The sequence below is a fragment of the Solea senegalensis genome, linkage group LG14 (genome assembly GCF_019176455.1).
Source record: "Solea senegalensis isolate Sse05_10M linkage group LG14, IFAPA_SoseM_1, whole genome shotgun sequence".
Lineage (NCBI taxonomy): Eukaryota > Metazoa > Chordata > Actinopteri > Pleuronectiformes > Soleidae > Solea > Solea senegalensis.
The window spans coordinates 5,680,050-5,797,579 of NC_058034.1; the positions used below are offsets into that span (position 1 = coordinate 5,680,050).

Genomic DNA, 117,530 nt, shown 5'->3' on the forward strand with positions numbered 1-117,530 from the left:
CAATTCACCCATGTATTTTCTCTGATTTGTTTTTTTTTGTTCACTTAAAGCATATGGAGATCACACGTGCACAGAGACTGCAGTGCAGATGAAGTCGGCACGGGAAAACTGTGCCGTTTGAGGACAGAAACGCAAGCAGACTATGCAGATCCTGTGGCATAAAACATGACACAGCCTCCCTTTTCACCTGGAAATTACACTCCTGCACTGCCTCAGGCTCAGATTTATGCTCCGTTAAAAAGAGGCACTGAAATGTTAAAGATGACTGAGAATGCCGCTAGGAAGTGTACAAGATTTTCCTTGTCTTTGTCAGCATCTAAGCCATTAAAGCTCCAAACCTGACTCGCAGCACTTTTAGTTAACAATGAATGAAGTGTTCCCTGTCTATTTAAAAGTGTAATACATATTTTAAGTTCAGACTGATTATGATAATGTGATCTTGTTCATGTGCGCGGCGATGCATCTTTTGTAATGGATAATGCATCAGTGTAGTTTTTTCAATTATTCTTTCTAAATGTATCTTTGATACATTTGACTAATGTGTTCTTTCCATACTATGTTTAAACATACAGTATATACAGAGGCTATAAGAATATGCAACATAGAGTGTCTTATATCCTATTTTATCCTTTTTTTCAGCACAACCTATAGGCAATCTGATAAAACTTTTTTTTTTCCATGTTGACCAACTATATAAACACACCTGAGCAAAAAGTACTCAGAATGTTAAAAATCGGATTGGATTTGTGAAATTTGGAAGTACGTCACAGTTCAAAGTTCACTTGGCTCGTTTTTATGAACAAAAAGAAAAGAGAAGCAGTCGATTTTGTAGAGCTGAAACGATTAATCGATTATTAATCGATTACTAAATTAATCGGCAACTATTTTGATCATCGAATAATCAGTTTGATGCTTTTTTCATGATTAAAACAAGATTTCCGATTGTTTAAGCTTCGTAAATGTGAATATTTTCTTCATTTCTTTGCTCTTGATAACAAATAAATCATTAAAATAATTTTTAAGAATATCATCATTTCCAGGTTTGACGAACACTGATCAAATTTTTTTTTTACGGTTTTCTGATATTCTGAACACCAAACGATTAATCGATGAATCGAGAAAATAAACGACAGATTAATCGATTATGAAAATAATCGTTAGTTGCAGCTCTACTATTTTGTGACTGACTTCTGCACAATTATGGCTGCTTTATATCACTACTAAAATTGAGATATAAAACAAATCATAACTTTGATTCAACAACACATAAGAAGACTAAAAAAGGCACATTTTTAAAGCCGGAATATGTGACTTATAAACACACATACACACCCAGGATGTCCATATAAGGAGTTGTGTATAAGGGTGCACCTGCGGCACAGATCCATGCCGCATAAACATGATCCATGTATGGATTAATTTCCATTTCATCTAAATATTTCATCATGTTTACAAGTTACATGCTATGATGACATTTCACAGGTAAGATCCCTGACGTTGTGGTACATTATATTTTCTGGCACAATTACAGTACAGCGCAGTTTCACCTGCCATTTATTGTGGCGTTAGAAAAAATCAGTGGTTTTGGCATCGGTCCTGATGAGACCTTGAGCTTCTTTCTACACTCACTGGGAAATGAAATACAATGCTTCCTTTAGTGCTCTATTAGACTCTCAGACATTTGGCACACACACTCCCTCCATCTCGTCTCACTGTAGTGGTGACAAATGTGCTGCAGCTGAGTTTGTACAGTGGCTACAACTTGGCTCTAAATTGTGTTCTTGATTTTTGTGGCTCGATCCCTGTCTCCAGCTGTACGTCACTGAAGATTTACTGTTGCAGCGTTTTTCTCTCAGACACACACACACACGCGCTCACACACACTCCATGTCCACATAGTAAAGCCTCCCATTGATTTGTATACTGCAGCTTTGGAACCTCATCTTTTTACAGCACAACACAATATGTTACAGTCAATATCAATATGAGAATAAAAGTCAGCAAACAGACACAGAAAGTAGAAAAATGGTGCAATATTGAAGAAGGAGTGTAGTAAGATGCTGAGTCACCTGTGACTGTGTAGTGACTGATTCAACAGTTCAACAGCGCTTGCATTAAATGTGTTTCACAGTTCTGAGGCAGCTCCCACAAGGCAGAGGTGCAAACACAAGATGTTGATGATGAGAAATGTATTTCAGGGAGTTTAATGTTCTTTTCACACTGCCAGTGTTGTTCATGCTTGTTGGCTGATGTTATGTAGGTAGGACACAAGAAAAGGCTTGTTAAATCAATAGATATAAGATCAAATGACAAATCTATCTATCTATTTGTCTATTTGTCTGTCTGTCTATCTATCTATCTATCTATCTATCTATCTACACATGGAATCTTTATAAATTGCCATATAGTATTATTAAATGAATAAATAAATAAATATATATGTATATATATGTATGTATATATATATACATATATATATATGTATGTATATATATATATATACATATATATCTATGTATATATATATATGTATATACATATATATATATGTTGATATTTATGTATTATAGTTGGGGTCATTTTCGCTTCGCGCGTGGATGTCAATGCAGTCCCTGCAGAGAATGTTTGAGTGTCCACGGACTGAAAGCTGAAACGAGGCGAATTTTAGAGAGGAGCTCCTTTAGTTTTCTCCCACGGGACGTGAACGTGCCGCAAAACCGAGATAGAGCGAGAGAGCGGAGCCCCAATTAACAGCAGCCGGGTCCTCTGTAACACACACACACACACACACACACCAGGACACTTCTGCACATGCGGTTCAGTTGCGGGAGCAGCAGCAGCATCAGTCGGAGCTGCCGGTGTCTCACAGACGGAGCTGAGAGCCGAGAGGCGCAGAGCTAATGCAGTTTTCATAGCACAATAAAAGAGGAGGAGGAGAAGGAGGAGAGAGAGAGAGAGACACAGACAGACAGACAGACAGACAGACAGACAGGAGAAGCGGAGACTTGAGTGTCGCTGGATATTTCGGCATCAGCTTCTGCGAGGAGAGTGTAAGGTAAGGTAAGGCGAGCGAATGCAGCACAGTCCTCCTGCTGCTGTTACTGCTGCCGTCACTGCCGTTGGAATAAGAAGAAGAAGAAGAAGAAGAGGAGGAGAAAGAAAAAGCACAATCCGGAGGAGCAAGGTTATCCTGCAAAGATCTGAGCAGAGAAAGACCACTACAGAGTTGCAGATGTGGAAGAGGAGCTGTGCAAGTTCTAGTCCTGGGTGAGACAACTTCTACACACACACACACACACACACACACACATGCACATGTGGAGGACAGCACAGCTATTTTTAAGACAATCAACTTTCATTCATTTGGACATCCACACCAAACCTCTCTCCCTGAACGTTAACCATAACCAGTCAATGCTTAACCTTAACCTAACTCTATACACATCTTAACTTCTGACCTCAACCAGGGCCTCAGAAATGAGGTTCTGTCTCATTAGGACCAGGCTTTGGACGCCATGAGGACGACAGTTCCTGACAAATTCTGTGTTTATACCAAAAAGGAACCAAAATGGATACACTCACTTACTCACACAGGTTTGCACAGTGTGTTGTAGACTTGCAATTATTTGGGTAACCAGATCATGTTTAACCCAAACCACAGTTCACATCTTACTTGAAACCAGAGCCTCAGAAATGAGGCTCTGCCTCGTTAGTCCCCATGAGGACAACTTGTCCTGAAAATGTCAGTGTTGATACCAGAAAAGGTCCCACAGAGGTAAAGCTGAGTACACACACACACACACACACATTCCTCTCTGTGATCCATTACCACAGTGAGACATTATATATGTGCGCTGTGTCTTCTCTGAGTCCCTGTGTCCACTCTCACCCTATTGAACGCGAGGTTCACCCGTGATCACCGTGGCACTAGTTTATCCCTCAGCCTCTTATCACTGTGTCATGGTGCAGTCCCAGTGGATCAATTTGTGTGTGTGTGTGTTGTTTTTTAATCTCAGATGAACATCAGATCTCTTAATCTCACTCTGCTACTCTATTGTCATCCTTGAAATGGTGCTGTATGTGTTTCCTTTCAAGCACATCCACTGTCTGTGTGTGTGTGGGTGTGTGTGTCTTTGGTTACCATTCCTCAATTAGATTTTAATGATCTAAGCGTGGGTTAGAGAGGGGAACGCAGCCTCTGATCGATCCCTGCAGTCATCTCAGTGTGATCGGCTCGGTGCCTGTCGTCAGTTTGACACATCTAAGCCTGTGCCTGTGTTTGTTCAGCCTTCTCCCGGCTCTCTTCCTGTCTGTGTTGTGGCTTTGTTCAGTTGTCAGTGCAGTTATGGAAATGTTAAATGTTAAGGCTTTTTTTTTTTTAGCTTTAATTTGCTCCTTCGCTGACAAGATGTCCTACACTTAACAGTGTCGTATATTTGTTATTGCATATCTGTTGTTATTCATAGCTGTCATCAAAGTTTTAATAGTTTTCTGTCTTTTTGTGGTTTCTATGGCTCCAAGTACTGAACTCTGAAATGATGAATCGTTCCAGAAAGACTGAGGCATTAGACCTTTATCCTGTGAAGATTCCACTAAGTTGCACCTCATGGAGACTTGATCTATGCTTTGTTGTTGGACATCCGTGTCTCTGTAGATGAAGCTTGGTGAACAGTAAAGCCAGTGTCTGTCATTTGTTTTTCAAACACTTTCTAATCCTATTAGTTAAAATCCTCTTCACATCCCTAATGCCATTAATAAATGAAGTTGCCTGGGGGGGAGAAAATAAAGAAAAAGGCTGTCTTTAGGCCTTGGAATACTGTGATTTGCTGGATTAAATGTCATTCACTAATATACGGAGCTCCAGACATGACACGAAATAGATATAAGGTGCTCATGAAATAAAAATTAAATATCATTGAGAGCTGCGTAAGCAAAAAGGGGCTCAAGAGGGCCGACGCTGCACGACGGACAGAGGTTGAAACCTCATTTTCATCAAAAAGAGCCGCCTTCCACTGTGTAAATGTCACAGTGTTATTGTACATGATAATTCACACCGGTCCCTGTGCTCCGGTGTCACTAATGACTACACGGAGATATTGCTGTAGTTTCTCCGGCTCTTTTTGTTGAAAATGAGGTTGTAGCTTGTCGTCTCTATAACGCTGTGATTCGATCTCGATTGTGTTTCAACAATGTTTCGTTTAAATGTTATTGATCGTTCAAGTTTGAATCTGTGAATGTTTAGTGTCACAGGTTCACGCGAGGGTGCGCTCCATTAGCTTACCCAGCTGTCCAAGTTGTTGAACGATGACTTTTCCATCCTCACCAACATGAGCTGAATGGAAGTGTTTCTGTGTTGCACAAATGTTTGCTTTTGTTAAATGGAGTTTAAGTAATTATTTGACATTTACTCGATTAATCGATGACTAATTTTTTAATGTTTCAGCTTCTTAAATTTGACTATTTTCTGGTTTCTTTGCTTCACGTAACTAAGAAATCATTAAAAAGGAATAATTCAGGTTTGTGACATCTGAGAACATCATCATTTCAAGGCTTGAAAAACAAATGTTCTCACATTTTATGGATGAAGCGATTACTCGACAGATTTATTGATTATGAAAACACACATTATTTAGACAATATTTATCAATATTGTCTGATTTTAAACATTTTTGCCCATGTCACCCAGCCTTGAAGCATGCCATAGTGTATTTCTTGACTTGTATCACGTGACATTGGTGTCCCATGGTTTACTGCGTGCTTGTACAGAATCACAGACACCATTGCTGTCTAAAAATCAAAGGGAGAAAACCCGCATTCAAGTCGACCCAATTATCCAACAGCACCTAATGATCCTCAAGATGCCACTTAGCCCTGTTTGACAGATTCATGTGTCAGTAATGAAACGCCTGCTGACGGGTCCATGTGCGGCTCACAATCCGGCCCGTTCGCGTCGTTCATTACTGTGCCTACGCTCACCTTCTTATTCTGTTGCTTTCTGTTACACATAAAGCTGTCAGCTGCGCTCAATACTGACATAAGCTCGGTTTATATCTGCCAAAGCTCAGCCTGATTATTTTCAACTCTGGAGGATTTATGAGGGCAGTGAGGAGATGCGTCCCTCATCTGTGCGATGCTGCACTTACACCGAAGGTAGTGAGTGTAGAGTGAGTCAGGAGGAGGGCAAAGATAAAGGAATCAAGTGTAGAAGGGAAAGAGTGCAGCGGTGAGTGGCTATTGGCTGCTTGCTGGTACCTTTGGACATGGAGCGGTCATGGAGCGGTCATGACCCTGTGTGTGTGTGCAGACTCTCCTCTCCTGTTCTACCTTTCCTCTGTAGGTCCATAACTTTAATGCAGATCTTAGATGATAACTTAATTTAATTTGATTGGTCAGCGAGTGTCGGCACTGGAAGAGTCTTGAGTGTGGCGTCCGACACAGGATTCAAATCGCACAACGCCGGTCAGATAAAAAGACTTAAAGATCCTGAAAACATGCGTTAAATCAGTCATGCAGGAAGTCCAGAACGAGTAACCAGACCAAGTCGTACTAGAACTGCATCATGGAAAAGCGCCGTCAGGTTCCCAGGTTCCCTCATAACACATCCCTGTTACATAAACGATGACTTTTCCATCCTCACCAACATGAGCTGAATGTAAATGTTAATTTGATGCTAAGCCTTTTTTATGGAAAATGTCTGTTTAAGACAAGTTATTATGTAGTTTTTGTGTTATTGCTTAATAATTACACCATAACCTTTCAACATACAATTAATCTGAGAGAGAACTAGACTCCTGCACCTCCTCTTGTCTTTGTTTCCAGCTTTTAAAGGACATTTTTTCATGGTTTGGACCAGTGACGGCGCAATTCAAAAGGAGAGACTGCTATTTACTGTTCATTTTAATCATTTCCATAATTTCTACATTACTTTGAGCAATATAGAGAGTTTATCCATGAGTCATCTTACAGATACAGTATGTATTATTCATCATTCCTGTAGCTGTTTTAAGGATATTGTTTTAATATTTTCTTCTTTTTTTTTTTAAAGATAATATCAGGCATTTATCAGCCACTTTCTTGACAAATGACTACGTGGTGCAGTGAAGACGCGTCGTCTGTGCTGCAGTTTGTCACCGTGATACCATTAATTCAAATTACTGTAATGGAACCTCGAGTAACAACAGAGCTTTTGTTCAAAGCAGGTTCAAAGCCAAAGCAATATGTCAACCCACTACAATGCAGCAAAGAAATAAAAGCGCTCTGATGGCGGGGACTCCATTGATCTTCAGGAAGTGTTTTTGCTGTTTGAATTATACCACTGTCTAATTTAGAAAATAGATTTGACTATATATTGGCTCACATTTATGTCTGCTACAGCTATTTATAATAATCATAGTCCAGAGACCACAGGTACTTTGATTTGCACTTTTCCTCCTGTGTCACTCTTTCTCTTGAAGAAATGAAACAACTTTGTTTGAGCGCGTGATTGAACCCATGTGACTTGACTGGACTGACTCAGGAGGACAGAAGCCTCGGTGCAGATGAGACGGAGTGAGAAAAAGGGGTGTTTTGCTCTTTGGATGCTGCATATTTTATATTTTCTGAGGTCTCTGGATGAAAGAGGGTGTGATGAAATAGCTGTGGCATTTCATAGTGAAAGGAAGGCCAAAGAATCTCATGAGTCGAGGTAGGCAGAGCGTTCACACTTAAGAGGAGTTCAGAGACTCATCTCCCACTTCTGGCCTGGATTTATTCTGTTGGACCAATATGAATACTTTTCAGCAGGTCGAGGTTCTTTAAGTCTAAACCTTTTGAGTAACCTGGTATTTGATGATGTTAAATTCATGTGCCTTTTGAGCATAATCAGGAGCAAAGCGGCTCCCCGCACCATTTTGTAGTATAGAATGAACACCAGTTTATTCGGGGAGTTTACACTTGTCATCTCCCTGGCTCATTTCATTTTATGTATTTCTGTTGCTGCTGGCAGTGTGAGGTGCTGCAACTGTGCCATAAAACAATATTCTACCGGTATGTATCAAGCATCATGACTCACATTTGCAGGAGAAAATTGATTTCCATGAGCCCTGCCTGAGCTCTCAGCCACTGTGCACTCAAGAGGAAGAGAGGATTTTAACAGAGGTTTACTAATGCACACTGCATAGCATTGTTAGCATCTCCCATTCCCTTTGAACTGTGGGTAACGGTTCCTAATAAATAATTTTCTTTAGGCTGCACCCACTGAAATCAGTTTTAGTTTTAAAATGCATCACTTTGAGGCCCTCAAGTGTAGAGTTTGGAAAATGTGCTATCAAAAACTCATTTGAGTCCATAAACAGAAACTTCGACATGCAAGCAGCTGCATTTGCTTCCTGATGGGGAAGAATGATTCCCAACATGTATCAGCCTTGGCAACTTGTGGTGAATGCACTATGGAAAATTTATAATGGTGAATTACAAGAATAGTTTTTTTATATATATTAATATATTACAGACAGAAATAGAAATAGGTAGTGTGTGAAGGCAAAAAACCTGACCCGACCTCAGTCATCATTCTGTCGGTGTGTCCGTGTGTGCTGTTAGTCTTTTTAAAATCAGGACAAAACCATATAGACGCGGTGAAGATTGTGTAAGTGTTTCAGCAGCAATGAACCGAGGTATTCTGCTCATAACTGTTTATTTACGGAATGATGTGTTTATCCGCCTTGGAGCTGAAACATCTCTTAAATCTAGAAAAATAATCTGAACGTCCTTTGAAAATAAATTTGGGTTCATCAGACTGAAAAACCCCACTGGACAAGTTCCCTCTGCTTTGCCTATAAATGTTATTTTCAGCCCGAGATGCGGAGTGTTTTTTTTTTATTGCTGCATCATTTGCCTGGACCTCCTGATGAACTGTAAGCTAGAGGAGGCAGACGATCAGGTCAAAGGTCGTTTACATGCAGCCCTAAACCTTTTTGAATCTAGTTTCTTAAATAAGACGCCGCATTTGATCGTCCTCAGTCCAAAAGTGGCTGCGTCTGCAAATCTATACAGCACAATTTAAATAGCTATGACCTCACGTCACCTCACAGATCACTGAAGGGCAACAGCTTGTCCTCCAGACTGAAACATTTTGAAAACGTATCCAAAACTAAATTATTTTGATGTTCAGACAGCTCTCTGATTCAAAATATGGCGTTTCATCTCTTTCACCAACAACTCAAATGCTGTCAAATTCATTCAGCCTTTTCTCTCTCTCTCTTGTTTTAAACCGAGTACATCTTGTCAAAATTGTCACCACACTATAGCAGCTGAGTCGAGTAAACAGCAGACAGTGTGCTGAAGTGCTGCGTTGACCCACCTGTGTTCTGTGTGCTGACTCAGGTTACATCTTTTATAGCGTCTCTCCATGGGCCGCGCACATGAGATTGATCTTTAATTAGGGTCTTTCAATTATGTAGTCGTGAACAAGATTAGGTTAACACACATGACACAAGCGGACAGCGTGTTTGTGTTCTCGGGCTGATTCTGACACACATATCTGCCTTTAGTTGTGAGGATGTTCATAAGACTCAATACCCTCACCATAAATATGTTTATATAAATGTATAATAGAAAAATGTATGCGCTTTAGGCAAGAGCCTTTGTTCACACCCACAAGATTCCTCCCACTCCTAACCACACCCCTAAGTTATATAAACCCAACCCTAAAGAACTTTGACTCTGCTCCTGTGAGTTAAAATAGACCCTTTTTCATGTTTATCATGTTTATTTGTTTGATGCATATTACTGAACGGTCTTATAGTTTTGTCCTTGATAGAGTCCTGTGTTTTAGGTCCTGAGCAAAGATTTTGATGCATTACAGATGTAAGTTGAAACCTTTTGATTTAACGTCACTACTTTGGTTAATTATTCAAATGCAGATTTGTAATATCCCTTTATCTCTCATCAGTCATGTATCATCCATCACCCATCCATCTGTTATCTATCCTCTACCGGCTTTATGGATGCAGTGTCTAAATGTGAACACCATGGATGTGTTTCATGATTTAAAGCAAGAATTATGAAAGAGTGTACTATTATACCATAGCTTCCTTAAAGGGAGGGATGAGCAGAGGAGTCCTTGGCTTGTTGCAATCTGCAGTCTCACCTTCTAATTCCTTAACCTTATAACAAACCCCTTTGTTTTTTTTCAAGCACCCATTTTTATCGTTAAACCAATATTAACACCATCTTCTACGTTTGTCCGGATTTGTGGTCCCACATGGTTAACTCTGTTACCTTTTTAACAATAATCTGACCCAACTTTACACCTAATTGTAAGGTTTTAACCCTCAAAAAGCCCTCTGAATGTGTACAGTATGTCCTCACAATGATAGTTTTCAGCCTAAAGTTGTCCACTCACATCATAACTAAACGTTTAACCCCAACACTTTGACACAATGACCCTCAAACTTGGGTACATAGAGCACACACACACACACACACACCAGCCTCTTCTAATTGATTTTTAAATGTGTGTCAATAAATAGTAGCATTATTGTGTGTCCCCACAGTCCTGAACCAACTAATGACTTTGACTCTAATGAAACCTTTGCGTATTGTGGTTGAGCACAGTTAACACCGTGCAAGGGTATTAAGCAGTGGATGAATTAATCATCCCTCAAAAGGGCTCTGTCGTCGACAGTCGGTCTGACTCAGCTGAGCATGTCGCCTACTTGCAAGGTGATGATAATGCATTTAGATGAAGATTAATGTGATGGGCAAGAATAGATATTCCAGCACACAAGATACATGTCAGTATTTTTATTTGTGGAGCTCCTCAAGTGCTGACTGCTTCTCCCTCCACTTCCTGCACTCAAGCTCATTAAGGCGTTGGCATTTGAATGCCAGTGAGCTAATGGTATAAATGAAGGTTAAAGGTTCACGTCTCTTTGCATCTTTATATCAGCCCCTAACCTCTGATCTTCTTCTCTGCCACTGATTGAACCTTAATCATTTGACCAAAGTGGAGATCAGTATCAGACTGAACAGATTAGTGTGGGCTGTTCTGACATATGTGTTTTTGTTTGATTTGTTTTGCTGTTTTTTTACGTGAGTGTCGTGTTGCTGATGTTTCTAAATAATCCTCACACTTTGGCACCAACCCTGTCCTGAACCAAACAGAATATTTACAGTAGGTGAGAGCATGTCTCACAGGAACAGTCTCTGGCCGTGAGCTGCATGTGTGAAAGAGCAAACATCTGTACATCGCTAATCATAAATGTTGAGTCATAAGCCCCTCCCAGCCCCAGGTGATTGTCTGTTTTTCCTATTTTGTTCCAATGTTCCTATCCACAGTTTGTATATCTTAAAGGGAATGAAATAAAAAAAACATTCTGTTGCTTTAAACGCTCTCTGAGACATAATTTTGCCTGAAAGTGCAGCTGAAACTGCCTTGAAATTGTCTTGAAATTATGTGAAATGTGATTTAGTTATAAAAACCAGGGTTTTAGCAGCGCTGAAAAAGCCTTGAATATATATGTGTATATATATATATATGTATATATATATATATATATATATGTATATGTATATGTATATATATATATATATATATATATATATGTATATATGTATATATATATATATGTATATGTATATGTATATGTATATATATATATGTATATGTATATATATATATGTATATGTATATGTATATATATATATATATATATATATGTATATATATATATGTATATGTATATATATAGATAGATAGATAGATAGATAGATAGATAGATAGATAGATAGATAGATAGATAGATAGATAGATAGATAGATAGATAGATAGATAGATAGATAGATAGAGAGAGAGAGAGAGAGAGAGAGAAGAAGCAAACAAATGGCAAAAGTAATTGATAATAAGCAGAATGCAAATATCTGAGGTTTTTCAGTTATCTGGGTCATTATATCCTCAAGAGTTTATAGACAACTGGACTTGCTGGAGTTTTACCTTTTTATCCATCTTCTTCACTTTCCTGCCGTGTCTTGACTGTAGCGTTTGGAATTTCGGCATCTGTTGTTCTCTGTTGCCCTTAGATGTCTCTACGCTTCCATAATTCTCCAGCACCTCAGAGGAAAGACATGATGCAAGATCTCCAAGGAGCTGGTCTGCCTTCGATTTTGAAAAACGTGTCTGCCTCACTTTCTCAGTGACGAGCTGGTTCTAAGTTTTCTGTATTCTCTTCAGCTCGGTGTCCTTCCACTGTAAAGCCTCAGTGAAAGCTGCTGGGAAATTATGGTTTGTTGTTATTATCTCGGGACATCCAAGGCTTTGTATCCTCAGGAGAATAGATAAAGGCAACGGGACTGGATTAAAGTTCACCTCTCCTCCAAGAGGCCTCTGAAGGACCGTCTTTAAAAGAGGGATAATGAAGAACCTTCCACGGCAGAAGGTTCTTTTAGACCGAGGCCTTCTCACGTCTTCTTGAAGACAATTCTCTTGGACGAGAGTTTGCACGACAGGGTAAAACAATTATGTTGTAATTATTTTGACAAATATTCTGATATGATCATCTTATTTTCATGAAAAAACTGAACATCATTACATTTTACATCATCCGTAATATCCAGGATGTTCTTCTGTGTTCGTCGGTGCATTTGAGCTTAAAGGTGTTAAGACCTGCTGACATAAAAATGTAGGCCAGAACTTTACTAGGGAGGTGCTGATTTAAACTGAGCTTTCCCAGCTGACCCAGTATGTGACAAAACAAATCTGAGATTATTTTGGTGATAATTTCAATATGAAGTTGTGCCATAATACAGTTTGAAGAGAGGCTGAGTGAAGTGTTTGAAGAATGATAGTGTCAGCTATAAAAAGAAAAGGCATAATGTTGTGTGTTTTTGTGTGGAGCTGCAGCATAAGTGTGTTTTTAGGCATTCGCTTTTTCTGGCCTTTCATTTGTAAAAGGACGTCGGTGCCTGGAGAAAATCTTTGTTTTGTTTCTGCACCATTTGAGCTAATAAATCTGCAGCTGTAACCTTGACAGATGGGTGTGACGAGGTTCTGCTCAACAGACCTTGGCTCCTCTTCCTCCCTTGCCGTCTTCCTTTCGTCTTCCTGTCCCTCTCTCTGGGAACATACGCGTTGGACTCGTCTGTCAGAAGTGTTTGTTCTGTGCTTTGAACAGACTCACACCTGTGTCGAGTATCTCCACTGTTGTTTGGGGCATTATAGACTCTATACTTGTAAAGTAGCTGTCGCACAGTAGTCGTTTATATACGTGAAGGCTGGCTGCATGCTGCTTGTCGGTGTATATCACAATCTGTGGTTTTGTGTTGTCTATGAATATCCAGTGCATGTGATAAACACGTCTGTGTATTTCTTCATGTCCTCCTGTCACTTTCCGCTGGCTTTAACTGGTGTGAAGAGGATGAGCCGCTTGTGGATATCAGGGGAACCTTATGAATTTATCACGGGGCCCAGAAGAGTCACAGTGGGACAGTGTTGCAGGGGGATCATTCTGTGCTCAAGCCTGTCATCGTTAGAAATACATTATTAATTCATTCATATTTCTTTTCTTTCAAGAAAAAAACCAAAACATTGATCAGAGAATCACAGGGGACGAGCCTGTGTGCATGTCAGCGAGCCTGAATGATAGCACTCGGTCAGAACCAGCCTCACCTCTTTCAACCTTGCCTTTCTCTCCCCACGTCCCTGACATTGAGCACCATCGGCTTTCCTTCAAAGAACGTTGTCTTTACCCTTCCTCTGCCTCTCACAACAAATGTCAGACTAAACACTTTCAAAGGACCCTGTAAATAATTTGTACTTTCATGTGTAGCCCTGGTTGTGTTTGTTTGCAGAGATTTATTTTTTTTTTTGTGCACTGCAGTTTATTTCGAACTCTATCTGCGATGCCGTTTCATCCCAGTGTATTCAATACTGAGTTCCTGTGGGAAGTCATAACAGATCTATGTTTAATGTGCAGGCAGGACCCAATTACTTGGTGCACGTAGCTGGAACTAAAGACTGTGGATAGACGCTTTATAAGAACTGGATAGAGCACCACTGCAAATGTTTTCCAGTGGCCACTCGTGGTACTGCAACAAAAACTACTCCAAAAGTAATTTTCCCTGTTCACATCGAGACATGGACATAGACATTTATAGATCTTTATATTCTATATTTTTAATTCATGGAGTTTCACAGCTGGGTACGATCACACCAAAGCGTGGCCATGAACGTCGCTAATTGCTCGGGAAATGCTGAACGCCGTACGATATGCAAACATTATTTATCTTAATCATTTGATCATGTTAGCCTGCAGGTTTTCTGGCCTGACTTTATTTTAATATTTCATGATCAGTAAATTGATATTATATCAATGTCATAATCATAATAATAATAGTGAGCTTTATTTGTGGACAATGAAACTGTTGTGTAAATATTAAATATGTGTTTACCCTATAAATTTGATGATGTCAAATAAACATCCAATAAATATAAAAATATTTCACGATGTACGGTGTATTTTGTGGTTTTGTTTACTGCACCTTCGATTATTATCACACAGTACATATCAGTGCAATGAAGAGCTGAGGCGGACTAACGTTTTTAAAAGACATTATCGACAAAATCTAACCTTGTAAAAACATCTTATATTATATATAACATCTAATGTCACAGTAAGCGCCGACAGATCTTCCTTCACCGCAGCTGTTACTGTGTTACTCCCATCATGCCTTTGGCTGTTCATGAACGTTGCGCAAGTAGAGAACATGGACAGCTCAGTCACAGAGCCCAGAGGCATTGTGGGAGTAACACTACATGCTCTACACACAACCTGGTAATAAACGCAGAAGTCATAAACCTTTTCTGCGTTCTATGAGTGAACAGCTTCATAAGAATGAAGGAGAGGAGCTCTATCCAGTTCTTAGAATACATCCATGCTGATGAGGCTCCATCACATGCCATGTCTGTGGCCATGATGTCATAATCGCCCTGTTGGTGATATTGTGTGGTGATCCTCTCTAAGGACACCGTCACTCCTACGTCAGGGGCAGTTGTGGTTTGTAAAATTACCCTTGAAGGTTTGCACGGCTCCCGTTTTGGCCTCTCTTTTTATTTCTGAATTTTTCAGATGATGTCTGTGAAGAGCAGAGGGAGCATAAACACCCCTCCTCTGCACTTCCTCCATGCTTTCCTTCTCTTACTCCTTGAGGGAGGGCAGCTGAGTCACTCTCTCCTCCCTCTCTGCACTCGCTCTTCCTCTCGTTCGCCTTCCTTCTGTGTTCTCTCCGTAAGCCTTCATCACAGAAGCTGACAACCTGGATTTCTTTTCTCTTGTTCTTTTTCTTTTATTTGCCCAATTTATACAGACACATTTGCAAATGTACCGTCGTTGTGCACGCCCTGCTATTAGGCGCTCCTATTAGTCAGAGTTGTCTCATGGACGGCAGCGACGCTCTGTGATGGAACCGCTTTCTAGTTGAGATTTATGCCAGAGAGCTTAAAGAGAGCGACTGTCAACCAACCATCTGATCACACACACAGTTACAGTCTGTTTCTCTGAAGTGCCTCTATTTTGACATCCTTTCCCCAGATTCTCCTCCCTCCATGCTTCTTCCTGGATGTATAATCCCTCATCACCTTCCCTGAAACATTTCACACATTTATATTCAGTTTTCATCAGTCATTCTGTCTCTATTATTTTTGCTTGTTTGCTATTTTGAATGTCCAGCTCTTAAAGACATCCTCTTTTTTCTCTTTTTCTTTGTCCTTTCACCTTCACACCCACTCTTTTTTGCCATCTCTACTTCTCTTCAAGCGCTTGACGTCTTGCCTTTCTTTAGTAAGAAGCTCATTGTTGCATTAGCTAATCTCTCAGAAGACGTGGTACAGTTACAGGATCTGCTTCTTCTTCTACTTTGGCTCACAGCTATAAACAGATGAGCATCAACTCACTATTTAACTGAGATAAAGAGCTAAAAAAAGGGTGCAGAACTAATACATTTATATTTAATATAAGAAATGAATGATTATCTCCAATCATTTAAGTGCAGGATTTTTTTTAATGCAGCAAAGTGATATGGATGTTTGAAGATTAATCAACAATTAGCTGCAGTGATGTGAGACAGCTTCTGTGCCGGGAGAGCAGATTCAGTGCCAGCTCCTTTCTTGGATTCTATAATTGCCTCAGAATTCCTCCTGTAATTAACACTCTCGGATAATTACCCCCGAATCACAGACCTCGCTATTTTCACATTATTAGGCTCAGCGTGGTGAGAATGAGAACTGTGTGCAAACATTTGTCTTGCATGTTCATGAGACCTGTATGTACTTCACAACATTCAGCGGATGTTTTATATATTCTGATATTGTCACCTTGTGAGATGCGTCAAACAGAAGAATGCAAATGTAAAAGGACATCTTTGAAAACAATTGAAACACTAGGGTTTCTGTTTGTTACTTACAGAAGGTCACGTTTCATCAAAGGCTGTTTCTGACTGTCAGCCATCCCAGATTCTCTCAGAGTCTCTCTATCCTGGCTGCTCTGAGATTAAAGTTGCAAGATGGAGACATGGGAGGTAAAGTAGACAGTAGCGCAGTATTAGAGGGTGGGGCAATAAAGTAGGCCATACAAACAAGGAGACAAAAGACCTTATATATTTCATCACAATGTCGTTATGGTGTAAACCCAGACTTATAAAATAAACCTCTGTGTGGATTTTGCAAGACTTTGATGTCAGATTGTGCGAGATTGTTATGCTCATGTCAGATTGTTGGTTCAAAAACTAATGGCGAGAGTGTGTTCTGATATTCATTTGAACCTCAGGAAAAAAGACATGATAGAAAAGAGCTGTGAAGAAACATTGGACATGTTGATACATATTAAAACAGGTGGATCATCCCAAATATCCCAGGATATTTGCCTGTGACCAGTTTGCTTAGTATATGAAGGACAATACTTTTGTACCCTAACCCTAACCCCACCTGTTTCATTTGAACGTGGCTCCAACTCCTGGATCGGGAGACATCCAGAGAACTGAGAGTTACAAAGTGGAACTAAATGTCCTGTTCTTAGGAGAGAGGGAGCTGTTACCATGATGATCAAACACGAAACTGGGACAATTAGCCAAACTGGCTGCATATTAGAAAACCTGGGAGGTGGATGGAAGGATTTATTGAGATGAAGCACATAAACAGTGGCACAAAGGACAATCACAGCACAGCACTATGATGAATTAAAGAGGTTCCTTTAGCCAATTGTTTACTCACAGTCAGGGAAGACGGATGAAAATGAGTGGATGAGTGAGGGGTGAAGGGGAGGTCAGGAATAACATTCGGCATCGTGTTACAGTGCAGAGACACGGAACAAGCCAGTTTCAAGTTTCTGCTCAAATGTCTTTTTCATTATGCTATTCCAGTCTCAATAACAACCAAAAAAATGTATGATCCTTATTCATTATGATCCTTATTACATGTTTCCCTCAACTCTCACACATATTCTAGAGGTAACGTCCTCTTCTCCTTCGTCCTCCCAGTGTCAGACTGTAGTCACCGTCCTGTTGCGAGACCTTGCGCCAACACCACGGACAACCAAAGTCACCTCCACTCACAGTGCATCTGTTCATGTCTCAGTAAACTTGTAGACGTGTGCTTCAGAGGAGAACGCTTCCTTTTGTAAACATCTACTCGTAAATGTCTGTGTGCATTTCCCGTTGATTGATGTGGGTGTCGTTCATAATTGCCCTTTGTTTTTCTTTGTCATTATCAGCCTTGGTGAACGAGTGTAGTCGTCATTCCAAAAATGTCTGCTGAAGCACAATTGAAATGTGATACCTCAGAGATTGTCACACAGATGCAGCGACAGTCGTATTTTCAGGATATTATACTGAGATTGTGTCGCGGTGCCTTTCCAGAGATTTACATGATAAAGAGTGTGTAATTGATATTTTTTAATAACAACAAATACAACAGATGCAAACTTGTTATACACTTCCTGTCTGACAAGAAACAAATTAAATTGATGTTAACATAGTCCCGTGTTTAGGATTATCTTAAATTTAAGTACATTTTGGACCTAAGCCATCTGGCCTTACATAAATACTCTGCCCCGTCATCCTGGACCAATTTTTGAAAGGACGAGAAAATGTCTGAACCCCAAGGGAATTTAAATCTATTTGAGATAAACGTAAATAAGATTTATTTAAATTAAAAGTTTGTTTGTGTTGTAGTGGTTGTGTTTTGTTTTGTCTGTCTATGATGTGACTTTTAAATGTGCTGCTGCTGATGCTGCCGTCTTGGCCAGGTCTCACTTAAAAAAGAGATTTTTCTTACCTGGTTAAATAAAGGATTCACACATGAACACATGAAAAGGCCTGTGAAAGTAATGCAGGGCCCACAGTGTCTTGATCTTAAAGCTGCGGCTTCAACATGCAGTCAATAAACCTCTTCATCACGTCCTAACCTGAATGCTTAGTGCTGCTGCCGCCTTGTGTAAGTGCAATTGATAAAACAGTCTTAGTTATAAGTAGTCTCGTTAACAGTTTTGAATAAAATAAGTAATAATCTAATATTCATGGCCATCCCTACTGGATTTTTGCATGTTTTTGTCTCTGTTGTCTTCTGTGTACCAGCGTCTTCTATTATTACCCGATAAAAGATGGGGCAGTGGCAACTGTGGAGCATGCATACAGTGCATAGGCCAGCTTGAGTCTGAGTGATGGTGTACATGCATTTGTAATTCGACTCTTAATCTGGGTGTGTTACTCCGAAATTTGATTTATTACACTTTCATTCAGACGCACATCAGTTTTAGTTGGATTAACATCCATCCATCTTTTACCGCTTTCTTCTCCACATTAGGGTCGGGCGGCCGCTGGGCGTCGCCGGTGCGAAAGGCGGGATAGACCCTGGACAGGGGCTTTATGAAAGCCTGAGCTGGTGACACTGGAGAAGCTTTCATATTAGGCGTACGATTGTTTGTGTTAGACTCACCCTGGCACAGTTGGCTAATCTCGTGAACATCGTGGATGTTCAGCTGTAGGGTCTAATGCGATGTGAAATATGCAGACTCCCGCACTGGGCTCCATCTGTCTTCCTGTCGTTCTCACCTGGGACCTCAAACAACACAGAGGTCGATCCGTCTGATTCCATCAATGCCTCTCAGAGATGTCCCTTCCTAGTTTACTACGTGAGCAAAACTTTCTCCACCTCACTGCTGTCGAGTGATGAATTATGAATCAACGTGAATCCAGCCATCCAGGCCTGAAGATTACTTTCAATTTGCACACCGCCCCCCCCTGTTTGCTCGCTATAGCTCGCACTGCTATTCAGACTCTTTCTCAAGGGACCTGGAGGACAGTATTAGATTGCTGCCTGAAACTCTAACCCCACCAATCATGTAAAATTTGAGAAATGAATCTCAATGGATGTTCGGAGCTCTGTATATAGTTACACGGTGTGCGCTCATGTTTCTTGCCCCAGTGTTTGACTCCTACATGAGTGGCGTGGCATCTTACACGTACAGATGACATTTCTCACTTTCCTTCTGATGGGAAGAGGAAACTGTGGTGCATGTGTGACCCCTCTCTTAGATACTCGGTGACTCCAGATAATTGGTTGCAATTGGCCAGGTTGATGAGCAGGCAGCAGACAGTGAAAGGGAAGTAGAGAGGACAGGGATCTTTTTAATGAAGCTAATGAGAAGGACACGGAGCCTGCAGGCTTCAAGACGGATTAGAGCCGACTCCAGCAGTTGTAGACGAGTGATGCGTCGAACAGGCTGTCAACCTTGAGGGAGGAAAAAGGACACTGCAAGTGTCGAAGTATGAATATAGAATGAGAGTTTGTCGTTTATAGTGAGAAGCCGTAGAGACCCCTCCTTCTGTTTTTGGCTGCTTTCCATTCAGAGATATTGGCAAACAAAGAGTTTTGTAAAAGGTCAGTGTCCCCTGGATACTAACACACAATCCTGTGTGTGTGTGTGTGTGTGTGTGTGTGTGTGAGAGATTGAGAGTGACAAATATGTATGCCTGTCTGTTCCTGTATTTCTGTGCAATCATCTGTTTTCATGAGTAAACCGGGACACATAAAACTCTGAGCGCACGCATACGTGCGTGTGTATGTGATGATGATGTGAAGTGCAAACAAGTGTGCAGTAAGCTTGTGATGTTGTTGTGTGATGCCGGCCTAATATGCCCCGTCTCTGTGTGTGTGTGTGTGTGAGCGAGGGAGAGTGGAGCCAGTTGGCGTGGAAAGAGCCTGGGCTGAAGTGATGACTGGTGACACGACAGACAGGCCAGCCAGGCAAGAAATAGAAGCCAGCAGGGATACTGATCACACTCACCTCCACCGCTCTGTGTCTTTGTCTGACTGGCTGTAAGAGTCTCAAACTTCAAAGTGCATTTGTGACCCAGATAAACACCGAGAAATTTATGACAGAAATGAACCCGAAATGAAAGTGACTTTAATTTGGCTGCAAACACAGTAGCTATAGCCATTCAAGCGTGACTCTTATTAAAGACTATTACCTCTATGGGAAATGGAGACTGGAGTCAGCCTTTTTGAATTATTCCTCTAACTTACATTGGATAACCGTGCACTGAAATGACCCAGTATTTGTTTATTTTACCATTAGCACTGAAGCTAGATGATGAATTGCCATTGTTTATGTAAATTTAGGATCATTGGAGTTTGCTGTATAAGTCATTAGAAAGGAGGGAAAACAACATAAATGGTTCGTCACTCAGAATATTTAACCAGCATAATTCAGACTGCAGAGTATGGCTGCAACTAACGATTACTTTCATAATCATTCATCTGTGGATTATTTCTCGATTAATCGATCACTCGTTTGATCCATAAAATGTCATAAAAATGATGATCAGTGTTTCTGAAACCTGGAAATGATGATGTTCTCAAATGTCTTGTTTTGTCCACAAACAAAACAATATTCAGTTTTAATGATTTCTTTCTTATATGGAGCAAGAAAACCAAAACATACTCACGTTTAAGAAGTTGAAAAACACTCAACCAGATTAAGCGATTATAAAACTAGTTGACGGTTAATTTGGTTGCTGAGCATAGGCTTAATGTACATGTTCTTAAACGTGATGTATGAAGCAATTTTGGGGATGTTTTCATGGCCTCTGGTTCTGATGGGTCAGTGACTCCATCCAGTCACGTCATCTGAATCTATCGATAAACCTATCATTTCTTAAAGTTTATTTTCATGTGCAAAGCATTTGAACAAAGCCAAATGAAAATGTTAGGTCTGTTCAACCTGAATGATCCATTTGTCCACCTAATTCCCCAGTTATTTTCTCCCCCTCCTGGTGGTCTGTCACTTCTTATCCCTGCTGAAGTCATGTAGCCTAAAAGGTTGCGACGGGTCCAGAGGGATTGCTGGTTGATTGACAGGGGGCCTTAAAGAGGAGGGTGGTCATGTGGCATTCAGGCTGAAAAGTTCGTAGGTGACTGATGGGTGACAATCATGTCGTCTTGTCCAAAAGTAAAAGACCACAAGGCCACAACTGTTCTCGATGCCTCCATATTGTCATTTTTTCCCCTACTTTTAAAGTCACATGATTGCCATTAAATTTAAGGAAACAAAGATAAACCAAAAAGAAATGTCATAGCATGTTTTGGGAAATATGCACATTTATTGTCTTGCACAGATCAAGATGACAGGACTGACACACTGTATCCTGTTTTGATACAACAAGTGAGCATGAACAGTGTAGTTTGCAACTCGCACTTAATGAGCCTGCACCTAAAATTACCTCTGTGAACACAAGTGATGGGCAAAACATGTTAGATATAAATAAAGATATACTGGAAGATATAAAAATGGATAAATGTTCATGATTTTTGTTTCTATAATGTCGTCCAGTGATTCTCAAACCTTTTATACCAAGTCCCACCTGAGATTATTTTTAAAGTATACTTGAAGTAACACCATTATTACCAACATTAAAAGAACAATGGCGTAAATGGGTCGAGCAAAGTCAGGAGCAGATTTATTCCCAATAAGATAATTTGCTCTCATCATCCTCCTCTTCCTCACATATATTCACACACTAGAATAGAGAAATTAGATTAATACATTTTTATTTACTATTATTTCTTTGTCACTTGTTTAATTTTCTACTCACTCAATTTCTTCAGCTCCACTCTGATCACATACCCTGCTCTATACAGTAAAACAGCATTTTCCTCCAAGTACCACCAGAGGAAGCTCACGTACCACCGGTGGTACACATACCACAGTTTGAGAACCCTGGATGTAATCCATACCATATTTAGTGGATTTATTTTTTTAAGGATTTTTACCCTAAACACAAAATTTGTTTTTATTGTCATTAGTCTTTTCAGTGTGAGCTCTCCAAGTCTCATGAGGCCTTCAAATAAACAAACAGAGGAGTGAGTAAGTCTGCCAGCCGTTTAATAGGCCTAAGTGTGAGGAGCACATTAAGGAATTGCTGTTAGTGAACGTTGTGTGTGAGGTTGCATGTTGAGAGGAAAACAATGCTGAGGGTTTTGCAAGCCATGACTGGCATCACAGAGTGTGACGGGGGACGATGTGTCACCCTGCATCACAGTAATGGCCTGTGGCTCTTCAGAGAGCAGCGTCGAACTTAATGTGCTTTTGAGCCACGGATCCCTTTGTGTTAACACAACCCGACTGTGCTTGCAGGGTCTGTGTGTATGTGGGAGATGTTGTGTAGGAAGCAACCCTCATATTTGTTTTAACTTTAAGCTGTAAACGTGCCTCAGTAGAAGGGAATAAATAAAAAAAGACAGTCAGATTTGGTTTGCTCTACAGTCCAAATTGTCCTTCTATACGACTTATATTGGATGATTTTCGTTATAAAATCATAATAAAAGAGAAAAGTGTCATATTTGGTTCTGTATGTTATTCTTTTCAGAAGATTTTGACAATGATAATCAATATCCATCTATCTATTTACTACTGCTTTCTCCTCCACCTGAGGGTCGTGGTGGGTGCTGTGCCACATATAGATACATACAACTAATAATATCCCCCTGAAAAATGTATTAAAATGTTGAAAAAAATGCCCTTATTTGCAGTGTTTTGGAAATTTAAAGACTGATTCAGCTGTTTTTTATATATATACTGTATTTATGCTAACAAATATACAATAGGTGGCTAAAAACACAACCTCCTTGGTGCAGGTAAAGGTTTTCATGGTCACAGTTTTCACAAAATTGGAAGTTACAAAGCAGTCACATGTTTTTTGTTAACCTTTAAATTTGAAACTGTAGTTGAAACAAGTGTCGAGAAAAATGGTCCCACAATTTTTTTTCATTTGAAAGAAAGAACCAAGACAATGCATGAGAGACTCTCCAGACCCCACTGTCATATAACCGTGATGAATGACACAATAACAACTGAACTCCAGCTTCTCCCCGAACACCACAGGCTCTGATTACATTTTTGATCACCTTTGCTGCATTTGACTATATATTAATTAAGAAAAGAATTACCTTTTATAACTCCACATTGTTTCAGAGAATGACATTAATTAGAGTGATGAATGACCTCATTAGAATAGATGTTATTTTTATAATGTCATGCTGATAATTATGAGGTATTTGGCAGTCCACATACCTTCTGTATAATGATTTATGTCTATAATTATGTTCTACAAAGGACACATCACAGGCGTTGTTATTTCCAAAAGACAGAGGAGGAATGTTACTCTGAATAAATGGACTGAGGAGTGTCGCACATATCTTCATTTTTAACACCTCAGTTAAGACTTATAGCACAGAAAAAAATAGTTTTAGAAGTTTCATGGCGGTGTAAGTGGAAGCTCAGTGTGTATACTGTATATGAGGCTACTTTAGCTCCAGGTAAGGTCAAAGTCTCCATGTTAGTGGGTCATTACTATGCAGCATAACATCGTTAATTATTTAGCTCTTCTCCGTAGAAGTCTTTACATCCATAAGCCCGGAAACAGTTCTCACCCATTAAAGATTCATGGCGCATGGAAAGACACATTCTTAATCATCCCACTGTGTCATTGAGTCTACACTGTCCAAGAATGTCACTCTGAACCGTCATTGTAATTACTTTCCCATGTGGCGTCTTTAAACGAGTGTTTCATATCAATCTGCGTTAGTCGCTGACGTCACATCTTTGCGAGTCGAACTGTGGCAATATTATGATGTGCGTATTATACGGAGACACACAGTGCCTGTCGTCCATCTTCTTCTGTCTTCCCATGTTGCCTCAGAGTGCACAGCTGCTGCATGGACCTCATGTGGGCTCAAATAATTACACATGAGCACTCGCATGCACACCTACCGGTGCTCCATACAGTTAGAGAAATGTGCATTTGTTGTAGGCCACCATTAGATTTGTTGTTTTAGCCGTTTGTGACCTCCCCTTACACTTGAACAATGGCAGGACCCTGTCTTTCGCCAACTAAATGGAGTAGAACCCTAATTATTACCCTGTATTTGTCCTATTAGTTCATGTCAACGTGGTTGAGCATTACGTAGGAGTTTATCTCATTGAAGGCTACAGTAATACATAGGATAAACGTCCCAATCTCACATTATTCCTTTTCAAAAGGGCCAATGATCAACAGATTGAGCAGATAATGGAATCACAGTTTTGCATTAACAAGGCCACTCACTCAAACAAATGAAATGCACTTTTCTTTTCCCACCTATTTCTCTTTCATCAGGTGAATGTCCCTGTGTGTAATGGTCTGTGCATATATGTGTGTGTGTGTGTGCATGGACCATGCACTGCCGGGGGCTTCAGGATTTCCCTTCACAGACTGATGAATACCAACACATTTCTTTCTGTCCAAATGAATGTGTTTTCTCACCAGGGTTCTCAAAACACTACAGACACACACCACACACACACACATAGTTGTTTCTCATGTAAAGCACGATGAGTGGGCATAGAAATCAGTGCGAGTGCAGCCATTTCAGGAGCCTTTGTCGATGTTATGCCTCGGCCTGTGTGCCTCTCTGCACAGCGCTCAGCTACACCTACACACTCTCCAACAAGCTCCCTGCTCATTTGTCATTTTGTGTCGTCCACCTCCAGCATGATTATTGGTCTGACAGCAATCTCCCTCTGTTCTCCTGCAGCTGTGTGCCCTTCATGCTATACATAGCACATTTATAGATATACAGACTATAAGCTCTTCCTGTTGAATGCTTTTAGAGCTGCACAGCGATCGGTAATGTGCTGTACATCATATATGCAGCACACTATTGTGTGTCTCCTGTGGTTTTGTCCAAATGTACCAAATGCTGCTGGACGTGATGGAGAGAAGGGTCAGTATTTGTAGTTCTCTGTGGAGTTTATGGTGACTGAGCATGGACTGTGACTGAGTGATGTTTTATCCATAAATCCCTTCATGCCTTTCATTTTTTTTTTAGTATATTATTTGGGCTTTTGCCTTTAAAGGCGACATAGAATGCTTGTATCACACATATGTTAGTTATGGAGGTCTACTTACATATATTAACTTGTTTTCATGGTTAAAAACCTCCTAATCGCTGCAAACGAGGCGATCAAAATATCTCCTCACTGACGCTCTCGCCAGCCGCGCTGTTTCAGACCAAAACCACACCCCCAGAACGTGGACTGTGTTGTGATTGGCCAGTCAACGAGAGCTTTCCTACTGTCCTGTGATTGGCCAGGTACCTGGAAGTGACGTAATAGATAGGCCAGCTCTCAGATACACAGCTCCCCCTCTGGCACGGTGGATGCTCTGCATCTCAGCAGCTACAACGAGAGTAGTTCTTCTTCTTCTGCGGTTGAATGTACGCAACCGGATGTGCCCGGACTAGTGCCCGCACCAGGAGGCGCTACGGTGGTGAGAGGAATGGTGAGGATTTCTGATGACGACATCAAATTAAGGAAGTGCCGATCCGCTTCACAGAGCCCAGTCTTTAAAAAGACTTAGAAATCCCGAAAATGTGGGTTAATCCCCAACAATTAACAAGGACAATCTCATCATTTAACTGAGTTGTCAGTGTGTATTCAGTGTTTATAAACTACATACTAATGAGTATTCATGTGTTGTAATTGATGAATTCAATATTTATTAATGCTTAATAGTGTGCACTTATTATAAAGTGTTACTAAACTGGGTAAACACATCAAGTCTTTGAATATCTTTACAAATGTACTGAAGTGGTGATCATTTACAACCTTTTTTCATCTAAAGTACAAATTGCAACACCGACAAAGTGTGTATCTCCAGCTTATAAAAGTGTAGAGTCTCTCAAATGGTTTCTCACTTCGTTAGTCTCCCGTAGATTGGACTGCAACCCCATTTTTCATCATTCCTGGGAGAATTAGTTATCATCATGACCATAATATAGTGTAGTGTCTTCAGAATCACCCCCGACTTCACTGCTCTCCTGTAAATTCTACAAAACTACAACTCCTATTTGGAGAAAAACATTGTTTTTCATTAGTCCTGGACATTTTCTTTTGAGAATAATGGTGACTATCATCACCATAACACCATGCACTGACTATAAAATCAGACTTTGTTGGTGTCCTGTAGATTACACAGTAATGTACTCTGCAATTTTTACTTTGTTTTATTCATTTAGATGAGACTAGTGCAGTCTACATTGTATTATGGTGGTGATATTAATTAATATTCTGAATACATTGTTATTTTGCACTTATGGCCCTCCGTTAATTTATTCATATACCTTTTAGAGTTGTTTATCATGAAGGTTATGGTTAAAATATATGTAAAGCTATGTAAAATACAAAGCCACAATTACATTGACTCAATTCTTCTTTTTATAAAAGTATACAGATACTATATAGTTGCTGATATCCTCACTAGTCTGTTCTCTTCTAAAAAAATATATATATATTCTGGCAACCAATTTGATCATTAATCAAACTGGAGGTTAAAAAGAAAAGAAAAGAAAAAGCTGTAATATACACCAGTGTTTGTCAGTTCTAAAGTTAAGACAACATTCTGTATGAGCTGCTTATGAAAATAAAATCATAACTTAAGTTTAAAAGGTTATTTCCATGATTGATCTGATCCACGGCGCTGCTAAAGTTTACTTGAGGCTGTACGCTGCTCTTCTATTATTTAGAATTTTAATTTTAAATTTTAATAACCATGAATTGCTTGTTGTCTCTGCCAGCTCCTGACTTTATAGGCTGCTGCTTACAGCTGAAGCCGTAGCGATCGCTGCATGTAACTGCCATCAAAAAGACGTGCGCTGGATATTATTTCTTAAAGTGGTTTCTGAGAGAGAGAGAGAAAAAGACACTAAGGTGTAGTCAAATATTTATTACATTGCTTCAGTGCTTTAACTAACATCTAGTGTCCATATATTAAAAATGACATTAAAAAATATTTGTTTTTATTTTGTGGGGGGATGTTTTTATGTCAGAAACAAATCATTTGTTAGTGTGTAGGTTTTGTTTTACATCACTGTGTAAGTGTGAGCTGCAATTTGAAGTGTCACTGTGAAGGGCGGGACACGATGACTCCTATTTGTCTCTGATGTGACACAAATCATTGGCTGACTTTGTTTGAGATCAGTGCTGTTAATGCACAAATGGGCTGCTTTGATGTAATTTCAGTGTCTCACAACTAAGAGCTCATGCTTACACAAGAGCTCTGTGATCGTGTCCATGTAAAGAATGTCATTATTTGATTTGTTCATTGTCTGCCACTGTTATCCTCCAATCCCAATCGCCAGTCTAGCACAGGGCCAACACTTTAGGGGGAGATCAATTTGGTGATATATTGTCATCCTTCCTTGTGCAATACAATCATCGATAAACCAGGTGAAATATTGATCTTTTAATTAACTTTTTTTTCGATCTTTTTAATTAATTAAGTAATTTAATTAAGTAATTTGAAAGTAAACAGTCCCTGCCAATTTGACTCACTACATTGCTACTTCATGTCTCCTTACGGTGGTGCTGCTCAAATGAATGAGGGAATCTTGGAGCGGACGTTACCTGGCCTTAGAAGAGGGAGTTTGCAGCGGAATAATGGTGGAGAATACTACATTAAGGGATGCCTCATCCACGTTTAATGCATAGACTTTACGCACTTTGTTCTCTACTGTGAATAAATGGAGAAATCCAACTTTTCACAGACTTTTTGTTTCCTTTAGTTTGACCGATATCTGGATGTATCGCTATATAATTGTCTTGCAGTATAGTGGTTATCACAGAATTGTTGTATCGCGGTATTATTGGTATCATGGACCACGTATCGTGAGGTACCCTATGATTCTCACCCCTACACCAGTACAATAGAGATGTAATTGTTATATTTATGGACTAGCAATAATGGCAACATAGGAACACCACAGCATAATTCTATATTTAAAATATACACTACAATATTTTCCTCCTCAACTATTGAACCTCAACTGCGATACTGGTCAAATCATAGGATTATATCTCAGAAAAAGAAAAACATAAAATAACATATGATCCAAAATCCCTAAATGTCAAATAAATGCTTCACTAAACACAGACTGTGAAGGGGGGATGTGCAGCACAATATTTCTGGTGATGTAAGTGGGGCATGCACGTCCGTGATCATGTGAGCAGATACTGAGATAAAGGAAGTGGGGAAAAGCAAAACCGATGAGTATGATTTGGTACAAGGACTATATCTGACTGATATTGGTATCAATAGATGCTCAAGTCTGTCAGATATTGGTATTGAACATGAAAAACTGGTTTCATTCCTACTTTACTGATGCTCACAAAAAACACAGAAAATAGATGTTTTAAATGAGTACACCATGTATAAATATTGGGCCATTTCCAGAACAGAACATCACTTCAGGCAGTAAAGTTGTTTCTGGATTTGCAACAAAAATAGTAAAATAAAGAAACGCGGCTTTTTATGTGATGCATCTGTGATTTTTGTGATTTTTTTTTTTAAAACTGACTGGCATTTCATATATTATTTATCAATGTGACAGACAATGACCATCTGTCCCATATTAAAAAAAAGCAACTATGTGCAGACCGATATGCGTAGACGACACTGAGTGGACACAAGAGTTTCACTCTGGAACAAAACTAGCCCTAGGAAGAGAGTTTTGAAGCGGGAGGGTAAAGAGATGGTGCAGGTGTTACCATGACAACGTGAGACACCTACATTATTGTTCACTTGTAGCCGATTTGAGCACTGCGGTTTATATCAGTGCTGCATTTATTGAACTTGATGTGATTTGGTTTTGTAACTGTTCTGACCTTACAGACGCATTCAGCTACAACTCAAGAGCCATATTTCAGCCGAGTGGTGACTGAAAGTATTTTTCTTTACATTCTGTAACTTTTAGAGCAAATAGAAGAAAAGGTTGGCTGAAAGTGGGTGTCTGGAGAAACAGCTTCTTTGTCTCAGCAGTGCCTGTATCAGAAAAGGGTCTGCAGGAAAGAGTGTGATGTACCTCTGTTTTCACTCGGCTTTCTACCGGTAACTGTAGCTTTGTTGTGGAACTGCCTGGAGCCCATGGCAGAGTGGAAGGGGAGCAGCTGAGTGAGCACTGGTCTACAGTGTATCCACCTGCTGTTGACCTGTGGTGAGTTAACAGACCGGGGGCCTCTGGGCTTATTAGTAAGTGGCTGCTACCAGATATGGGTTTTGAAAACTGACTATGTCAGTGACATGTGAGACCTTGTGTAGTAAGGAGTCAGTGTTTGGGGTTCAAACAAAGACGTCTGTAGTTACCATTTCTACAAAAGCCCATTTGCTAATTCACAGTTTCACCTGCCATAAAATACCACAACGATATTTTCTTTATGAGCAGCCATTCCGTTTAGATAAGCTTGGTTTCTGTCGCATATGAGCATCCGGGCAAATGATTAAAGTTAAATCAGATTATTGTAATGTAACTAATTACTATGAAAGAATGATTTATGAAGTACGCAGCAAAACACTCATAAGTGTCCATGAATCAGAAACGTAGAAATTAATTATCTGCTACGAAGCACATGCACTGGGCAGAAAAACGAGCTCAATACACCACCACTTATAAATAGTGCAGTGTGTTTGCAGCATCAGCTAATTTTATACAAATGACTTTCTTTTGATGAACATGAGCAGAAGTAAAAGTAAACATGCTGCTGGCATGTGCCATAAACTGAAGATAATGTTGATGAATCTGCAGCATCGACTCAAACTTTGTGAATAAACCTTAAATGGTTTTTGCCAAGATAGTTATTGTGTAACATTTAGGAGTGTATTCATAGTAATTGAGTGTACTTGAGCTGAGGGCCTTGGTCTTTGGAGGCTGCCTTCTTCTGCCAACATGTTTCTACAGCAGCTGAAATGGACAAACCAGCCACAGGGTTTGTTTTGAAGTGACAGCTAACTATGCATACAAAGAAAATCTCAATCTTACACACCACTGCCTCTTTAAAGTGAAATGGCTCCAGCTCAGCGGCCAAGTGCAGCTCCATCCTCCTGTGCCAACTTTTGCTTCAGTGTTTATTGTCTTTTATCAGCTGTGGACGGTGAAAGGTTATGTTTGAGGCCACTGTGTCTAACGCGTGCATATGTGGGTTCGTTGGCAGCATCCGTTGCTGTAGGGCTGCGCAATTAATTGGGATTTGATCAAAATCGCAATAAGGTCTACTGCAAAAGGAGGCAACATGAGCTCCCCATCGACATCGGGACAGCAAAAATCTTCCGCTGCTGACTAAAAACAAAGTCTTTCAACTCTACCTCGACTAAGACAACAACAAAAATAAAAAAACACTACTCGCACTTATGACTAGCACTTTATTGTCTGGCTTACTTAATTCTAGCTCTTGTTTGTACCCAAATGTTGGAATGCACTCATTGTAAGTCGCTTTAGATAAACGCGTCAGCTAAATGACATTAATTACCATGGAGATGTAAAATATTGTCCTCACCTATACACATCATATTCTACAGACTGAAGAAAACATATTTGTTTCTCACACATCTGCACAAATATCACACAGTAATCATTCTAAATGTTATTCAAATGAGAATGTGAGAATACATGTGTAAAAATGACCATTCCCTCTGATGTCGCAAATCATATCGCCATCGCAATTTCAGTCAAAACAACCACAATTGGATACGGCCCTACATTGCTGTCTGTTACTGTCTTTTCTGATACTGCTGGAAGCTGCACAGAGGCCTGGATATTCTGCAGGTCCAAGGGAATAACGGATAGCTGTTCCGCCAGCTCGGCTGGCATTGTCACACAGTTCAAATTATTCTATGGCAGGTTGTCTCCTATTCAATATTCATGAAAGAGCCAGGCTGAATCGTAAATTAGAACATGTGTAGAGGTGAGCGGCATCAGAGGAGTTATTAAGTCATCTGGAACAGCAGAATGGAGTCATGTCAACCCTTGAACACTGTAAATTGTCCTCCATATGCCAAATGTTATGATAGGCTGACGTCCGTCCATCCATTAATTATCTATACCACTCATTCTTAAAGGGTTGCTCGGGGGATAGAGGCAGTGGTCTTGCTGAACAAGTAACCAGCTTATCACAGGTCCAACACACTGTGACAACACTACACAATCACACCCAGGGGCAATTTAGAGTGTCCAATCAATCCCCAATCCGGGAAGCTGGAAAGAACTGCCCTCCTGCACCACCGTCACTTCTGAAGTCCCTTCATTTATTTCCATTTATTTATGGATGTGTAGCCTATATCGTTCCTTATAATATATGTTTTTATGAGATCTTCGCAGCTCATAATACAGCGTGCACTGTGTAAACCTGCCCCAGCATTATATTATCATGATGTAGTGGAATATGTTTTTCTGGAGCTATTTTCCATTCCACATGGTATTTTTCAATGGGTTTATAAAGGGATTATCACTCTGCTGCAAACACGTGTGTGGGGTAGGGAGAGGGGGGAATTGTTTACGTGTGTGTGTGTGTGTGTGTATTTGTTACCTCTGAAGAACCTCTTCTTGTATAAATCCTAACCTTGTCAGGGCAAAGTTGTCCTCATGGAGACCAAATCCTGGTGCTCGTGAGGCAGAATCTGTCTTTCCCTTTGGTTGTCTGCTCCACCCTACTGTGCTTCACCTGTGTCTTTAGTCTCACCTGATTATCCCTGCCTCCCTTTAGTCTCTGTGATCCCCAGTGCCCATGTCAATTCATTTAGTTTCACTTTACTTTGTTCTTTCTCTCTTTTCACATTTTTGTTTTATTAAAGACTTTGCATTTTGGTCGACAGAACCTAATTTCTGGGGAACTGGTTCATTTTAGTGCTAAGATTTGAATTATGGTTAGATGAAGCGTCACCTATGTACGGCTTTTTTATGACACACACGCGCACACACACACAGACTCTGAAAACCAAACTGTTTCAGTTGAATAGAGACATAGTTAGAGAACAGTCCTTTGAGGATTACCTTGGTCTCACTTTAATTTCACTGCTGTGACAGGTCACTTAGAGTTTGTAATTGTAATTCCACTCATTAAGAGGATTTGATGGCTGCTGTTGAAGGGGAATTGAGTATTAATTATGTCTTCTCACTTTCTGTCCCTTCCTCTCTCCCTCTCATTCACACCCCACCTCCCCTCTTTCACTCACCTTTCTTCCTTTTCTTTCTCCCATTTTGTGTCCATTCCTCAGGTGTCTGGCCCAGTGATTGAACCTCAGACAGGAGCAGGAGGAAGCAGAGAGAAGGATGGCCATGGGGTCGAGCCTGAGCCAGGATGTAGGCTGGTGCCTGCCTTTCCTGTTCTTGCTACTGATGATCTCAGTGTCTCCTGCCCACAGCCAAGGATGTCCCCAGCGCTGTGATTGCATTGCGAAGCTCAAGACCGTGTCCTGTTACGGTAAGCGTCTGTCTGCATTGCCAGATGGCATCCCTCTGGACACCAAGATCCTGGACCTTAGTGGGAACAAACTCCGCTGGGTAGAACATGGTGACTTGCTCCCGTATACCCGTCTTGAAAAGCTGGACTTGAGCGACAACATGATTAATGTCCTGGAACCAAATGCTTTTTCTAATCTCCAGAACCTGCTGTCACTTTCTCTGAGGGGGAACCAGTTGAAACTGATTCCAATGGGGGCTTTCTCACATCTCTCCAACCTCACTTCATTGGACCTCAGCGGCAATAAAATTGTGATTCTTTTGGACTTTACGTTCCAGGACCTGAAAAATCTCAAAAACCTGCAAGTTGGAGACAATGATCTAGTTTATATCTCCAATAAGGCCTTTCTTGGTCTCGTGGGGCTGAAGGAGCTGACCATTGAGAAGTGCAACTTGACGTCTGTGTCCAGCCAGTCGTTATCATACCTGCATAACCTGGTGACTCTGCGGCTCCGCTACCTCAGCATCTCTGCATTAGAAGACCAGAATTTCCGGAAGCTGGGAAACCTAAGGGGTCTTGAGATCAATCACTGGCCCTTTTTGGAGTACATATCCCCTCACAGCCTGCAGGGCCTTAACTTGTCCTGGCTGTCTATCACGCACACCAACATCACCTCAGTTCCGACATCTGCCCTACGCAGCCTGGCCCACCTCACCAGTCTTAACCTCTCCTACAATCCTATCTCAGTGTTGGAGTCCTGGGCGCTGCGGGACCTTGTTAGACTGAAGGAGCTGCACATGGTTAACACTAACCTGGCAGTTGTGCAGCCTTATGCGCTGGGGGGTCTAAGGCAAATCCGGGTTCTTAACCTGTCCTCTAACAGCCTGGTGACTCTAGAAGAAGGAGCTTTTCAGTCCGTCAACACTCTGGAGACGCTGCGTTTGGATGGAAACCCTCTGGCGTGCGACTGCCGCTTGCTCTGGATACTTCAGCGCAGAAAGACTCTTAATTTTGACGGCGCCTCCCCAATGTGTATGATGCCCGTTGAGGTGCAGGGGCGGGCTCTTAATGCTTTCACTGACTCAGCTCTCTTTGATCACTTCACTTGCCAGAAGCCCAAAATCCGCAACAGGAAACTGCAACAGGTATCTGCCCGTGAAGGACAGGTTGTGTCGTTCATTTGCAGAGCGGAAGGTGAGCCAACACCTGTGGTATTCTGGATCTCTCCTCAACGCCGCCGCATCACTACAAAGAGCAGTGGCCGCTTAACTGTACTACCAGAAGGCACATTAGAAATAAGATATGCGCAGGTAATAGATAGTGGGACTTACATCTGCATTGCCAGCAATGCTGGTGGGAATGACACCTACTTTGCCACACTTACAGTGAGTGGGCTGCCACTAGATGCGGCCCTCATGGCCAACCGCACTTACTATGCTGGGGATCTTAATGACACAAATCTAAATGATACCAGGGTCTTATTGAAGTTTACTCTGGACCTTAAGACCATCCTCATATCCACAGCCATGGGCTGCATCATGTTCCTGGGTGTGGTCCTGTTCTGTTTCATCTTGCTGTTTGTGTGGAGTCGAGGGAAAGGGCAGCACAAGAACAATTTCTCAGTGGAATATTCCTTCAGAAAGGTGGATGGGCCTGCAGCCAGCGGAGGACAGGGTGGAGCACGCAAATTCAACATGAAAATGATTTGATCATTCGAGTGGGATTTTCTTATTGGCACTTCTTCTCCGATACCATTCATGAGCAGTGTCGAGCTAAGACGTGTGTAATGGGATGCCGGAGTGGGCGACTATGCTTCCAAAACAGGAGAACTGACAAGATGCTGTTATTGGAAAAACAACTATGTTGGGGGCGAAAAAGGCAATTTCTGTAGATTTAATAAATATAATATTTCTACTACGTGGTCATGCTATTGTGAAGGGGAAAATGTGTGTTATATTTAAAGATGTCTCAAAATCTTGAATAGACTGTTAAAATGACCAAGCAACAATAGCTTTCAGAGTCCCACCAGTCTTTAACCTCTACAATGCTCATGCCAACTCTGTCTTTCTTTCCTGAAAGGATTCCAGTGTTTTTCATCTTTAGAGGACTTCACCTCTCTGCTCCATCCCGCTCTCGATCTCCAAACTCATGAATACATAATACCGGGGTGGTGCTCGGTGATTGCCAAGGACTTGCCAATATTTATTTGAGTAATTCTAGCTATATACTGCATATGTAGAGTCATACAATCAGAATTTCCGAGCACTACTATGATGTAAATATAGAGGCTCTGTTCTATTTATTTATTTATTTATTTTTACTGATAGTGGGTTTGTGCAAAATGCATCAGATACCAAGAGTCTACTCTTTGCAACACTGCCAATTTGACTGCAAAGCACCATATGAAATATCAGTATCTGTCAGTGCAAAGCCCGGGTAGAGCGACGTCGCTCGTCACAGGTCCAAATGTTTTAAAACAACAACAAAAAAATTGACTCTACAGGTTAAGTGACAATTAAAGGACCATGTGCAGTTATACATTAGTACACACTAGATACCTTTTCCACTTTTTTCTATTTATTATACACACTAGACTCTTGCCCTCTTAATTCCCCGTGTAAAGATGATGTGCATGCGCACAAACTTGGCTTCTTACTTTGAATAATGTGTAATATTTGTACATTGAACATTTGTTGGGGTGCATTCATCCCAGAATCCAATTGAACGCACTGTATAAGATGTAATATTTATATTTTGTAATCACTGACGTCCTTGTGGTTATTTATATTGATGTTGACTGCTGAGATTTTTACTGTGATTGTACTGTTTAAGTCTCCTTTTCTGATCACATGGGCAGACCTTTTACAGTCGTTACCACATCATCTCGTCACTCTCTGAGCTCGCACAATGAATCCTGAAGAGCGTTCATGTTAGGTTTCACTCTGTCTGCCTATTTCTGGCTTTACAAGCGAGCGTGGGGAGGCTTGGCTGATCGGCAGAGGAAAGAGTTCCGTGGCTTCTCGTTGGGACCCTGATCTGTTTTTAGACACGTAGAGAAAAATGCTAATGCGATATGGACCTTGCAGAGTGGAACAAAGGTCACAATGAAACTGAGCCAGAGAGGAGAGGGAGTTGAGGTATTTTTGGACGACACTAAGACTACAACAACAAAGGGCTGGATGCAAGCTTCTAACAATATAAATATCAATCACGAATAAGACAGGTGTGCATTATTTTGTAAAAGTTAAAAAAGAAGTGGTTTGAATGGAACTGGCTAACATTGACATGTAATCATTTTACAGACCGTGTTTCTATATTCATTCACATACAGAGCAAAGCTGTTTATTCTTATACTGTTCATACAATTTGTAATTAGAAAAGCAATGCATATGTATGTACAACACATGTAATTCAATATGTGTGTGTTGTTGTTTTTGAATTGGAAGTCTGAAAACTGAAAAATGTTTGTTAGTTTCTACACATAACTACAGTGCACACTTTATAAAAGCCAGACTCTGAATGCATTAAATCCACTTTCCCTCATAACCTCACACATTACCTTTTTTTTAAAAAATATTATTGTTATTATTATTATTATTCTTATTGCTGTTGTTATCGAGAGAGAACACAAGTGAAATGCATGGCACATTCAAACCATGATGAAGTTTCTCAAGATAATGTGAGTAAAGCCCCAAGAACCAGCACCAGCATGTTTATGTTCCACTTTTGATTGTGTTACTCTGCTGCCCTCTGTTGGCTATACATGGCATTGACGTCTGAGACATACAGTAACAGTAAGATGTTAATTCCGTTATGATATCGATGGACAGCTGATCCAGTCGTACTGAGAAAGAGAAAAAAACATTTTGCGTTAAAGCGAATAAAACATTCCTCACGCAGCAAACGCTCACTTGCTCTGGAGCTTGTTATATATAATCTATAAGTTGGTGTGCGTCCACGTACAAAAGTATGAATGAGCTGTGAATTTGTCCATCTGTCCTCGGTTAATCTTAAATCGGTCAATCTGTAAATACTGAAGCCATTACGTCTGGGAATTGTGCTAGACTGTTTTGTATTGTATGGTTTTATGGAAAACGGAGCACACTGTTTGTAAAGCATGCTGTATTATCTGCTATGATAATGTCCTGTCCCATTTTTATAGCTGTCGTCCGGTCTTTGGACCCCCCCATGGTGAGAGTCGGAGGCACTGACTGAGGGTCTGAAAAACACCCGTGACCCTGTCACTGTGAGATTTTGCGTTGCTTTGATTTTTCCAGATCTTTGTCATATCTTTGTCTTTATCAGACGGATGGGTATGTGAATTACACCACACAGAAATGCCCTTAATCTGATAAACCTTATTAATATCACTTCTGCCCACAGTGTACGAGTAGGGGTCATTTTTCATTTTTGATGCATTCATCAAACCAAAAACAAGTTAACAAATAAAATTGTGAACAAAGACTAATATTCACACTGTTCATTTGTGTTGTTTGTATTCTGTGAACTCTCTACATCAAAAGTGATTTATGTTATCTATCATTTAGTATCGTCATTGAAATCTGTAGTATTTATTTGCACAGTATGTAATTGCTTGATGTGGAAATAGAGAGTGCACATGTACACTGAGAGGGAAGATTCACATATTTATTTATTATTTTAGAGTGTAGAAAAACCTGTTTAATTTGTTCTTTGCTGTAAATTTTACACATTACACAAACAAACTTATGCTGGTCGAGAGCTGGGGCTACTGTGAGGGCTCAGTGCACCTTGACACAAATCAGGAAAGCATTTAGGTTTGGCTACACTCCAACACTTGCTCAACATATGGTAAAGAGTGACTCATGTGACCACATCAGGGGTGGGGGACTTTGCAGGGCCTGAACACGACGCATTTTAGAAATACAAAATAAGGAACTCGTAAACGCACACACAAAAAAAAAAAGACGTCTTTCAAGGTGTTGTTTTGCCTGGTCTGGTCACTCTATTATATCACATTAGTATTAGTGGCTGATGAGAAAAGTAAAGGTATAGAATGCAGTGACCGGCAGGACAAATAAAGCAAAGGAGACACAACTCCTCAGGCCTCAACTCGGCCTTGTCTCAACCTTGAAGCAAATGTTTTCGAGAGGGAGGACAGATCGTTTGAAAGAGGAAGTAAATGGAAATGTTAAGAAACCATCCCTCAACAGAGGAGGTCTGTCTCCTCCACTTACAGTGCTCGTCTTTCATTCTTCTTTCCAAGAAACTTTGTGCATTGTTAGACGGAGCCTTTATTCCACGTCTATAGAAAGCTTCTGTATATAAACTAAACGAGCAAAATGGAGCATTGGCTTACCAGTGGAAATCGTGTTGGTTGATGGGAAATGACCGCAGGGGGTTAAACATCTTCAAGTTTAAGGAACTCTATTAGATGGAAGATGAAAAATCAGGATTAAAGATGAATGATTAATGATATGTAACAAGATCAGTTATTTAATTTTACTGCAAACATGACGCATTTTTCCTCTGGATAGTGATAAAAGTACAAGCAGCGCCCAGTTGTTGATGAGAGGGATTCATTCATATCTGGACAACCAGCTGCAAATGGCACCATCAACATCATCATCCTCATCGCTGCATGTGGAATTAGAGGCATCACCATGAGAAAGCCTGCTCTATTCATAATATCAAAGAGTTTAGTATGAGTTATATAACATTTAAGACCACAATTATGAAACAAAGTTGTGTTTGACTTTTGCACGTGTGATCAGCCTGACATGCATTTGGTTTTGTGATGAGTCATTTAACTCTTTCCCTTCTCATTCTCATGATGCTGTAAAAGGCTTCGTTGTATCACCACTGCACGTTCACATTTACAGGACGTTTTTTTGTAGTTAATACACATATTCAAAGTAAATACACATACACCCTTGACAAGAGAAGACTGTTTGCGCCACCAATGTCCTCCTGATGAGACACTCTAAGGTATGTCATCAACCAAGCATCCAACACCAACATCAGACTGAAATAATGATGTTAACCATTCGGATGGGTCTTATTCCTTTTTATATATGAAATTCAACAAACTGCTTGAAGCTATTTCTAGATTTGTTTGACAGTTACACTGATAGGTAATTGAAATGATGTAACTGTGTGCATGTCTTAAATAAGCTATGTGGACCAAGTGTCAAATCTTTGTCACAATCGTTGTGAGGACATTTTGGCTGGTCCACATAACTTGAACTGGCTTTTTGAGGATTAAGTCCTGGTTTAAAGTTAGGGTTAGAATTTGGTTTAGCTTGGAGATCGGGTTAGGTATCTAGTTGTGATGGTTAAAGTTAGGATATGTGATTAGGGAATGCATTATGTCTGTGAGTGTCCACACAAAGAATGCAAAACCAGCATGTGTGTGTGTGCGGTTAGCGGGTGTTGAATAAACATTGCACCTATTTTCATCAGGACACAGTCAGCCTGCAGATCAGATGATAAGCTGCAAAACAGCTACTGAGAATTTTATTTTTTCAGAAAACCAACCTGTAAAAAAAAAAAAAATCACTTTGTTTAAACTCTTTCCTTTTGATTGCATTGGTTGATAATCGTATCCAACCCAACACCTCTGAAGAGACATTCTCATTTTTTAATATGTGGCTGAAACTTGACTTCATTATGTCATTCACTGCTTAAACTTTAAAACACTTGGGTAATCCCTATTACAGGAAGTAAATGTCGGTGTCCCTGTTTGGGCATCATAGACTGTATATAAAAATGGAAGTTGTCTTGTGCTTACGAAAAACCTCCCGCCTCCAGATCTGTGATTTGACTGTTCTCCATGTCAGTTTTTGCAACCTGAATTTCACAGCTGTCACCTGCAAACTGACACGTTGTACTGGACGATACTAGCTGTCAGTCACACTGGTGTCTACTCAGATATGCCATGCTTTATCCTCTGTTGTGCTCTAATTGGGAGCATTATTTACAAAGTTGACATCATGTGCTTTTGAAAAAAGACCAGGAACTAGTGATTTAGACCATTAACTCATGGGGAGAATGTTTAAATATTTTCTTATAGAATTCCATTCAGATTGACCTTTTTTCACCCCCCTGGTGGCTAACTTACTTCCTTAGCTTCACATTTTATATAAAGTCAGTGGTTTTGAGAGACTATAGATTACAATGTACGAGTATCCTGCAATGTAATCACAAAGAGACGGGTGTGCCTGGAGCTTGGTACAAGTGCACGTTTATCTCAGTCTGGTACAAATCTGTTGCAACAACACAATGTTCCTTCCTCAATAGATGAGGTAGTTAGTTAACCTGCTCCAGTCTTAGCACCCTGACACAAGTGTGAAGCACAGATATGTTCCCTTTTTTCTGCCGCACTTTTTATTTAGCACCAAAACACAGCGTGCATTATCTCAAGGCCCTTAACCGCTGCTAACCATTAGTCAATGCCTTGGTGGCCATGTGTAATAGGACTTTTCATTTCTGTCCATGACAAAGTACAAACAAAAAAGCTGCCATCATAGTGATTTATTAAGCACTATTTTCTCACCTTTGCTGGTTGTCACTAAAGTCTGCAAAAATTGCCTGCCCTTGTTGACAATGTATACTTGTAATTATGTTTAATCCTTATATAGAATATGTAAAGCTGACTAGAAAGATTCAAAGATACTCTACCCACATTATGATGGGAGACAAAACTAAATCTGCCCACAGGGGAAAACCATCAACTTCACTGTTTCCATTTGCAGCAGAGTTGCAGCCTACTGGAACATTGCAATGTCTCATTAAACCCTACCATAATGTCCAGAAGCTTATATTTTTTAAATTGTTAAATGTTTTACCTAGATTGGTTGTAGGCTTCATTTACTGGAGAAATGCTTTCATTTACCATAAGTAAGTAAAGACTACAGATGTGTGGAATAATGATGTTAACCATTCGAATGGGTCTTATTCCTTTTCATATATGAAATTCAACACACTGCTATTTCTAGATTTGTTTGAGATAGTTAATTGAAATGATGTAACTCTGGACCAACTGTCAAATCTTTGTCACAATCTTTGTGAGGACATTTTGGCTGGTCCACATAACATGAACTGGCCTTTTGAGGATTAAGTCCTGGTTTAAGGTTAGGGTTATAATTTGGCTTATTTTAGAGATAGGGTTGGGCATCTAGTTGTGATGGTTAAAGTTAGGCTAAGTGACTAGTTAATGCATTATGCAGATCAGATGATCAGCTGCAAAACAGTTACCGAGAATATTTCCCCATGTAGGTTTTTTGTCTGTCCAGAAATTTGAAAATGTTTTACTTATATGTTGTATGCTTCATTTACTGGAGAAAGTGGTCTAAAATGCTTTCATTTACCATTAGTAAGTAAAAATCCTTAGCAGAGAAAACAGGACACAAAATCTTGCCATTAACAGAAGTTTTACTACATGCAAATGATCACAAGTGTGAGAGTGAGATATGAAAGCATAGAAGGTCAAGTCATTCATAATAACACACTTAAAACCAACATCAGTTTTATAAAGGTTTACACAAGCACACACTCCTCTCTGGGTCCATCTACTCTAGTCTTGTACAAATTACAATTTCCATGACATTAAAACAAGCAGCGAGTATAACATACACACTGATACTTGGGTCTAATTAAGGTTCATACATGTAAAAAAAATACATACATGCTGCTGGTGATCAGAACTATCAGCTCGTCCTCAGTGCATTTAAACGTGTACTTTGTGTGATGAAATACAGATCCAATCTCAGGTGAAGTTCAGTGTGTAACATTTAGATGGATTTATTGTCAGAAATGATTTGTAAAAGTGTATCACTGCTTTAAAATAAAAATCCTTTTGGTTTGTATAGCCTTAAGGCTTTTATGTGTACTTTAGGCACGGACCAGTCCAGCCAGAGCTGGTCTTACAAAACATGTGGAAGAACATCGTCTTCTCTGGTATGTGAAAGTCACTGTAGCTCCCTGGCAAGTTTGTTGCAATGTGCAGTTGCACCATTAGATGTCACTAATTCTTACACACTGGACCTTTAAATATGTGCCTTTCTATGTACAGTTCTTGTTTTAAATGCAGTGTGCACCATCAATTAACATAAAAAAAAAAAAGCTCTTAAAGTTTTGGTATCGGCAAGATTACGCTTAACAGAACATATAGAGAAATGAACAATCTCACTCCATCAATCTCACAACCATTGGTCAGTCCAGTATACACTGTGGGGAGTAGTTTGTGCTCGCTTTGCTGGTGATTTTGCGAAGTGGAGCTGAGCCTAGCAGAGGCAGCACACCCGGGACCTGCTGCTCCTCCTCCTCATCTGAGACAGCTTTTGTAGGAATGGGCCTCGGCAGAGAAGCTGCTGCGCGGGATGAATCGGAGGGCAGGAGATGTCGAGGCAGAACAAGGGGAGAGATGAGGCCTGAGCTTGGACTACTATACGTGTTAACGTATGGGTAGCCTCTCATGGTATGTGGGGCGTATGCAGGAATAAACAGAGGTTGAGAAGGTCGGTGGCCTGATATAAGTGAAACGTCTCTGCCACCCCAGTTGTAGCTCCATGGCAGGGACTGGTGGGGGGTGCTGCTGTGGACCTGATGCTGCAGCTGGTTGTGTGCTGAAGAGTGAATCAAGCCAAAGTGGAGCTTGATGGCCTTTAATTCAGCACTGAGCTTGTTGTTTTCTTCCTTCAAGGCCAAGAGATGAGTCTCCAGCACATAGTCACTCAGCCTTCTCTTCTCCCGTGACCGCTTGGCTGCCTCGTTGTTCTTGCGACGTTTCTCCCAGTAGTGGGCATCCTTTTTATCTTCAGATATGAACTCCCTTCTGCGGCGGGTCCCCTTATGTACCAGTTTTTCCTCTAAAACATGCTTGTCCTGGTCTCCATGACAAGGCAACGACAGGGACTCCATCACAGATGAAATATCCAACGGAGACAACCAACGGAGACCTGAAATACAAGAGGAAGAGATGACGGTAATTGAAGTTCTTCATTCTTGTGGTGACCTAAGCTTTATATCATCTTTTCTTTACTGAAAGCATCACAGCATAATTCGTATGATAGGTCATTTTCACACTGAGACATTTATTCATCATGGTATAAAACAAAACATGAGTTGGAATAAAATGTTGTTTAAAATGTAATAGAGTTCTAGTGGAGGCAGTGAGGGTGGCTGAACCAGGACCTGCACTCACTGCAGACCCTGGCGAGGAGCTCATAGTTTCACCACTCTCCTTTTTCTTTTATGTCTTTTAATGATGTTGTTTTTTTTAAACACTTAAAAAATCCATTTTATATTTTGATGTACCTGTGTCTTTTTGACTTTTTAGCATTGCTTCTACACTGTTTTCTGTCTGCTGCACCAGGGGCCTTCTCACCTTTAGTATGCTTTGTTGTTTTGATATGAAATGACCTTTAATGCTATACATTTGTCAATTATCAGTCAAAAGCACTTCTTTCTACCATACAGTAGGTCATTATATCTGTATTTTTACTTTCATGAACAACTATATTGAGTCTATAGCTGGTAAATGTGTGCATTCTAACTGAGAGGTGTCAAGATATTAAGTCAATTTAAGAAACTGCCTTTCCCATTATTAATATTACCCATAAGTTCACTGAAGTATGTTTATATGTCCATCTTTTACCGCCATTAAAACTCAAAACTGTATTTGTGGAGCTGTTCACTGAAAAGTCGAAACTCCACATGATGTGCAAGCAATCTTGTGCACAATGACACAGAACATTTGCATATACAGGAAGCTCTTCTAAGCTGAAAAGGATCCGTGAAGCTGACATTTCGTTAGGCTGTGATTTGCACATTTGTGAAAACGTTTCCTACGTGTACATTGACTGGTAATCGTGTGAGGACTTAAACAGCGTTTCCCAAACAATGACGATTCACAACACAGATAGTTACGATCACTGTGGTTTCTGTAACAGCTATTAATATTTTCATTAGATAAACCAGCCATTTCCAGGGAATCGTTATTTGACGACCCAGATACAATTCATACTCCATATTACTGAATGCATTACTCAGTGTCTCACACCTTCAATGTTTCCTGACACAACCTCACCTCCCACTTGACTCAACCACCGACTGTGACAAGAAAAATTCAGTAGACAGAGACGACTGTGGACTGATATGTTTGAGAATCGGTGGATTGTCAGTCACATGTAGAAATCCCATTTTCCCTGCTGATCTGCTGTAGAGTATTTCCACAGATAATGTTAAATGTTCATGTGGCCAAGTTAGTTGACCCTTGAATTACACTTGATTTTGAAGTTCTTTTGTCAAGTTTGACTCAGACAGTGTTTTGTTTCTCATTTCAAATCCCCCAACCTGAAATGTCCACCAACTCATCACTTCCCCTTCACACTCTCTTTTATCTCTGTGCTTCACTTCGTTCTTCTGGGTTGTAACAGGCCACTCGCTGAAGGTTTGTACAAGATATTTTTCAATAACCAAGGCGAGAGAAATGCTGGCAGCTGTCAATAAATTCTGTCATTCACGTTGGTTTGTGGTTGATTTAAGGGAAGGCTCTGCAAGAAGGATGAAAACCACAGCCGCCTCGTGCAAGTGCGATCACACACACACACAGGTCTGTGCAGCTATTCTTGTGTAGACTCTGAATTGGCATCCATTCATTTTGGGCAGCCTAAACAAAGAAGAATGATCCCTTATATAAAATCCATACACAGGCAAAGCTGTTGACAAGCTCCTCTCATAATAATCTTCAAACCTGAGATACGTATATGAACCTAAATGCTTGGACCTATACATTTACGTGTATTGGCACCGATTTGCAGGCCGACCTATTGTGCTTTTTTTTTTTTTTTCCATCCTGCACGTTCACGTAGCGCTGTGTTCAGATGCTGGAGAGCGCTGAAGCGCGTGCATTGCCCCTCCCTCCCTGGCAGAGAGCAGCTGGGAGTTTTGGAAGCCTGTCATAACAACTCTCTATGAGAGAACGGTGTTTTCAACTTTCAGTGTATTTTTAACTGTCTAACTTAGCTGTATTATTGCATTACACTTTGAAAATATGTCTGTCTCTGTGTCACGGGAGTGTGTGTGTGTGTGTGTGTGTGTCTCCATCACCGCAGCGTGTGTTTCTTTATCTCTGCCACTGAAATTAGCGGGTGGACGCTGGGTTTTTTAAACTCTGGTCGAGCCGCTTACAATCGTCATAGAGCCCTTTTCCCACTGGCTAAAAACATATCTGATCTCCAGCTGGCGAGATGGCACCGCTGCGCGTCTGCGCGTGCCATGGCTACAGAATACGACACATTTATCTGTATGCACATGCGCGACTCGGTCTGGCGTCTTTCTGTCTGTCTCTCTCTGTCTGTCTCTCTCTTGTGTGTTGTCTTTGCATAAAAGGCGACATGATAGAACATGGTCATTTTATTTCATGTAGAAAACCAACAAAATAAAAATAAAACATAAATTATAAATATAACTCAAGATGTAAGCATTAAATAAAAATATACTGTATTTGTGTTCTTGTTTCTTCTTTTTAAAGAAACGGCTGAAAAAAAAGCAATATCGGTTCAAAAAAAAATCGGCAGCATGTATTGGATCGAAAAAATCGGGAATTGGCATCGGCCATGAAAACCCCATATCAGTCAACCTCTATTGCACACACATACAGGCTTGTGCAGCTGTTCTTCTGAGGACAACACATTCATTTGCATTCATTCAACTGGATCAAAGTGTTATCCCTAACCTTAACCATCACCAGTTAATGCATAACCCTAACTTTACCTTAACCACAATTAGGAACAGATGTTGGTCTCAGTGAGGACTACTGGTCCCAACAAGGTCAGTGTTTATGCCTTCTGGCATACTTGTCTTTTTAACACTTGTCTTTTAACACTGACGTTTCCATTCACACGTTATAGCTTCAAACTTTAGCACCTGTGAAGCATAACATGTGAGCATGTTTCGTGTACTGTGTGGCTGTGAAGATCTAATTCATATTTGTCATTCAGACATGAGGCGTCTTCTGAGCACACTACTCACTGAACTAGTCATAGTTCTTCTATGTGCCACGCAAACCAAGCCAGAAACATCAAAACAAGATTTTATTTTCTGATTTTATCATCCTGCCCACTGCAGTGGGCAGGATGTACGCCAGGTTAAAAATATTCAAGACTGTTCCCAGTAAGAACCCCGAGCATATACACATGTGTGTCTCTGTTCTGTATCTCTGTCATGCACACCTACATACCAGTGTGTGATACAAAGCCTATGTGTGAGTGCGTACACACACAGACACACATATTTATATATATATATGTGTACAAACAATGATCATTTACTGCTCACCACTCTGCTGCACATTTGCACCTGTTTCTTATTGACTAAAAATAGCCAGCCTGCTTTTTAGTAAGGAACCCTCAAACTTCTTCTTTTGGTGTTCTGGCAGTTTTCTCATCCTCCACCACCTGCTGTTGTCTTACTGTGGGCGCTGCCTACATTGTAAAAAATAGAGGTCCATACCTCAATGTACTGTGTTTTCACGTCTTTTGTGAACCTCCATCAGGGGAATTCATGCCATCTTGAAGAAATTGGCACGGTTCATGCCTCCAATAAAAATATATACAGCATTGTCGCAAGGTCATTAATCGTGCAGTGTTGTTGACCCTTTTATTTATGTGCTTTTGAATGGATACAGAACTTCATTACTGAAAGCACATATATTACCATTTATAAAAGTCCTGTAGTTACAGGAGATGTGATGTAATGCACTGAAAGGTCTTTATATGGACTTATTTGTTAATAGCTAAGTGATTCATTATCAGCTAAACTCCCTGAAAGTAAAATTATGTGTCATATGTTAGCAGGCCATCCATCACAATCTCTGTGGGACTATTGTTTAATCTGGACAGAATACACTTAGTTAGTGAATTAATTAGTGAATATTCTTAATCCGTAAATCAAATGGAACGACCAAAATGTTAGAAACACACGTACAAATACAGCACAAAACAAACAACGAAAATAAAAAAATATTATTTAAAAGAAAACATTTTGTGCCTCTGTACAATTATATACTGTAGTGCATTATGTGTAAGATTTACGTATGTGCTGGATATCATTATTTTTAAGGAAGAGTACGGAGTGATCAGAAACACCACCAGCAGCTACTGCTTTATATGTTTAAATACGGTATACATCTCTGATTCAATTGATTACCACGATGCTGCCTCGCCGAATACTATCACAACAAGAATCTATTTTTTACTGTAGTGACCACAGCGAGCTTGTAACGAGACAAAGTCGGTTTGATCCACAGGGAATATTCGTACCGCTAATATTTTTTGAAATGTTAACATGTAAGATCAAAGGTCATGCCTCAATATAATGCTAATAATGTCATTCAAAACAATTATTTGGCATGAAAGACTGATATATATATGTATATAACGTGGTACAAATCACTTAACATGGCACAATGAGATAGAGGCCTTACCTTTAACTGTCCACAACTGCTAAGGTGTCGACGACCTAATTCAGACCGTCGCTGTCAGTCTTACACGCTCGCTTATGTTTTCCTGTCTTTAACTGTGACTGTCCACCTCTGTTGTCACATGAAGTGTCTTACTGCCCCCTTTGATATTGACAGTGCTGTGGTGTCAGTGGCCACAGGGGTCTCCCCAGTACGATGCTGCTGCTGTTATAACTTTTTTGTGTTTGCTGTACAGTGGCTGGATCTTTGTGTGCGGTTTTAAAAGTCACATTTTACATTTCAGACACTTGCCCGACGAGTGAAGCTTTTCTATATGTTAAAATAAATCTCTAACACCTCAGATAAAAAACAGCATAAGTTTGTCGCTCTTTGGCATCAGACATTTATTGTTCTTTCTTAGAAAACTGAGACCGCTTACTGCAATGTAATTGTTATGCATTACAGCCAAAAATTAACATATGAACTTATTTGTAATTGGGATTTCATAGTGTGCGTTTGTCTTGAGTGGAAATTTTACCTCCACCCTTGTTTCTATGTTTAGATGCTGTCACGTGTAGACAAGTTAGATTTTTGCTTCCTGTTGTGATGTGCTTAAACCGTTAATATAAAAATAAATCTGCACCAGAGATCCATGAAAACACTTTATTTTTGTTGTCATGCGGCAGAGAGGATACTGCTCAACCTTTGTCGGCTTCTGTATTTAGACCTGACACATTAAAATACTTCTTTTCACTCTGTCAGTTGTGAAAGAAAAATGGGTCACTTATCGCATCTTTAAAAACCAGGCACTTGTTTTAAAGTTGTGGTTGATCAGTATGTTGAGCATAATCTGACGTTACACAACTTTGGAAACATCTGTGACCTTACAAGTTAATAATGATTGCCAAAATCAGCGCAATCCGAGATCAGCCATTAAATCTGACTCCGTTCCCCTTCACTGCCACTCCTTCAAACAGTCAAATCTTATTTTTTGTGTTTCGCATATTTACAGTGGTCGCATTATTTACTCCTTGATATGTTCTTGTTTTCGTTTGAGCCCCCCAGTAACACACTTCCAATCATGATTATTGTTATTATTTGAAACACTGTTTGAAGTGTGCACCCAGCACTTGTCATCTGCAGCATCATTAATGTTGTAGCAGCCTCTGCTGGTGTCTGCAGGTAAGTGCTGTCTGCATGAGAGCAAGGAGCTACAGTTTAATTACATCCCTGATTAGAAAACCGCAATAAATGTGAATCTTTTGTTCATGTGATCTTTTTAACAAGATTAATAATTCCTTATTCTACATTAGACAGATAATCGCAACCCCGGGGAACTTTTTAGATGGATTTTCTTGGCTGTGTATACAGCAATGTATGCACCCTCAAACGTCAGTAAAAACACTAAAGGCTCATGTGCTCTTCATTTCCAAAGCTTACACGAAACAAATGTTTTGCAGTAATATGCATGATCTGTTGACATTTTTTATTATTAAAAGGTAGAAAATAGCCTATACACTACATGCATGCAAAACACATGCATGTAATGTATTTAATGAAAATGATGCAGTAGATGGTGACGACTCTTTCACATGAGTTCTAAGCTGTTGAAAGCTATGGTGATGATCGATTTTACCGGTTAATCGACATCTGCTGGGAAATCACACAGTGGCGATAAAGGGAAATACCAAAGTAGAGAAGCACCTAGTTTCACTATCTTTCAACAAAATCAACCAACTACTTTCAAATCGGTCAGTAATTTAAGCTGAATGATAATGACAATATCATATGATCATATTACTAGCTTCTCTAATTTCATGCTTCAAAGTCAAATATTAAAAATGTGCCACAATTCAGTTGTTAATAAGAATTAGAACATTTCCTAAATTTTGTAGAATATAAAGGCAAAACACTTCAAAGGCACTCTCAAAATAATTTCATTATGACCACATTATGATCACACCAGTAAATATTGTACAGTTATAAACAATAATACAATTATTTTTGAATATGGGGGTGAGAATCTTCTTCTTCCCACTGTCTTCTTCAAACCATTATGTTCTTAAATGTATTAAAAATGAAATTTCATTCATTAATAATAGCATTTATAACATTCGCATACATGTTTTTTTCAATCACCATGATTCTAACATCAAATGTACACATTAGCCTTCTGTCCTAATAAAGGCCTGTGTTAGCGTCCATCAGCACTGAGATGTAGACCTGGCCCAGCACAACTGAGTCTGTAGGGAGGCAGACATGAGTAGAGGGTTGTTGGTGGTGGAGTATATGAGAACCACCAAGGCAGCAGAAGGTTATTATACACTGCTGAGGAACTCAGATGAGACTCTAACCAACTGTGAGGTTTGTTTGTGGAGGCATGGCGGGGTGTGTCAGCAGGTGCGTGCAGATATGCTTGGATATAATAGTTCTGGGTGAAGTTGTCATCACTAAAAGCGATGCGTCGCTGGGGACCCATCTCTGCCTCCGCTGACCTCAGACCCTGCAGAGAGGCGGTGGCACTTTTGAACACACCATCAGCTTCAGTTGTGCCAAAACAAGACACGTCTGTCTCACAAGGACGATTGTCTCGATGCCTCACACTCAGGATGGAGGCTGTGGCATCCCCATCGTTCACCCAGTGTCCTTCCCGGGAATAAGATGGGTTTCTGGGTGATAAGGACAATGGAGCAACCACAGGTGAAGTGAAAGTTGCCCCAACAGGTGAAGCAGCTTTGCTTCTGCCTGCACTCACACTGGTGTGATACTGCAGACTGAGATGAGCACGTAACTGTGCGTTCTCCTCATTGAGGGCCAGCAACTGGCCCTCCATCATCAGGTCATTCAGCCTGCGTCTCTCCCTGGACCTCCTCGCCGCCTCATTGTTCTTTCGCCGCTTGTCCCAGTAGGTGGAGTCTTTCTTGTACACGGGGGTCATCGTTCTCTTTCGCCGTCTAACTGGTCTGGTGCTACAGGTCCGTAAACGCAGTGGGGAGGAGTCAGTCACTGAGAGCAGGAGTCCAGGTTGGGCTGCAAGAGGATCGGTGACGCTGCTGCTGTCAACCAAACAGGGGGAGGAAGTTTGGCATGAGGCACCGGGGCTCGTCAGTGTGGACATGACACTGGGGGACCATTAAATTTTAAATGAATAGTCAGTCAACAACCTGGAGTGTTTGAGTGTTTCTGCTTTATAGAAATATCAAAATGCTGCAGCGCTTCCATGTTAATTAACTGAATACAACAGTTTATACTATTTATTTTTATTATTGTACCAGTTTTTAATTATAGGCATTGTATACATTTTTATTACTGTGTATAGTAAAATTATATTATTATTAAATGCTAGTTCTATGCTATCTTAGTATGCATGTAATTGCCTGTTTGTTTTGAAATTCTCTTTTATATTTACTGCTATCACTTTTTTGTTTCTACCTGTACATGACTCTTGTAACAACCAGTTTTCACCATGAGTTATTATAAAGGATTGTTATCTTTATCTTGATAAAAAACAAAAACAAACCTTTTGCACTTACTTGTCCATCGCACTTAAGAGTAGCACTATTTGAAGCACTTACTTCTAGCTCGTGTTTTGTATCGTACCCAAATGTTGAAATGCACTTATTGTAAGTTGCTTTGGATAAAAGCCTCTGCTAAGTGACATGTTATGTGATGTAATGTAATGTGTCAAATTACCATGAGATGTAAAATATTGTTCTCACCTATGCACATCATATTCTACTCTAATCTTTGATTCATCACAATATAGAGTAGTTTGATTTATTTGCAGAGCGTGCACAAGGAGAGATGCAGAACAGGAATTACAGTAAATATGAGACATATAAGAGGCCCCAAAGTGTTTTTGGCATCTTATAATGAACTAACTTGTATTTTTTTTAGACTATGATCTCACCACATAAAGTTATTGGCAGAACAGAACTGTGTTGGTGCTTGTCTTTCAGTATAGGCTGCAAGATTGTTTACACAGTTTAATTAAAAAATGCTTGATAAAAATGAATCTAAAACAGAAAGTGAGCAGAGGAATTAATATTAATGAATATTTTGTACCAATACTTATAATAAACTCACCGTACTGACCTCAGAAAGGATGACAGATGATGTAGACAGGATCAGGTATGACACTTGTATTTTTTGTTTGGTTTTTTTGAAAAAAGAAACCAAACAAAAAACCCCGGACGAACTTAATCGGAAAGTAAACAGGTTGCAGGTTTTGTGGATGTCACCTGTTTGCGCGGAGACGGCTGTGCTTCTTCTTGTCTGTCTGTCAGTCACGGTCACACTAAGCGTTGCTGAAGAGAGCAGAGCTGCAGGATGACATGACTGCTTGGCGGCGGGCGCGTGCTTTTACTGTGTGACAGCAGCCAATGGCGTCTTCTGATGCACGGAGCGGAAGTCCAAGACAGCAACAATGTCGCCACACAGTCAAACAAACAGGTGAGACTGAAATTAGTTAACTGGATCAAGTTGGATAGACTTGCATTTCTGTGTGTTTTTGTATTGCCTTATTTTGTTTCTTGTCCTTGCTTCCTGTTTTATTTTGTAGTTCTTTTTCCCGGTGTCAGGATTTGTTTTACTTCCGGTTCCTCCATGTTTCCTCCCTGATTGCCCACACCTGGTCCCAAACATTTTCACCTGTTGTTACTGTCCCTCGTGTGTTTTTCTCCCGTGTTTCTTGTCACTTTATCTCGTCAGTTAAGGTAAGTGTGCCTTCATTTTCCTCTATGGATGTCGTAATATGATATGAACTTTTACTTTAATTGGCCCTTCTGCCCTGAAAATGTTGGCATTAAAAATAATGTGGTCTCACCAAACAAGTAGGCCACACGCCAAGACAACCGGAGGTGGTAAACTAGCATGAATTTAACGACGGATTAGGTTACAGTTTTTTTTTGCCAGCATCTAGTGGAAAGCATTATTGTTGCACTGTGCTGTACATGTGAAATGTGACTGACATATAGTAGATGTATGAAGAATTAAAAGTGACAGCTTGCGAAATAACTGCCCAATAACGTTTATATATGCCCACTTCTTTATACCCACTGACCTAAATCATATTTCCAATGATAAAAAGATTTGGGGTGAAGCTGGTTTATGAAACAATAAGGTGTTTATTTTGCAGACAGACCTATGCTACCAGGTTAAAAGCCATACTGGGCAGGTTGCAGTCACAAACATGAAAGCAGATTTTCTCTTTTACTGACCTCGGTTCAGCATTTCTTTTGAACATGTTGGTCCTGAGTCAATAACAATAATTCATGCTACAATGCGTGACCTCTGGGGCCTGTTGCATGAAACCAAGATAAGGGGTTAAGCTGATAAGTCAGTTATCCTATATGAATCTAGTCAGCTGTTGCTCTAATCGGAAGAAAATGTGATTTAATAGTTATTCATGATCTTCTGAGTGTATTTTACCTCAGTTTTATTAGCCTCCATGAAAATATTACAGATTGTGATTTATTCAGTGTTATTTTAATTAGGATATAGCCATTATTACTCTTATATGGATTTTATGAAGACTGGTGTTTGTTTTGCTGTCAAAGGTTTAATCGAAAAGCTTTTTTTTCTATGCAAAACTGTTGACATAATTAAATTAGATTGTGAATATGATGATTTCAATGAAACAGTGGTTAGTGAGGAGCTCATAAGTGAAAAAAACAATTACAACTGAGAAAATAACTGTTGTTTTTAAATGTTTTAATTTAAGGATACCTCTATTTCATTATATGAAACTACAATGCAGGCAGGCGTCAACCTAATTTTGACTTATATTAACAGTTTGTTTGCTTACATGAGCTTTAATATTTTAGCTGAATCAAAAGTTACAATGACGAGCCACACCAACAGAGTGTTCTGCATGAACAACTTGTATAACCACAAATCATAAGCCCTATGTAGTGGTAAATACCATGGGTGCACGTTTCACTTAAGGTTCAACATGCATCATTTTGAACAGTGAGTGTTAAAACGCACAGTTGAGAGCATGAAAGATAATTAGCATGTCCCATATAACTCAGTTAATAACTAATTTTATTTTAGTTTTTTTAAAGCAAGCATGTTAGGAAAACTCCACCCGCAAACCTCCAACGTGCTGCAGTATTTATGTGAAGCTGGCATATATTATTTTAAGTATTTTAGTTTTTAAAAGTATCTGATTTGCCTTTTTTAATGTTTCACTTCCTCATAAGTCTCGATTATAAGTTGTTGCTTGCTTGTAGAAAAGTACACAACATACTTCTCCATTTCTGCATCAGTAAATATGTGGTCAACATCAGGGTTGACTTTAAACAGCTGTGAATGTGCACTTACCAGGATCAGTTATACCTGACTTGGCCAAGCCACACCTTCCGCTTGCAATATGAGCAACAGAGGCCCTGACGTGGATTTGAACACGCAGTCTTGTTCTGTGAATGGGGTGAAGTCTGCCATCTCTGATTGCCTTGGTGATGTTATTCGGTCTCGGTTTGGTCTTTGTGAACAGAAATGATGGAACATTATTTGTATCTGAAAACAGGCCCTGTTAAGCAAAGCTATCGAACCTGAGTGTTTGTGTATACACAAACACCTGCAGCTATCCCACATAAATAGTGCTATGTTCCTGTTGCCTCTGTGTGTCTTGATAGAAAACAAGTCACTTCCTGTGTACAGCACTCTGCGGGATGAAGCAACAACTCTAGACAAAGAGCTCTTGCGGCATTGTTTGAACTCATTTTACAGATCTGTGTTTTCATTGAAACCAGATTGTAGGTGACATAATTCCAAGCATTAACGTGTTTACGTGGTGAACTGTGTCTGTGGGTAGCGGTGGGGGGGAGGGGGGTAGGCGGTCAAGGAGGAGACGGCACTCATTCAGCACTTCTAAAATTTAAGTATGAAATACTTGGTCAGTAGGTTATTAAGTACCAGAAACACAATGCACCAAACTAAAATTATATGTGTTTTTTTTTTGTTTTTTTTTTGTGGTCCTTGATCAACAAAGTTCTGTCTATTGCAGGACTTCTGCAGTGAGGATCCAGGGTAGTGGTGTTGGATCAGCCGAGGAGACACGGCCCTGTCTCTCACCTTCAGGTGGGTGTGGCTTATCACTGGCACACTGCTCTCCAGTGTGAGAGGGGTAATACTATAGATACATGATAGCTATAGTATCATGTATGCATCTTAAGAAGCTGTTCATTATCTCAGATGCAGGTGATTCGTCTGTGTGGTGTCCTGTCATTTACTGTATGTTCGACCCACTCAGCACAAAATATGCACCTCAGTCTGTGTCTCGTCATCCTAAAATACTAGAAAATATCAGCTGCAAACCTGCACACATGTGAAACCTCTTACAAGTCCAGGTCCATCTCATCAAGGTTATGCTGTATTTTACGACATTTTTAAGACGTGGCAATGTGGACATAAATACTGTAAACTGTTCCACCAAAATGAAAACAAATTGTTTTGCAGGCATTGTTCATAATCATTTAACTCTGGTCTACTGAGTGTGGGGACTGTTCAGAGTGAGTGGGGGAATGTACTGTGAACTCTCACAAGTTTGTGTAGAAAAACAACTTCTTTCTGACTCACTGTCACCACAGAGACCACTGTGGTATATTCCAACAGTCAGGTTGTGTTTCAGTAAGATGTTCTCCAGAATTTTAAAGATGCAGTAACAGACAGACAGACAGACAGACGACTTTATTAATCCCTTTGGGAGGTTCCCTCGGGGAAATTAACACAGTGGTGCTGATTACACTGATGGCTTTAATCACAAGTTATCATATATGATCATGAGCACATGCTCACACAAATATTGAAATGTTTCAAATATTTAAAATCCATCCATGCATTATTATATAAAAAAAAACCCAGGTGCGTTTGTTTGCGGTGTGTTTTTTAGAAGGGTAATTTAGGCCACATCTGTGCTGGTTGTAGCTTGTTAGTGGACCTTCCTTATCAATCACTGTTAAAGCACAAGGTTCACAGCCTACAGTTTTAACATGCCGAAATATCTTTTTTCCTATTACTATTTCTAGAAATGGTATGCTCCTTTTTATCATTTGATGTAAAGTCATGTGTCTTTTGAAATATCTTCACTTTCTCAACATATTGTCTCTGACTCGGGCTGTGTGACACAAGACAAATTTATGAAAAGGTCGATCAATACTCATAAAAGAGGCTTCCAGAAACAAATCAAATATTGTCAAATCACAACATATACGCAATCTCAAGGCACTTTACATAGCAATGAGGAGACAATGATGCTACATCAAACTCTAGTTATACAGTAAATTAACTAATTTGAAACAGTGAACACTATGTCATTGGTGTCTTTAAAGACAACCTTCATTTCTTCTTTTCTATGGAGACAATCCTAAAATTCATCATTTGACTTTTTTTGGGTGACTCGTTCACAAATACCTGAGACAGATATCTAGAAAACATCAGAGAATCTGAGGGCCAGTATATGATGATTGTTTTAATTTTTGTCTGATATATTTGGCTGGTTTTCTTTTTTTCTGTTTAACAATCAAAAAAAAAAAAATATTGCGTAATGCTCCAGTGTAGCACCTCCATCAACCCCTATGGGGTTCTGCCATTTTCAGCCATACTCCCACTGTATCCTCGTTCCATCTCACTTTATGCGTGTTACCGGAGTGACACCTTTTTACATCACCTCATTCCTGTGTGCAGCACAGGAATAGCAACTAGCTCAACACATGAAGGCTCCAGTGCAACATTACAGATGCCAACTGTCAAAATCAGCAAACTTATTGCAGTTACTTTAACAGAAGAACAGTGTTACATGCTTTACAGGACACTGTCTTGCTCGCACCTTTAGAAACAGTTTTCATGAGTGTGTTCACAGAGCAAAGTGATGCTACCAGGTGACTCATGGGGGTAGATCTAAGTATGTTCCGGTAAACTTTGTTATGTCAACCCCCACCCCACACACACACACGCACACCATCACTGACACACAAACACCCCCACCACTCCCCCTGCCCACAACTTACCACCGTGTTCCACTGCTGCTGTGTGCTATACACTGAAACCGCTGTGAATTGAATAAACCACCGCTTTGCCTTGGCTTCATCTCAGCCTGTTTGACATTTGTTCGTGTTTCATGTTGAACATTATTTGTCTCACAGCTCTTTCACTGAGGATTCTTGTGTGATTGTCATTATTGGCGTCCCCTGGCCTTTTTCACCCACAGCTGAGCCGCTAACCATGTTTTTACACTGAGATGAGCCTCTGACCATGGAGAGTACCACCTTTCTATTCATCTCACATGAAAACCTAGTAATGTGTAAGATCTAAGCGAACATGGGCAGAGAGATTTAGAAGCTCAGCCCAGGGTTTTCTCACGCTGTGCTGAAAAACGGGTGTGTCTGAGGGTCGAGATCTAGTGAGATTCTGTCAGATACACCACTGGATGAACACAAACATACTCTGTAGTGGAAATTTGGCCTGTATTTTTCACACTGTGATAATGTGTAATATGTTTCAGTATGGTTATATTTGTTAGTGGTTTATAAAGTAACAACTACATTGTTATTTTAGTTTTTATTGAAAGTAACCAAGTTTTCCTGCAGAATCCATTGATATCTTGTATCCGGGTTTCTTTACGTTTTATATATAATAAATAACAGTGACTGCTCCAGTTCCAAGATCTTTAAAGCTGTCAAAATAAACAAGAGGTGTCACGACTGTTGGCAGAGCTTGGTCTCTTTTGGCAGGTGGTGTACACAGTTGCATGATTAACGTAAGATCCTATGAACCTTTAATACTTACTTTGTAAGATTCCATATTTTACTACCTCCAGCAAAGGCAATTCATGGATTTCTCTGCTGAATTTACATTTTTAATATTTTATTTTTATTTATTTTATGATGTGCTATGTATATAAAATAACCTGCCAACAATTAATGAATGCAATTAATAAATTACATAGTTGTACTTTGGCCTGGTTCCATGAATTTAAAAGCTGCCACTAATGTTGGTGTACTTGATTTGTTTTGGCACAAAGTTGCACAATTAATGTTAAGATTTTGTGAACCTACAGTACTTAAGTAACTATTTCTATATTTTATTCCCTCCAGCAGCGATAGTTCATGGATTTATTAACATTTGAATGAAACCTTTTGATATTTTATCTAAGACAGTCAACTGGGGTTGTTTTAAATGTTCTGTATACATTAAATGACTTGACTAAAGAGCGAAAGGATCATGGAAAGGATATGTCTTAATGATTTAAATAATACACAAAAGCAAAAGAAATACAGAAGTCAAATGGAGATTTGGTCATTATTTTAATGTTTCTGTGGCCTCTTTAAATTTTGAAAGCGTTTACCTGAGCCTTTATTCTTTCTGCTTGTCTGTGTCTTTGTTTGTGAGGCGTGGCGGCCGTGATGGGCAACAGTTAAACCGTGGTGGAAAAGCCTGGCCTGACACTGATGAGTTTCGTGCTTTGTTGAGGCCTATAAGAACATCTAACCAACGGCACATCACCCTAACCGCTCACATGCACAGCCCAGCTGTAAAAATAGATAGGGAAGATCGCCCCAGATATGCACACACACGTTAGACAACAGATTTACACACATTCAGGTGCCTATGTGTGGCCTTTGTGGGGACGACCTCACTTGCGCAGAGAGGAGACATGAGATGATGAGATATGAAACCACACAAGTGTATTTAACGGACACAGAGTAAAAATATAAATGGAGTGAACTGCCTTTTGTCTTTTTTCAGCGATGCCATTGTTCATAATTTGACCTTTTTGACCGTCATTAGATGGTGACACTGCAGTGACTGCAAGCCTCCACCAGGTGGCATCAGATTCACAATGTAAAAATGGCTTATACTTAAATGTTGCAATGTCCATTCCTCAAACCTAAATTTGAAGATTAGTTTGAATAAAATGAAATATTGTGTCTAGTGCACTACTGTAAATACCTCTTATAGAAGTTTGTCAATATTCTATTTTTAATTAAATTAAAGCAGAACAGGCCATGGCACATTTCCTTCTCATCTTCACCTGCAAAACTGCATCTCCCGACACAAATTCTCATAGTACATTTTCCAAGGAAAAACAAACAAGTGCAGCGAACTGGTAATTGGGTGTTGGCTTGGTCTCAATGCAAAGCTTTAAAGCGTTCACATTCATGTAAACCAATACTCCCACAGTTGCCAGGATGCAAACCTATTTCCATAAACACAAAGACAGAAGTTGTGCAAGTTGGTTAAAAACAAATTCATATAATGTTTAGACTTCCATTGCCTGGATTGTGGTTGTAGGTACCCAGCAAACTAAAAAACATGTTTTAAATACCTGAAAAACCTGTGTTAAAGGAAGCAGGTGATTTGATATGCTTATATTCAAAAGGCTTTAGAGTGCCTCCTTTGTTTCTCTTTTTTCTGTCCTCAGGTGAATAGCATGGGAAGGGAAGTCTTTACCTGGGAGAAAGAGAGAGGCGGGGCCTGCAATATGTTGCTCCAGCAGAAAGAAGAAAGAGAAGAGAAAGGAGGGGTTGGATGAACACAGGTGTGCGTATTATGAAAACCAGCTGAATGATGGTTATGAAAATTGTGGTGGCCAGCTGAGACTCGGGATTGATGGAGTGTACGGCTTTGTCGCCTGGTTCCAAGGTGCTTCAGAGCAGCACTGGCAAACAGGTGAATACATTTCTTTTGGAATCTTTGGTGATTTATCTGCTGCTAATAACGGAAACAAAGGTACGATCAACACTTTCAGCTATCTTTCTGTGTAATATTTTTACAGGTAACACAATTACACAACAGGTAAAATCATTGTGCACCATCACAACTTGCATTCTCATGCTGACATGACTTTGTGTGTGTCTTTATGCTCTCAGGATTGATGCATATGGATTTGTGTGTGCAGTCTTGGTTCTTTCTCATCAGGATTGCACCTGTAACTTCCAGCAGAGTTTCTTCCAGAGAGGTTGGTATATTTCTGTGTATTTCATCACACACAGTTGCCTTTTACTGTTAATTCATCTTTCTACCATTTAGTTTAAAATGATCAATAGAGGATGGTGAAGAACGTGAAGTTGTTCATGATGTATAGATCACTCTAAATCCTTTATTCTGTTCCTTAATTTTTTTTTTGTGAGTCGTTTATATGGATATAACCAAACTGAAATCTTCCTGATATTGATTTCATTTTCAGCTGAGATATTTTACAAATCCTTAACCATTAGATGCACCTTCACAAATGTTATATGAACACACCCAGAGCACCAATATGTGTTCATAAAAAAATTAAGCTATAAGATTTTGTATCCATTTTTTTTTTTTATTTTTTTTTTAAATGTCTATGTTTGTAAACTAACATCAGTCATTTCCATACATATCAAATATTAATGGATTTTAAAACATTTTTAACCCTTAAAGTTTTTGTCATGATGCACCTTCGTTTTATGGTCTAAATACACAATAAATAAATTATTTTCAATATACTGCATCGCCTTGCAGCGAGAAGACCCGGGTTCAAACCCCGGTTGGAACAATGGCCTTTCTGCACGGAGTTTGCATGTTCTCCCCGTGTGCACGTGGGTTCTCTCCGGGTTCTCCGGCTTCCTCCCACAGTCCAAAAACATGCAATGTGGGGATTAGGTAAATTGGACACTCTAAATTGAACATAGGAGTGAGAGTGAATGGTTGTTTGTCTCTATCTGTGTGTGGCCCTGCGATGGACTGGCGAACTGTCCAGGGTGTACCCCGCCTATCGCCCGATGTTGCTGAGATTGGCACAGCACCTCCCGTGACCCTCTGGTGGAGGATAAAGCGGTAGATGATGACTGATACTGCATAGAAACTGGATTATTTTTGCTTTGATTATTGCAGCCTGGTTATGTGAAATATTAGCAGAAACATTTGTTTCTATATTTTTTTTGTCATATTTCATAAAATGCAATTACACAAAAGGAGGATATGACACATGAAAGGAGGTGCCACTTGAGCTACCTGCACTTTACACATTTGATCATATGGTAAATACAGTGTTCACTGTTCACGCCGCTTGCAGACATGTGCAAGCTTTTTTTTTTAAATTCTTTATTTTCGGACTGCATCGATTGCAATACACAGACATTTCTTTTCAAGCCATATAAAACAGTCACATTTTATGAACTTTTACACAGTTTGGGATATATACATATATATATATAGATATAGATATATATATATCTCAATTATTATTGGTTGTGTACTTTTTGTTTTAACCCCCTCTTGAAATACTTGAGATAATATTTTCTGCTCTTATGTGCACTTTGTTTTCTCTCCCAAACTGAGTAAAAGTAATGTATATATATGTATATGTACATACACATAAAGTACCCATACCCATAAAATAAGTAACATAAACAAACAAAAGAAATAATACTAAGCAAAGGGAAGAAAAAAAGCAGGAAAACAAGGCGTTACACCAAATTGCTGCAAGGGCCTTACATAGTGAGCCCTTGAACAAGCTTTTTTTATTCAAATTAAAAGCCAAAAACACAAAAATGTGTGCTTAAGTGTTTTGATATGTTTCATGTTATTGATTTTCCTAATGCTTTTTATTTTAATTTGTCTAAATGATCTCGTAGTTTGGAGTCATTTGTGTTCACATGTGTCTCTTGTGCTGTGTTGTGTGTTGGCATGGTAACTCGGTGTAATGAGTTGCAATGTTGATAAGCATGTCTTGGAAAGGGTCAAAAGTAGCCATTTTCTGTTGTATCCCACTTGTAGCATAACCGAAGTCTACAAAAGTCCACAACACAATGGCCACACAAAGCGTTGAATCTGGTAAGTCACTTTTGATCTGCATTCTTCTATTTTATTTACCTGCTGACCTCTGAATCTTCATCTCACTGTACTGGCACAGATTTCTATATTTATATTTGAATAATTCATATCCATGAACATTCATTGTCTAGATTGAAGGTTTCAGATCATGTTTCTTCAGAAGATGTCATGAGAATTCATCTTTCCTTTTTAAATAGCAGTAATGGCACCACATACCATTGGCTTTATTCTAAGCTCCTGTAATAGCACTAGTTAACAACATATTATAAATTTAAAACCCCTGCTTTCTAGTAAGCACTTATAAGTGTGCTGAGGTAAAAGGCTTTAAATAACACTTATATGGACGTATGCATATAAGCATATTATAATTGGCTTTTTTATTGTTAATTAGCACTTTTTACAAAATGTAAAGTGTTAAACAAAATATTCATGTGTGTCTGACAGACTTCTCATGGGAGGTGAAGGCAAACAGCCACCACTGCCATAAAGACAAACTGAAGAAATCTTTCCTGTGCTTCCACTGGGGTCGGTACTCGGTGAGTCAGTGAGCTTCCACATAATATTTGTTACGTCCCTGGCCTTGGGAAACAAACAAAGCAGAAAGTCTGTTTCACAAGGTGGGGCAGTTTTTATTGACTTTGGTGACGAGCAATGCCATAATAACAAATAAAACTGCTTAAATGAACCTAATCTTACCACCAGTAAAGACAATTGCAAAATAAATGACAAAAAAATTACCTATGCTTATATTTAAAAATGAGAGAAAAGAAAGGTGAAGCAAATTGGTTTGTCCTACTATTGCTACCTTTTTAATTAACAATTTAGTCAAAACACTTTAGAAAGTTATCATTTGCCTTTGACTAACACTCTTCTAATACAAACTCTTGCAAAAGCAAAAATACAGCAACTTATGTTTCAAAGTTAAATTTGACCAAGCAACTTATCTGACTTCGTTTACCTTAGTGTAGACACGCACTCAAGGAGGAGAGAACTGCTAACCTGCCAAGCATATGGTTAGCATAATGAAGCTTTGAGAAACCGGTTACTGTGCTGACATAATGTTTATTTCCCCTGTGCGTCTACCTTAGTCTCTGTTGCTCTTCTCTGTGTTGTCAGGACAACGTGGTGCGCAGCTACAAATATTCCCCTCTGACGTTTCTGCCCCTGATGCTGTTCGAGCAGTTCCAACGAGTGGCTAATTTCTATTACCTGCTTATGGTGACGTTGCAGGTTAGTTGAAGTTATCCTGTTATTCTCTCTCACTCATGCTTTGATTCTATAGTATTTTTTTTAAATAAGCATTTACATCCAAAAGAGCAAAGGATAGTGGTACACTACCTGAACAGGACTGTGTGAAGCTGCAGAAATATAGCTGCCATCTTTTTCACACATATTCTGCTCTTTTTTTGACTAAATAGACAGAAGAGTATTAGGTCCACATGAAGAAAAAAAGAAAGAAAGAAATTGGAAGAAATGGAAAAAAAAGAACCCAGGGTTTACCCTGGACAGGTCAACAGTCCATCACAGGGCCACATATAGAGACAAACAACCATCCACTCACACCTACGGTCAATTTAGAGTGAGAACAGATCAGCATACAACTACTGAACACAGTGATGGTCAAATCTGTCTATATAGATAAGCAAATCTAGAGAGAGGCAGAGAAATAAGGCTAGGGGTGAAGAAGTAGAGGACATTGAGGGACAAAAAGATCTTTTTGCCACAGTTGTTACACCAGGGCAACCAAATACCTCTGTTGTTTTAAGCCTGACAACATGGATGCCTGTCCTAAGATAACACTATAGTCTATTTCTACATACATTATATATTCGTGGTATGATTTTACATCATTAAAAGGTTGAATCAATCTTACACTTACTTCGTGTCATGGAAAATTACACTTGCTCTCATACGTTGCTTGTTTTAACAAACACACACCCACTTGTACACGACTCGTACCTTGATTATCATCTTGTCATCTTTCCCAGCTGCACAGGATAAGTTTAGGACATGAGCACCAACTATAAACTGTACAAACTTGCTCATGTGCCTCAGAGCCATCTTTGACCCGCATCTCGACTCTCTCTTTGCAAAGAATAAACCACGCTTCAACAATCAACTTTGATGCAACTTTATTTCTAAAATAAAAATGAACACGTAAATATGCCAGATTATAGCCATTGGCTGTACATTTGTTGTCCCAAGGCATATTGATTGACCAAGATAAAACCAAAGAATTAATATGTAAACATGACAACAAACAAGGGCAAGCAGCAGAGACAGCCAACGAGGACTGATCACTAACATACGTGACGTAACACAGCAAACCAGTGTGTGTGTGGTTACATTTCTTTTTTTCCTCCTCTCTCTGTGCATCCATCCTTAAATGTGATTTCCAGTGTGTCCCTATCATTTCCACCATACCCTGGTACATCGCCATGATCCCACTGCTTGCCGTCCTCATCGTGAGAGGTTTGAAAGATTTCGCCAATGACATGGTGAGCTCACCCACTCACTTCTCTCATAACCCCCCCACACACACATACACACACTCCGTCAGCCCCCCAAGGAAGGCACATGCTCACACACAAATGCATGATCTTAAAACACAAATATACGACCGTCCACATGCATTTATGCACCTGGCACTTAGGCACATGTGCACTTTTCTCTCCTTCATTGTCCTCATTGACTCCTTGTCCTCTCCACATTGACAAAACCAGTCATCCCAGTAGCATTAATTTTCCCTCCTATCATTAAAGCTTTTCCTTTTAAATGCAGGCGTGATGTTTTGCATGGAGAATTCTCTGGTTAAGTGCATCACTGAGTTACGGTCGTTAACAGCTCTGGGTGAAACGCTTGCTTGACCCCTCTCTATTGACTAATCATTTAGGTGAGGGTATAAATCTCCCAGCTGGTGTCACTGTAGAGTCCCGTAATGATGATTCTCCTTTCTCCTCTCTCCTATTCCACCTTTCACATCCACCCTCACAAGCCCTCTGTCCATCACTCTTTTCCTCCCTCGTTGTCACACCTTTTCAGTCTGTCTCTTCCTCTCTTTTCTCATTCACTTGTTCTCACCCAACTTTTTACCCCTCTCCATCTCTGGTCCAGGCAAGGAGACGCAGCGATTCACAGATTAACACCCGACCCTGTGACATACTCATTTCCCAGAGGTGAGGACAAAGGCATTGTTATTCTCTCAGGACTCGGTGCAGTTCCCGTTTTAAACAGCTCACTAATGAAGCTCTAATGAAGTGTGAATGAGTGAATCCCTAGATGGTCCTTTCATGCATTAGAGCACAGCAAAGACATAATATTTTGTCTTCTCTGGAACTTTAAGACCATTTTTTGGTAACATCTTGTCTTGTACTGACACATATTTTTACTCCTGTGTGTTACATCCCTGATTCCTGAGGATTTTACCTCTGGCCTACAGTATCACAGCAACTACACAAGAATGAATAATGTTGAGATATTAAGAAAATTGAACAGAAGTACATTTAGTTTTTTGCTTATTTTAACGATAAATTGGATAGAAAAATTAAGTAAGTGCTTTTTCCAGAATAACTTCCAGTATCTGACAGTTATTTATAATAGTATATGTAGTATAAAAGTATAGTATTAAAAATAGTGTGTTAACAATTTAAAATGAAAAAAACCCAAAAGGTTTTATTTGGAAACAGACTTTGCATGTTAGATTAGATTTTTGAGTATTATGAAACATTCAATACAATAACATTTGTTATGAGTCCGTCTCAATGTGTAAAAATAGGCCAAAAAATGCAAACTATGCACAGGAGTTTTCCAACTCTCTCCTCTCTGGTGACAAAGACACAGATTCTCCAGCTTCCATCAACAGTGTGAGTGAAATTACCGTAATATAATAACCCAGGGTTTACCCTGGACAGGTCAACAGTCCATCACAGGGCCACATATAGAGACAAACAACCATCCACTCTCACACTCACACCTACGGTCAATTTAGAGTGAGAACAGATCAGCATACAACTACTGAACACGGTGATGGTCAAATCTATCTATATAGATAAGCAAATCTAGAGAGAGGCAGAGAAATAAGGCTAGGGGTGAAGAAGTAGAGGACATTGAGGGACAAAAAGGAGATCTTTTTGCCACAGTTGTTACACCAGGGCAACCAAATACCTCTGTTGTTTTAAGCCTGACAACATGGATGCCTGTCCTAAGATAACACTATAGTCTATTTCTACATACATTATATATTCGTAGTATGATTTTACATCATTAAAAGGTTTAATCAATCTTACACTTACTTTGTGTCATGGAAAATAACACTTGCTCTCATACATTGCTTGTTTTAACAAACACACACCCACTACTCGTACCTAGTACGTGCCCAGTTATCTTCATACACTTGATTATCATCTTGTCATCTTTCCCAGCTGCACAGGATAAGCTTAGGACATGAGCACCAACTATAAACTGTACAAACCTCAGAGCCATCTTTGACCCGCATCTCGACTCTCTCTTTGCAAAGAATAAACCACGCTTCAACAATCAACTTTGATGCAACTTTATTTCTAAAATAAAAATGAACACGTAAATATGCCAGATTATAGCCAATGGCTGTACATCTGTTGTCCCAAGGCATATTGATAGACCAAGATAAAACCAAAGAATTAATATGTAAACATGACAACAAACAAGGGCAAGCAGCAGAGACTGTGTTACAGCCAACGAGGACTGACCACTAACATACGTGATGTAACACAGCAAACCAGTCAAAGACAGATTCTCCAGCTTCCTTCAACAGTGTGAGTGAAATTACCGTAATATAATAATGTATTATTATAATGTAATGTAATAATAATGTGCAACTTTTTGGCACATTGTTTGAATTTTTCCAATAGCACAAGTACTGCAATGCAAAGTGCAAACATGCCGTCGGTGATGGGCTTGTATTAATATTATTAATATTATATTATTATAGCAAAAACAAGCATGTTTGTGTTTCTGAATTTTTCATAAATAAAAAAATGTTTTGCTCTGTGAGTTAACTAATATTTCACTTTTGTAGTTTGATACTTTCTTTAGACACTGTACAGTCTGTCCATGCATACATGTGTCAAGTAATTTACAACAATTTGTGAAGATTAAATTTCTGGTACTTATGTGACAAGATGCAGAAACATTTTTCTCCTTTCTCTATCAGATTTAATGCAGCACGGTGGAAGGACCTGTGTGTGGGAGATATAGTGCGAATCCACAAAGACCAAGTCATCCCTGTAAGAGACTATGTATTTAAAAAAAACTAAACTGAACAAAACAACAATGTCCGATAATCATGGTTGTGCTGCCAGTAGAATAGTTGCTCTACTGATTGATTACATGTTAGGCACTACAGTACAGTAGACAGCTGTAATAATGTATGCTATGTTTTACCAGTAGAAAATGTCCGTATAGGGTCGTGCAGGCTTTTTTTAATTTAAGATATTTGAATAAACCTCTGTTTGTGTTCCCATCGACTCTCCACTTCTGTCTTCTCTCTGTTTTATTTTGATATTTTCTCCTCTCTTCTCACAGGCGGACCTTCTCCTCCTGTGTAGTTCAGAGAATCACAGTCTCTGCTATGTGGAGACGGCGGACATCGATGGGTAAGCAACTCGGCCAACTTCATTTATATATACATTCTCTCTTTCATTAATTTCTTAATTGATTCATCATATAATAGCAGTTAACTGTATATTCACTGTACACTATGTATTTACTTTACCTGTATAGCTAGATAAGATGTAGTAGTCGTGGCATAAATTTATGTAGTATATGTCTTTGCTGTTAGTGTATAATAATATATAATGATAATAACAGAAAACGGTTAAAACAATAATAATTGCAGAAACTATATGGAGCTTAAATGATGATTTTGATGGTGATGCTGATGTAAAACACACATGGGGTCAAATAAAAGCAACTCATGCTGTGAAAGTGATCTGTATAAACTCAAATGCATCTACATATTTTAAAAGAGATTATTTTAATAATATAATATTAATAATTACCCTTTTCTCTTTCTCTTGCCTCTTCTCCTTATCTTCCCTTTTTTCGGTTGATATGTGATCACTAAAAGTGTGATTCCAGTGAACCAGTTAAAAGCTCAGGTCTATTAGAGGGAATCGAAAGGGTTTAGTACAATTAACATGATGGAAATCAAGTATTTTACTACTTGGAGAGCAACACATTTTTCTGTTACAGTGAAACCAGATTCATTTAAATACTTCAGAGTCTTTATCTCCTCTCAGTACAGCAGTACTTCTTAGTACTTTCTTTACTCTTTTAAACACTTCTCACAGTTTTCCACTCACCCAACTTGCATAGTGCAGTTACAGAGGATCGGGATGTTGAATTCAACATCTGTTTTGTTTTTGTTTTTTCTGCAAACAGAGAAACCAACCTCAAGTATCGGCAGGCGCTCGATGTTACGCACTCCGAGCTGACCTGTCACCCCTCAGAGGAGTCCCTTGCAGCTTTTGATGGTAGCGGTTTTCTTTTAAAGCGTTTGTTATGGATCAAAAAGTACTTAGTGAGGCCAAATGTTTTGTCTCATTTTACAGGTGTTGTGTTCTGCGAGGAACCCAACAATCGCCTGTATATCTTCAGAGGAGAGCTGCACTGGCAAGGACAGTGTCATCTGCTGGACAATGAGCACATCCTCCTGAGGGGAACAGTCCTACGCAACACTGAGTTTGCCTATGGCTTGACCCTATATGCTGGTACATATAGAACATTTTTTATTTTGCCTGAGAAATGAAAGATAGGATGATACAGTTTCTCTTCTCAAAAAGGGATTCAGGTCACTGTTAGTCTTAAAGGTCCAATGTGTAAAATGTAGGCAGGTTTATTGGCAGAAAATGAATATATAACATAGGAGTTTCCTTGTATTGTGTATAATTGCTTTAAAATAAGAATTATGTTTTTCCAAGTCTTTTTTTATGTACTTTTGGCAAGAGTCTGACTTTACAGTGGCTGCCAAAGTTTACTACACAAACAAAGAGCAGCAGCTCTGCCTGCATAAATCCAATGTATAAACCAAGGAGAAGGAAATGGCAGAGAGGGTGAGAGAACGGAAAAGCAGTGAGATTTGTCAAAGAGTGTTTAACATCGTTTTTGGTGAGGCGAGGTGAAGGCCACCTTAGTTTCCTGATGCACGTGGGAAAGGGGCAGTCAAGCAAAGGAGTCTTTGGTTTGTTGCAGTTTCACCATTAGATGTCTATAATCCTTATACACTGGACCTTTGTCCACAATATAGGTCCCAGTGCCCCAAATATTTCATTTCTGGTCTAACATTTCTCTCCTCAACCTCCACTGTACCTTCAATGACAAATTTTATGAAGTGGAATATATTGTACTGCTAATTATGGACAGTACTTACAGTAACTCTTGGTGAAGTGGGTCTGTTAGCGTCTGGCCCGATTACAAGCTCCTCCTCTCTTTTAAGTGATCATTGATCGGATATTACTAAACCGGGCGGAGGGTGTCATGGATGTCACTGCCATGACCCTTTCAGTTCTGGTAAAGCAGATCAATAGATCAAATTCCTCCAGATTATACCATTCATGAGAGGATGTCTATTGGTGTGACCCTGGTTTAGCCTGATTATAACTCTACTTGACATGGCTTACTTAGCATACTTAAATCAAAGGTTGATTTATTATTGTCATAGGAAGTTTGAATCAGTTTTATGTCCTTGAATATTTTTACACATTCAGCTCAATGTCTTTTCCTCACTCTGTTTGTTTGAGACAAACACCAGTGAAAATCATAATGTAATATTTTTATCGATCGGAGCAAGGAAGATTCTCTCTTTCCTCTGACCTTAGCTGTGTGGTCACACATGCTCAGAGCTGATAGGGATTCAGCATCTTGCTCACGGCCGTATCACACAAGGACACAAACTCTAACCCTCTGGCTTCAGGGTGGCCTCCCAACTCGCACTGCCAGGAGGCCTCATCATTTAACATCTAATAGCAGTCTGTTTTGTGCCAGGCACTGACACCAAGATCCTGAAGAACTGCGGGAAACTGACAGTAAAGAAGACACAAATGGAAAAAGTTTTTAACAGGCTGGTGATCGGGGTGAGTGAGTTAACAGCAGGTGGGGTGACTATACCACGCACTGTGTTTAGTTTAAACTGTAGTGCATAAGTTTTAAATATAGACAAATGTCACAATGTCAATGTTATGTTAAACAAATGAGTTCATACAGTATTGAATTAAGCCTATCAGCTCCACACATCTCTCTCTCTCTCTCTCTCTGTGTTTCTCAGTATAGCAGTGATTTTTATGTTTTATGTCGAAACAGACGGCAGCAACGTTGCACTAGTCAAATGAAACGGTGGGAAACAGTTTGGATTATAGCTGAAATTAGGGGTTACCTGATACTGATATCAGCCCAGTACAACTGATGCTGGTATTGTATTGGTTCTTCCCTTACTAAAAACAAAGAACTGTCCACCAGGGTTTAGCTTAGCCGGTATGTGGCCAGCAAAAGAAATTGTCACCAGCCAAAATGTCCAGTGGGAAAAAAATGAATGATTAAATATTCAGATACCTAAGCAAATCTAACTATGTGTAACGTTACAGCACAACTTACAGTTCCTGAAATGATACCGTCTTTACGGGGAGTTTTTTTGCGGCGAAACAGCGAGAAAAAAAGATTATTTTGTGCCGTTTCTGTTTGGACGTGGCCTAAGAATACTCTATGTCCGGCATTTAATACGTAGGGCCAGAATTTTGAAATATTATCAGCCACATGGACTGTCAAAAATATTTTCTAGCTTAAACTCTGGCGTTCATGAAGAAGTGAAAGCAGTTTGACAGCTTAAAGGCTCCTGTCTGCACCTGTGTTGTCACTGTATACACACAATTGCTCCCAGTCAGGTCTGATAGTATTGATTGACAGAGCTGTTTTCAGATGAAGGACACCAAACAAATAATGTTACAAAGACTAAATGGAGGCAAAATAATAACATCAACAACAACAAAAATCCCCAAAAGTTACACTCTGGAGTTTTTTGGAGTTATAAACTGTCTTTATTCTACATCTACAGATTGTCCTGGGTGTGCTGCTGATAGCTGCGTGTCTTGCCATAGGCAGCTGTATTTTTTCGAGTCAGGTCATGAGCCTGACAGAGGATTTATATTTTCTGGTGGTTAACGGCAATCCGGTCTACACCGGCTTTATCGCCATGTGGAGCTACGTCCTCCTGCTCAGCCCAGCCATGCCTGTAGCCCTCTACATCTCGTAAGTCACATTTGCAATATCACACTCACTATCCATCCATCCATCTTATACCGCTTTATCCTCCACATGAGGGTCACGGAGGGCGCTGGTGGTGCAAATCCCAGCTGACATAGAGCGAAAGGCGAGGTTCACCCTGGACAGGTCCTCGGTCCATCACAGGGACACATAGACACAAACAACCATCCACTCTGTCACTCACACCTACGTACCTAATCCCCAAATCTGCATGATTTTTGACTGTGGGAAGAAACATTGCAAGAACTCGTATACTCGTGTTTGTGTATTTATTCTGTTTTGGGTATGTGTTCTGTCCACAGGTTTGATCTGATTCACACGGTTCACAGCCTCTTCATTAACTGGGACTTAGAGATGTATTGGCAGGAGGCAGACAAACCAGCCCAGGCCAGAAACACCTCCCTGAATGAAGAGCTGGGCCAAGTGGAATACCTGCTGAGTGACAAAACTGGGACACTAACCCAGAACCGTTTGCTCCTCAGACAGTGCTGCATAGCTGGGGAGATCTACGGTAATAACAATGGCCAGAATTGTGTAAAACTCTGAGATCAACATTAGATCTTTTGTTTTAGCATTAGCTATATAATGACATTGTGTTTATTCGAATTCAACAAGAAAATACAGGAGATAAATTTCAATATCAAATATTTCCACGGGCTATGACTGAATGACTGAATTATTTTATTTGGACAAATTAACAGAAAAGAGTAAACACGAAATATTGAGCATTTGCAACATCGCACAAAAATATAGCCACTCCATTGTGTTGTGTCTGAAAGGAGTGCAAATGTATTGAGCCACAGTCCCTTATTTACATTGTCTTTAAAATTAAATGACAATCAATCACTTTGATTGTCACTTTTATATTAACTACACCAATGATTCAGGAAACAAGTACAAGAAAAGACACATAACAAATTTGTGTTGATTCTGAATCATATGTTTGAACCTTTTAATTTGATGATTTTCCATGCTGCTTTGACTCCTGTGACTAGTGCAGTGATATGTGGTGTTTGTTTACACATAATGTTTGTTAGATGAGCCTTTTCCTCTCAGGTCTCTTTGGTTTTTGGTTCATTTCAGCATGTCGTCAACGAGCAGAGAATGAGAAGGAAGTGTGTCTACTTTAGAGCAGCAGCTGAGAATTATCACATGATGTGAGGAGACAACATGTTACATATTAGGTCACACGGCGGTGTAGTGGTTAGCACTGTTGCTGTACAGGGAAACAGACCCGAGGTCGCAACTCGGTCTGGCCGAGGGCCGTTCTGTATGGAGTTTGCATGTTCTCCCCAGGTTCATTAGACACTCTAAATTGACCATAGGTGTGAATGTGACAGTGAACAGTTTGTCTCTGCGACATGTCCAGGGTGTGTCCCCGCATTTCACCCCGTGTCAGCTGGGATTGGCACCAGCTTCTCAAATCAGAGACTGAATGAATTATTTAATGAATGATATAGATATTAATCTTTTGGCAAAGCGTATGAGAGGGAACAAGAGTGTCCACACCTGCATGTCTGCAACTTTCCCTCCACTTTGCCACAAAACCACCAACCTGTTGCCAGCTCACTGCTACAGCAAAAGTTCAGGCTGTCTTTCATTTTTATTTCTATTTGATTTACTTTCAGTTTCAAGAGGATGAAACTTATAAATGCCTCTTTATAGGGTTTTATTATAAATTTAATTATCGGGAAAGTTAGGATGCCTAATCTTCTGGTTGTGTAGAAATGAGTAGGTCAGGTGACCTTGAACTAAAGTTCAATAGACAAAAAAAGACGAGTGCATAATACTGTGCATTAAAAAGCTCAGAGGCAGAACAATTAATTGAAAAATAAAAGGGACAGGAAACAGTGGTGGCAGTTGCTGCCACAGTGGAGCAGAGGTCTCATAGCAATGTTACACAAACCACAGATGCAACTCATTTCTCAAGAGAGACCAGGAGACACTTAACAAGCTCATGTCCAACAGTCATGAGTCCATCTACTAAATATTTAACACTAGCTCTTCCCACAGAAGACGACCTGTAACTGAAACCTTGTCCAAATCACATCAACCATATGTCGTATGTCTGAGTCATTTCCTGCCACAGTCTTTCTTAGATTTATCTTTTTTATGCCACATTTTGAGTCTAGTCCTAATTATTTATTTTCTCATTATTTATTTTTATCTCTCTACATTTTAGTCTGTTTATATTGATGTTTTATTTTGTAATTGAGAGCCTGACCTTTTACCAGATTTTGATTTATTTCATTGCAAATCTTTTCTTACATTGATGTTCATTCATTTGACTTTTTTATTTATTTATTTCATTAGTTTTGTTTAATTACCCTATTTATTTCTTTATGTATATATAAAGAAAATATACATATATATATGTTATATGTTTATATGTTTCATTTTTAGTGCTTTATTCATATTTAGTCTGTGTTTTTCCCTCGTTGCAGATTACTAAGATTTATGAGTGTTTCCTCAGTTCCTGTTATATTTGTTCCATGTGTTTATATGAGTGGGTGGTGGATCTGGGTGGATTTGGATGCTTGGGTCAAGCACTTTGAGTTACATCACTCAATGAAAATATATGAATATTTTTTTCCACTTCCACAGGGGATGTATCCATCAGCGCAGAGGACATGGAGGTACCCAAACTAATTTTTAACCCCCCCCCAATTACACATTGCCAACCTAGTCCCAAAATATTATCATCTTTTTCTGTGTGATGCTGTCTTTTGCCCCTTCTGTATGTGCAGCCCATGGACTTGAGCTGGAATCCATTCTCGTGTGGCACTCTGTTCATGTCAGCTCCCAGTCTAGTGGAGAATCTCAGAGGACAACAGTGTCCACTCAGCAGTCAGTTTTTCAAAGCACTGTCTTTGTGTCACACTGTCATGGCGGAGTGGAAGGAAGGTGAGCTTGTGTATGTATGTATGTGTGTGTGTTTTAGAGACAATGAAATTCATTGTCTGATTGTCAAACTTAAATGTTAAATGAATCTGCTACTGCTTTGATTCTGATGTGATAACAAGCACAGATGAGGAAACTGAGCAGTGTTTACGTGTCTTCTGTGCTGATTTAATTCCTCCAGAGAGACCAGTTTACCAGGCCGCATCCCCAGACGAGGAGGCTCTTGTTGGTGCAGCCAGGGAGCTTGGCTGGGTCTTCCTCTCACGGACAAGAGACTTTGTTGTTGTTTCCGAGCTGGGTGTTACCCGACAGTATCAGTTGCTGGCACTGTTGGACTTTACCAGCAAAAGGAGACGCATGTCTGTACTGGGTATCCTCAACCGAGCAATAACATTTATGCTTGCACAAATGCTGTGTTCTCCGGTGTCTCTTTTCAGGATAAATGTACCTTTACTGGTTTTTGTGTTTTGCAGTTCGGGAGCCAGAGGGTGGGTTGAAGCTCTACTGTAAAGGCGCAGACATGGTGATCCTGGAGAGACTGCAGAAGGACATTCCATTTCAGGAAAGGACTGAAAGAGCACTTGAGGTGAACAGCATTCTGGGATGGGCAGTGTAACTGCTGTATGTTTTTCACACTGCCCAGCCAACAAAGTGTTGCACACTATTACCAATAGTTTGCTTAGTGCCTACCATACAAGTCTGTTGTGACTGTGTTATGAACTGGGGTGGCTTCAGTTGGTCAGGTCCATATCCAGCTGACTACTTGAATATCGTGAATGCTTTTTGTGCATATTCTAAGATGGAAATGCCAGAATTCAGAGTTCAGGAAGCAGGAGACATTTTCACACAGGGATTGGCCACCACAGAGTCCACACCTTAACCTTTGAGAATCTGTGCTGTAGAAGACTTAACACACAATGTCCAACTCTCCCTTCATCAACTCCAAGATCTTGGCTAAACATATATAAAACTGTGGAGTGACATAAACGTTGCATAAGATTGTCAAAGTGATGCCACAGCGAATGCATTTTGTAATCAAAGCAAAAGTGGTTAAAACAAAAATCGATAACAATATGTACTGCTTTTTTGTGACTTAGCGATGTACATGGAACTGTGGTGGGATCATTTTAGGTAACATTTAAATAGTAACACCCATCCTTTAATCTGTGCTATTTATCCTTTGAGCCTAGCCAACATTGGGTGTGAGTTGGTGTACTTTCAACTCAGGTTGCTAGCTTAGACAAACAAATCCCAAAAAAAAACACTGACACTCAGTGAGTGTGAGTGAGTAACCTGAGTCTCAAAGTAACCTCAACCCTACATCTACAAATCTACATGTCTTTTTTCTCTGTGGATGTTGAAGACCCTGAAGTGTACATGCAAACTTCACACAAGAAAATATTTGCAGTGAGGCAAGTGTTTGCAAGTGTTCACCACTGCTCCACCATGCCGTTGTCATGACACTAGCATCTGGAGTGATTTGATTTTTTTCATGATGTTTTGCAGTTTGCCTTTTCCTGTCTCTCCCCCTTTCACTTTCAGTTTCTTTATAAAGGCAAAAATGCCCCAAAATGTCAACTATGACTTTAAAAAACAGTTTAAGCGTTAATTCATGATCACAATTATTTGTTAAACAGAGTAAATCATTTTTAACTTATAGCGCAAATAACCAGAGAGAGAGAGATGTGTCCAGTGTAATGCTCATGAGATCAGCTGAGGCTTGTAAGCATGCTTACTTTTTTTTTTATCTTATATTTCCCCTGCTGATCCTTCAACTCTGGCTGCACATTATTTATGGAGTGATCTTTCAGGCAGTCAACTAACCTGTTAACTTATCTTCTGTCAGCTATTTTCTCAGTCCTGTCTGAGGACTTTGTGTGTTGCTGTTCGATCGGTTCCTGAGGCATCTTGGGAGCAGTGGCGCAAAACTCTGACCCGGTCTGCTACCATGGCAACATGTGATCGCGATGCACTGTTGGAGAAGCTATATGATCAAATGGAGACGGAGCTCCTGGTGAGGTGCTCGGTGACGTGTGTGTGATGTTATTTGTCAATCCTCCATTTTGGTTGTTATGCATGACATTTAAAATATTTATGGAGGTATAATGTGTCATAACTTGCTTTCCACTTCTGCTTAAAACAAATGCTAACTTTCAAGTTTTGCAGCTTTTGGGGGTGACGGCCATAGAAGACCGGCTTCAGGATGGTGTTCCCGAGACTATTTCTCTCCTTCAACATGCTGGCATTAAAGTATGGGTACTAACTGGGGACAAAAAAGGTATTATGATCATGATAATATAATTTTGACTGTTGCCCTGCACTGAAATAGAACCTCACTGTGGTTTTCTCTCATTTCCACTCCTCCAATTGTTTCTTTGCTTTTGTAGAGACTGCAGTGAACATCGGATATTCTTGCAAACTACTGGATGCTGATACCAGATTACTGGAATGGCAGGAGCTGAGGTTAGCAATGATAAAAATACACACACACACACACACACTGACACCATCTCATTGATCTTTGTGTGTTTGCCCCTGCAGACAAATACTCCAGGCCCCAGATCCCAGGGTCAGTTTCCACAAGGCCAGACAGACGGAGGTGTGGGCTGTAGACAAGGAGACGGCCAGGCCAAAGACTGCTGTGGTCCTCACTGGAGCTGAACTGGTAAAAACTGCCCTGAACAGCAAATGGATTACTTTTCAAGTTTTTAGATGTCTAAAGAGCTGTCTTCATATCCATTACTGTGCAAACGCATTGGGCCATTATTAGATTTGTTGTTTTAGCTATGACCATATAAGTATAATTATTTCTCAATTCTTTTATTGGAATGCATCCAGAAAATGAATGTTTTTGGTAAAACTTATATATTCTTATATATTCTGTGACAAAGGTCTATTTCACCAGGTTTATTCAATTCATGCTTGAACATTACATGCACATGTTGTATGAAGACCAACTTTCAATCCCATAATTCCAAACCAAATGCCAAAGATCACAGTAATTGACAGACATAGACACAACAAATTTTCAGGTGCCCTGAGACTTTTGCCCACAAGTGTAGTAAATATTTGTTATATTAGAAACTGGTGAGGTCAGTTGCAGACAAAAATACAAGCCTTTACTATTGTGTACATTGTTATAGAGACAGGGTATTGAGCATGAAGATATATATTTTTTCCTTCTGTCAAACAAAATAGAGGACATGTGCTGGCACAAAAAATGCTAAAACATAAATCATCACAAAAGATAAAACAGTGTTTGCACATAAAGAGTAGCTTTTCTCTGTTCTATTGTCACGGTGCTTGAAGAAGGTGATGTTACAGTTCACTGCACCAATCATGATTATGCAACTTGAGGAACCAAAAGATGAATTTTGTGGATTTGTTATTGTTTTATAGTGTAACATTCTATGACCTCTGGCACTCACTGAATTAAAATAAATAAAAATAAATGTTTTGAACATTCTTTTTAAACACTGGAGATATTTGTGCATCAAAATCCCAATAGATCAGCAGTTACTCTTTGGCAACAAACATGCCATATCTTCCCCATTGTTTGAACATGTTATCTTTACCCTAAATGTACTGAGGTATGGCTGATTAAATATTTGCATTAACAAGCAGTTGAACAGGAGTACCTAATAAAATTTGCTCTCGCTTGACTCTCTGAGACTATTTAAACATCTTTGAATATTGTGAATAAGTAATATGTTAATAAATGTAACGTGGTAATATCAGGTTAAAATGACTTAGCTAATGCTCTGAAATAGAGGCTCTTAAACTCAGAAACAAATATGGTAACTCATGGAAATACACATTGAAAGATATTTGTGCTACACTGAGATGTTTGATGGTGTTATACCCTAGGTAGAGTTTGACCAAAGACCAGAATGGGGTGCTAAGTTCATGAGTCTGGCAAGTCAGTGTGAGTCAGTGCTGTGCTGCCGTGTGACACCTGGGCAGAAAGCTGACATCGTCACAATGGTCAAGAAACACACCAGCTCTGTAACCATGGTAATTGGGGATGGTGCCAATGATGTAAACATGATCAAGAGTAAGTCAGGTGACGTGGAAAGATAATGACAAAGAAAATGTTTGTGCTCAACCATGGTGAAAACTAAAGCTGATCTGTGTATTCTGTTCTCCGTTTCCTGTCTTTTCTTACCGTTATCCACCAGCGGCTCATGTTGGTGTGGGACTGGCAGGAGTGGAGGGAGGTCAAGCAGTGCAGAATGCAGACTTTGCCTTGTCCCAGTTCAGGTTTCTGCAGAGGCTGCTATTGGTCCATGGGCGCTGGTCATACAGGCGCATTTCCACCTTCCTGCGGTATTTCCTATTCAAGACCTGCAGCTTTGCTCTGGTGCACATATGGTATGGATTCTTCAATGGCTTCAGTGCACAGGTTAGTCACATGTGGAATAAAATTGTTGCCAAGTAGCTTTAAAGGTGATGTATGTAAACTGTGTACAACAGCCTTTAGAATTGTAAACTGTTACTGCAATCCCAATTCAAAACATTTCAGGAGTGTGGTTGGCAAATTTTGTGAAATACAGAAATAAGAAGCCAGTTTAACATGTTTCAACAATCTCTGATGACACTTGAGGGTGACCTTACGTCTTAATATAATATATTTCAAACATATTGCACCTTTTAGATCATATTGCATATTGCATGTTGCACCTTTTAGATCAGGGGCCTCAAACTCAAACTTTTAGTCTGCTCAGGAGGGGGCCAGAGCCGGTCGAGTGAAAAAAGTCTGACAGTGATTAATTTCTAGTGATTAGAAATTAAAATTATATCTCGATTATAAATTTAGGTAAATAAATATTTAGGAGTATATTGCACATCATTTCAAAGTAAAAGTGTTTGTTTTGAAATAGATAACAACAAAAAAAACATTCATGATGCAAAATGATTTTGTAAATAACAAAAACAGAAGTAAAATGGAATCAAAACATTAAATCAAAATAACCCGCAGGCAATTGTAATTAAAACACTAAACAAGCTTGTATATAATTAAATGTTTAATGTAATAGTGTGATAAATAAAACCTAATCTAATTAGTCTAATCTAATATTAATATTATTATTACAATAAAAATATTGTTCCCTGTTTTCATTGCAATTTTAAAATAAGTGTAGGGCCACAAGATAGCAACTGGGGAGCCGCATGTGGCCTACGGGCCGTGAGTTTGACACCCCTGTTTTAGATCTTAAGTCTTAAGTCCTGTGCTAAATGTAAGAGAAGTATGGAGCAAACTCTGTATGTTTCTTTCCTTCATGTAGCGGCTGTATGAGACATGGTTCATCTCTCTCTACATAGCCCTCTATACATCGTACCCAGTTATGTGTATGGCCTTCTTTGAGCAGGTATCTCACCTTTTTAATGCCTTATGATTTAATATTGATTTCTGTCATAATGCTCCATGTAGTTGGCTCTTTGCTTCATAGGATGCGAGTGCAGAAAACAGCCTGAAGTATCCAGAGCTGTACAAGACTGGCCAGAGACGGGAGCTCTCCAGCCCTCTGATGCTTTCCTTGTCGCTGGTGTACGCTCTCTATGCCTCGCTTATTCTCTTCTTCATACCTTATGGAGTTTTCCACGACACAGCCTTTGACTACCAGACCATGGCCGTCACTGTCTCCATGGCAGCAACATTTACTGCCACGATTGAGGTCAGGGTCATGTATTTCATTAAAAATGTGTCCAGATGATTAAACGGCATTGCACAAACGAGGAATATCACAATTAACAAATTGCTTTAAATGTACAGTGTGTAACATTTAGGAGGGTTTGTTGGCAGAGAAAAGTATATACTACCCATAAGTGTGTTTGAATATTATTATAATTGCTTTAAAATAAAAATATGCCATGTTTCTACAGCAGCCAGAATTACAGTGCAAACAATCATCATAATTCCTGAAACAAATTGACAAATTTGAAACAAATCTACATTTTGTCAATGTGACCTGGAAGTGATGATGAATTATTAGTTTTTTTTGACTGTAAGACCCATACTATTTAACATACATACTGCCAAGACAAGGAATTTGTATTGGGATTTGTAAAAGTATTCCAAGTTTTGTGAATTTGTTTTCAAAAATATATGTTTGTCTCAGGGTTAGTAAAAGTGTTTCTCTTTTTGTAATAACTCTTTGCACTTCCAGGCCACCATACAGAGTAGACAGGACGCTTACTTTTCAAATAAAGAAGAATAGCTTCACCCACATTAATCTGATGCCTAAACCAAGAAGAAAGAGGAAACAGCAGAGAGTCATGAACAATTTACATCATACTGTGATGTTATATTACATCATCTTTGACTGACACATCACATATTGACAAACACTTATCCATTCATACATTCAGAGAAAAGAAAAGAAAAAAGTTAAGAACTCAATAAATGGCAGTGGCAGCAACTGAAAATGAAGATTAGAATAAAAATGATTTAGTTGTTTAAATATAATGTGCATGTGTCACTTGTAATTGGAGCTCCTCCATTGTTAGTGTCACAGCTTCATATAATAACACCACTGTTTTTTTTCTCCAATCATTTTGTTTCTGATAGATATATGCACTTGTACTATGCTCCACTAATTACAGTGTCTCTCTTTGTGTGTGTCAGATTATTCTGGTGACGAGATACTGGACAAAGTTCAATTTTTCAGTTGTGTGCGTCTCTGTGTTGCTGTTCTTCATCTTTACCAGGATCTTCCAAAGCTCACGCTTGTTTCAGAATTCTCCCATTGACTTCTTCTTTGTTGGTATACAGCTCCACTCACTACAGACACACCCATTATTCATTTCTGAGTGGCATTGTTCCTGGCTGTGGCCATGTTATTCCCCATGTTACTATAGCAACTGCTGAATTTATTCATTTAAATGGAGAATATCTTGGATCTGGCCAAATTTAATTGCCCTTTTCTCTGATTTTCTTCAGGTGTGTCTGAGAAGGCCTTCCTCGACCCAGTTGTATGGCTCACTGCTCTGCTCACTGCCTGGGTGGCTGTTCTGCCCTCCTTGACCGCTCATGGCCTCAATATCATCCTTACCATCAACAACACACACAAGGTGAGATGTCTGCACTAAACTAAAAGTAATAGTCCACCAAGAGACGACCAGTCGTGACATCACTCATAACAATCTCAACTCTCATTCTGAAAGCCATGTTCAAGTTTTTCCAACACAAGTTCACAAACATCACCTGCAACAATGCCACCAGCTGTCAATCACACTGCTGTCCACTCATATCCCCCATGCTTTATCATCTAGGTTTCTCTAAAATATGGCATAATTTACAAAATTGACATCATATTCTATTGATAAAGAGTCCAAAACTAGTGAATGAGAGCATTAAAACCCTCAGGATCATCATAAATTAAGTGGGAAGTAGGCTCATTGTTTATATACAGGCCATGTAGTCTACTGAGAAAACATGACGGAAGAGTGGAGTAATTAAAACTCCTTTTATTTATATGTAGTTGCCTCAGTCCGATGTTACCAATGGTTACATAACCATTTTAAGCATATTACAGACTGAACTGTTCTTGCAGTCGTAGGATGCTGACATATATAGAATTTGACTTCATACCATACAAGTCAATATCATACTAAATTTGGTTTTCTTTATATGATATTTTGGTTTTTATAAATGCACCAGCCATTGGGAGATGTTTTTTCATTATTTAATATTTTAATGCCAACGAATGAAAAGATCATAACATGATATAAAAAATGTATGAAGCCCCAGACATGACATGAGGGATAAAACTCTCATTTGTGGCCAAGAAGTAGTAAGCGAGACGTATTTTGAAATCATAGTGATGGAGACAACAAGCTACAACCCAATTTTAATCAAAAGGAGCTGGAGAAACTACATTGATTGTGTATTATCAAGGTCTATTATCATGTACACTACCACTATGACATTTATGAAACAGAAGATGGCTCTTTTTGATGAAAATGAGGTTCTAGTTTGTTGTTTACATCACTATGATTTTAAAATATGTCTTGCATGTCGCTGAAATGTTATTGATCACAGAAGTTTGAATATCTTTCTACCTTCCTTGCAATGTCAGGCTTTTGAAAATAAAACTCTGTCACACTACCTCTGTCCATCGAGCAGCTTCAGCCCTCTTGCGCTTCTTTATGGTTTTTCCCCCATTCCATAACCTCCTTTGACTTACGCACTCGCACCCATATGTCTCAGGGTAAACATCAGTGGCTGTAACTGAAGCAATGAGTAGCAGTAATGAGTGAGTTGTAGTTACAGTTTACGTAGCAGTGGAGTCTGCTAATATCAACAAATCTCCATAGCCCCTTTAAGCCATTTGCTGAGTAGGGACAGCAGAGGAATGTTGTCATCTCATAAAAGAAGATCCTCCTGTCGGAGGTCAGGGCAGCAGGGGTTTGTCCCAGTCTGAAAGGCGCTGTTGTCCCACATGTCCTAATATCTGGAGCAACACTGCTATTTTTTATCTTGATGAAATAAAAGCTGTCATCCTTGTTGCTCTGCCTGGGCAATATTAGATCCCAAGAGATTTGACACAATGCACTTCTGATCCTGACAGGATAAACTATATAGCTAGTGTGTATTATGTCTGACAGCAGGGGAAACTGTCTAAACATTGTACACTATATTGTACACTCATTTTGTTTTCATAGGTTTACCTTTACTGGGGCACAACACATTTTTTTCTCTTGTCCCCATTTACAGCAAAACACCGTGTAAAACTGTGTCAGTGATTTCCCTTTTTAAACAGTCACTGTCTGCGCTACATGTAACACGCTGACTGTGCTGATGTATTCACAACCCATCATTTCAAGTATGAAGCATGTGTGATGGTCAAATGGTCAGTGAAAATCTCTCTCACCTGGTCATGTGTAGGTCCACAGCATGTCCACTCAGCCGGTGGAGCTGAAGTCAAAGTTCAGCAGAGGATCCTTTGGTCGCTCGTCTTTTGCCATCTCTCAGGGCGCTGGAGCTGGACGCCACATCACTTCTGCGACCCACATTCACAGCAGAGATCCACCAGTGGATAAGAAGGTGACTACATGTAATATCTCCCCCACCAAGGCCAAACTCTCATGAAGGACAATAGTAATGCCTTGAACGGAATGTGAATAATGAATGAATTTTAAATGGGGAAAATGTGAGAATATATAGATTTAGTCTCCAACGTAGAATTGAAATCATGACTTATCAATATGTCTGCATTTGTACTGTTTTTGTGGACCCATTGCTCTTTTCTATGGCTACAATTTTCCAATAAAGAAAATAATATGTACAAAATACATTATGTTCCACAAATCTAGTTTATTACCTTTACATGTAAACACTATGTACAGCTTTCCTCTCTGTGAATATCGCCTCTTTGATGTATGTAGGAGCTTTGTGGTAAAAATCAAATTCCCCTCTGCTGGGGTCACAGGGGATTCCCTTCAAAGATCAAAACAAACTCAATAAACTGACAGCGCAGCTTTGTTTTACAATTGTTTTATTTGTTAATTTATTTCAAAACACGCAATTTTTACCCATATTATCCTTTTAAGTTTTTATTTTTCTGTAACAGTTATTACTCAGATTTTTTTCTTTCTCAAAAGTCTCAACTAGAGTGAAACTAAAAGTCCTGCACAGGCTCTCCGGCTTCTGCAGTGGGAGGAGGGAAAAGAGGTTTTCTGACCAGACGTTGTGAGTGGGCTTATCCCTTGCTTCTGTGTGGGTGGAGGTGAGTGTGTGTATGTGTTAAGTGTGTGTGTGTGTGTGTGTTTAAGTGCAATAGGTGGAATGTCCACAGGGCTGTTAAATCACAGGACCCGTAGAGCAGCCCGTAAAGCTGAACATAGTTTGGTAGCCAGATTGTCATACCTCTGATTTCATCTTTGGTTTTTGCAAACACTCTCAAAGGGCAGACTCACCTTCTCCAGTATGTGCCTGTGTCTGTTTGTGTGTCTGTTTGTCATGCTGTCTGTCTGAGTGCAATATAAGCCACCATCTCTAGACGACTTTGTAAACTCAAGTAAGTACAATGTTACTGTCTTTGCATTGATTGTGGCCCTTCCTTGGCTCTGGGGACAAAGACAGTCAAACACTGTAGAGGAAATGGAGCCATGCGTGGGGAGGAGCAGCTTGCAAATATCAACATGGACTCCATTTTGATGTCAGTGGCAGTTTGGGGCGTTAGTGTAAAGCTGTACAACATGTCTAGTGAAACATGGGTTGCTGTAGTGCTCGTCTTTCCCCGAGCCACTCTACATTTTACCCTGAGTGACTGGGGTTTCTCTGCCTGCACTGGGCGTGTGGAAAAGGATGGGGGGGGTCATGGAGGTCCAAGTATGAGCATCTAAATGTTGAGGATGGGGGGGGTTGAGGGTTGTACACTCTGACCCAGCAGCAACGATTAAGATTGGGGGGGTCAGGTGTTTGCATAGTTCTCTGTGCAAAAGCCACCAACCGGAGCCATTTTTATTCCTCGCGGTTGGTTACATCATCATTAGATTAGCAGGAAAATCATGGCAGGTGACGCGAAATGTGGTCTTTGCACCACAGCTTTCTTTTGTATCGTACTTCTCCTGCATTGCACTACATGGTGGCAGGAGGGTGAAAAGCAACATGATGAGGGAGTGAATTTAAGATGTTTTTCATTCGTGTGTCATGTAGAGTTTGTAATTTGAAGAGGAGTTTGGCTGCGGTGACGTGGCAAATATGTGTCGGAGATGGAACGGCAGTCATTTGGCAGTCGGGCACTACAGCTCATCACAGTTCAGACAACCTCTTTTCCCTTGATTTTGTTCTTGCGTCCTCCCCTCCTCCTCCCCACTGGCCTGCCCTCTCTCTACCTTTTTTCTTGTTTTGAAACTGATTGTCTTCTACCATCACAAAGACACTTGGTTCTGATTGATTAACAGGTAACAGAAGAGGGAGAGCACAGTGTGACTGGGGGTGTCCACGTCAGCCCCACCGGCAACCTATTCATCTCACAGTGAAATGACACACACACATATGCTGTTTGACAGTAAATGCTGGCGACATTTCTGGCGGGACAATCAGCTGCTCAGTGGTTCTGTGGTTGGTTGGTCGATCAGTCAGTAAGAAATGGTTTCAAATTTTCGCATGACAAATATTGCAACCCATAGTAAAGGAGCATTTTAAAAAAAGAAAACACTTTGTCTTCCACATAGGTACAAATGAACACACATACACAGATTGAAGAAAAGCATGTAGACAGACACACAGGTATTTTCAAGGCCACTCGGGTCTGCGTGTGTCCCTCTGATTAACTCCAAATAAACAGCCTGTCTTTGGAAAAGCAAGACACACATTTCAGGACCCGAGTGAGGACCACAAGCTGAGGAATGAAGATTGGATGCTATTGATTGGTAAGAGAGGAGTTTGACCTCCCCCAGCACACACTGCCCCCTACTGTCTGGATTTATATACATCAAAGAAACATTGGGGAAAGGGGAAGGGTTGCAACAACACATGCACACAACCAGTGAATCCAACAGTGACGGAAAATCTAAAAACAAGGACCCCTCCAATGCCTAAAACCCAAATCCTCCCACCCCGCTTTTTTTTTTGTTTGTTTTGATAACCAAAATATCCCCCACCCTTTCTCCACCCTCTCCCAAGTCTTTCCATCCTCCTCCCCACAAAATCACAGGTCATTCCTGTTGGTTTCTATACAGTTATACAATATCCATGCACAAAAGAAAAAGCACACCTCCTTTTCAACAGGAGGTGCTAGTCTTTAATATTCTAAGAACATCAGGAGCACTTGAACACACCCAGGAACCTTCAAAAGTAACTGTGAACATTTTTTTTCAGAGAAAAGAAAACGTAAAGGCAGAAGAAAGCTAATGATGAGTAAAAGGTTTTCTCTCCTTTGGTTTAACATCAAATTTTTGGTTTAAAATTCAGCCCAAATCATATTTTTGTCATTTCCTTTTTTTTTTCTTCTTTTTTTTTTCTTTAAATGTACCTGCCTATGAAAGAGCTTTGAACTGAAAAAGTGAGTAGCTCTCATCCCTCTCTTTGTATTCTAGCCTTCTCTCGTTCTGTCTCTTCTTTTCTCGAGTCACTCTCCACAGAAACATTCACAATGTCTTTTCCTTTATGAAAACAGTAAGTACATGCCGTAGCAAAAACAAACAAGAGAACGTACAAGAAAAATGAGCAAACAAATAAAAGGAATTTAACAGTATAAAGCTTCAAGTCACAAGTTCCAAAACTAACTATCATAGTATCATAGTTTTATAATCATCGTTATCATTAGCAGTATTATTTTCAGTTTAAATTACATAAAGTTTACATGAAAGGTTTTTGAGGTATTTCAGAATTAATTGTCAACACACGCCTACCGAGTCTTAGCACTAGCCAGGGGGAGAGGACGACTGGACAGAAAGTGGAGGGAGGAGAGAATTTGTGTCTACTGTCAGTGAGTCTTCCACACCTTTTCCAGTGCAGCCTCTGTGCTTGCACGCAGTGGAGAGAGAAAAAGAGAGATTCTGTGGAAGGATTTTTTTACGACTAAAGCCCTGCGAGCACTTCGAGCCTCTGCCTTTTTACCCCCCTCTTTCTCTGTTACACAAAAATATCTCTGATGTGAGAGAGGCAAAGTGGCAGAGAGTGAAAGTGCATGGGCCAGTGAGGGGAAAAAAGAAAACACACACACATACACATACAAAAATGAAAAGGCTGTGAGCTACTAGAAGACCAACGATACAGTAACAAAGACTCTGACAGATTAAGGAGTAACATATAATTTTGTTTCAAATAAATAGTGTATAGAAAATGTTTTATAGACTTTCTACATGATAAAGTGCTTGTATTCTAGTGTATCAAGATGGAAAGTCAATATGGGAGGAAATGCTGACACAGCCCCCACTCTGTGTCCCTCTCATTGTGCCCCCCCCTCCCCTCTCCTTTCTGTCCATCCAATTATGGGTGCATTGTCTGTGTGTGAGTGCATGTTTGTAAATGGGTGTGCAGCTTCATGTATGCACCCCGTGTGTGTGTGTGTGTGTGTGTGTGTGTCCAGTGCAGTCCCACCCGTGGTTGAAGGGAAAAGGCACTCAACTCTGTCTGCAAGGCAGCCACCTCCTCCTGTGTGGCACGCTGCAGTCTGACTGCACTGTTACTACTACTGTGTGTGTGTATGTGTGTGTGTGTGTGTGCATGCGAGAGAGAGAGATACTGTGTCTCTTGATTTGGTCAAAGAAGTGGGGGGGGGGGCTCTTTTGTTTATGGTTTTTGTCCCCCTAGGCAGTTTGGGACCGGTAGGCTGCAGTATCTTTGGTATTAGTGGCGGTTTCACAAACCACTCAGCTTAGTGAGGTAGCCACATTGGTTCTCACTACAAACAAATGCCATTTTGTCAGCCTAATACGTAGTGCTGAATCTAGCTATGTACCTATGCTCACTGAACTGTATACCACAAATCGATTTTAGCTCACCTTCTTTCTTTGGCGACTTTAACTCACTGCTTACAGCATGGTGGAGTTAGTTGGTAAGTCCTGATCAGCTCCTCTACAATGACCATCTCTTATCTAATCTGCACCGCTAATCTGACTACATTGTTGGAAATGCTACAGTTGCATTTTAAGACCATACAGATAACTATTGAGTCCCGAGCGTTAACCCTCACCCACCCTCCGATAAAACACAAAGCAGATCAGCCTGGGCTTTTTTGAAGGTCATTGTTTTTTTTGTCCCCCTCCATTTTTGGCCCATTCTTGGGGCTCAGCTTAAAGGGGGCTGAGAGTAGCACAGTTCTGACATGAAATGTCAAAGGAGAGAAAGTGTCCGTCGTCTACTCTTCTCTTCAGCGGCTCCCTGTTTTTCTTTTTTTCTCTTTCTCATGGTAAATGTCTCGTCCGAGTCTATATTCACACAGAATGCAAAAAAAAAAATACATCCTTCATTGGCCTCGGTCCTCGCTTCCCTCTTTTTTTTCCTTTTTAAAAGTCCTTCCTTTTTTTGTTTTTTGTTTATCAACAAGGTGCCTTACTTATGCACAACAGAGCACAATAGTAACAAGAAATAGAAACTTTGTGTCTATGGTACTAATTAAATACCCGCATCAATATAGAGAGGAAGAGAGAGAGAGAGAGAGAGAGAGAGGGAGGGCATTGGGGTTAGAGGGAGGAGGAGGTATAGAACCAAAGATAGAGTGAGAGTTTTTTCTTCTGCTTCAGAATGTGTCCAGTTATGTGTTGGAGACATTTTCTTTTTGTGTGTAACACATACAACGCGTGTGTGTGTGTGTCTTTGTCGTCGTTTGAGGTTTGGTTATTGTATGCCTTAAAATATGATTCTTTTTTCTTTCTTTTTTAATTAAAAAAGTATATTCTAATTCAGTTAAAAGCTGATTGTTGGTTGGCTATGACACACACCACCCGCCATCAGTGGGGTGCGCTGTAGCTGTGTGTGTGTGTGTTAACCCTAGTACCATTTTCTCTGATTTGCATTAAGGCAGTAAGCATTGGCACTAATTGTTTTAGCATTGTTTTCAGTGGAGTGCGGTGGACAGCTACGAGTAACACTGGTGTGGGAGTAACCACAATATTTGGTGTGAATCACTTTTTGTTGAGAGGTTGCAGTTTTTGCTAACAGGTTCGATGTGGAAATGGAAGGTTGATTTGATAAGAGGTGAAATCATGTAAATCAAGCCTCCAGTGCACCTCAGGAGTGCCTGTCTCCGTAAAGCCTTTCTGTTATTACACTACTGTCATCGTCGTCATTTTCTATCCATCCCCACTTTGTGTCGTCTCTGTGTTTGTATTGTGTGGATTCTGTAAGATTTGGATCGGTTAAATAAATCCCTGCCTTATGCTAAATCCCTGTGTTTTCAGCGTTGGGTTTAACCATCCCCCTCCTCCGGCTTCACCAGTGCTGGTTGGATGAGGAACAACAATGGGATAATGGTTAGCTATTGATCTGCCTTCAAAGAGCTGTGAGGGCCTGAATGTGTTGTGCCATGACTTCTCCACAGCATCTAGTGGCTCTTCCCTCCCTCTCCTCCACTCTGAACCCCCCCCTAGTTCCTGCTTGACAGAGGTGTTTGCTATCAACAGCAGGGGGCACTGTTGCTCTGTCAGCACCTGCAGGACCTGGGTGTAAGGAGAGGTGTGTTGCTGCTGCTGCTGCTGCTTCTGCTGCTGCTGCTGCTGTAGTAGTGAGGCCTTTGTGTCCCCATCTCCACTGGGTTCTGTGTGCTCCTCTTACATTCTGCTTTTCCATATGCAGCTGTAATGTAGTTGGCTGGAAGCCCGAGCATGTTGTTGTTGTTGTTGTTGCTAGGTTCTCAGTTATTGACGAGAGGAAAAGCTCCCAGCAGAACAATAAGCATGTCCAGGCATCTCACCCACCTCTCCTGTTGGTCAGAGAAACACAGACTCTTGGCTCAGGCGTAGAGTAACAATGACAAGTCTCCCTACAGGCCCCCAACATCTGTGCAAAAAATATAGACCTGGGCCTGGAAGACCTGAGTATCTACTGCTGAGCATCTTGAGTTTCACCTTCAGGATGGGTCAAGGCCCTGCTCTCTCTGTCTCCATCGATTCATTTTTCAATTCATTAGTTTGCTGTATGATCAGGCTGAGCTGCTCTCTGAAATGGCTGGCCTTCAGGGAATACCTTCGGCTGAGGAATGAAGGAGACTACAGCAGGAGGGGGAGGTAGAGGCGGAGAATTGGAGAGCCTTGTTGTTTTTTTTCATAGGCTGCATTGTTTTCTTTATGACGGCCTTGTGTGTGCAGGACGGGGCTGGGATAATAAGGCTATGTGCTGTTCTGTTGTCAGTTTTATTGCCGTTCTTTCGCCCTTGTTGCTTCTGTGTGCGCCGGCGTATAGAGGGGACGTAAGAGAGCAAAGAGGCAGACGCAAAGGAGGTGAGTTGGGAAGAGAGAGAAAAAAAATCAGAATCAGCGGCTACTTTGGTGGTGAGGCATATTTCAGGTACCGTTCAACAAAAACATCAAATCTTTGGTGTCTCTTTACTTTGTCAGATGCCATGAGAATGATTTTTCTTTACCAAAAAAGACAGAATCAATGATTGTCCTTTTGTGGGTAATGCAGAGTGAACCTGACTTCACTGTTCACCTTTTAGATTATGCTTGTTTTCAGGTGAGAGCTTTTTAATTCTGACTGACAAAAAAGATGATTGCATGGCACAAAGGATTTTCTGGCAGAGGACACACTCAGATGGTCCAGGCCAGGTGTGGTTGTTAGAGACAGGTTTCACGGCCAATTTCCAACCCTTGTCCCTGACCCTCTGAAGGCCCTCTCCTCCTCTCAAGCCTTGGAGAAGGTAGTGGCAGATGTACCTGGCTGCCCGGGGCTGGTGCCATGGTCATCATGCCAGCGGTCCACGCAGCGACGCCGTGCATTCATAAAGAAGTTGCTGACGGTGCTGAGCTCCAGGCCGAGTTGCTGAGAGATGGTGATCTGCATTTCTTTGGATGGACGCTTGTTCTCCTTGAAGATGGCGATGAGTGTGCGGCGCTGCAGGTCAGTGAAGACCAGGCGCTGTTTCTTGGGCGCTGTGTTGCGGTCCTTGTGTTGCTCCTGTTCTTTGCGCTTGCAGGCTTGTTGTGGATGGCAGTAGTGGGAGGGATGTGGATGAGAGTGGGAGGAAAAATTGAGGAAAGAGAAGACAAAACAAGTTAAATTTACAAACATGATTATTTTCACAGCTACATAACAAAGACAAGAGGTGGAGGGATGTAAAGTAGGTAAATGTATCATTATCCAATACTTAAACACATAAAATTTAGTTTATACATCAGCAGAGATTCTACAGCTCCATCTCTATCGCCATATTAAAGTTGATTTAAAGCTAATCCATGCCTGCTGCCCAGTGGGAATATTCCTTCCATCCTGCAGAGTGCAGACAGGGAGCCAGCCTGCGGTGAGAGAACGATGGGGTGAGGAGGGGGGTGGGGGGTGTGGGACTGGCTGTTGCCTGCTAGCTGGAGACACTGCTGTTTGATTCAATATTAATGTAGTTTGAGTCGCAATGGGGGACTGAGTGACTGTTGCACAAAAGTAAGCATTTTGTGAGTGTGTGTTGTTCGTGTGTATGTGTGGAACTGAGAGATAGAGGAGGGGCCGACACAGGGAAAGAAAGGGGTGGAGAAGAGAAAAGAACAGAAAGACAAAGCGCGTGTGCTCGTTTTTGTGACCTCGCTGGGACATTTCCTGGTAGAAACACTGACCTTGTCAGATGCAATAGTTCTCATGGGGATTAAAACTGGCTCTTGTGAGGTGAAACTCCAGTTAAAGTTAGGATTGAGATTTGAACTGTTGTAAGACTGAAGGTCCAGTGTGAAAGAATTAGTGACATCTATTGGAGAGACTGCACTTTTCAACAAACGGAGGACTCCTCCACTCAATCCCTTCAGAGAACTATGGTGGCCTTCGCATACCAGAAAGGAGTTTAACACTCTTTTGCAACTTTCTTTACCACTCTCCTACTCTTTCTGCCATTTCCTCCTCTTTCTCCATTAGTCTATGCATCAGGTTTATGTGGGCAAAGACAGTTCATTCTTCATTTGCATAGTAAGTTTCCACTTCTAAAGGCAAAACACACGCTCTGCCTGGTTTACATAAAGCAAGGCCCTTCCATAAATGACTCATGAAAGGCTTAGAATAAGTCATTTTTGTCTGCAAAGAATCGAAACAATTTAAATTGCAACCTGATTTTAAACGTATACAAACATTCTTATGGGTATTATATATCAACAATTTGTGTACACACTGGACCTTAACGGTTAGGGTTAAGCATTAACTGCTTATCCTTTAGTTAGGTAGTCAGTGCAGAGCCATAAGAAGAATAGGTGTTTAAACGTGTGTGTGTGTGTGTGTGTGTGTGTAAGAACCAAAGAGAAGAGCTGAGACGAAGAGGGAGGGGCAGCAAGTGAAGGAGAAAGAGGGATATTGACTGACTTTGCTGTAGGAATTGGGGGGTCTCTGTAGGGACTTAGGTCAGAATTCTTCCCCCGGCAGGTCTACAGTCTGCTACTTCAAACAGAGCCCACTGGAGCCCCTTCTATTGAGCTCTGAGAGTGTATTTATAACCCACTCCACTCCCCCCTCCCCAAATACAAACACTCAAGAGGTGCATGCACCGGCTGCTATGAGCCCCTCGCCATACACAGAGCAATTTTCAAAAGAAAATACACCGAATGTACTCTTTTACGTTTGGGAGGGGGTCGTAGGGGTGGTGGTAGTGGTGTGAGTAGTGAACACAGGAATTAATAGTTAATAGGATGTTGTATTGTGGGTAAGTGTGTTTTAACTCAAAGTATTTGTAGGAGACAGGTGGAGAGAGAGCAGCAGACAGGCGCAGGGTAAAAAAAAAAGAAAGAAAGGAAAAAGACAGAATGGGCGCCCAGAGGTGGTGCAGAAGGAGGAGATGGTGTTGTGGAAGGTTAAGGCACCACCTCTGCAGCCACATGTTCCCCTGCTGGCTGAGGATCGAATCCTGCCAGAACACACTGTGTGTCCCTCTCAGCCTCCCTACTGTCTCCATAAAATGGGAGCAAATTGGAGAGAGAAAGAGAGAGAAAGATGCCGTCCCTGTGGGGTCTCCACCTGCTGCCACTGCTATTGTCTAATACTTTCATACTAGCATTCAATAATGTCTCACTCCCACGCTGCGTGTGTGTCTTGATGCATGTAAGGACATTTTCTTTCTTCTTCTTTTCCTGACGCTAATCTTGTGTGCGTGCATGAGGGAGTGTGTATTTGGAGGGAGGTTGTGATTATGCTGAAGTGGCTGGAGCCAAGCAGTGGCGCTGTGTGTCTAATTACAGCAGAACAGAGCCCATTGATCAGCCATTGCAGTCCAATCTGTTTACTACAGATGTCTAACCTGCACACAGCCCCATCCATCATATTCATATTTCACATCAACACTGCAGCTATATTTATATTGCTGCCACATGCAAACATACAAAACGCATGCTTGTATGTGCAGCATGTATTATCATCAAATACAGTACAACACTCTGATTTATGATCATGCAGGGGATGATGTCATTTAATGCTTTGGTGAAATTATTCAGGGTGTCACGATGAGTTAAGTCTCAGCAGGTCAAAAGCTACAGGACGAGCAGCCTGAACCATTAAGCTTTTGGGAGGAAGTTGCAAACAGCAGCGAGGCCTGCGTCTTAAATGAAGTTGCTCTGAGTTTAATGACATTAGAAGCACTTTTAAACCCTCAAAATCCATGTGTTCTGGTGAACGTATAAGCACAAACCCCGGCTAAATATCACTCAGTAATTCCAGGGACTAACACCTGCAGGCTTGCTCATTCCATGGATTTAGTGGCCAATTGATTAATTTGTCATTCATCAATATGACAACAGCCTCATTGTAAACACATCCCAGTGCGAGTCCACGAGCAAGAACTGTTCTTAGCACGTCTTTATGGTTTAACCGTTTCCTGTTTACGCCGTTTGTGACTGATAACGGTCAACCTTTGAGCAAATAAAAACGATTTAAAAGTGACTTTTGATGCCCAGCATCGGTTTTTACCAAACATTAGTGCAGCCATATATGTAAGATTAAATGTAAACTATATCCTAATTGTTAAAAAGGAGAACAATCTCACCCCCTTTTTGTTTTGTTTTGTTTTTTTGAACAGAATATCTACACAAACCACATGAACAGATTACACATGCACGGTGTAATCATAAAATGGTTGGGAATGAGCCGCCTGAATGGCAGGATAACAAATTACACACCATTTCAACATAGCAGCTCTAGCGTCTCCAGCCAGAAGGGGTTTTGTTAGCAGATATTAGATGTTAGAAACACTCAGGTCTACGAATGATGTTAAAAAGATTTAAAAGATTTGCACTGGCTCAGTTACCCACGGAGAAACTGCTCAACAAAGACATGCCATCCCCTCTGATAGCAGAGGAGGATTCAAGTCCCAGGAGGGAAACTTTCACTGAAGCTGCTGCTTTAAGTCCAAGAAGGAAAATGTCTTCCACACAAGACATGTTTTCCTCTATAGTCATCACACTGGGGCAACATTAAAAAAAATGTGATGTAAAATCAAAATCCAGCCACTGTACTGTGACAAGTCTTTATTAAAATATATTATTTTATATTATTATAGTCATTTCAAACATCTCCCTTTGTTTTAAATTAGTAAAAATATCATTAAAACTATATATATATGTATTTTATTGACATATGTCAATTATGTTCTGTTTATTTTTTGCAGACCTGAACACCTGACTCCCACCCAGTGTGTGTGACTTTCCTGGCCTGTGTTTTATCCAGATGTGTCACCTTGCACAGGTAATTTATATGCATTAAAACACTCACAACCCCCCAAAAAAAAAAACTGATATGAGTCCACCAGTCCCTACCTCTTCTTATTAACATGCACGAGACAACAGGAATTAGACCACAGTGCAACTATATTATCTGCTTTAGATGTATTTTATACATCAGACTGGATCTAAAGGGATGGCAATGTTCCCAAAAACCATATGGATTTGTTTTCAAAAAGCCAAGAAATCATAGGGGAAATTAGGACTGAGGAATTATTCAATAATAATATATATTGTGATATAATTTTTCTCCAACATCAATATAACAAAGGTTCAATATGTATCGACATAATGTTTATGCGGTGTGCAAACACACTTTGAAAGGTACAACACATGAATTCATGTTGTTTTGTCTAAACAAATTTTTCTGTCCATCAAAGCAGACAACACTGATATGATGTGTTTTATCATCATCATGTTTTTATGGCCATAGGAGGAAATTACACAGCTTTATTCTCACCTGAAAGTTTAACGATTGAGTAGATGATACAAATCAGAATGTATATGTCTTTTCTTGTGCAGTAAGATTGTACAGAAACGTGTAAACAGAGGGAGGTGAGTTTCTCTGTTCCTACACAACACGGTCCCAGCTCCTCACCGCCGGCGAGTCACGTCTTGCCACCTCATCGACTGCTTGCTTTGTGCGGTTTCGATCGGCAGGTGTCGCTCTCGCCGTGGCCCGGCTGCACGGGGCGCTGCCTTTGCTACAGGCGCTGGATTTAGTAATCAATATCGATCGATCGGTGAGGAAGGGGGCCCTGATTACTGAACCAAGCTCGGCGTAGAAAAGGAAAAAAAAAATCGATCATTGCAGCTTTTAGAGCTACAGTAGGCACCGAGCACAGAGACGGACATAAACTCATGTACAAGAGCAGAAGTCCTGGTTTGGTGCGGAGTGTTTTTGTGAGGTGAGCGCTCCCCGCTGATACACGGACACAGAGAAATGGGATTTCTATAGCTCGCTGTTTGGAGCTGAGAAGTGGAACTGACCTACTTTGAATGGATCCCTCAGGCTCCACACACACACACACACATATATATGAAGCCTGACATGTCTTTTAGGGTAAATACAAATATTTTCACTTCATCTTTCTCCCAATTTAAATTGTAATTTTAAATTTTTTTCTGTCATAAACTATATGAAAATCCCTTAATTCTTTGTATTTTCTCACCTTTAATAATGAAAACTGCTTAACTTTGGGCGTATTTCTTCCCCCATTGATGACATTAATATTCTTTGCTTCACGACAAACCAAGCGAGGTTAAGAGAAAGGCCCTGGGTGTTCAATATCGATCGATAGATTCGTGAATAATTCGTGTGTGAAATTCAGTTCGTCCAATTAATTATGCCTCGGAGTGGGGAGCGCGGGGCCTGCATGGGTAAAGGAGATTCATGGAGGGGCGGAGACGTGAAAACACACCAACAGTAACAAAACAAGAATGTGATGAAGTGATGATCGAAAAAAAGAAGAGGAAAATATGTCAGAAGAGGCCAGTGGTCCCATGATTATGATCCACTTTTACCTGCGTTGACGTGTGATGCAGCTGTCTGATATCATGGCCTCCTCTCTGTCCCAACACATGCGAGTCCATCGCGAGCATTAATCATTTATTGATCATCGCCGCCCTTCCTGCCTCATGATGAGAAAGTCAAAGCGCCTAATATCGCGCCTATGAAACCATGATTACACATCTGCATCTCTCCATGTTTCCCCTGCTGCCATCCGGTTTATTTATTTATTTATTTATTTATTTATTGCGTTAGTTAGTTATTTAGTTCCAAAGTCTCCCCCGGTGTGAAATACAATCACTGAGCTGCCTGTTTGTGAAGCAGCCGAGGTCAAACTCTGTTGATTTAATTAATTTACCAATAAACATGTTTGGCGGTTATGGTCCGGCGCTTTTACGCACACGTTTACGCACACGCACGCACGCACGCACACACACACACGCTGGGTTACTGTTGGAAGGCAATCTCGCCCTCACATAATAATCTATGCAGTGTGTGCTCGTGTAGTTGCACTTTTCTCCTCCGTGTTGCGAGAAGCGTCATGTTTTTGTGCGTCAGTCTGTTTATTAAGTAACGTCTGCGCTGTTTTCACATGGGCTGTTGCCCCTAAAGACTGATAGCAGAACGTGTTTCCGCCTCTCTGAAGACTGTGGCATTTATTTATTTATTCAGTTCAAGCTCCAGGGCAGTGCCAAGCTCTCCCTCTCTCTCTCTCTCTCCCCCCTCCCTCCCTCCCCCTCTCTCCCTCGCCAGGCCAGAACACTCCCAGCTCAATATTCCTTAATGTAATGAGTGAGAATTGGTGTTAATATACTGATAAAGCGACACAGTTTGTTTGTTTGCCTTCTCCCGAGACTGAGCTGCGAGGCATTTCTTCTTCGGCACTTCAATAACACTCAACCTGAACCCAGTGACACCTTCGCCCACATAATCGCATTCAGCACCTTAATTCAGTCCAACCAACTCTCCACCACACCTCCAACATTGTACATGTGTGTGTATTTACCTGCACATTTGTTGCATTACTTCCCCAAAATCTTTCATGTGGACATTGTCTGACTATTTTTTTACTGCTACGTCTAATATCATTACAGGTCAAATACAAAAACTATATTTCCAGGAGATAAATCTGACAATAATGAATCATAACTTAATGTTATATACATAAAGGCCCAGTGAGTAAAATTTAAGTGAAATTATTTTATTTGTCAGATAAAACAAAAGTGCCCAATCACCTGATTGCACGAATTGTGCGTTTATATATATATATATATGAACATGTATGTATGTATATATATTATCTTTTTTTCTTTCTTTTTTTACTTTGGATGCTAACTGAAGGTTACAGATGTTCTCCAGCTCACTTGATAAATACATTTTTTGAATATGTGGCTCCCGCCCCAGTCTCTGCTGAAAATGACCGACACAGACTACACTATGTCCCACATACATAATCATCAACATCGTCCTGTTTCCATGTGCTGCGTCATGTGGAGATTCACCCGCACACGGTTTAGCCCCCTGTTTTGCACGTGTTTTAAAGCAACGCGGTGGTGTAAACCAGAGAAATTGCACTGTGCTTTCAAATCTAATTCAATAATCAGTAAAGACCGCTGCCTGCGATGATCTGCTCCTTATGAGGTTTTAGATAATGAAATGCACTGAGCCATTTAAGCGCGTGATTGAGTGAAGACCATGACGACTTTTTTGAACCTGCGTTATTATCATCCACACACTAAACTTTTTACCAGTTTAATAGCAGGCCCTGGTCTGACTGCATGTGCCATTTGTTTGGGTGAGTGGATCCGTTGTTAGTGTGATACTCTTCTTATACCCGCCATCATTGATTTCATTCATAATTGCTTTGACCAGTTATGCGTGATAGTGATAATGATTATGATCCACGGAGCAGGCCCACGCGCACGCCCTCATTCCTCCACAAACAACAGGTGTGGGCAGTTAACACACACACACACACACACACATCTCTATATATATATGTATGTGTGTATGTGTATGTGTATATGTATATATATGTATATATATGTATATATATATATATATATATATATATATATACAGTACACACATACATATGAATAAAATAAAATAAATATTTAATAAATAAAATTCACTTCATCAACAAAAGTAAATTAACGTTTCATCAACATTCGTCAGTCTCTGTGGGATTTTATTCATATTTACTTGCATATTTATTTATTGATTTATTTACTTATTTTGGGGGAGGATAGGGAGTTCGTGTGGATCTAAAATCGGTGCCAGCTCCCAAACTCCCTTTAAGCTCCTTTTCATTTATTGAACAGAGTTTACACACACGTTTTTAAAGCTGCGTAAATCTGTCACAGGCCCTTTTTTGTTGTGAAAAACAAAGGAGAAAAAAAAAAGCTAAAGATACCGTTTAGGTCAGGATGTATGCAGATAACCACTCACTTTTAAATCACTAGGGACTCCACTCCTAAATTTTGAAATCTTTTGTCAGATTTTAATAATAATTTTCTCAGCTGAGGCTGTCACTCCTAATGTCACTGCTAATTTCATATTTTGTCGCAGGAGAGTGAGCTGAGTTGATCTGCAGTCAGATGATGCTGTTTACTCTCTGCACAGAGGAGACGGACAGGTTTTCAATATGCAGGAATTTTCCAGATTCAATCCAATACAGTTCTCACTCAATCATGTGTGGAGGGAGAGAGTGTATAGAAATATTTGTCACCCGGCGCTTATTGACCTGACCTAACTGCATTTATGTGGTTGATGTTTTTCCAGTGCAAGAAAAGTAAATAAAGTCTCATCTTCTCGTTTATTATTTTCATTCAAAATTATATTAGTCGTTGTTTTACAAATCAGACAATAAAGTTCCCTCTGTCCTTTTAAACTGGACTTGTTTAATTATTTTTTTATTTCACCACTGTCCTGGATTGTAGAGCCGATAGGGGCCATATGTGACCTGCAAATAATAATAACAATAATTTATAATTGATAGGAATTATTATTAATAATAGGATAGTATCAAACTAAATTATCAGTGGTGTTCGCCTTATTATGAAATACCTACCTGTAATATATCACTATATTAGCGTACAGTGTTATTATCATTAGAATGTTACAAGCGTATATTATGGAATATAATACATGATTTTAATGTGAAAGGTTACGAAAATGAAACTTGGCAACACACACACACACTCCCCCAATGTTCAGACGAGTTGACAGTAAATCTGTCAGAGTGTGTGTGTGTGTGTGTGTTTTGTATAGCGCGACTCAGTAAAGACAAATTAAACAAATTAATAATTTTTACAATAACCCGCAGCCAGTTCGTTATATTTAATAACGTGTGATACAAAGGCTGTGCGCTCTGACATCGATTCATTCATCAATTGATTTCACAGTCGTTTTGTTCCTTTGTTGATCTGTGAGGGGTTGCCCAACCGGAGTTTCGGGTTGCATCTGTGGGTACGATGCTCCCGCGTGCGTGTGTGTGCATGCACGTACGTACGTGTGTGTGTGTGTGTGTTTGCGGCTTTGTTGTGATCGACCCTGTACAAAGACTCAGAGGTTCCGTACAAACCGTCTGCAGGCTCTCATTTCATTTCACAAAGGTCGACACACACACACACACACACACACGTCACATTTCACAAGTAGCAGAATTTCAAAATTACTATTTTTTTGTTCATGTTAACCAACACGTATTCCACTAAATCACTGCGCACAGTGAATTTCAAATAACCCGGTTTAATTTTTGAAACCACATTTAATCTTTGACACGGTTTTTTAAAAAATCACGTTTTTCCTCTCAAATACTGCAGCTCATTTGCACGAGACTCGATATCTACAATCCATGTTGTCCCAACATCATGCGTAAAATGTAAAACTAAATGTTTCTTCCACGTCATATTTACAGCTACACTGTTCTTTCAGCCTTTGCAGTGGACTTTGCGCGGACAGTGTCCTTGCTTTGTTTCTGCCTAAGCATTAAGCAAGCCATTATCGGGCCTTTAATAAGCGATGGCCTGTCAGGACGTCAGATAAGCAGCCAGTATGTGGACACATCGCTGCCACACTGCTGCTTCAGCGGCACTGGACATAGATTTATAACCGCCCTGCCACAAAAGTACTCCGTTACTCATCAGTGTTCGAACACACCTGCGTGCTGACATCTCAGGTTAAATGTGGAGTAGGCGACGTCAGCGTAGAGAAGAGATGGTGGGACTATAGAACAAGAATTATCAGTGGAAATGGTGTGGCTCGTGCAGGGAGCGTATGGACTCACAGGCTGTGTCTGTGCGCCACGCACGACGCACGGAGCACAGCCAGAATTGGGGTCAGTCGCGGTGTTACATAACACAGCACTGTTGTTGCTCTGCACAACCTTTTAATTACACCACCGCCTGCTCTTTGGGATCGTCACTTGTGTAAACCAGCACCCACTCGCAGTGTGGCGGGTCAAAAGCCACTGTGGGATGTTTGTTTGGTCATCGTCACACGCGCAGACGCATGCAACGTCCATCTTGAAATCCATTGTGTGCAGCCATTTGACTCCTGAACGCCAAAGACGCGAGTAATCAGATTTAATTCTGATTATCTTTTCGGGCCCTTTGTATTTTTGCCTATATTGAGGTGGGGGTGCAGTGCCATTAACCCTTTGATGCAAGCCGCGTGCATTCAGTCGACTCTGCCAGCAATTTGATTTAAAGGTCATTCTCTCCTATCGATCCGGCTTGGCGAGGGGGCGACGGAGTAGCGTAGGAATTGATCATCTAAAATAGAAGAGACGGTATTCGAGACTGTACAGACCTCTGCTGCATTTCTAATTGCCAAGTGCCCACCACGCACACACACATACACATACACACACACCTTCCACCCCCACCCGTGTGAATTGAAATTGGACTAATCAGATTTCTATTAAAATTGCCTTATTCCGAATAATAAGGTCAGCGTGGTCAGGGCAGCGTGTGCAGGACGGAACAGTGTGGGTGGGATTTCGCCCATAATAACAAAGTGAGACGAGGTTAAACTAGCATGAACTTTAACGAAGAAGAAAAAATCATGCTGCATAATCATGCTCCATCATAGAACCACAGGGGCAACAATGAGCCGCTCAGATTTCTTTCTTTTATTGAAGTCAGCATTTACATTTTCGGACCAAAATGTGCATGTGCAACCAGTCCGTCTGAGAGAGAGAGAACGAGAGGGAGAGCGCGTTCATTAGTCATTCTGTTGTATGTTATGAAGGCTGAACTGTTAATGGGAGAAATGGTGCTGCATGGTGGAGATGGAGAAGAAGAAGAAGAGGAGGAGGAGGGGTTGCATGGCTGCATGGCGCAGCTCCAGAGATGGAAAAGGAGAAGCATGGGGGAATGGAAATCAATACAGATTCAGGACTCGCCAGATCGGCCTTAACAATGTGGCGCAGACGCGCTCTACATCCCGATCACATACACACAGGAGAGCAGAAACGCGGAGGCGACACGTGTATATATACATATATATATATATATATGTGTGTGTGTGTGTGTGTGTATGCAGATGCATGTATATCCTGTGTTGTGCAGCATGGGAAGCGTTGGCCTCTAGTTGCACCACAGTCATCAAAATCTAACAAATCAATCATATATTAGGCGGCATGCGTTGAAAATTAATATTAATTTCAGCCTACAACATTCATAGGCTCCCAATTTAAAGTCTGAATTCATTGAGTTTTCACCAGCATCAGTATCACCAGCTCTGTGGGTAATGATGCAAGACGCGAGGTGTCATCTTATGTAGCATGAACCCGGAATTTAAGCAAAAAAAAATAGCCTGGAGGTATAACCTCAAGAAAATGACTGTTGCTCTCCCCACCAGAGGATTTCAAAGGCGATGCTCCTCTTGTACACGCGCGTCTCGGCACTTACTTAGCTGCATGTGCTTAACGAACAACGAGGCTCTGAAACCGCAGCTGCACTGTTTACTCCCCTATCTTTCCCTCACACATCAATTATTAAAGAATCAATCGATCATTTCGCAGGCTAACATCAAGCCGTGTCTTCATGAAATAGATAAATAAAAAAAAATCCTGTTTTAGATTAACCTATATTACGCATCAATCAGACCTTAATGCTTTATCCAATTAAAGCCATTAGCCTGCATGGCTCAAATGTCCAAAAAAAAGCAACATCATCCTTGGATATTTTTGTTGCTTATATATTCTTTTTTTGGTGACGATCCCAGTTTTATCCTAGCCAAAACAAACAAACAAACAAACAAACCAAGCTGGAATGTTTTAAATGGAAATCCCATTTGGCTTCGTGCTGGATGCCTGATGGTGTGATTGACGCGATTGTGGATTGTAATATTGATCGATGGGTAGAAGCTGTTGGATGAAATAATGGTGTTTAGGGCCTACAAGAATGTTATTAACTTTATATTGGTAAAAAAAAAAATGTTCACTACAATGAACTGTCCTCAAAACAGAAGGAAAGATGCTGCAGTCCAGTGATGGTGAATATTTCAGCACCCTGGACAGCGCCTTAAAACCACAACTCCCATGTATGGAGCTGTAAACTGTTGTAAAAAATATCCAGCAAAATAGTATAAATTGAAATGATATTTTAAACTTTGAACTGTAATACTTTAAATATATATATATATATATATATATATATATATATATATATATATATATATGTTTTGAGGAAATAACTTAAAAAATAAAACATTTATATTTTTAAAAGGACTTGTGTGATAAGGCAACATGGTCAGCTGAGTGGAAATATTTCTTAAGCAGCCACAGACAGTGATGGAAGGAAGTATTTGCGCAGGGAATAGGGGGGGGAAAGTGTGCCGGGGATCATGGGGTTGGCTTTAGTGCTCCTATATGGGGCCTGTTGTAAACGGCGTGCAGTCCATTGTATCGTCAATGGAGGCCTCCCGCCCTCATCCCCAACAATGTTTATTCTCCGTGTCCTGTGGGTCTTGACCTGAACACCCTGACACGTGCCCCAGCTATTCACATGGTAATGAACCAACTGCGCTTTTGGGGGGGAGAGTGCGGGACCATGTCGTGTCATGCCATGGCACCTTATCGCAGTGGGAAGTATTAAGTGCGTTAGAAGAGAGAGGCGTGGTACCACGGTGGGCACGAGAACTCTGGAGTTTTAGTCTTCTGAAAAGATATTATCTTTGTTGTCCAGCATCTGCGTTGAAATAAATGTTAGGTGTGATGTAAACGAATGACTGTTTAACCCAATCCCAGTGGGCAAATGTGTGAGAGTGCAATACACACACAACAGCCTGAACGTGATTACTGCAAAGGGTCAGCCACAGTATGCAGTACAGCGTCTCTCTTTCTTCATTTCTTCCCCTTTTAAAACAGCTGTCCCCCCCTCCCCTCCCCTCCACCTCCACCTCACCCCCCACCCCCCTCCTCTCCCTAGCTTTCCGGCTCCAGCCTCCCCCTCTCTGCTCCGGGGGAGAGACCAATGGGAGAGAGTGCTGAGGCGGGATAATTGATAGATGCACTGGCTATCCTTATCGATCAGGCCTGTATTGACCCAACCAAATACATTGAGATGGAGTGTGGAATTCAACACAGATGCAAAGACGAATTGTTTTCATCGTTAATGCGATCTTTAAATGCCTCCCGAACCCCGCGTTGGCCGAGTCTTTCTTACTTGTGCTGCTTTTACAATGGCAATGTCCGCTTATTTAACAGTGTAGTCGACTAATGCATGTGTTTTACATGCATAACCCCACCGTCCGCTCCCCTCCCTGCATGTCTGTTCGGCCCTGCAGAGGTTATGGCTCTGCATATGAAGAACACAATTGGTGGGACAGCGTGGGTCTTTGCCCTCTTTGCAACTGGGAGATGTTGAGCGTGAAGGACACACATCCCAAACAGTCTCTGCTGTGTTTTGTTTCAGGGGGAGATTGTCATGTGTGTGTGTGTGTGTGTGCAGACACTGGCATTTTCACATTAGCTAAGCAGGGCAGCTGCATTGATTTGTGTGACTGTGATGAATTTGGAATAGTAATTTGAATTTATTGATTGATGTGGCCGACCGAGTATGGCTCAGCCTCACTTTCAGCATCAAACCCCCTCTCCCTCCATCCTCCCATCCCCACCTCCTACTCCACTGCCCACATGCGAACAGAGGGTAATGGCGATTCTAAATGCAATAAGTAAAATGTTGCCTCGTGCATTTACATACAAGTCGTTCGTCATTATGCCCGAATTAATTCACAATCAACAACACAGGCCGGGTGGAAGCGTGCTGTTTCAACAAGGAAATGCAGAGAGATGTGATTTTAAAAATCTGAGCATTTACATGTGTGGCAACAAGATGACATTTAGATAAATGTGCAAACCTGATATCCATTCTGTAACCATCTGTGTGGAGAGGAAATGTGCACTGCACACCACACACATCTGTTTTCCTGTATGTCTGCCAGTGTAATGTTTCACATACACATATTGAGCAATTCTTTAGACGTATGTGAATCCATATTACTGTTTCTGAAATTAAAGAAAAGCAGCACAGAAGAGAATAGCAGCAGAGCAGTAGACCACACACACACACACACACACACACTCTCTTACACACACCTATAGTGTTTCTTGGGCCTGTCCACGTTAAAATATACAGCAGGTGTGCAGCACTGCTAAAGACTGTGCCACTCCAACATGTCAGTCGTACTGGGAGGGTTTATCCTGATGCCGGGTGTGGAAGATATAAAACCCCTCAGCCTAATTAGCTTTAACAGCAGTGGCACTTAAAGAGACAATTGTGGAGTGTTTAAATCTTTATTTACCAGAACCCCACTAAATGCGCAAAGGAACAATTTACATGCCATTAAGTGCTTTTCAATAGGGCATTGACTGGAACTAAAATATGCCACTATATCTGCTTAATTGAACTGTTCTCTGAAATACGACACAGAAGACCTGATTGACGTTTGGAGGCGCAGAACGCGTCTAAAAAGGGGCCTTTACACAAACATCGATGAGAGGGGACCCTCTCACACTCACAGCTCTGTTTTAACCCCACTGCGACATTTTCATTTACGTGCTGTTAAGCAGGTTGTAAGTGTTAAAGGGTTTTAAAGGGGGCGTGGATGTAGGTTCACATCACAGTCAGTGGGATAATCTTTGAGCTGTACGAACAGCAGCAAAGGATCAAAGAGATAAACCATTCAGGAAGCCAGAACACAGAGATAGTGAGGGTTTATATTCCACATGTACTCTTCTCTGACTGGAAAGAGGGGGATGTCTTAGTCCTTTGTGACCAAAATATTCCACGACCGACAGAAAATTTAAAACAGGGCCTGAAACCAACTTTGGAGACGAGATATCCTCGAGTGCAGAGGACACAACAGAGGCCAGAGAAAGACGCATCTGTCTGTGTCTCTGTCTTTCGGGTCCAAATCGATCATTTATTAGTGCGCTACTCTGAAAGGGGACCCCTGGTCCTGAAGTATTGATCCACTTGGGGGGGTCACGCTCACCCGACTCTTTGGCCAGGCCTCAGACGAGCCTCGTTTGCGAAGACGCGTTTATTTGACAGGAGAAGTGCCAAAGATTTATATCGATTTGATTTTAAGCAAAAATAAAATGTGGACTTTGGGCTGCAAACATCAGAATGGGTTGCTTTACATTTTAAAATGAATGGATGCAATATTGAATCACATGGTGACACATCCTGCTTTATTTTATTTTTCTTTGTTTGGTCTCGCACCATGTGTGTTTTTGTTTGTGGGAGCGAAAATGAGTGAGAATCATACAGGACACGAGTGTGTGTCCATGCTGTGTCCCTCCGTCAAAACACGTCTGTGCAGACTGCGTTTAACACCACAGTTACCACCTCTCCTTTGTTTATAACACCTCCAGTGTTGCACCGCGCGCGCGCGTGTGTGTGTATGTACTATCATGGATTGCAGCATCAATCAAAATATAGATTCCCCAAACATTTAACACCCCAACTGTCACGATGAAGTTTTTCCTCGATATAATCGACTAATAACTTCTAGTAATGTCTGTTTGAGCAGGTATTGACAGTCTCGCCACATTGACTTCTAATTGATCCCTCCACATCACTCAGGTTGGGAGCTGTCTCCTCACTCACCTGCAAGCCTGAGCGCTGACATCCGCTGGAACTCGGGCTCCTGGAGCCACTTCCACATCCTCCTGAACGTCTCCCGGCCAGACTTGAGTTTACTCCACGGTTTAGGATTCCGCAGCAGGTCGGACAGAGTTCCCTGGGACCGGCACAAGATCCTCTGAGCAAATATGGCCTGGGGGATGCTGTAGCGCTTCAGCTCTGCCGTTATTCGCTGTGCCACCTCCTTGGTGTTTATCTCCTCCACCTGCCCTGACCCACCTCCCTGCCCGCCGCCCACCACCGTCTGTCTGTCCCGGTCTGACAACATGGACCCGTTTGCCTGAGAATGCGGATGGCTGTGATGGTGTATGCCGTTCAAGGATGTCATGAGCCCGGCCCCATGACCCCCGAGACCCCTGGCCAGGTGCTCCTCGCCCCGGGACAGCATGGCTGCATGGGACTCAAATCCCCCCGAGGAGAGCATCTTATCGTTGGAGAGGTGAGCTCCGGGGCCGTAGGCGCTGAGAGTCTGCTGGGAGCTGTGCAAAGAGCCCAGGCCGTTAGACAGAGGCGACAGAGGCTGACCCATGCCGGACATGTCTTTGGGGTAGTGGCCGTAGAGGTTACCCATGGAGGCGAGGCTTCGGTCGTCCCTCATCAGAGTGAAGCTGCCGCTGACGTTCCCTGCTGCGAGCCGCTGGTGCGCCGGATGATGGTGAGCATGCGGGTGTGGGTGGTGAAATTTCTCGGACACGGTGGATATGGGGGGCAGGTGTTGCAGCGGCGTCAGCGTCGTGTAGGTGCTGCTCAGGCTCATCCCGGAGTCGCAGGACATGGTCATGGCCGGATGCAGGGGGCCAGACAGTGCGTGGTCCGTGCGGTAGTCCCCCGCTCCCTCCAGTATCGAGGCCATGCTGGACACCATGGCTGACCGTCCGTGCGACACCAAGTTCCGATGCGACGCAGAGGACTGGCGCACGTGCGGGGAGTTCATTAAGTCGCTCGTTTGATGGGAGTGAGACACACCATGCAGATTTCCAATGTTTTCCATTGTAAGCTCCATTGTTGAAAATGATCTTTTCCACCCCTCTCTCCACTCTCGCTCGCTCCCTCGCTTCGCTCTCCCTCGCTCTCTCCCCCTCTCTCTCGCTGTCGCTCTATCTCACACTCCTTTCCAATAAATTTTGAACGATTTCAAAGCCAAGGCATTGATTGTAGTTGCCTCCCTGCAGTCAATCCAGCATGGTTTTAAAAGATCAGGTCCTGGGCGCCACACAAACTGCGCTGTAAACCTCTGCTCGGTGTGTGAAGGTGTCTGCGCCTGCCTGTAGAGTAGAACACCTTCGACTAAACCCACAGCGCTGCTCTGCTCTCTGTGTGTATATTGACGCGCTCGCGCTCATGTCAGGAGGAGAGCGAGCCTGTGCGCATGTGCGCGCCCCCGTCTTGCATCCCCGCACTCGCGCCCTCTGTCTGGGGCCTGTCTGACGTCACTGCCCTTCATGTCATGGGTTGTTCATGTTGCACACTGGACCTCAGATTCCTGAAAGAAAACAAAACAACCAAAAAAAAAAGATTGCATTAGACACTTGTTAAGATAACGCACAGAACTGCAATCCTCTGCAATCCTTTCGTGTGCAACGTTTACACTGGGATGGATAAGGAGGACTCGCTCCTTGTTTTCTCTGATAAAAAGCGCTTGACAAGGCGCCAGCAGCGCATGTGATGTCTCTGTCAGAAGTTAAATATTAATTGACATGTGTCACATCAGTCGAATAACAGCATCACTATTCATCACCAAGTGAAGCACACAGTGCTTACAGCGTTTTATGTTGTTGATCTTTTACTCACAACCCAGAACTGCTGTTTGTTTTGATGTAATTTATGCGTTTTTATTTTGTTTATATTCTCATTTTAGTGTGGCCACGTGCAGTTTGTTTGACTATTTCTTGTTAAGCACATTGTTTATATTTGTCTTAAGCATTTTGCATCATTGGGAAAGTACTGTATAAATGAAGTTTATTAGTAGTAATACAAGGGCCTCTCTGTGTGGAGTTTGCATGTTCTCCCCGTTTTCCGGGTTCTCCCACAGTCCAAAAATATGCAATAAAGGGATTAGGTAAATTGATCGTAGGGTCCAGTGGGTGGTTGTTTGTATGTGGTCATGTGATGGAGTGACCTGTTCAGGGTCACCCAGGACAGGTCACGGGGTACACGCCTTTCGCCCTATGTCAGTTGCGATTGGCACCAGCTCCCCCTGGTAGAAAATGGATGGTAGTAGTGCAGCATGCCCTCATAAGAAAACAATGGAGATATAAAAACTGTGTTGATTGGCCTGTTATACTTTTCAACTGTAATCAGATTACAAATGAAACCGTCTTGTTCCATAACAGTGAACATTTTAAAGAGGGGGAAAAAAACCACCCACACATTTCTGTCCAACGTGTGCCATCAAGCCTCCACTTGCTGATTTTCCATCTTCACCTTCACAAAATGTTAGTGAACACATCTGGTAGGTTTCATTTCATCATAGCCTCCGGGCTTCGACCCCTGTTTGTGTCTCTGCTGCTCGGACTCAGGCTGTGAAAATCAAACTCTGTTATATTTCATGCCTCACACAAACTTTCTGCATGAAACTTGCTGCTCCACTGACGTCAATCTAGGTCAGCAGTCCATCAGTGTCAGAGTGTGTATATGGATCAGGTGATGATGAGTCGATAGGTTGGTGCCTATATATCTCTGAGATGGAGCTATTTGATTTAGATTTTTTTTTTTTTTTTGAAAAAGGGCTAAAGAATAAATCACCCAAATATTTGATGGAAACCTGAGCGTCTATAGAACTTGTGGAGTGGTCAGTATAGTCTATAGAGCAAATACATATAGTGATAATGTTTTCTTTACACACAATCATGAACACCTGTACAAGGCGGTGCAGTAATTCAATATTCCAGTCAGTGTGGTGGTAACATACAGCCTGTGGCTTCTCGTGGACTGGCACTGATTGCATTGTGTTTAGTTTTTCTTCGTGTCAAATGCTCATATTTGTAGTAACCCAGCAACCCCGTTTTTAACAGCGAGGCTTCATCCATTTGCGTTCAATTTTAGTTAGACTTTATATTGTGCTGAATACAAATAGATAGAAGAAAAGCATAAGCACCACACAGGGCTCTGGGTGGGTGGCCTCTGGATGTCTGTAAATGTCTTCTAAATAATCACAGAGAATCAGATATGTCGACGCCAACCTGAACTACATGTTTACGCTCAACGGCCACTTTATTAGGTACAGATGGCACCTCCCAGAACGGTAGTTCACTCTCAATCATGCCACTTTCAAAGTTTCTGAAATAAGCTATTTTGATGCTCAGTTTGAACTTCAGCAGCAGGTTCTTCACCATTTCTATGCCTTAATTCACCGGTTGATTCGATATTTGTATTTAACAATATATACACAGTACTGCAACAGTCTCAGGGCACAACCAGCTTTGTTGTTTTGTCAAATTCTGTGATCATTAGCATTTGGATTGGAATGATGTGAATCAGTTAGTCTTATATAATAGCAAACTGTATATGCGTTGAACTCATATCACATGTGTATGTGATATGAGTGAGGTGTTTCATTAGTGTGTGTGTGTGTGTGTGTTGCGTATAGGTCAAGTCATATCAATATCACATGTTTGAACACACCTGCCACTTTGAGACCTTTTCTGGCACAAACACTGACCCTGTCAGGACCAGTAGTCCTCGTGGAGACCAGAACCTGGTCCCTATAATGAGGCAGAACCTGAGATTTGAATTGTGCTCATATAGGTTAAGATTTGGGTTCTGTGTGCGTTATAGTTTCACTAGAACTCCTGGCATTTGCACCGATGTTATGTAAAATGAGGCCATTAGGATTTCGACCCGGAGCTGAAAAAGAATAGTCTAACAATCTTGGAAGTGGCATCACTAATCATTTGCAAATTGCATAAAATAATTTCCCTGACCAGTGTTTACCAACAGTGAGGTCACGGCCATCCATAACTCCTGAACTGATAAATTGTGATATCGGTGGCCTTGGCACGCTGCTCCTCTCCCCAAAATAATGACCCTAAAAAGTGTGTCTCTGCTGATTGCCAACGAGGGATTGTGGCTTTTGGCTTGTGCCATCAGGAGAACAGCAGTGTCCGCTTGGGTTAATGTCCCTGTATTGATCCCAGCAACCACTGCTATCGAAAATGAATTACCGAAGCCCGCACGGCAGCGAATCCGTCATCTGTGCTCAGCCAGCCGGCCACAGCAGCTTATTGGTCGCGGTGGTGATGGATGTTAACTTTCATTGCTGGCTCCCCGCTTCTAATTCACCAGGGTTTACAACCCAAAACAACGCACCGCAAAGTTTTATACTTTCACCAAGTACTTGTGAACTCCATATCAGGATCCCACCTTTTTTTTAACCTCTTCATATTTTTATTTAATTATTTTCACCATACATGCAGGGTCATGGTGATACAAGAACAGCGTGGTCAACACGGTGCGAGGAACTGATCAGTTCACCCCTTCAATCAATCTTCTTTTCTCCTGTTTCACGAGGCTTAATCAGCAAACCAAATAAAAAATAAATAAATAAATAACATTTAAAATCCAACTATTTCAGCCCCCATTCCCATCAAAAGACAGATCCATGCATGCGCCTGCAGCTCAGTTTTAATTTGTATTTTAATGTACTGTTTTCGAATACTTAAATAAGCATATCCTATGGCAAATACAATATGAAATATTAACTGTGTCAATATCTGCGGTGTGACTGGGGCGACGCCGCAGAGAGTCGGTGATTTATTTCACATTAGTAACAGCGGGCGAGGTTGGCATCGACTTCACGCACGCGCGCACACACACACTACAGTGATTGTGCTCTAATTTATTTATTTTTAAAAAGAACACATCCTTTAAACATATAAACAACAACAACAACAACAAAACTATGAATAAGTGTCTGTTTTTCATGTATGACTCCGCTGGTGTTCACTCTTAGTTTGAAAGTCACCACAGCTCGCACGAGGCCCAGAGCATTTTGTTTTTATCTTTAAGCACTGCTGTCGTTTACTGATCAAATAATCCATACTGAACCCGGAGCTGCACGCGCTCAATGCATTTCTGAAGGATCGATATGGTGCCAAAAAAAAAGAAGCATTCTGCTGAAATGCTTTAAGTTAGGTGTGTGGTGTTAGGATATGTGTTTGACCTGCAGCCTCAGCAGTTTCATTAGAGGAAATGACCGCAGAGCACTCAGCTTAAGAGCTCAAAGTATTATTACTATTCTTATTCATTTATTATCATTGTTATTATCATAATAGCTACTATTATTGTTATTGTTATTAATTGCAGCCTAATTTATTAGTCTTGTATATAGTACACTTTATCCAAATAATAAAAGAAAATATTTATTTCATTTTATGTATTTCATTTATTTTTTAAATTATCATTTAATGTACTTCATGTCTGTCAATTAAACTCTGTGCGAGAGGTATTTCTGTTTGGCCAACTCTCCATAAGCTTGTCCATTTCCACGGAAATCACTCGATGGAGACAGACTAATCTTTTCATGACTTCTTGAATGACTCCGTGGCTGATGCATCACACTTAATGTATTCTAAAGTATATTTACCTGAATCTGGCTATTGGCAAAAGTTAAGTAGCAGTGTTTAGTAATGTCGCATTGATCAAGCCTCAGAGCAAGTCGGTGGGACGGGGCTCTGCCTCTGCTCCTCTCATCATCATCATCATCATCATCATCATCATCACACACACGGATGTGGCCTTGTTGGGAAAAACAGAGCTGCCTTGTTTACCTATGGCTCTACTTTATGTAGCCAAGCCTGTGTGTGTGTGTGTGTGTAGTATGTGACATTCATACATTTCTATAATTATTTTACTCACTGAGACTCTAGTTAACATTTTCTTTAAATCACCCACGTTTGTGTGTTTTTTTTCTCTTTTTTTTTTACCTTTAAATCCAGTCTAAAGGGTTAGAATTAAGTTAGGTTTGGGTTAGACATTTAGTTGTGATGGCTAAGGTTAAGGTAAGGGGCCATTAGTTCTATGAGTGTCCTCACTCAGAATGATGTGTGTGTGTGTGATATGTAATATTTTTTTATAATATTTAATTTACTGAAAGGAATATGTTTCTTTTAATCACAGTGTTGTGTTTTTTTTAGAATTAAGTTTAGGTGAAGGGTTAGGATTAGACAGTTATGATGGCTAAGGTTAGGGTAAGTGGTCAGAGAACACAATGTGAGTGTGTGTGAGAGAGATTATATATATATATATATATATATATATATATATATATATATATATATATATATATATATATATATATATATATATATATTACTTTACATAATTATTTTACTGACTGAAACTCCAGTTATTTGTGGATCAAGAATATCAATCAATTCAATTTTGTTTCCTTACCTTTAAATCCTGTCAGGTTCATTTCCTCTCCTCTCTTTCTTTTCTTCCTCCCTGTTTTAATGTCATCAGACCTTTGAACCCGCCGCTTTGCCTTTAAACATTTTCTAAAGTTTCAATAAGCTACAGGCCAAATCAATGTCACCCTGCCTTTTGAATGTTGCGTGTTTTGTCGCGTTAAATCTTTAAACGGCAGCCTCCTGTTAGAGCAGCGTGCTTCACAGCTTCAGCTCCACAGCAGCATCTCGAACCTTGAAGGCCCCGCGATGTCGCCGTCAAAGAATCAAACTCGACTGTTTGTAGAGCGTTTGCCTGCAGTTTGTTAAGGAATTAGTGTGTTGCCATAGATTATTATTTTGGTGCATTTGCATTTGAAAGCGCCGTGCAATAGAAAGGCCGCGGTTGATCAATAGCCCTGGTGCCTTCATCGATCTATCCGCAGTCTGATCGATTGGCAGGAAGAATTGGACGCACATCTCCTCTCTGCTCTTGGTTTCACTCAAAATGAAAGTCAGCTTATTTAGAAATAGACACTTAAATGCAGCAGGTCATGAGCGTGGAGCTCTAAAAATGTTTTGGACGATTTAGGCCTGATGTTTCATGCTGAGACTAATCAATAACCAATACGGTAAGATCATTTTTATATGTACATGTAAAATATATTTGTGAGTGTGCAGCGTAAAATGCAAAATACTATTTAAAATACTATTACTATTACTAATACTAATACTATTTAAAAATGAGATAATGTAATTTACACTGTGTTTTGGTTTTGGACGTTTTGTTAAGAGCAGAAAATAAATACATATTTTTTTAAAGTGATACATAAAATAACTGAGTCTTGATTTAGGTAATTCAAATATCTAGTTTAATATCAGTTATATTATCTAAACTATTGGTCCAGGGACAAAAAAACAACAACAAAAAAACAGATGAATAATTAAACAACCTCAGGCCTAAAGGGCATATTTTATTTTCCTCTTACAATATATTTTTTATTAATTTAGCCACAGCACACTGTATGTTTCAAATATGCACCCTTTAAAAAAGCTCTTAATTTCAGTGGGACTTTTTTTATTAGAGAAATAAAATCTGTTAAAACAAAAAAAAGTTGAATAAATGTTGCAGCAACAACAACATCCTGTAAATAGATCATGTGTTTTTGTCACCTCGTGTCACCGAGGCCTCTCATCTTTATTTGGGGTTCTGAACGGCTGTTCACGAAACAACCACTACGCAGGTGCAATCACGTGATGTCACGCCAATCAATAGGCCCACTAATCACAAGCACATTCAATAGCGTTATTGATCTGATTGGGGGATCACTGAATGTTATACAGATTAACGTGTGTGTTTTTCGGGCTCTTTTCACAGAGTCAACTTCTCAAATCCTGACAAAAGGCCCCAAAGTGTGAAGGATGCTGTCAACACACGTGATAAACACAAAGAAACACATCAGCCCATGGTCTGTTGTGTCTTCACACTTTTATTCATTTAAATGTATATTATACATTAATACCATTAACTGTATTTTCAGACAAACTTAAAAATACATATTATCTATCTATCTATCTATCTATCTATCTATCTATCTATCTATCTATCTATCTATCTATCTATCTATCTATCTATCTATCTATCTATCTATATTTGCCTATATATGTATATATATATACATATACAGTATATATAGGCAAATATATAGTTCACAGATATACAGATAGATAAATAATGTAGCCTCCATATTTGACGCAATCCCACTTTGTATGTTGTAAACAGAAGCCTGTGTGTGTGAGTGTGTCTATAGACTGCATGGAAAAATCTGATTCAAAACAATCTTTGATGGACATTTTGACTTTGTGTGGCCCTTAAATGACTTTTTGAAGGTTGTTTTAGGTTTAGGGTTAGATTTAAGTTTAAGTTAGCGTTAGGGTAAGACATTTAGTTGTTAGGGTAAGAGGCTAGAGAAAACATTAGCTCTATGTGTGTCATTACTTAGAATGCTGTACAAGAATATGAGGGAGAGTGTGTGTGTAATATGTGAGATTTTTATATAATTAATATACTCACTGGAACTCCAGTTATTTGTGTATCAGGGTTTGGGTTAGTGTGTGTGTGTGTGTGTGTGTGTACATGTATTACTGAATGGCATCACATCAAAATAACTTAAACCCAAAAGATCAAAAAGACCCTTAATGAAATGACTCATCATAAATAGTTTAAGGGGATTTAGCCAATAATAAAATTTGCAACAACAACAAAGTTATGTGTCATTATACTGCACACACACACACACGTACATTCTTTAAATTCTGGATTAAAGAGTGATCATACAGTCTAATGTAAACGCATGTACGTCACCTTTGGGCCTCTTAATATGTATACATTTATTCTGCTTCATAGATTCCAGATTAGAATGATTATAGATTGTAATGTGTATGTGTTATCTCACCAGCTTGTTAAGAGCATTACTTATTGTTCTTCTCCGCCTGCCCTCCTGCTTTTAAACCACACAGCTTTTTCCCCTCTTAAGCACTGCTAACGCTGGATTTATTAGGCTTAAAGAACAGCCTACACATCTTCCTCAAAGGGGATCAGACATTAAGTGTAGATCAAAAGGATAAAGTCTTAAAAACAGAATAATGCTTCTTCCACAGCTCTTATTCTTATTCCCTTATGCATGTTAATGCCGGCATTCTAAATGGAGTTTTGTTTGAAATAACATTCATGCACCGTGGTTATTTTAATGGCTGGAGGGGTTTATTTTACTCCCAGGCTTTTATTGTATTAATTTTCCCAAAAATAAGAGAGTTGCTTTAATTATATGGCATGAAGAACAAAGCTCGTAATTCTGTATTTTTTTGAAAGGTGGCAAGCAAATGTTAAAATGTATTTGTGAGCCAAAATACCCTGAAGGTTGTCCTTTTTTTTATTCTTTTATTCCATGTTTTGGAGACAGAAAAGAGGAGGCATAGAGAAATATGAAGACCAGGCTCACACCAGTGTATGCTTTTTGTATTTCCAGGGTGCAAAACAATGACACAGCTTCAGGGAAGTGAAGGACGCTTCAGCTGGATCTGTAACTTTCAAATGCACAGAGCAGAAGCAGTGACTGAGTCATACGAGCCCTGCTATCAAACATGTGTTGGTGTGCGCTACATTGGCAGCAGATAGTTCTTTCTTGATGGAAAATGTGGAAAATGTCTCTGCCAGTATCACTTTGTTATCCTGGAAATGTTCTTTATATTCATCAGACAAAAAAAAAATCCCTCAGACACACGGTCTGAAAGCAAAACATGTATCAGTCAGAATAAATGTGGAATCAAGTACAAGTGGATGTTGCCCACCACCCAAAACCACCAACCGCTCATACATGCCCCTCCACCAACACCGCCCCATCCTTCCCCTTGTGCAACTCCCACCCTCCACACCCGATAGAGCACCCGTTGCTAAGCGACAGAGGGAGAGATAGATTGAGGAGACATAGTCGATCAATTCTACAGAGAGAGGGAGAGAGAGGAAGGGAGGCAAGGAGGGGAGAGTGAAAGGAGGGAGGGAGAAGGTTAAAGAAAGAAGGAGAGAAGAAATGGAAAGGAAAGGAAAGGAAAGGAAAGGAAAGGAAAGGAAAGGAAAGGAAAGGAAAGGAAAGGAGGGGAGAGGAGAATGTAGAGTGATTGCGGTTGACTTTAGGCTCCGGTTCGGGCTGAAGATGCTCTTTGAAACATCTATCTTTGTTAACTGTATCTTGCCTCCGAGAATAAATCCATCCCTACAGCTGTCCACCCTTCCATCTTTGTCCAAGTGCTTTACTTTAATACTTTTATCACTACAAATTACAGTCCACACAAGCAGCCTGTGTTTAATATTCCCTCACTCAAAGGAGAGTTAATTGTATATTGCATGCACTCTTTCTCTGCAGCTCTCTGCTTTTCTCCATTTGTCACTGCTGCACACACACACACACACTAACATGCAGATGCCTGGCAATACCACATGCCTGTGTGTGTGTGTGTGTGTGTGTGTGTGTGTGCAGAGCTGGGTGTTGAGCGTATCGACTGAGTATCGATCCCACCACTCACCTCCCTGCAGTCAGCTCTTGTCCTACATAGCATGCCCTGTCTGATTTCTCCCTTAATGGCTTTTATCCAGCTCCAATCTTTATTTAAACTGAAAAGTAGGAATTAGCATCCACTTCTATCCGAGTCTCTCTTACCTTTTCTTTTCACTGTCATCTTGAACTGAGTATCGGCAAGCACTGGTCCACTGAGCCTTCTCACTTCCTCCCGTGGCTATGATTGCTTTCCCACTCAGAAATGTACAGTACAGTACAGTACAGCGTGTTATTTGCACTCATTCTGGCTCTTTACTGTTTTGTGTATTTTTAAATATCACTATATTCAGATAAAATACTAATTATTATTATTATTATTATTATTATTATTATTATTACCAATGTGTAACCTTCAAATATGTTTTTGGACCAGTAGTCAAAATCCTAAATAATAATCATCATATGATATATAAAGGGGAAACAAATAATGCACAGCTTTCTTTCTTTCTTTTTCTGTAACAAAGTGAGAAAAGTATTGCTTGTTACATTTCAATTAATCAATTAATGTTTGCCTGTTTATAGATCTATCGTAAAACATTAGCCACATGCCGATAGGTTTGCTATAAATATCTTTCCTGTCCACAGTGGATTCTCTAAAGACAGCGTAAGTGAATTTTTCCAAAATCAGGCATCAGTGTCTGTTGTTTTTAGTACCACACCAACATGTATGAGAGTATATATACTCTTGTATAGTATAGTATATATATATATATATATATACGTATATATATATGTATATATATATACATATATATATAAATAAATATATATATATATATATCAAATGACTCGCTTGGAAGATGTGAACCTACCCTTTCATTGACTAATCATAACTGTATCTGTTATATTTGAATGGAATGTCATTAAACAATCATAAATGGGGCCATTAGACAACTGGAGTTATTTGTCCCCACCTTGCATTGTCATGACAACAGCCCTCAAATGAGCAGCGCTCATTCGGCACAGACTTCTCTTCATATTGATGGTCTTTCCTTATTGTGATCAGTCAGCCACAGCCTGGGGAGGAACCCTCCGCATGCCGTCATCCCTTTCGATTTGATTTGATTTGTTGCTCATAGAGGGAAGTGATGGGAGAGACTCTTATCTTGGCCACGCAGAAACAAGCCATACCAAATAAGACACATCAGACTATCTGTGCTGGCACACACAATGGGGATTAATTGATCCCCTAATACCACAGATAAATCAATTCCTTCCTTCCCCCCTGAGCTCTCTGGCCAATTGGACGACCCTGCCATTTGATCAACAGAGCATCTCCAGCCAATAGGAGGAGAGTTAGAGGTTGACTGACAGCGGCACAGAGGTGAGCCTGGAAAGAGGTTTGAGAGAGAGAGTCAATCAGAAAGCCATTGGTTGCAGGAGTGAATATGAGGACTGTAGTGCAATCCTCGGAGAGCACAAACATGCTCAGAGGTGGAGGAAAGCAGCATGAGGAGATATTCATAGCATCACTGTTACTGCACAATAAGAGAGATTTTTGTTTGGTAACCCTTGACTTTACATTATAGAAATAATCAGCGTGTTTACATGATGATAGAAAACATCCTCTGGACTTTTAAAATATGTGTAAACATGTTAGTCCGCCCCAATATGTACTAAAAACTGTTTTAATGACAAGAAGACTGAGGCTGTATCACTCGGCCCAGGCAGCACCTTTACCTAGTCTTGACCAGAAGTTACTTTCTGGTTTTATTTCTCAGTATGATAAGGTTCTTATTGGACATCTTAGAATATTCCAAGAGTTAATTCA

General features: G+C 40.4%; 5 protein-coding genes across 7 annotated transcripts; 2 read left to right on the top strand and 3 right to left on the bottom strand.

Annotated features, from left to right (window-relative positions):
- The first annotated feature begins 3,120 nt into the window (after positions 1–3,120).
- lingo3a (leucine rich repeat and Ig domain containing 3a) lies at positions 3,121–37,273 on the top strand. The gene is made up of 2 exons (XM_044043292.1): positions 3,121–3,267; positions 32,608–37,273. Exon 2 carries the CDS (start codon positions 32,663–32,665, stop codon positions 34,499–34,501), a length of 1,839 nt encoding a protein of 612 aa, XP_043899227.1. The 5' UTR covers positions 3,121–3,267; positions 32,608–32,662; the 3' UTR covers positions 34,502–37,273.
- A 3,926-nt stretch (positions 37,274–41,199) lies between these two features.
- Positions 41,200–47,370, bottom strand: nfil3-4 (nuclear factor, interleukin 3 regulated, member 4). The gene is made up of 2 exons (XM_044044678.1): positions 47,260–47,370; positions 41,200–42,730 (listed from the first exon to the last, which is right to left on the bottom strand). Exon 2 carries the CDS (start codon positions 42,690–42,692, stop codon positions 41,985–41,987), a length of 708 nt encoding a protein of 235 aa, XP_043900613.1. The 5' UTR covers positions 42,693–42,730; positions 47,260–47,370; the 3' UTR covers positions 41,200–41,984.
- A 562-nt stretch (positions 47,371–47,932) lies between these two features.
- LOC122780601 (nuclear factor interleukin-3-regulated protein-like) lies at positions 47,933–51,494 on the bottom strand. The gene is made up of 2 exons (XM_044043668.1): positions 51,477–51,494; positions 47,933–50,357 (listed from the first exon to the last, which is right to left on the bottom strand). The coding sequence occupies exon 2, from the start codon at positions 50,351–50,353 to the stop codon at positions 49,430–49,432; it is 924 nt and encodes a 307-aa protein (XP_043899603.1). The 5' UTR covers positions 50,354–50,357; positions 51,477–51,494; the 3' UTR covers positions 47,933–49,429.
- A 384-nt stretch (positions 51,495–51,878) lies between these two features.
- atp8b3 (ATPase phospholipid transporting 8B3) lies at positions 51,879–82,731 on the top strand. 3 transcript variants are annotated; one of them, XM_044043666.1, is made up of 29 exons: positions 51,879–51,950; positions 54,245–54,318; positions 58,661–58,908; positions 59,109–59,197; positions 60,988–61,044; positions 61,489–61,580; positions 62,161–62,274; positions 63,444–63,542; positions 64,159–64,220; positions 66,236–66,308; positions 66,607–66,677; positions 67,465–67,556; positions 67,635–67,793; positions 69,067–69,155; positions 70,130–70,323; positions 70,641–70,849; positions 72,943–72,974; positions 73,086–73,242; positions 73,421–73,609; positions 73,713–73,825; positions 75,086–75,253; positions 75,406–75,517; positions 75,627–75,702; positions 75,781–75,904; positions 77,107–77,293; positions 77,418–77,641; positions 78,525–78,608; positions 78,690–78,914; positions 79,865–80,173. In XM_044043666.1, exons 5-29 carry the CDS (start codon positions 61,020–61,022, stop codon positions 80,105–80,107), a joined length of 3,213 nt encoding a protein of 1,070 aa, XP_043899601.1. In that variant the 5' UTR covers positions 51,879–51,950; positions 54,245–54,318; positions 58,661–58,908; positions 59,109–59,197; positions 60,988–61,019; the 3' UTR covers positions 80,108–80,173. The 3 variants fall into 3 exon arrangements, with proteins under 3 accessions (XP_043899601.1, XP_043899599.1, XP_043899600.1); XM_044043664.1 differs by lacking the exons at positions 51,879–51,950; positions 54,245–54,318 and adding exons at positions 80,180–80,310; positions 82,127–82,731 and having other exon boundaries at positions 58,679–58,908; positions 79,865–80,003; XM_044043665.1 differs by lacking the exons at positions 51,879–51,950; positions 54,245–54,318 and adding exons at positions 80,180–80,310; positions 82,127–82,731 and having other exon boundaries at positions 58,901–58,968; positions 79,865–80,003.
- Positions 82,732–85,195: 2,464 nt separating this feature from the next.
- On the bottom strand, positions 85,196–106,811 carry onecut3a (one cut homeobox 3a). Its single transcript, XM_044043667.1, has 2 exons — positions 105,223–106,811; positions 85,196–89,826 (listed from the first exon to the last, which is right to left on the bottom strand). The coding sequence occupies exons 1-2, from the start codon at positions 106,259–106,261 to the stop codon at positions 89,534–89,536; spliced, it is 1,332 nt and encodes a 443-aa protein (XP_043899602.1). The 5' UTR covers positions 106,262–106,811; the 3' UTR covers positions 85,196–89,533.
- Positions 106,812–117,530: the final 10,719 nt, after the last annotated feature.

What these genes read in the sequence shown, in the direction of transcription:
- lingo3a (XM_044043292.1), top strand. Translation starts at nt 32,663, where the DNA reads ATGGCCATGGGGTCGAGCCTGAGCCAGGATGTAGGCTGGTGCCTGCCT.
- nfil3-4 (XM_044044678.1), bottom strand. Translation starts at nt 42,692, where the DNA reads ATGGAGTCCCTGTCGTTGCCTTGTCATGGAGACCAGGACAAGCATGTT.
- LOC122780601 (XM_044043668.1), bottom strand. Translation starts at nt 50,353, where the DNA reads ATGTCCACACTGACGAGCCCCGGTGCCTCATGCCAAACTTCCTCCCCC.
- atp8b3 (XM_044043664.1), top strand. Translation starts at nt 61,020, where the DNA reads ATGGCCACACAAAGCGTTGAATCTG. An exon ending in GACATACTCATTTCCCAGAG is followed by an intron (nt 64,221 to 66,235) that starts GTGAGGACAAAG and finishes TTTCTCTATCAG; the next exon opens with ATTTAATGCAGCACGGTGGA. An exon ending in CATTTACTGCCACGATTGAG is followed by an intron (nt 78,915 to 79,864) that starts GTCAGGGTCATG and finishes TGTGTGTGTCAG; the next exon opens with ATTATTCTGGTGACGAGATA.
- onecut3a (XM_044043667.1), bottom strand. Translation starts at nt 106,261, where the DNA reads ATGGAGCTTACAATGGAAAACATTGGAAATCTGCATGGTGTGTCTCAC. An exon ending in GTCAGCGCTCAGGCTTGCAG is followed by an intron (nt 89,827 to 105,222) that starts GTGAGTGAGGAG and finishes ATCCACAACAAG; the next exon opens with CCTGCAAGCGCAAAGAACAG.